We start from the raw sequence: 126694 nt of genomic DNA, 5'->3' as shown, positions 1-126694 counted from the left end.
TCATTAGCGAGGTTATTCAGGGAGTGGTTTCTATTTGACACTCCAGCATCTTTCCAATTAATGTTGCTTTAAAACAAGCAAACCTTAAAAAAAGAGAGAATATCAAACAGCTCAGAGTCAGCACTGCAGGAAGACAGCAATTTCCTTGGGATTTTCATCCCCCTCCTCTCCAAAATGTGCTCCATAACTTCTTAAACCTGCCTTCCTAGTGAGGTTTGGTGGCAGTGCAGGGATGGTGCCACCTTCATGGCAGCCAAACTCCTCCAGTCTCTCTCCAGCTGACCTAACATCCCTGTAGTTTTATCTGCATGTTTACCAGTTCATTTTCCCCTTTTGCTTAGTTAATTCGTAATGGCTGAAGCAGCTCAGAACTGAGCCCTGACCTGGTCCCCTTCTGGTGACCTCACACATGGGATGTTCCAGGTGTGTGCCTCAGTTTCCCTTTCCATAAAGTGGAAAGCAAGGAAAGCAAAGGCCTGAGTGGGACACAGCCAACTGCAAAGAAATACTACTGTTGGCAAGGCAATGACTGCAAGGGGAGCTCAACAGGACCTAATTTTACCCCATCCAAGGGCGACATTTGTACCAAAGAGAGCTATGTTGTCTGTACCTGGGCTGGGAACAGCTGGGAGCTGGGGAAGTGCTGACACCAACAGGCAGATCCATGGGAGCAGGGATGAGGGTGAGGAGCCTGTGAATTCCTAGGCTTGGTAGCTTTCCTCTGCTCTGTCCTGTTAGTGCAGTGACACAATGTCACCCCTCCAGATGAGGAGGTCATGCAGGAGACCTGGGAAGGGCAGGGAGATGACATGGAACCGTGTCCTCTTGGAGCCCAAAGCTCCATGGTCAGTATGAGAGGTGTGAGGGGCACTGTGGTCTCAGGAAGCACAACTCAAGCTTTCCCTACTGAGCACTGAAAAAAGTCACAGGGATTTTTGGGGCTTTTTTGGTTTTGGTTTTGGGGTTTTTTTGTTTTTGTTTTGTTTTGTTTTGTTTTTTCTTTTTTGGAGGTTTGGAATAGATTACTCAATGCATTTGTTTGGAGCAATAATGACATCCAGTGGCTGGTTAGCTCAGTCCTCAAGGGGAGCGGTGCACGAGCTTCCCCCATGAACAGTGCCTGTCCTGGTGCTCTGCAAGGGTGGCCAGGAGGGACAGGAGCCATGTGCAGCACTTGGGCTCCTCTTGCAGCTGGATGTAACAGCAGCAGCAGCAGCAGCTCTCTGCCTCCTCCAGCCATATAACTCTGCTCCCAGCACATGTTCACCCCCCTGCCAAGGGCACATACATGCAGGGAGACAGAGACAGCATCTGGGGTTTGGCTATCACAGTGCCCTCATCACACCCCCTGATGTCAGGGGGATGGTTTATTTGAAGTCAGAGCCCAGCTGTTGGATCTTTAAGGTCTCTGGATGGATCCCTTGCAGAACGCTGGGTTGGCAGAGAGTGTCGGGAGTGGTTTCTCTGCTCACCCGTGCCAATGCTTAGTGGGTCAGGAGGAGGTCTCACTCCAGAGCTGATGCCTTTACATGCATGGATGTCCCTGCTTCCCCTCAAGGCGCCAGCAGTGAATGCAGCTCAGCTCACGTGCGCCTGCCCAGACCCTGAGCAAGTCACTGAGATGTGAAGAATGTGGTTATGCAAGCAGCAAGGGCGGATGGGCTGAGTGGGGAGGAACGGGGGACGAGCATCCCACAGGGGCTGCAGCAGCACCAGGGCTCCATCATCCCTTGCAAGGAGCTGCAATGAGAGAGTGGAGCTCAGCCCATGTCTGCCTCTCTGCGGCTTCTCTTCCCTCGTGTGATCACCTCGCAGGAAGAGTTGCCTTTGCCATGGGTCAGCAGATGGAGCTGTTCATCTCACAGGAGCCCTGGAGAATGGTAAAGACAATTAAGCCAGGGGTACTAATTGCAGAGGGTCAATAGGTATCTCTCCCTGCCCTAAAAGATGTACAAAGACCTGTAGATGCTTAGGGACCTTCACAAGATTAGTTCATTTAAGCAATCACCTCTTTAAAAAGCCACTCTACGTAAGGTCACCACCTTATGGAGTGATCTATCGCATTGCTCTAGCACTGATTGCACCAGTATCTATCTCAGTGCCCAGCCATTCTGCTGGCTTTGCTCAGCAGGGCAGGTCCCTCATCTCACTGTATTAAACCTGCCTCTGTGCAGCTCAATGGGGAAGGAACAGTGTCAGTGTGGTGCTGCTCCTCTGGGTTTTCACCCAGGCTGCTCCCTTTCTGCTCCTCAATTAACAGCAAGTGCTTGGAGCCAGGGAGCTTCTACAGGGTGAGGGGACAGCCACTGCAGGACCAGATGTTGCCTTGGCCAATGTACAGAGTGGGTGGAACATTGATGTCTTCGTAGGTCCCATCCATGGGGTGTGGGAGGTGATTCAGGAGCAGCCCCACTGCAGAGGTTCCTACAGCAAGAAGCTGAAGAAATTATTGCATAGTGGAGGAGGAACTCCTCAGGTGTTTGCTAAGGGATTATTCTGAGGGAGATGTGAGCAGAGCTGTAGTGAATGTGCAGTGTGCAGGGAGAGCTGGGAGAGAAATGTGGGTCTGACCCAGCACTGAGAGGGTGCATGGCCATGGGTGATGCTGCCAGCTGTGGCACGTTGTTTTCTCTGCCTTCAGTTCACCCCTGTTGTTCATTTCTGGTCTGTGGGGAAGGGGAAAGGGAAGGAAGCAAAGGGGGGAAGAAAGGAAAAAAAATAAAGAAGAAGGAAGAAAACAACAGGAAAAAAAAAGAGGGAGAAACTGTTGTGGACCCGAAGGAGCCTTCCAGCATAACATTTAATAGGCTTTCTCCTGTTATATTAGCACCAGACAATTGAACTGCTCAGCACAAGGTTATTTCCCTCTAGTATAGAGCACTTGCTTGGTGAATGCTTAAGGAGATCTACCCGATGTGTTATTGAGTTCCTGAGGGTGGAGGGGCCATGGGCAGCCCATGCTGGGCTATAATTGCCTCTGTGCTGTTGGGCATGCTGTGCTGGGGAGATCACCAGAGGTGTGAGCTGTGAGAGTCACCCTGCACCCTGCTTCTGCCCCAGGAGGAAGGGACAGGCTCTGAAATTCAGGATATTTGGTGTCTTTAGGATCTTTGGGATCTTTGGGATATTCGGGATGTTCAGCATTCCTCTCCCAGCTCACCTGCACCGACACACAGCCCCGCCAGTGCACTGCTGCCAGCTGCCATACAACAGCTGCTGCCCGTCCCCTGAGCTCTGCAGCCCAACACTCAGCCTCCATCACATTGTAGGAACAACCACAGACAACACCCAAGACCCCCATGATCCGCCTGCACTGCAGAGCAGAGCACACCCAGCCACCTGCTGCCTGGTCTTGTTGCAGCTCCCCACCAGTCTTCATCCTAAAGACTGATTCTTGCCCATGGAAATCAATTCTTTCTTCCTCCAGCTCGTGCCCACCAGGTACAGCTTTGTCAGTCGCTAATTAAAGAAAACAATTTCTTTCCTTCCTTTAGGCAGTGCTGCTTACAACCTTACACCACAGCCTGAAGCTCTCCTTGCTTCTTCCACAAATATAATTTCCTTAACCTTTAGTCCTCAGCTCCTCACTGCAGTGACCCACCCTGATTCCTTACTGCTGTGCCCCACACTGGGTGTGCTCCCCCAGTGACCTCCCCTCTGCTGTGTTCCACAAACAGCTCCAGGGTCTGCAAGAGTTTCTACTGAGCAGCACATCCTCTCCTCTCCTCTCCTCTCCTCTCCTCTCCTCTCCTCTCCTCTCCTCTCCTCTCCTCTCCTCTCCTCTCCTCTCCTCTCCTCTCCTCTCCTCTCCTCTCCTCTCCTCTCCTCTCCTCTCCTCTCCTCTCCTCTCCTCTCCTCTCCTCTCCTCTCCTCTCCTCTCCTCTCCTCTCCTCTCCTCTCCTCTCCTCTCCTCTCCCTGTTGCTGTTCCTCTCACACCTCATCAGCTTCTGACACTCTGATTCCAATCTCCACTCATCATTTCTGGCCCATTGTGCTGTGCCCCCCATTTACCACTTTTCATTTTAAGCCTCCAGTTTACCCAAACCGAGTTACATTATCGACTATAAAGGTGTCCACATAGTTAAAGCTCTGGGTCTGAGAGATGCAAGTTTAACTCCCAGAGTCCTACAGATAATCCCTTCCATTCTTACAAATAGAGCTGAGGATGGTACAGTGCATTTGAGCCTCCAGTGTCCACAGGTGCAGAGATGCTCAGTCCCATATCTTCCAAGGTCATGTGGTTCTTTGGGGGAAGTTAAGACAGCTCAGCACCTCCCAGCCTGGCACTGCTCTGTTGCTGGCACAAATCCTTGCTCCGCCGTGCTTCAGCAAGCCCTTTAGAGCTCTTTTTAAATGACATTACCTTTTCCTTTTATATCCAATGCACAGGAGAAAGCGAACAGAGGGAAATCAGCATTTTAACGGGATGATGTGGCAGTTCATAAGCACGTCAGCTTAGACGTGGGTTTGGATGATAAAGAAATTGGCCAGTGGGAAGAATATTTACAGGAGTCTGTTCCCAGCTTTGGAATTAGAGGAAATAATCCTACTGAATTAAACAAAAGTGATAATAATATAAGAGAGCACTTCTTAAACGTAACAGCTTCCTTCCTTGCCAGCAACATGGAACTCAATGTTTTCAACACATGTATAATGCATTTTTAATGTAAACAGCAGGAGGCATAATTCCAGCATAGGAAGTGAAATAGAGAAACTGTTCAGGAAGGGAGCTGGGGAAATTGCTAACGCTGCACACAGAACAAAACTTGCTCTAAATCCCAAGCTCTGTCTATGGGGCATCACAGCACCGATACTATTATCACCGCACACCATGGCCAGCTTATTGCTATTAATTACGTTAGCAACATAAAGGATCCTTTCTGGACAGTCCAGATGGACAATATTAAGCCATGCTGGAAAAGCTGGATAAACCTCATTAAGGAGAATTTGGCACTGGGAGAGATAACACTGCAGCGCTCTCTGAGTTAAGGATACTTTGGAGGAAAATAAATGACCTCTGATAATGGAGTTCTCAAGATCAAGATATGACCAGGCATCTTGCTCATCCTGCAGCCAACAAGAGGGGATGGAACTTGATGGAACTGGACAGGGGTTGGAACTGGATGGCCTTTAAGATCCCTTCCAGCCTAAGCCATTCTAAGATTCCATCTGCCCCATAAAGGACCATCCACCCACCTTGTCACCTCCTCAGCCACCTTCAGTGATGGGAGCTGCACTGCAACCACCACTCTGGGCTTATGAGCTCTGCCCCTTCCTTTTGGGGTTCCTCAGTTAAAAGGCACACAGCAAAACAGCTGTGACCCCTGGAAGGTCCCCGTGGGGCTGCTGTCCCCATGGATCAGATGGATGAGTGGGCAGCACGTCCTCCTGGCTCCTGCTCCGTTGTGTGTTTGCACTGAAGACAGGGGTGACAGATGAAGGAGGAGGTTGATTATGCATGCAGACAAGAGTGATCAGGGAGGGATGGCAAGGACACATTGGAGACAGGGCTGGAATTCAAAATAATACAGACAAGTTGGATGAAATGGGAAACAGCCCCGTTTGAGGAGGTGAAAATTAAACTGGGGATAACAGCAGGGTGCTGCATTTCAGTGGGAGGCACAGAATGCTCAAATCCAGGGTGAGAGGGGCTCGAGCAGTGGCCTTTCCTCCAGAAAGGACCTGGGGCAGCAGCAGACGTGGGGCAATGCTGCTGTTGTGATATGGTGCGTCGGGACAGCTCTGCACCACAGAAGGAATGGTCTCTTGCCTTGTTTACCCTGAGAAATAGCAGAGGAGGGGTGTTAGCCTTGTCTCTCCCCCAGCTTAACCGCTAAGTCCTTAAGGCCTTTAAAAGATAACCTTCAGGAGGAAAGGAACAGCCTGTTCTCCATGGCTGCAGCAGGCAGGACAAGATGTCACGGGTTTAAATTGCAGCAAGAGCAAATCAGGTTGGGTGTGGAAAATCAACAGGAGCCCTGGAGCGGAGACCCTTGGGGTCATGTGGATCTCCACCCAAAGGGATTAATAGCATGAGAGCTGTAAAAGTTTCTCTACTGTTGGTGTGCATGTCTGGTAGCTCTTCTGTGGCAACATAAATGTGGGCTGTGTGGCAGGAGGAGCTCAGGAACTCCCATCTTTAGGGAGAGAAGATGGTTGTGTTCCCCCATTCCCTAGCATAGGAGAAGCAAGGCCAGCTCGTCACCCGATGTATTAATACTGCACTGAATAACTAAAAAAAGATTAAAGTGATGCTATTTTTGAAGGCAATATTGAACATAAACAGACGTGGCAAGGCACCAGCTTCAAAACAGCCATTTCCAATAGGGCTGGGAGAGGCGTTCAAAAAATCTTCTGAAAAATCCATTTGGGCTCCATCAAAACAAGGAGTTTTCTATGATGACAGACTCATAGGTGCCTCCTTCAGCTCATTCATTGGAATGGAAAAACCAGGCATGTTTTCTCTTCATTTTCCTTCATTCTGATTCAGCGTCTCCAAGGAAAAGAAAAAGTCCTTAAAGTTTCTGTTACAGGGAAGGAGGCTGCACCATTTCAAGCTTTAACAGGTCGCCCATTGATTGGGCTTAAATACGCTGCCTTCAGCTCTCAGCTCCGCCGCATTGCTGCTGGAGGCAGAGGGAAGGACTTAACAGCAGGAAAGGAGCTCAGCAGAGCACGACCCTCACCCAGCCCCCATATGCAGGAGCCTTTCAAAGCTGAAAAGCCCAAGCTTTTGCCTTTCCACCAGTAGGTCTTTGAACACCTCTGAGCCTTCGTAATAGCGGCTTCTGCTTCATCACTTCAATTCCTGCATGAGTCACAGTTCCCTCCATGTACCACTTTTCCCTTTCCTGCCTCCGGGAGAAGATTTCACAGTGTCCCACAGCAGAGATTTGAGAAACCTCAAGCAATGGATTCATGTCCTGAAAAAATGAAAGGAATCTTATCTATGGCAAAAAGGGAAAAGGAAGGGGGGAAAATGGGTTCATAATAAGATTAAGAGATCAAATTGATGCTTCCTTAGGAAGTCCCCATGATATAAAGCACCAATTTATGTGCGCATGACGTGAAATATGAATGGGGTTTTCACTCATCCCCCAGTACAACCCAAGCGAGGAGCCTGAGCCGACAACGTAAGCAGCAGTTTGAAGGGGGAAAAGAAAGGCTTTCATCTCGGCTGCACTGTGCCTCCAGCCACAGCAGGATGGAGGGAGGAATACAAGCCAGGAAACGCCAGGATCTGGAGAAGTGGGCCCACGGTCTGCCTCCAGTATATGCTGGATGAAAGCCCCTGGCCCTCACCATCCATGAATCCAGCAAGTGTTCAAACCAGTCACACCAGCAAGGATACCAGAGTGAAAACAACAAACACATTGGTTGCAGATCCCCAGGCACTGGGCCACTGTAACTGACTGATTGCTCAATGCCTCTGGCACGAAGGAGTTTTCAAAGGACTATCTTAGATCTCTGCTCTGGACCAAGCCAGACTGGTGCCCAGACACCGAGGATAAGCAAAGCCATTTTTTGGTGCACTCTCTATTTACAGCCGTGGTGCAATCAAATCCATCAGACAGGAAGAAGAGTTCAGCTGTCACTGTCACATCCCAGAGGAAAGCTGGCTTGACTCAATTAGAAGACGCATATGAGTATTGATTAACTCCGAGTACAAATTCCCTCTCTCTAGGCCATGTGCTGCACTGGCAGCTTATTTGCCCCCTCCAGGTTGTTCTTAATTTCAGACCAACATGATCCTCGTTGTTCCAAATGTACAATACAAATTGACAGTATAATACAGTTTGTATTACCACAGTCCCTACTGGCCTCTAATGAGTCAGTAATTCAGCCATCTGATTTCCTCATTTTGTTTCCTGTGTGCTTCTGGATTCCACACGCTCTGCAAATGTATTTCTTGTTTATGCTCAAAGCAAAGTCACCTCACAGCAGGAGGCTCCCCTATAGATTTTTCTTGCTTTTTCACTCTACCGTAGAGGTGCCCGGATCTGTTCCGAAATCCTCCTGTAAGACACTCATCTCATGCCCAGGGCAATTTGTGCCTGAGGCATCGATGAGCAGTGAGGGCAGCTGATGGGAGCAGCCCTTCTCTGTGTGCTGGCTCCGAGGGGACAGCAGAGCCTGGGAGCTTCCCTCTGCAATTATAACAGCACACATAGGCTGACCTCCCCAAAGAGGAATGGATGTGGCAACCTCAGTTCTTCCAGGGCAAGTAGAGTGCTGGATGCTCACTGAATGCATCTGCCTATAGATCTATTCAAGTGAGAATTCTGCCTCTGGAAATAAAGCTGTTTGAATTCCTCTTTAGAAACTTAAGAGCTAAACAGGTTCTTTCCCACAGATGAAAGTGGAAATCTCCATAGTCCTACAGCCAAGAGAGTAAAATGTTTATACATCAGTCTTCTCTCCTTGCAGTGCAATTTGAGAGCCCAGCTGCTCTGGTACCTGTAATTTGTTGCATGGAACTGGCAAAATGCACCGGCTGCATTGAATGAGGTGAGGGACTCAGAAGTCCCATGATCTAGACAGAAGATATTAAAATTCTCCATCTTCCTCTTGCCTGATGAAGGAGGGATGAACTGTACTTGGGCCAGTTAGAAATTAAACCGTTTCAAGTGTGTAACATCTATTGCTCTCCTTGGGGATGACTCAGGATGTGAGCAACACAGTTCTGGTGGAATGGCACAAGAGAGGACATCAGGGCCAGCACTTCAGTTCTGTATTTATGGGTATCATCAGGAAAACTTTATTGGATACATATTTTGCAACTTGGTCCCTGGAGGACACAGCTGATTTTCACAGTATCTTTTCCTCTTGCTTTCAGTAGCTGATTTTAGGTGTATGTATACATACCAATACATCACACGGAAGGGATTTTGGTAAGACTTCCTCAAAAGATGGAGAAATGGCAGATGTTTTCCATCTGATGTAGGAAGAGAACATGAAGATCCAACCTTGAATGCAAGGGCCTGCAGCAGGTCAGTCCCTCCTACCTGTCTCCATACCGTGCTTCCCTCCCCTCACACAGTGCTGCAAAGTGCTTGCCTTGCACACAGGCTACCTGCCAAAGCTGCTTTTTCATCGGGCTCCCTGCCAAGATGTGCTGCTTTCTCCACTTAAGCCACCTGTCAAGGGCACCTGAGTGCCCTCACTAAGGGCTGATTGCGGGGACTGCCATGTTCCCTGAAGGCTAAACATCAAAACGAGCTCCTCCTGCAGGAGAACACTGCCAAGGAGCCTTGTGGTTCATCTCATGGGACATGAAGTCTTCAGCACATGGACCCCAATCCCTGCCAAGCACTGAGCCCAGCATCCCCGGGGACACATAGTGGCGTGGCCAAGACACTGAACATCTATGCTGAACCAGTGGTTTTGTCTGAAAAGCTCTTAATTGCACCATCTCCAAAAGAGCCACTCCTGGTGACAGCATGAGAAGATCATCCAGGTGTTTTCCCCTTTTCTATTTCCCTTAAGGCAGTGGTGATGGATACGGCCTCTCCTTCTCTCTCCAAGGACTGTGTTTGAGAATTTCATCTTCTGTACCAAGCTCTTGCTCTGTACAAACCTTTGGCTATGGAGGGAGCATGCATGTAATGCCCAACATCACAGACCCTTGCAGACATCAAAGCTGTATCATTGGCCTCCTGCAATGACTGAGGAATGGTCTTAAATGACACTGATGCCTCCAGGAGAGCAGGGATCTATCAGCAGTGTAGACACATGAAGGAAAGTGAGCCTGGCATGAAGGTTGCCACACACATTCATGTTCATAAGACCAACATGCATCTGCAAGCTGATGCATAAGCACAGAGCAGATATTTAGATAGCATGATGTGTGCTCATGCAGTCGTCAGCATGGCATTGAAATGGCCGGCACGTAGTAGAAGTATATATAGAAAATATGTGGAACATGATTGTGTGATCTCCCTGCTTGAGATAGTACATGCTGAACTCCATCCAAACAAGCAGGATGGTACAAACCTGAACAGAGCATAATGAACGCCCTTCTTCATCATGCAGGTGTCACTTCTCCTGACTCAGATTCAATTACACTCATGGAGCTGATTGCAGATTTCAGACTACTCTTGCATATCAAGAGCACATTCAATGTTCTGGGACTCAATGAAACAGCACGTCAGCACGTGGCCTTCCCTGCAGCCCCTTGGTCTTGTTCTTCCCTGGTGGAGCTACAGACGGAACAAGCTTGGCCTATTATGTTAGGTGCAGGGATATCTGTGGAACAGTATGTTCAATCCTTTATGTCAGGCCACTGATCTCTGCTCAACAAAATGCATTTGTGATTTCCTCTCTGTTTTCTGTCTTTTTTAAGAACACAGAATTATACAGTGTTTCTCCAACAGAATGAGAGGGGGGAGGGATGAAAATGTTTAATATGAAAGTTTATCTAGCCAAAGGAAAGTTAGGAAAAGCACTGAGCATCTCAGGTGCTGGTTAGCCTATGAATGAAAAGTAATGAAGACGGGGAAGAGGAATATTAAATGAAGCGAAGCCTTCAGGGATTCAGCTCTTGGCTCAAACATAGATCTAAGCTGCTGCAGGGGAGGAGTGGGTTCCCAGGGAAAATGAGGGGCCAACAGCAATAAGCTGCTGCAAAGTGTGCTGATCTGTGATGCAGGTCCCAGCTGGTTTTGGGAATGTTGTTCTGCTGGAAACCATATTTCAAGGCATGAAACAGTGCAGGGCTCCCTGCGGCAGGTCAAACATGTGGGGATATTCCTCACTCCTTGAAAGTCAACGGTTGTTCCTCAGCACAGATTTACAACTTCATTGGAAAGAAACAACAACACAAAAATGCACAAGAGGGAACGCTGATTAATGCTGCTCTTCATCATCAAAGCTTTTGTTGGTCACCTTCTGCCTTCTGCCAGCCTGTCCCGTAACATGTAGTAGAGGGCTGAAAGTAGAAGCACTCAGAGAGGAAAATAAAACAAGAATGAAGCAAATTTGGCTCTCTCTTGCTCAGAAGAAGCTCCATGATGTAAGCAGTTACTTCATGTTCATGTGGCTGCAGAAGCTCAGCTTGGCCCAGAGCCTTCTCAGCACTGAACACTTTCTTAGCTTCTACTCCTTTAGGACGTTTCCCCAGCACACATCCCCCTTCAGGCTCCATTTATATCCTGCATGTTATATCAGGAAACATCAAATCACAACAAGTCTAAAAAGAGGCTTCAGTCCATGGCATGGAATCCTTTCTGGAAATCACCCGTTGTGCTGCTGGCTGAGCAGGGGAGATCTGTTGCCTCACAAAAGCTGCCCCATTCAAAACCTGCTGAAGCAAATAGCAAAACTTTTCTAAGCGAGTCAAGCCAGCATCAGGGAGCCCTATTCTGTCAGACAGAGCCTCTTTTCAGGTAAGACTTTCACCCACGGTTATCCAAACACTTGCAATCAAGTGGCATTTTGTGTTATCATTAATCCTGGTGTCCTGGCCATGCTCCAGCTTGAGTAACAATGTTCTGCCAACTCAGATTCCTCCGGATTTTCCAGCAGGATGCAATTTCCTTCTCCTTTTTGTCTTCTCCTTTGGGATGGTTCATTCTGGACAACATAGAGTACTGACCATGGCCCACCCCACAGCCAGCAGGATTCCATAGATGGAGAAAGCAAACCTTGAGGAGAGCAGGAATTCTCTAGGACCAAAACACTGCATTGAAGGGATTACTAGCAACAAATGCCTTTTAAAACATATTTGTACTTTCCTGTTAAATTCTGGTATCAGTTTAAAATACAGACCTGAAGTACTGCTGAGATCTCTAAGATCGATCATTGGCAGTGCCAGCAATCAGAATAGAGAAGTGTATTTTAAGTTGTAATCAATACACGTAGGACACAAATGAAAGGGAGGTGTTATATAGGGATATTTTCCAGTGGAGAGAGCCCTGACAGCTAGTTATTGCAGCGAGGATAGGAAGCCATCCAGATGGACTCTCCGTCACACTAATGAAGCCGTCTCATAACTGTAACAGAGACCTCACGGATCTGCTGTGACACTTAGCAAATCCGGGCGTGAATAAACAACCAAAGTCCAATTGAATTAACCTCCAGCTGATCAGCACTACTAAACAAATTATCCTAAACTCCGAACGAGATTAGAAGGACTGGCACAGGCCAGAAGCATGTGGTGGGAGTGTTAATTCAGTTTAACAAGTTTAAATCTAATCCCCCCCAGCATTCTCTGATCTCGGGGTTTCAGGGCAAACCGGTTCCAAAATGCTCATGGATGAGATGGGAGAAGAAGCTCAAGTGAAGATATGAGGAACAGCATGAGCAACAGCTCAGAGTCCTCCGGAGAAACAAAACGAAGTAAGCACAGAGCAGAGAAAGACTGATACAGAGCATTTCCTGCAGAGGCAAAAGAGAGAATTGCATTGATTTCCTTATGGAATATTCAGACCTCATCTCCAGCATGAAACTTCAGAAGTTCGCAGCATATCCCCTTCTCTTGATGATTATGTTTCTTTGACAGAAATAGATAAGCACCTGTGAAATCAGGGACTACATTTTAATGCCATTTTCCTCGGTGTATAATTGCATTGTTCTCAACAGAGTACGTTTATAGTGTACATCAAAGGCACTATTCAATTATTAAAGACTTCAGTTCATTACTTAGAATGGTAATAACAAACAATTTCAATGCTCTTTTTTTAATGTTGGTTCATAAAACTCTTTATGTAGTCAGTTAAAATTAATTTAAACTTCAGCTTTTTACGTTTTGCAGGTTTCTGAAATGTCAAATCTGCCTCCAAGAAAACACATTTCTTCTGGTACTCTCCAGGGACACGAATGGACACAGTAACTTCTACACACACTATGAGATGGAGATAATGGGGATCTGAGGTATGTTCTTCATCACCATCTTCACCCAGCATCCAAGAGGAATCCCCAGTGCTCAGAATCATGCTTGCATGTCCAAGGCTCAAAGCTGCCCACTTCACTGTGGGAGACGCCTCAGTGTTTCCATCCATTTAACTTCTGCAATACAAATGCCTCCTGTAATGCTTCAGCTTTTGCTACACGACCCTCAAAATCACATCAGGACCTGTTCACCTCACACTATTCTGTTATTTAGAAGAGAAAGTAAATATTTATTCTCATTTTCCACTCCGTGCGCTGACAGATAGCTCCCACACTTAACAGCGGCATTATGAGCTGCAAACAATGATATATTGTCAAAGCCATTTGGTTATGTGCCTCTTACACTTTCAAATATTCCCAGAACCATTTCATAACTTTCTTGAGCATGATGAGAAAAAGGATTTTTCCTCCTTCAACTGGGTAATAATGAACAACTATTAGAAACACTTTATTATATCCCGAATGTGAGGGATCAGTGGCCACAGAGAAAATATGCCCTTTTCAGCCGAGATTTTAATTGTTTTCTCACTTGGAAGAGGAGCTAATATATTACTGGCAGAGCACAAAGCATTTGCCTCCTCAAGACACATCACTTTAACTATGGCTGATTTCTAGACAACTGCAGTATTTAATTTACTGTCACAATTAAGTGATTTATACAAGTGATGATACTACTGGTATTATAACCACACTCTGATGTTCTCTTCTTGTTCCTGCAAGAGAAACGCTGTTATTGTCTGTGTTTTCACCCTGCTTAAGAACAAAGGGTTCTGAGTTCGGTTCTTGGAAGCAACACTACTATTGTTTTAATGATCCATTATTTGCACTCTGTCTTTCATCTGACAGACCACCACGAGCAACCAAAAACCTCCTGCATGGGCCATTGTGGGCTATTTACTGCCACTAATACTGATCCATGGAAATAATTTCTTCAGCCATTCCAGTCATGCAAAGCTTCTGCTGCTCACAACGTGGGACTGTTGATGGATGACTCCATCCGCAGGCACGGCCATGGTCATCATCAGTGGAGGGCTGTTAAATGATGAATGTGAATTATGTGAATGGTACTCCAACTCAGTCTTGCATCATGATGATGCTCCACGTCCCCTGGTTACAGTGCCCAGTTTGGGCAGCTCTTATCTCATGACAAATATTGAGAATGAGATTATTGTGGCACAGCACCAGGTTGACTGTGTGATGTAATGCAGAGTCTTTTAGGCAGACAGAGCTCTTGTAGATAGGCTGGAGCTACTTATGCCAGGTTCTGTAGCCTCAGAAGGAGCCCCTTTCTAAAGCTCTCTCCCAGCCCCATGGGGGCCCATTGCTCACCCCAGTCTCCTGGACCTCAAGTCTTCCTCCTCCAGTCTGCACAGCAGCTCAAAACACAAATGACACAGCATCACTAAATCCTGTAAGGGTTGGAGTACTCCATCTATAGCTTGCGAAATCTGAAAGGAGAATAAAAAAGAAGCAATAAAAAAGCAAAGAGCTTTAGTCACATTGCTACCTGGATGCTTCCGGGCCCAGCCAAGGAGTGTTGGCTTACTGACATGCTTTTAAATCCTACTCTGCACGCTGAGCTTTTGCAGGCAAATAGGCTGATATTCATATGTGAGTACTCACTATTTATACACACATCAATGAACTGTTTCCTCACTATGTCGCAAATGCAAGAAAGCAAGACAACAGGATGACCCAACAGTCTCAGGCTCGCAGCCACCTCAAGCACTTCAGATGTGCAGCTGGCTGCAGTCTCCAGACTATACAAAATACAATACAATGAGAAAAAAATCCCATACAATGAGAGCTGTGTATACCACTTACAAACCAGCAAACCTCCCAGAGTGCTCTGATAGAAGGAGAAATGATGCTATTTGTTGTCCCTGGGAGCACCGACATGAGGACACACTAACCCCACACTACCCACATGCTCCCAACCTTGCTGTGATGCTGACGCAGGGAAAAAGAGCACAGGGATATTGGCTGGCCAGAGGATTGTCCTTAGCAGCAGCTCTGCTTCATGCAGCTGATTTATAACTGGAGTCAGAAGAATTCTCAAGCAGCTCCTGCTCTGGGGAGCAAACCAATTCCTTTCTTCTCTCCTTGGATGCTCAGACCAGAGCCTGGCTGAACCTCAGGTCCCAGCTCACAGTCTATATTCTGCATCATAAAAGATACAAGAGAGAAATCTAAACTAGAGAAGTAATAACCTGTAAACTAATAAAGCAACCCAGCACTTTGATAGCCAGGCGCTCCCAAGAGCAGGGATTATTAATGGATGTCCTGAAACACCGTGTCTAGTTTTCAAGAGAAGTGGGAAACATTTCTAATGCTCTGCAGATCTCATGCATTAGCTCTATAAAATCACTTCAGATAAATGCAGAGATTATGATAAAGAAGCAGACCACACAGAGGCACTTAAGCATTTAAAAACCAAAACAAGAGTGGTAAGAAACTGCTCGAATAAATAATAATAAAGGTTTAAAGCTGCAATGCTATGGGTAGTTCTTCCTGTCAAGGTATTGGGCTGCATAGTCATTGATTTTTGCTAGTAATTGAGATAGTGACATGCACAACTTATGTTTCCTCAGCTGTTAAGTGCATGGGAATGGAAGAAGAGATCTGGTGCCTTGCAGCCAAGGATGCGATGGCTTCTGAACTGCTGCCTGCCTTCATCCTTTATTTCCCTCGGACCGTAAAATGGGGCATATTAATAACCTCTTATGTCAGAAGAGAGTTGATGAAGCTAAATGTAATCATGTCTGCAATGTGATTAGGGATCACTGGATGAAAAGCTCTACAGATAAGCAGAGTGCAAGCACAGACACACGTCCTTCCGAGGCAGAGCACGGTGGGAAGCAGCAGGCAGCCCTCCTGCATCAACAAACCGACACAGCACAAGGCTTTTCAGTGGAGCTCTGCTGCTCTCTGATGGTGCCTGCGAGCACTGTCAGCACAGAGCCTGCGTGCTGCGCATGGGAGATACAAGTTGGAAGGGGAAGCGAAAAGGAGGGATTGCATATAAGAGGTAACGTGGGGTTCAATGATTTTCCTGGGGGGGGTCGGAAAGAACAGTAACAAGTGAATGCGTGGAAAGGAAGGATCAAGCTCTCCTCACAACCAGCACAGCGTGGCTCAAACAGGCACATGGACCACAGGCGGCTCCTCCCCATCATGGCGGCCCGACGCCATCTGCCCGCACCGGAGGGAGGGATGGGATGGATGGGAGGAGGGGACGGGCGCTGCTTCCGCCGGGGCGGGCCGGCTGATCGATCCGGTACGAGGTTTGAGCTCGGCCCGGCTGATCGATCCGGTACGAGGTTTGAGCTCGGCCCGGCTGTTTGACCCTTAGCGATGGCAGCCAGCCCCATCGTGCCGTCTAAGCGGCGGGAGGAAGCGGTCCGCGGGGTCCGCACCGAGGTGGTTTGCACCGCGTTCTCCAACTCCATCCTCGTGGTGGTCACGCAGTACGGCAAGATGGGCACGCTTGTCTACGTGGACCCCGACACCGTTGGGGACAACATTGGCAGACCTTCGCTCAGCACCAAAGTGCTGCTGGGCAAGGATGAGGTAGGAGCAGATGAGCAGCTCCCCGGCACCGAGGAGAAGGGGAAATGCTGGAGGTGGGGCCGTGCGAGTTGCCAGGGAGCTGCTGATGAATCACGACCGTTAAGCGGTGTTTGCACGGTGGTAAAATGGATGTCAGAGTCTGTTGTGAAGGAAGAGGGGCTTCCTCTACAAAAACACGGCATTACCGAGTGCTCTGTGGGGCTGCTGCTTTGTGTCACGCAGGGTATGGGTTGCCTTGCTGTGTTTATGGAGGCTTTGATACAGCTATAAGGGTTGTAAGATCAAACATAACTCTGATAAGCTTTCCTGGCTTTCTGTTCCAATGATTTCTCCTTCTCGAGTCTCTTTTATTCCCCCCCCCCCCCCCCAGCCTCCACCTCTGCCAGCCCCACAATGCACTTTAGATGCCCTCTCTCTCTGCACCTGCCCTTGATAAAGTTTAATTTGTTTTCCTTCAACTAAACGAGTTTTTATTGACTGTTTCACAGAGCCGGAGAGAAAAGCAGAACCGAACGTGTTTTGCAAAGCACCGGCTGGTCAAGCATTAAAGCAATAAGTTACAGAGCTACAAGTTTATGAGGCTTTCCATCATGGTTGGGCTGTCAGATGTTACTTGCTAACCCTTAACTAGAAGAGCTGTAACAACACGTAGGTTCCCCTTTCTGTCTGCCCCTCAGTGCAGTCCTCATTCCTCAATAACAGCCTTCCCTGGGTGGGGGGAGCTTTGCTTTGCCTGGTTGACATGGCTGCTAATTCTGAACAGCAGCACCTTGAGTCATTCCTGGATTTTATGTTGGAGGCAGGAAGTGCCTTTTTTACACAGTGTTTTGTGTGGCCGACTTAATCAATCTCACCTTGAAGGCTTTTTAATTTGCTGGTTTCCTGCTGGTTGCTGTTAACATCCCTGTGTGAGACCATTCCAAGCTACGCTGGCAGCTAAAGTCATGCTAGCTCAGCCTTCTAAGGGATACATAGCTATAGGTGTCGATACAACTGAGACAAGTTGGATATTCTTGTTAAGGAAACCTCACTAAGATTATTTCCTTTTTCTTCCCTGCTTCAGCATAAGCATTTATTTCTAAATCATAAGCATCTTTTACATGTGCAAAGACTGTGTATAACGCCAGTGTGAGGTCTATAAGAATGACAAAACCAAGACAGCTTACTAACAGAGTTTGTCAGCAGAGCAGTCTGGTCAGCAACGGGAATGTAGTACTGGGGAATCTGGTTATGATGGGAATAGAGGCATTCTGGTCCTTTTACATGAGCTGATATTTGGTGCTGTGGGGATTATTGCAGAAGGGCTCTCAACAGCAGCTTTCCAAACACCCTGAAGCAGCGCAGGACTCCAGTGCAGCTCCAGTTCAGTTGTTTCTTGGGCTGCCACTCGCAGGTCTAAACTCTTCTATTTTAAGTCAGTTGAGAAAGTGCCTTCTAAATGATCCCATACCATGGCTTGGCTTTGCTGACCAGCCAAGCTGTGTGTCTGTTTCCAATCACGCTGGAAGTGCTCAGCAAACTCATGCTCAGCCTCCAGCACAGTCAGGTTCTCAACGTGATCCATTAACACATCACTGTGGGGCTCTTCCTCTGCTATCTCATGCTTAGGACTTTGCAGCTGGGATTGTACCTCTCTATACCTTTGCTTTTCAGCCCCTCGTCCATGTCTGTGCCAAAAACCTGGTGGCCTTCGTGTCTCAGGAAGCTGGGAACAAACCGGTTCTTCTCGCTATGGCTTTGAAGGACAAGACCATGGAAGGAATACAAGCTCTACGGGAAGTGATCCGAAGTTGCCAAGTGTGGTGAAGTTGGACCATCTGGATTCAAGGAAATGATCTGGAGTCCGTGACTCATCGCCGCTTATTTTGAGAGGACAAGAAATGAAAATGATGGAATGTCTTTGTGCTGGTTTTGGACATGCTTAGGAATGTGATGAATTTTTCCTCTACTGTGTAGAACGGTTGTGGGTTTTGTTGCTGCGACAGGTTTGTGGTCCAGGTAGTTGGTGATGAGAACAATTGCCTCAGTATAGGACAGAGATGTGACTTTTGTCACCTGGGGAGGGCTGTACATCTGGGCAACGTCACAGCTCTGCATTAGTGTCCCGAGGAGGAGTGATGGATGCCAAGCTTTGTAGCTACACTGTACCGCAAAGGGGAACACCCAGTGCAGAGTGAGTAAAAGAAACACTGATGAATCTAATTTTACATGGTTGGTTGGTGGTTTGTTTTTTTGGCTCTGTGAAAATCCCTTCAATTGAAATACAAGCCTCCGTAACAAATAAACAGCAATTGCACAATAGGAAAGATTTGTCTTGCCTGCTTTATGTTTAATTATTATTATTTTTTAAGGTAATTACTCCTATGTGACTGCTTTTATCCTTCCGTCAGTCCCCTCCTGATGTGTTCTGAATCTGCTCTTCACTTTCAGTCTCATTTTGAAGAGGTGGATAATCGCAGTGTTCCAGTTTCATGAAACCTGATGGCAGGAAGGAACCCGAGGTAATGAGAAAGAGGCAAAATATCACTTGTTTCCTTATGATGTAGCACATCAGACAGACAGCGTGTGCATTGCTCTGGGCCACCTGCAACAAGCTGCCCCTCTCCTGAAGCACTGACAGAGCAGACGTGGAGACAGATGAGTTTTGAGGGTTACACAGTGGGGTGCTGGCTGAGTCCATTGAAAGAAAGTGCTGTTAGGTGAGGTCATATGAGTTAACAGCTCGCTTAACAGCCTGACTTGTGCTGTTTGCTTGGAAAGCATGTTTGTTTTTTCCTCTTCTTGGAACAGGTAGCACTGAGTAATAAATCTTTAAGTAAGCTGTTGCACGCTTTTGTCACTTATGAACTTAACTGAGCAGACCAAGGCCAGGTCCTGCCTTCGCCTTCAAGGCAGGGAAGAGCTGTGCTGTGCCGATACCCATCAGTATCAGCAGAACCAGCACAGAGCCTGTCCATTCCCCATGCAGCTCCTACTGCCGGATCATTTCCCTTGCTAAAAGAATCCCCTAAAAGTACAATAGCAGCTAATGCATTCTGAAAGGGCTCTTTCCTCTGCAGCACTGGTTACTTCCAGCATTTTAAAGGATAATGAGAAATGAAACTTAGGGTTTTTTTTAAGAGTACATTCAGAAACTGCAGGCTTGCAGCTGCCCTTGACAGAAATTCCATCTAAAAATAATGTTCCAAACCATGCTTCCAAGAATCAGCAATTTGCATCTGTCAGAACTCCACATTTTCCCTCTTTTACATTTCTTCTTTTTTTTTTGTTTCCAGCCCAGGAGGGCTGAGAGAGCCCTGTGGAATTTGTTAACATTGATCTTTGTTCATTCCCAATCCAAAATGCAGGTTGTTTCCTGACTCCTGGTGCTCCTTAGCTCCATATTATATAGTGACTTTATAAACCATGTATGAGTTGGTGAATTCAATGTAAACCGCATCTTCCACTGTGGTGAACCTCATGTGTTGCTACCTAAAAGCTCAGCCAGGTTCACTACTGTGCTTTCCTGGTTCTTTTGGCAACCAGGTCTGCACGCAGCAGTGAGCAAAGCAAGGACGTGGCACTCTCTCCCATTTGATGCACAGAGCCACAACATCTCATCTTGCTGCATCTCTGCAGGCGATAAGTCAGACCACGAGCAGCTGGTCCTTCAAGTTTGCAGTAAACCAAGGGAAGGCCTGCCCCAAAAAACAGCCTCCCCAGCCTGGCTGCTTGTACAACCAGATGTCTGCCTTTTAGTCATCGCTATCTTCCAGGAGGGATTAATTCTCAATCTCAACAAGAACTGCTTTTTGCCACCCAGGCAGCGCTCACCACAAACGCAGGGCAGAAGCTCCGGAGCTTTTCCAGCCTTGTTTGCTTTCCGGGTGTGAATGCCAAACGGGGCAGACTGGAAAGGTACGTTTGGCAGCTTTTCTGCAACAGGTAAAGCTCTACCTGCTGCTATAGGGAGGGCACAGAGGGCCAGGGCTGAGCCCCTCGGGGTGCAGTAAGGGAGCAGCAGTGCTGGCAGTGTCCTGCTGGGAAGGTGCCCGGAGGAGGAGTCTGTGCTGGAGGAGGGCGCAGGGGATGCGGAGGCAGGTGCACGGCAGGACGCAGCCACGGCCCACAGCTGGAGGAGCCCTGCAGGGTGAGTGGGGCCTCGGGATGGGGGCACGGTGGCCTGGTGGGGTTTGGCCAGTGGGGCAGAGATTGGCCCCATGTACATGTGGGTGGTGGAGCAGAGCCTGCGGTGCATGCATTGCTCGCTCATCCATATGGGCTTGACGGAGGGCTGGGTGCTGCTCTGCCTTGGTTATATGTGCTATAGGTACTTCCTCCTGGTGGTGTGGGGGTGGTATAGAGAGGCTGCTCATAAACAGCCCCGAGCCGGGCTTTATCTGGAAGCCATCAACAGGAAAGGAGTGCCTGGTGCTGGCAGGACGCAGCCTGGCCGTTCTCATCCCTGGGTGCAGGTCAGCCATCTCCCCTCACCAGCAGCATGGCATGGACAGAGCCATCCTGCAGACAGCCCGTCCAAACCCAGTGCACTGTCCATGGTTTTCAGCTCCATTTTCACTCCGGTATCCCAGGGATGGAGCAGAGCAGGCAGTCGGAGCACAGCAGGTGTCTGCCCCATGTCTGAGATCTGCCTACTGGGATGTGCTGTCCTATCGAGTTGAGTTTTGGGGCTAAAATTACTCTCACACCTCCTGGCTGCCTTTGTTTTGGAAGCAAATGGGCCCTTGGCTGCATTGAGTTGCCCGGCTACCTTGCATGGCCGGGATCTGGTTACCTCTGGAGCTGGGAGCCCTGTCTCTGAGTGGCACCGAGGCTTTTGTTTTTAATGACTTGCTGCGACGCGTTAAAGAGTTTTACAATGCAGGAGAGCCTGCCAGGAAGGCCGCTGGTGCCGAGCTGCTTGCTGCACAGCCGGGCTGTGAAAACTAATAGGAGCTGGGACAGCTTGGGCCAAGCATCTGTGGCACGGCGCCGGGCTGAAGGCAGAATAAATGGGTCTGGCGCTGAATGCAGCTCTCTGCCGTGTCCCAGGGAGCAAGCCAGATCGTGCTCTTCCCTTGCACAAAGCTTGAGCAGTGTGAAAACTGCCTAACCTGACATAGGGCATCCCCAAAGCGAGCTATGGGGGAAGGGTCTTGCCATAGAAGGGTCCCAACGCAGTTTCATCCCTCCTGCCTGTGCCGCCAGCTCTCCTTGGCCTCCTGTTAATGTTTACAAGGGCTGTCCAAAGAACAGATCCCTCCCCTGGATCCTGCTTCCTGCCGGCCTGGGCAGGGTGACGACAGCTGTACGGAGGAAAACCCTCTGCTCCTGCTGCCCGGAGAGCCCACTGCGGCCACAGGTACAGCCTGGGACCTGGGCAGCCCATAGCACCAGGCATCTCCACTTACAGACAGCGGGAGGGCTCTGGGGGAGGTATTTTTAGGGCTGCTGATGTGACACCAGCTCAGTTTCCTCCCTTACAGGTTGGGGTTTGGAGAGGGAGCTGCCAGGCGAGCTGGGCTTTGGGCTGTTTGCTGTGCTTAAGTGGATCCGGGTTGTTCCCTATTACACTTATCTCTGGCAGATATTTTCTTGCCTCTCACCAGTCTATGCTTACAGGTTTTCCTCTGGGCGATAGTTACCCGGCAGCTAAAATCTTTGTTTATTAACCATGTGCTGAGGTCTGTCTATATTGTTAGAGCTCTGCTTGCTGCTTTGTTGTGTTTTTGTTTTTTTTTTAACTGCTGTTATACATGTGGAAAAAGCAGGTTGCCATAGATAGCTCAAAGAGAGGCCAAACATGGCAGTCTGTGCATCTGTTGGCCTTGAGATATGAAGCTGCCCTATAAATAAGAGTGTATTATTAGTTTGGTCCTTGCTGGCTGAGCTGCAGAGTGCTCTGTGCTGGGAATGCTGGGGTGAGAGGCTTTGAGGAGGGCAGAGCTGCCCATGAGGATCCTGCAGAGATGCAGGGGTGCACCAGCATCCCCAAACCATTTGCTGCTACCTGGGCTGGCACACCAGGACTTTGAGACCATGAGATGGCCGAGGTGAATGATGGTTGATGCCTGATGAACCCTGGAGCTGGCTGCTAGCAGGTCACTCAGAAGGAAAGAAGCCAAATTTGGGGGTGGACCACAAGGATCTCAGTGTTCTCTGGGCTCCCAGGATAAGGATGTGCACACACCATCCACAGGGATGTCAGTATGTTGACAGCTCTTTAATAAGGGGATGGTTTTAATCATGGAAGGAGGTGATTTTAATGATTAAGTCTCTGGTAGCCACTGGGAGAGGTCCTGAGCTGGAGGTGTGAATACCTGAGAGTAAGAATGTGGGTAGATGTTTTAATTTCCCAAGGGATGGTGACCCCTGAGAAAACCAGAGGGAGGAAGCAAAGTGTGCTTGGGGGGATATGGGGACTAGAGACACCTCCTTGAAGACACGAGGATCTGCTCTTGAGGAACATTTGCATTCTTGTGCTGAGAGAAGCAGCCCTGACTGTGGAGAATAGGCTGGCTTGGGTGAAGGCCATGCTGGAAAAGGCATGGGGAGGAGAAAAGCTCAGCAGAGATTTGTGGGCTGGGAAACTTGCTGGGACCTTCCCCCTCAGCAGTTCACCTCCATCCCACGCCACTCCCCGTACCTCTCCCTCCCACAGATGAGTAATGCCACCCGTGCTTGGCCCTCTCCTGCGGCACCCAGCTCCCCAGGGCCAGGCACAGCTGCCAGGCTGGCCGCCACCACCCCATCCACAGCCCTCACCCTGCTCACAGCTGCCCACAACGACTCCCAGGATGGCCAGCAGCTCTTCCTGACCACAACAACAGCACGGGTCATCTCCGGCATCTTCGTGTGGTCGGCGCTCATTGTCACCTTCCATCAGGTATGGGCAGGATGGAGTCACAGCTTGGGGTTATTGCAGGGGCAAAGCCATTGTTTCCCACCATCTCACTGCAAATCCTTACCCTCAGGTGGGTGTTTCCTTCTGTGGTGGTGGCAGGGAAATCTCCACATCAGGTGGACTTTACCCTGTGGCTGCTGGAGCTGGGAGAGGCACAAGGCAGCACCCAATTGGGAGTATATCTAGCACCGCACAGCTGTGCCTTTGGGCATGCAGCCTTGCAGCACCCCATCAGTAGGCACATACTGAGATGCTGCTCAGACCCACGCTGCTGGGGCTGCCCCAGAGTGAGCCACTGCCTCAGAGCACCAAATTAAGCCCAGACTCATCGGTCCTGGCCACAGCTCTGCACAACTGGCACACTCTCCCTTACAGATCTACATGCACCTGAAGAACTACACCATCCCCAAGGAGCAGCGCTACATCATCCGCATCCTTTTCATTGTGCCCATCTATGCCTTCGACTCGTGGCTCAGCCTCCTGCTCCTTGGCAGCCACCAGTACTACGTCTACTTCGACTCAGTGCGTGACTGCTATGAGGGTAAGCACAGGGCAGCTATATCAGCAGGGATGCTAACAGTAGAGCAGGGCTCTCCTCCTCTGCTCTGTGTCCCTACAGCATCCCGGCTTGCACACTGTCCCAGATCTCCACTGTTTCTGCTTTCAGCTCTCCCTGCCACCATTTGGAGCTTTCCCCCTTCCTGCTCCATCAGCAGCAGGGAGAGGAGGCCCATGGGGCACCTGCAGTCTCTAACAGCCCAGCATCTGGCCACATCCCCAGGGGAAAAAAAAAATTTGCCTATATTTGAGGTAGAAAAACTGTTTTTCCAAAGCAAAAGGCAGACTTACCTATGAAATCAGGCAGTTGGGATGTTTTGAGGTGCGGAGAGAGCTTGTGAGTTGAGTTTAATGTCCTTCCGTGAAGGTCTTTGGCCATCACCCTCCTCCTGCACGTGCTCAGATGTGCATCCTTGGGTGCTGCTGGTACATCCTATGCTCACCACATTCTCTGCATGCAGGGGTTGTGTGTGCACAGTGGAGCTGCTGTGTCTGTAGCAAAACACATTTACTTTGTAGACATGGCTCAGTGTGTCTGGCTCAGGTGGATTCAACCTGCTGGTGGTCTTCTATGCACCCACAACATTGTTCCAAACCCTGATAACATGCTGGGTAGATGAGGAGACATCTGAGCAGGAAGGGAGGTGAAATGTAAGCCCCCCTATCTCCACCACCAGCCCTGCTGACCATGTCTGCCCTTTCCTTGCCAGCTTTTGTGATTTACAGCTTCCTGAGCCTGTGCTTTGAGTACCTCGGTGGGGAGAGCACCATCATGACTGAGATCCGAGGGAAACCCATTGCGTAAGTGGTGGCAAACCACCAACTCCTCAGCCCTCTGCCTGTTTTCCCCATCCTGTTGCCCAACAGCATCTCCTCGGCTTCTGCTTCCAGGTCCAGCTGCTTGTACGGGACCTGCTGCCTTCAGGGCATGTCCTACTCCATCGGGTTCCTGCGCTTCTGCAAGCAGGTGGGTACCCAGTGGGGAGCACTGCAACTCCGCTCTGCAGCAAGGGATGGGGAGCTATTGGGGCTGTGTTGCAGTGGGTCCCTTACCCAAAGGCAGATCTCACCCAGATGCTCGTTATTTTTCTGTCTGTGGGCACCTGGCCAGCAGCAGGGCGCTGCGCTTGCTGTCCTTGCTCTGACTCACTGCTGAGTCAGGGTCCCCTCCCACTGCAGCGCTGAGATTTCTATCTCTGCCCAGTCTCAGGTTGGCTGGCCGGCTCCCTGACTGCCCAGTGCAGCTCTGCAGGCTGGAGGCACCGCTCTGTCCCTGAGCCACCCCTTCCTCCGAGTGGCTATGCTGATTTTTGGGTGCACTCAGGGTGCACAGCCTTGCCCCCTCCTGTCTGCTGGTTCAGATCACTCCTGCAATGGAGAAGCACTGCCTTGTCCATCCCAGCAGCAGAGAGCAGAGTGTTGAGAACAGGGGGTGGGGGGGGAAGGAGGGCATGAAGGAGGTCACTCCTACCCTGTGCATGGTGTTTCTCCCCTGTGCAGGCCACGCTTCAGTTCTGCATTGTGAAACCCCTCATGGCGATTGTCACCATCATCCTGCAGGCGTTTGGGAAGTACCACGACGGGGACTTCAAGTGAGGATGCTGGGTGGGGCTGGGAGGGAGATATCTCCTGGGGGAAGGGGACAGGATGGTCCCTGCTCCATCAGAGGTGACTGGGGGGACTTGCTGGCCCACCCCAGGTAGTGAGACCACACAGAGCCCAAAGAACCCAAGAACAGCCCCACTATCCCCAGGCAAGATTTGGACTAAACACCCAAGGGCCAAAATACAAATGTGACAGCAACCCCTGCTCCCCACCTTCCTCAGCTGGGCTGGGCTGGGCTGCCCCCCACAACACAGCCATGCACATCTCCTCAAGCCCCCTGCTCCCCTCCTTCTTTCTTTGTCCTCAGCTGTGCTCACTCAGCAGCTTCCTCTCTCCCTGCAGTGTCCGAAGCGGCTATCTCTACATCACCATCATCTACAACTTCTCTGTCAGCCTGGCTCTTTATGCCCTCTTCCTCTTCTACTTCGCCACCATGGACCTGCTGCGCCCGTTTGAGCCAGTCCTTAAGTTCCTCACCATCAAGGCTGTCATCTTCCTCTCCTTCTGGCAAGGTGAGTCCCAGCCTTCTTGCAGCACCATGCAACCCAGGGGGGCTTGTCTGGAGCTGATCCCTCTCCCTTCCCCTGCACAGGGACACTGCTGGCAATCCTGGAGAAATTTGGGGTGATTCCCGAAGTTCAGATCATTGATGGGAAGGAGGTAGGAGCTGGGACAGTGGCTGCTGGCTACCAGAACTTCATCATCTGCATTGAGATGCTCTTTGCTTCCATTGCCCTGCGCTACGCTTTTAGCTGCCGTGTGTACAGAGAGAAGAAAGAAAACTCAACAGGTAACTGTTCCTCTCTTCTTTCATCAGTGGATAGGGAAAGGACAACCCCTTATAGCGCTACCAATGGGATGGTAAAAAACAATAAAGGAGCCTCTTGTGCTCCATGAGTTCCTTCTCCCTCAACTGCTTGTGACAGGAAAAGATACCTTGGTGTGGATAGGCAGAATTGGGGGATTTTGGTATTACAGCACACACTGCTGGAGAGGATCCATCCTCTTTGAAACGTAGAGCTTTTTTTTGCTCTTTTTTGCCTTCCTCCTCCTTGGTACTCACCACAGTGAGATGTGGTCCATGGTGAGGCCGTGACCCTGAATTTCTAGGGACATACATTGCTGCAGTCTTGAAGCTGTCTGATGCCCCATCACCTCCTGCTCTGTTTTCCAGCAAACCTTGCCCCGATGCAGAGCATCTCGAGCGGGCTGAAGGAGACGATGAGCCCTCAGGACATCGTGCAGGATGCCATCCACAACTTCTCACCCACCTACCAGCAATACACCCAGCAGGCCATGCAGGAGGCAGAGCGCAAGGCGCCGGGTGAAAATGGGCATGTGGCCTGCAGGGCAGAGGGAGCAGGAGGCAGGAAGAGCAAAAACATCGAGAAGAGAGTGCTGATCCTGTCGGATGAGGAGCTGTAGGAGATATCCGAGGGGACAGAGACATTGGTGAGGCTTAAATGCAAGGAAGGGGAGGCTCCCTGAAGGCTGCGACGACCTGGTCATGTTGGCATGCTGGAAGGAGGAGAGCCAGGAACTCTACTCATAAAGCCAGTTCCTAAAAGGGAAGATGCAATAACCAGGGAAAAGTTAAAATAGTGCCAGCTTCTGACTCGTCTCTGAGGTGTTACAGACTGGGCTCTTTGCTTCACTGCCAATCTGGGTGCCAGTCCTGTGTCCATACCCCTGCTGGGCTCCCATTGAGCCAGGACCCCCGCGGTGCCATTGGACAGTCTGGCCTCCTCACCCTCCTCTTACCTGCAAACAGCACCGAGGTGTGACAGAATTGCTTTTCTCAGCACAGTTCTGCTCTAGTTTCTCCTGATTTGGGTAAAAAAATGATCTCCAGGGCCCCATGGAGAAAAGCAGTGCAGGAAGGTGACTTCACTTCACCTCAAAACCTGGTAACATTTGAAAGACATCATGCCTTATTTTTATGTTTTCCTCTCTCCTTCCCCTCCAAAAGCCCACAGGGTTGTGCAGGAGCCCTTTACCAGGAGGAAGAGCAGCTCATCCTCCTCAGCCTCCAGATGGGGATGCAGCTGCTGGTCCAGCTCTCCTGGGATCAGCAGTGGGACCTTTCCTGGACCTCCCTGCACGGACCTGCAGCTGCATTCCTGAAAGCTGCTGCGGCAGAGGAGCTTGTTTTTGTCTGAACCCACTTATCTGCAAAGCAGATCAGGAGTTAAAAGGGATTCCAGCTTTCTTATCAGAGCCATTATTAGGGAACCAGACTGTGACTGGTGTTGGTAGGAATGTACCGACCGGGAACTGTCTGTTCCTCCTAACTCCTCTCCATCCCCTGTCCCTACCCTGCATGCAAGAAGCAAGTGCTGCAAGACCAGAATCAGCGGATGCTGGAGGCCCTGGGAGCTCAGCAGCACAAGGGCTGTGTGAGCCATTACCTGGAGCACCACAGCATCCCACAAATCCATCACCCTGCCTGGGCTCTGAGAAGGCACGTGGGGCTGAGCCCGACAGATTTTCTCTCTCCTTCTCTTAAACTTCCTCTCCACTTTTATTTTCTCCTATTTCTGTTCCCCTGCTGTAAATCAGGTGATCCCTTTGGCAACTTCTTTGGGCACCATCCGGCTGTTGGTTGGGGTGGGAGCTGGGCAGTGGAAGGGGGGCAAGTCTGGAGTCTTTGATTTGCAGTCACATGGCAAACAAACCCATGGGTGAAGCTTATAGCTGTTTTACAGCTCCTAGTGTTGTTTTATTCCCTGCTCTTGAGCTGCAACGTGTAAATTGCAAGAGGAAATTATTTATGATTTTTTTTTCTAATAAACAGCAATTTCTACCATGGGCTGAACAAGCGTTTTCTGAGCTCAGCAAGCAGAGCCTGCACTCTGCCCACTCCTGCTCTAATGCTGATGCTCTTAAGCTGCACGTCCTCCCTGCCCCTTGGTGCTGGCCCAGCAGAAATACCTGCACACACAGCATCCTCCACACTCCGATGTTCCCACAGGGCTTGCGCTCATCCCTCTCCCTCCACAAGCAGCGTGTCCCCACCGTGCACTGCACCTCCTCCAAAGCTGTGGATGCAGCAGTTCCGAGCTGCTGGGTCCTCTGCAGCCGAGCCAAGCCCATCAGCAACAACACAAACCTATTTATTATTATCAGAAGTATCTTATCATGCTGGAAATGTGGAGTTAGCACAGGCAGGCTATGACTGAGCCAGTCTTGCAAGCCTTCTGCTCTGGTGCTCTGCTGCCTGTACCTGCCCAGCCCGTGAGGCTGCCGTGTTTTGTGTCACCTGGCCTGTAAACAAGAGCCAAGCAATTGGCACATCCAGGGAGCTGCCACCAACAAGGCTGCGACTTGGGCGCAGGGCTGGCAGGGAAGCAGGGCCTCATCTCAGCAAACATCTTCATCTTCTGAGCCCCTTCTGTGCCACAGCTGAGGGGACAGAGGCTGCTTCACCCCCTGGGTGAGGACAGACTGTGAGCTGATGATGGGGCATCTGCCAGCGTGCTCACGGGATGCAGACTGGCATAAGAACACAGCAAGAAGCGCGGCTGTACTTCATTGCACAAATGATCAACTCCAGCACATAATGGGCTGCATTCATTTCTCTTGCCAGCAGGTGCAATTCCCACTGCAGACGGTAACAATTGCCTATTTATGTCAAGTCCTGATTACTGTATTATATGTTAAACAGGTCTTTCTCACAAGCAAAAACATGGAAGAGAAAAAAAAAGCACCAAACCAGCCATGACGCACCAAAGCCTGCGGTGCAATGCCAGCCCCAAGGAACACACTGCCATGGCCTGGGCCTCCTCAGACTGCAAGGCTCAGAGCTCAGAACACCCCAATAAGGGCTGAAATACTAAAGGTGTCCTTGGCAGAACATGTGGTGCTGCTCCATCTCTGCGATGAGCACAACATCCTGCCTCCCTGTGCCATCATCAGCCATCCTCTCCATGGCCAGGAGCTGAAGCAGGAGATGGTGACCTTCACAAGCTTGCTCCTCACAGCACCTGAAATCTCCCAGCTTGCCCTGCATCCCCATTCTGTGCCCAGGAGCTGGGTGAGCAGGCAGCCAGCCCCACCGTGGCACCCAGTGACCACCACACACCACCAGTCCCACTGCCCATCCATACACTGCCCTACTTCTGCACTGCCCACATCCATGCGACATGCTGCCTTGGGCAAGCACAACACATTTCCTCCTTTATCTGCCCCTAAAGACAAGGACTGCCCAAAGTAGGGGACCAAAGCCCACGCGGCTCCCAGCTCTCCCATCGCTTTAAAGCCTGGATGAACCAATAGGGAAAAAGAGAACGATGAAATATCGATGGAAGGAGTTAAAGCTGTTTATTCACCAGCAGTTGCACAGGAAGCACCGAAGGATATTTCATAACCCCACGGTGAGGGGAGCGGCTCCCTCCAGCACCATGAACTGTTTCACAGCACAAGGTCTCTAAGCCAAGTCCCACGGGACGCTCCCAGCACCGCCACCACGGCAGCTCCCACGTGCTCTGGGCTGAGAGCACAAACACACACCAGGAAACTCGATAAGCATGAGCCCTTTGGGATCAGCAGCTTGGACCAGAGCACGGCCCAAACACATGGGAGCAGCAGCACAGCAGGGCTGGGAGGTGGGTGAGCTCAGCTGAAGCATCCACACCCAGCCTGCATCCCAACAGCACCGCAGCCAGGTGATGAGCAAGGAAAACGACCCCTGAAAAAATCAATGTGAGCTCCAAAATGCTGACCATACACCAGGGCAAGTCTGAAACCAGAAAATGCTTTATTGGAAAGGTACAAAAAAACCAGTCACTGCAGCTAAATTTACAGCAATAAATTACGTTGTGGCTGTCAAGAGAAAGTAATGGACACATACACAGGGCTACTCGCCTTACAAACAGGAATCCACATTGCTTGGTATATCAATAATTTATTTTATAATAAAAAAAGCAGCACAAAAATAAATATTGAAATGAAATTACTGAGTAACCACAGAGGATAGAATGAGCTGGTGATAAAAAAAAAAAACAAAAAAAAACCCAAACAACTTAAAACAGAAGACTTCTATCATTAAAAAAAAACAAATGAAAGCAAGTATCCACCATCTACGGAAACACCCCAGCAGACTGAAATACAGACGAAGGAAAACAAATCCACGTTACAAAAGTTTTTTGTTTGCTTTGTTTTGTTGTTGTATGTTTTGTTTGTTGTTTTTTTTTAATCCTTTTTTTTTGTTTGTTTGTTTCTTTAAATAAAAACGATCATGACGACAAAGTTTAAATGATTCGAGAGAGGAAGAAATTAAAACAAAAATCAATGCCACTTTCTCCTCCTCCCCGGGTCCGAGCCGTGCCGCAGCCCAGCCCTGCCGTTGCTGCGCTGTCAGCTGGGGCACCACGGTCTCCTCCGTCAGATGGCAGAGCTGGGCGAGAGCTGAGATGCTGACTCGGGTCTGGAGGTGCCCTGGAGGGAAAGGTTTCCCTACTGCCACTGGAGAGCTCAGCAAAGACACCCAAGAGACCAAGGATGTCCCTCCTGGTGCTGCCCCCCAAGGTACCTGGGTGGACGCTTCTGGCTGTTTCCAGCATCCCAAGGTACCCACATCACGCTGCAGAAGGGGCAGAAAGGCCCATGGGGGAGGATCCCAGTGCTCAGCCTCAGTGCTCCTTGGGGAACAAAGAGGGGCAGAGAAGGGAGCCCAGTATCCGAAATACCGCAGCGGATTGATGTGGTAGGGAGCACCCGGTGACCCCGCGGCAGCAGCCACGCTCACCTTGGGTGTCAGGCTTGCAAGGGCAGGACGGAGAGAAACAAAACAGAATAACAACTTAAAAATAAGAACAAACAGAAACAAACCAAACCCCAGAGGAATGCAATGCGACAACCCCAAGCTGGAGGGCCCTCCGGGGTGGAGGGTGGAAGAGTTGGGTCTCCATGATGGTCAACAGCTTTTGGGTCATTCCTCCCTCCACGTTACCTTGCAATTCTGATCCCCCTGTGGAAGTTTAGCCAGGACATTTCATTCCCCTCCAGGTCACCACCCAGGGAGGGAGCCCTGGACCGGCGATTTCTTTTTTAATAAAGATTTACAGTATCAAACTTGGAAAAAAAAGTATCTTTTTTTTTTTCTTTTTTTACGAAAAATCTGTACGATAAAATGTATATAATTATATATTTATATATATATTTCTCTCTCTTTAAATATTTCCACGTGGTCCTTATGGATATCCAATATGGATTACCTACCATGGCTATGGTATCAACAGCTATAACAACACCCAGGCCTCTTGTTCTTTATCGAGTGACCAGAGATGGAAGTGCCTACCAGCACTAAACTAAGCGATCACTTGGACAAGCCTTTGGCACCCTTCCATGAACTGGAAAAGCAAGAAAAAAAACAATAGAAATACTTGGCCACAAGGGAAGTGCCACATAAAGATACGTTTCTCAACAGCAAGAAGACCCTACGGAACAAAGTTCAACCTCCATCCCCCTCCGTGCCGTTGGTCTGATTTCCCCCCGCAGGGGCCAAGGGCAGCCTGAGGGTGTTCCTATCTAGCCAGGAATGTCATGGAGCTCTGGAGCTGTTCTAAAGACTGGAAGCATTTGGGCATTTACAGATCAACTGGCCTTTTTTTGTCTCATTTAAGTTTTCATTTAAAGCCCCAGCAGTGCCAGGAGTCTCCATTTTGCCTGTTTCCGGAGGCACCTGTAAGGTCTGGGATAGTTTCCAATGTTTGCGAGCTGGAGAACATGAGAGGACCAGGAAATGACAGTTAACATTTTTTCTCTTCCTCAGCTTCTGCTGTGGGAGTCAATAACTGGTACTGATACACAGGACATCAATCTGCCTGTTAGGAGATAGGGAGGGAGTGGAGGAGAAATGAGGTAACGCTAAGTGTCATCCAAACTCTATGTGTTGGAAAATCACTTGAAGGAAACTCCCTGCTCCCCTCCGGTATATGCAGCTCCGGTAGGGGTAAGAAGCCTTCAGGAGGAGGCTCACCTGCCCCTTCCCAGCTCCGTAAGGTCATGAGCATAGGTGTCGAGGACTGAACAAGAACCGAGGCTGAGGCTCCTCTTTTCATTAACCTATTTCACAAAGAACCCTCTTGGGGAATCCAGAGACTCCAATGACAAGGTGGAAAAAAAAAAAAAAAAAAAGAAAGAAAAAGCAAGCTAACTTCTTCCAAAGGCAAAGAAAGCTTCACTGGAAGTCTGCAAACTCACTGCCTGTCGAGACAAAACAAAGCCCCAGACAACAGATCACACAGGGCAGTTGATGCCTCCATAATGTCCCCTTTGCAACAACGGTGGCACTCGATTAGTGCTCTCTCAGTCCAAAACAGCAGTGAGCTCCCCGCCATCTCCGGCTTCTATTCCAGAGCCCAAGTCCTCTAAGCCCTGCTCCTCACCTCATCCATCAGCAGTCTCACTCTCTTCTCACCTGCATAACGACAGGCATCGTCCATTCCACAAGTCTCTGCCCTGCAAAACTCACAGTCCCTTTTTCCTTCCTACTTCAATCAGAAAATTAAAAACGAAACACAACAGAACACACAAACACCAACAGAGCTATTTTTTTTTTTACAGTGACCTGGACACATTCATCTTTTCAGCGCTGCTGTGTGACAGCAGAATTCCTCCTTCTTGGCTTCCCACTTCCTGCCCATCGCCGGGCCAGAAATCCCTCTCCCAAACCACTGCTCAGAGCCACACACACGACTCCTCGGTCCCGACCCTTCCATTCCCTATGCACATGGATTTCCATCCTGCCCTCCTCACATCTCCTGGGGTAGTTCACACATTCCCAAGAGGAAACATCAAGTTTCGGGGTCACATTCACACAGCTTGTCTGAACACTGAAGAGTGGCCTCATACAGCTCCCAGCCAACCTCCTCGCAACCCTTTGCTAATCGACGGAGCCCAGAGCGCCCAGCTCTACAGCCAGGATGCTCCTTGCTCACTTACCAAGGCTCTAACTCCTCCTGACTGTGCTACAGCCCTCCAGTGCTTCACAAACACCTTTCCCAAACCCTCTGCACAAACCCCTTCTCATAGAGCTGATCCCAGCACATCAGCCCCTCTGCCTTGCATCGGTTCTGCCTCCACCTGCTAATGCTTCCAGCTCTTCTCTTCCTCGTCTCCCCTTCTCCTCCCCACTACACCACTCTTCACAGCACCTACCGTGCCTCCTTCCCTTAAGCTTCAGGGAATCCAGAGATAAAAGAATAAAATAAAATAGAATAAGCCGCTATTTCAAGACTGTGGATCATCTGGAAGAAATACACTGCATAAATATACCCAATTCACAGGACACCTCAGGGAAGGAGCTACAGGGAAACGTGGGCTTGGAATAAAGGAGGCTGCAATGTAGTTTTTCATAGGCCACACAGGTAGTGAGGCGTATTAAAATATGTAAAATATATATTTTTCCATATTTTAACAGCATGGATTGAAAACAAAAGGTTATTCCTAGTGGGTGTGGTCAGACCCAAGCATTAATCTCCATCATCCTCCCACTCCCATCCACTCGTAGCACGATGAAATTCAAACCAAAATGCCTATTTCCCTGCCCTCGGAACAGCAGATGGAAGTGGGAAGAGAAGGGGAGACCCTTCTGACAAGGAGTAGGATGCCACTAAAGGAAACTCTTTTCCATACATTCATCTCACACGATGATTTCTACGGTCCATCTGTTTCCTGGCTCTTGAGCATCATTCACAAAGGCTCTGGAGGCTCCTCAGGTATCTTCTCCCAGCTGGAAACGCTGCCCACGGCTGCGAGGAGCTCGGGGAGGCAGGGGCAAGGAAGTAGATCTTGCAACTTGTACTGCAGACACAGCTCAAATCCTGGACACGAGGGGTTGATGGAGCCACCGAGTCCAGAGAGAAGCAGCCAGTTAAGTTCCCTTTGTAGGTATTTTTTCTTTCCTATTTTCTTCCTTATTTATTTTATTTTTTTATTATTTTTTTTTAATTTTTGGTGTTGTTTTTTTTTTGCACTTTTGGAAGAGAGTTGTTAAGATGCCAATTCTTGACGTGACCAAGAACTCCAGAACAACGCGTAAGAGCCTCCTCCCTCCCCCCTTCCTCTGCAAGGCTGCTAGTTCCCCCCACCGAGGGCACTAGGACGCTGCTGAGAACGGCACGGAACTGGATGAGATTTCGGCTGATTTCACGATGGTGATGACACTGGTGGTGGCAACTTTGGTCGGGGTAATGGGCCCTCGCGCCACAGTGCGAGCAAAGGTCTGGAGTGCTTCGTACTTGGAGCGCAAGGCGTCCAGCTCTAGCTTCATGCTGCTGTTTTCTCTGGCCAGCTTCTCTACCTCTTGCTGCAGCTCAACCCGCTGCCTCTCCAGCTCCTCTTTCTGAGTCACGCGCTTGATGCGGCAGCTGGCAGCGTAGCCCCGGTTCTTCAGCGTGCGCCTCCGCTGCTTCAGACGGATGACCTCCTCTTTAGTGAGACCCCGCAGGTGCTGGTTCAGCTCCCGTACAGACATTGACACGAGTTCATCATCGCTCAGCACTGGGGCATTCTCTCCCGACTCCTCCTTTACCTGCAAACACCAATGGCACAGGGGTAGCAGCAGCCCTGCAGGAGAGGCTGATGGGGACAGCGGGGGCTTCACCTCAGCATCCTACTGGAAATGCCCCAAAGCACTTCACAGAGCTTGTGACACTGCCACCACTGCGGGGTGACACATGGCAGCGATGCAAGCAGCGCTCCCATCTGGGTTCAGGTCACCTTCTCAAGTCAAGGACAGCAGTGAGCCTCATAGGAGCATAGAAACATAGAACGGCCTGGGTTGAAAAGGACCACAATGCTCCTCTGGTCTCAACTCCCTGCTATGTGCAGGGTCACCAACCAGCAGCCCAGGCTGCCCAGAGCCGCATCCAGCCTGGCCTTGAATGCCTGCAGGGATGGGGCATCCACAGCCTCCTTGGGCAACCTGTTCCAGTGCGTCACCCCCCTCTGAATGAAATTCACTTAAAAATGAACAGTGAGACTTTTAAGGACTCTGAAGGTACACAAGAGGAATACCAAGGGCTCCTGCTTTTCTCTGAAGGACATTTGCTACCACAGCTGTTTTCAGACCCTTTAAGACACTATTATTCTGTCTCTTCAGAGACTGTAGATACCTGGAACAAAGAGCCAGGACACAGCAGAGCACAAACAATGCACATGTGGTCCACCATACAGCAGGTATATCCAAAGCATTTACTGTCTGCTGGATCAGTGAGAAAACAGGTGGGAGCTGCTTCTCCTCAGTGCATCTTAGTGCTGAGAGCAGAAGTGCTGCACTGTCAGGCCTGGGGCACTGCTTTCAGGATGCTGCCAATGGCCAGAGGTCTCTGGGGCAGCAGATGGGATGATCTGGCCTTACGTTCTTTTGCAGAGAACTCAGACTTTTAAGTACAACCAATATTCTTCTACCCATCTATATGGGAAATTGGTAATCACCGCCTGAACCTCTGAATAATGAGCTGAGGCAAGTGTTGGGTCAACTGTGGGAGCACAGGTGAGAGTAATTTAGCTGTGCTCCAGGAAGGGGTGGAGCTTGACTCCACCTCCTCTAGACCTCATTTAAGGGCTGACCACCACAAAGGCAGCATCTTAAGGAGATTGCCTCAGCATTTCCCAGTGAAGGCATCCATATTGGTGAGTCTTTCCTTATAAATAACCTTTTGAATATCTTACCATCTTTGTATCATTTCACCTTACACCATCTCCCCAAGAACTTCTATGTAGATAATATGAAATTATCATATTATAGGAGTCTCCCAAAAGAAGAAGAGACGTGCCATGTATGACAGCATGGAGCACAGCTCTGAGGCAGCCTGCCCAACACCCAGCCCCCCCAGCACAGCCTCTCCCCTACCTTTAATGCCTTGTTCGGTTTGGGATTAGTCGTCATAACCTGAGCACAGTCTTCTGGACAAAACTGCTCAGAAATTGCAACTGGAAAGAAAAAACACAAAACAAGATTTTGGGGTTAAGACAAATCTCAGATGTGAAGGTAAGTTAACAGAACAGCACTCCAAAACCCCCGACATCATAGGAAATTAAACCACACGAGGAAGGAGGCAGAGATCAGTCCGTCCCATATAGGAAGAACCTGTACTGATAGTCACGTTGCTTTTCAATGCTCAAGCCCTTATGTTTTGTTCTTAAGCTCAGAGAGGACAGGGCAGGGAGGGAAGGACGTGGCTGATGCCGCAGCCATGCACTGCCCAGGCCCCACTCACTCACCTCCCTCCAGTGGCATCCGGACACTCCGGACGCCCTATTAGGGACTGATTGAAGAGTTAGCTCTGCTCATAAAAGGCGCCGAAAAGCCACAAGACAACAACTCCATTCTCATTTCGATGCTTATTAACCCAGCTTGACACTGAATCAGCAAGACAGAAATAGGCTGCCTGGTTTGTCACCTGCTCCCAGCACCGTCCCCACCCAGCGCTCCCAGAAAAACCCAAACACCAGAAACAAAAGCCCCCTGTGATGACAAAGCAGCAGCTCAGCGATGCTCACAGCCCAGCAGCCTGATGCTGTCTGGCAAGGCGGGCGCGTGTCCACCGACAGCATCCTCCGCCAAGACGCTGCCCTTCACGCTCACCTTAACCGAGGACAACACCCAGCCGCAGCTCAGCAATGTCCCTATCTAAAACCATCACCCTACAGCACAGCGGGTACCTACCCCGGGAGGGGCGGGCACAGCAGTGCCACCATCACCACCTCCGCCCGTCGCTCCCAGCCGGGAGGGCTCCACGCCGCGACGGTCCCCCCCCAACCCCGACGCTCCAAGGGCTGCGCAGCCGGCGGCACCGCGTCTGTCTGTTGGAGTCCTCTCCTTCTCTCTCCCCCCCCCTACCCAGCCGGGCCCGAACCCTCCCCATTTCCACGTCTGCGTCGTGTCACACATCCTAATCATTCATGAAAAATCCAGCCAAAGCATCCCAAGCATGATTCCCGTCTGATAGTTACCATGGTGACCTTGGGAAAGTAGCCAACCCCGAGACAGTCGGCATGGCAACAGAGAAGCCCAAAAGCAATAATGACTTCAGGTCATGTCTGTGCAAAGACATCACCGAGTCGGCGGAGAGTAAACAAACTCATTCATAGCTGCGAACGGGGGGCGGAGGGAGCGGGGTGCCGAGGTGGGCAGTAAGGCTGCAGGACACCACCCCGGCTATCAGGGCATGTGGATCGGTTCCTCCTCTCTTTTTCAGCTCGACACAACCCAGTGCTGCGAGTCTGCCAGAGGAGGGACAAGGACGAGCACGCTCCCCAGCGCTGCTCTGTGATGAATGGAGCTCGGAGCGAGCAGCACCTCCCCGAGCCCCCGCTCTGCTCTCTGCCCCACACACACGGCTCCAGCCGCCCCTCCCGTATGGCACCGACCCCACAGCCCCCTCCATCGCCCGGCACCTCGCTGACCTGCACCGGGCTTTGCCTTCAGACCTCAGCGCTGCCCGTCCTCGTCCTCCTCATCGCTTCCCCTCCGCCGCCCACCCCGCTGTCCAGGCAGGCACGGAGGAGGAAGGAAAAGCTCGGCCGGCCGAGGGGAGCCGAGAGCTGCCAGTGCGTAAAGGAAGCGGCCGGCAGCCCCCTCCCTGCACGCCGCGCAGGCACTTGGTGCCATAGTTATGCAGTGAGTCACCAGCTGTTTACAGAGCGCAGCTCGCATTCCCACAGCATCAGGAACTCTTCCTCCCCTCGGTATCCCCCCTCCCTTCACCTCCCTCCCCCCCAGCCCTACAAGGATGGGGTGCGAGGTGCGGGCGGAAAAGGGAAGGTTAAGCAGGCGGTGATGGGGCGGCCGCACTGAAAGGCCTTTGATCTGCACCCAGCGGGGCTTCAAAGAGCCGATGGAAAAACTGAATGGGGCGTGAGGCAATGGAGAGATGCACTGCGATGGGGAACAGGAGCGGGCAGAGGTGGGAGCGCTGTGCTGGGGCAGCGTGATATCAGAGCAGCAGAGAGGCACCACTCACACTGCTCAGCTCCCAGAGATAAGGCATCCCCAAGGTTAGGAAGCAAAAGCCCCAGGGTAGCAGCAAATCACCCCATAGACACCGGGTGGCGTCTCCCAACTACGCTGCTTCAGGGTCTGCTGGGACACCACCTGCAATTTGATTACTACAACCCTTTTAGTCTTTGCCCTATTGCTGCTCATCTTCCCTTAATTGCATTTGCTGCATCACGTCTCAAATTAGGAGCTCAGCTTTTTTGGAACGAGGACTGTCTTACATCTCTACCCTGTAAGCAGCGTGACACACTTAGGACACTACATAAATAAAGCAGTGAGTAGTAATACACCAACGGTACGTGCAAAGGCTTCCACAGCTCAGATCCACAGCCAGTGTTTTGACTGTGGGTTACATAAAGAGCCCTTGTAATTCCGCAATAAAGTTATCCATCAGCAGCCTCGCCAACGCCCTCACCCTCTCTCTTTCTCCTGTGCCATTGGCAGCACCCACTAAAAACAAGGCACCCCAATGTCTCCATGCTGAGGGTCTCAACACGGAGCATCCCTGTGCTCTGAAGGGGAAGGCAGCAGAAAGCCGAAGCTTTCCATGTGAGGATCACAATGAAGGCAAAAGGAACCACGCCAGAGTGCAACTTCAGACTTTCCACGCTACGGGGCTCTCACAGCGCGTTACGCACCGAGGGATTACCATCAAGTCAACGCCGACACCCAACCACTGCGGATCAACTCCAGTATTAAAGCTCTTTCTACACCGCACAAAAAGCCTGGCCAGAACACGAGGGCCTGGCAGGCAGCCCTGCTGGTGTTTAGCTTCCATCCCGAGACAAGCACAGCAAACTGAAAACACGCAGCCCTCACCTTCAGCCGGGCCAGCAACAACTTCCAGAGGGCAGAAAAACAGCCAAGTGCTCCAGCAGCAGCAGCAGGGATCTCCGCCATCCAACCTCAGCACGGAGCTGAGTTCAGTGGGGAATACTCCTCTTGTTCCCAAGTACAGGGACTCGATTTCTAGGCAGCTGCTCCAGCAAGTCACTAAAATATCGGGTTTAACCCCAAGTGATGCTCAGCTCCACCTGCACTTACTGAGGGCAGCTCCAGAGCCAACAGGTGAAGGCAGCTCCAGTTCTCACCTCTGTGTGCCACAGAGCCCCACTTCTCAGCCATCACACAGAAATCCAGTTGGCGGCCGGTCACGAGCGGTGTCCCCCAGGGCTCAGTGCTGGGGCTGCTTCTATTAACATCTTTATTAATGAGCTGGATGAGGGGATTGAGTGCACCCTCAGTAAGTTTGCAGGTGACACCAAGTTGAGGGAGTGTTGATCTGCCTGAGGGGAGGAGGGCACTACAGAGGGACCTGGATAGACTGGATCAATGGGCCAAGGTGAACAGCAGAGTTTCAATAGGGCCAAGCGTCAGGTCCTGCATTTTGGTCACAATAACCTCAGGCAACCCTACAGGCTTGGGGAGGAGTGGCTGGAAAGCTGCCTGATGGAAAGGGACCTTGGTGTGCTGATGGACAGTCGGCTGAATATGAGCCAGCAGTGTGCACAGGTGGACAAGAGGACCAGTGGCATCTTGGCTTGTATCAGGAATGGTGTGGTGAGCAGGACTAGGGAGTCATCCTGCCCCTGTAATCAGTATTGGTGAGGCCTCACCTTGAGTACTGTGTTCAGTTTTGGGCACCTCAGTACAAAAAGGACATGGAGGTGCTGGAGCAGGTCCAGAGGTCAATAAAGCTTGTGAAGGGCTTGGAGAATATGGCTTATGGGGAGATACTGAAGGAAGTGGGGCTGTTTGGTCTGGGGAGGAGGAGGCTGAGGGGAGACCGTATTGCTCTCTTCCAGTATCTGAAAGGTGACTGCAGCAGAGCAGGGCTGGGCTCTTCTCATGGTTGACAGGATGAGGGGAAATGGCCTCAAGTTACACCAGGGTAAGTTTATGTTGGATATCAGGAAAAACTTCTTTACAGAAGGGGCTGTTAAGCCCCGGAATGAGCTGCCCAGGGAGGTGGCTGAGTCACCATCCCTGATGTGTTTAAAAACCATTTGGACGTGGTGCTCAGGGACACAATTTAGTGGAGGGTTATTAGAGTCATGGTAGTGTGGTTGGGCTGTGGTTGGACTCGATGATCTTTAAGGTCTTTTCCAACCTGAACAACTCTGATTCTATGAACCCTTTCCCTACTCTGACAGCATTCACATTCCATAGGACAGACTGACACTTGTCATTCATTTGTAAGGAGAGAGGGGAGGGCTGCGCTCCCGGTGTGAATCAGACAGCAGGAGCATATGTAAGGCAACGTATTTGACATGAACAGAGAGAAGACACAAGGAGGGGTGAGTCACTGTTTACCGTTCTAGAGGAGCTCCGCACAGCCCTCGCCCAGCTGGCCAGCTTTCCATTTCCCTTATGGATCGGAACCAGCATCCAGCAGCAAAGAGGAGCTTCACGAACCTTCAGAGCAAAGGCAAGAGCTGCCAGAACACGGCTCTATGAGGCGCTCTCTGGGGAAGCCTGGACGGAGATCAGACAGCCCTTGGTGGTTGGGTAAACAGCCTCGTCAGATGCTGCAGAGCCTGCGGTCAGCGAGCAGAGCACCAGGAGGGCACATTGCACCACATCACAAATGGGACCTTGGGGAGCAGGTGGCCAAAGGGGACAGGTACAGGACACACAGAGGTGGTGCTCATTGACCACAGGATGCAGCACTTTTTCCATCATGCACGTACAGGGGGTAGAGCTACACTACAATCACATCTGAGCATCACTAGTCCAGGCAAGCTGCGCCTGCGAGCAGCAGCCAGCTCACCCATACACAGAGCAATGCAAGGACAGGTCAGGATCCCCAGTGTCCCCATGCCATTGCCAGCCAGCAGGTCGGACACCTTCAGCTGCTGCACAGCAGTGGCATTCAGGTCCTGCAGCACCGCAGAGCAGGGCTTTGCTATGCCTGCTATCCCACTGCTCCAGAGCTCAGCAGCAGCGGGACGGCTCCTGCCTCTCCCCCAGCCCTCGTGTTTATGGCCATGGAGCTGCATGGCTTTGTGCTTGCTTCATGCTTGGAAGGCTCAGTGCTGGGGTTTGAAGATAGCCTGAAACAATAGCTCAGACAAGTGGAAACTGCCGGCTCATCTCGACAGGGTGCTGAGCCGGAGACTTCCTGAGAGCTGAAAGCCTCTCGAGCACTTCACAGCTGGATGTTTACAGCACGGCCAGCTCAGCACACAGCCCCCCAGCGCCAGAGCTCCCAGCTGTCCCCTCCTGCTGCCCAAACACAGTCACAGCCTCACTGTGCTGCCCGCTCTCACCCCGCTCATTCCACGCCATTAATCGCTTCCCAACACGGACGCACACGGGGTGTACTGTGCTGCTCTGAGCTTTCCCTTTCGGATTGCACACAGCACCGAGCGAACCGTGAGCTGCAACAGATTGCTGAGAGAGCACGAGAACGGGATGAAACACAACAAACCACAACGAGGGGAGAGGAAAATGCTGACGATCGGTCGCCTGGCTCAGAAACAGCTCCGAGGCCGGGTGTGAACCTGCACCAACCATAGGTACAGACACGTACCGTGCCAAGCTGAGCCTCCAGCTACGGACAGCCGCCGTGCCCCATCCTCGCGGTGACCGCAGGGACAATTAATTAGCGGCCAGCTCCCCGTTAGGTGCCGGCAGAGTTAACTCCGCTGCCTGCCGGCTCTTCGCGGCGCCATTGGGCAGCAGCGGCGTCCATCACAGCGAGGAAGTGACTGCGCGGGGAAGGAGCTGCGCTGCGCTGCGCTGGGGGACGCGGAAGGAGAGGGGAAAAGCAGCAACACGCAGCGCTGAGCGCAGACACGGCCAGGTAATGAATGCTGTGAGTGCTGGGGTATCAGCGATGGCACGGAGCTGCCTTCCAGCACATCCCTCCCGACGGCTGTGCCCGTTCCCAGCCCTGCTCGGGGCTGTTGGAACTCAGAAGGCAGGTGACAGCAATAGAAAGGCCCTGTAGCTTTCTGTGACAGCGCTGCCCAACGGGCCCGTTCCCAATTCGGGACCTGGTGGCCTGCTTTTGGTGCAGCTCTGGGACAGCCCCGCGGGAGAGCAGCGGGAGGAGGGCGGCCGTCCTGCAGCTCCGCTCTCGGTTCCTCTCCCCGCTGTCCCCACGCCGCTCTCCGGCTCTGACCTTCCCCACCTCCACGAGGAGCTCGGAACGGCTTTTCCCCCAGCCCCGTTTCCGAGCAATAACGACACTCATCACCATCATAACAAAACCCCCGGCCGTCCCGCGCGACGGCGGCTCAACACGAGGAGGCGGCGGGACACGGCGCTGCCCCCATCGCTCCCCGCAGGAAGCAGCGCCGCGCGTGGCCGTGGGCCGGGTCGCGCTCTGAGCCTCCATGCGCGGCACTGCGCGGTATTTCCAACCAACAACAGGTTGACCCCGCTCTATTTTACGCCTCGCTCTGAGCTCCAAAGGCAGCACGGAGCAGCAGCCCCGACTCGCGGCAACTTTCTTTCGGGGAAGGTGGGGGGTGTAGAACGGCGCCACGTGCCGCCGGGCCCGGTGCTGCGCGGGGCGGCGGCCCCACGTGCCGGCGCGGTGGTGACTCAGCACTTTCCGCTCGGGTTCGACCCCACCCGAACGGCACCGCGCCGGTTCCCCCATCCTCACAACACCTCCAACCCCCCCCCGAACCTCCTCTCCCTCCTCCCCGATCTCTATAGTGTTGGCGGAGGCAGAACCGCGCGGCCCCCCCCCACCCCCCGGCCCCACCCCGCCGCCGTGCCCGCGCCCGGTGCTCACCTGCGTGTCGGCGGGAGCGCGCGCGCGCCCGTGTCGTGGGGGGGCGGCGGCGGCGTCGTGGGGCGGGGGGCGGCGGCGGGGGGCGCTGCTGGGGCTCGGTGCCTCCCTGAGCGCCAGGTCCCGCGGACAACAACAAGCGCGGGGCGGCCCCCTCCCCCCCGGCCGCTCCGCCGACCAACCAGCGCCCCCGCCGCTTCCGGCACGGCGCGTCACCGCGCGCGTCACCGCCGCCACGCCCCGCCACGCCGCGCCCCGAACGCGCGCGTCACCGCCGGCCCCGCCCACGAGGTTCATTCATGGCTGGGGAAGGGGCGGGAAAATGGGTGACGTCACCAGGCCACGCCCACACAACCTCCCGCCGGCGCGCCCCGAAGTCCCGCGCCCGCCACCTGAGCTCTGGGCAGCGGGTGTTGCATCAGTGCTACCAAGGGAAACACCCACCACGACCCGACCCTCCTGCAGTGCCAGGTCAGCGCAGGTTGAGCCAACCCAGCAACCCCCATCGAAACCGGACTCCTGTTGCGTTTATGTGCGGGGCTATTTATGGCTGCATTGCGAAGCCAGCGCCGGCTCTTTGCAGTCTGTGCTTTGCAGCCTCGGGGCCAAACCTCCTCCAATAGCTGAGGGCTGCACTCAGACTAAGGTTGAAGCTGCAGTATTGCTGACTTCACCCCTCCTGTGTTTGCAGACTCTGCTTTAAATCTGGCCCGTTGGCTGAGCCGTGCTGGGCTCAGGGTTCAAGGGCAGGTCTGAGCCAGCCCTGTGCTCCCTGCTGGGCTCTGCGTGTGTTTTGCATCCTCATCTCACTCTCCAGCTCACAGAGCCCAACGAAGGACAGGAGCCCTATGGCCAACAGTGTCCCCAGTGCTGCTACCCACCCTCTGCAGGTGGTGGTACAGCCACAAGGGCCCTGTTTGCATCCAGGACTTCTCTCAGGTGGTGGCTCTTACATGTGGTCTCACCCACTGCTGAGAGCCAAAGTGGGACATTCTCCCCTGGATTTGCAAGGATGAACATATTGTGTGTGGCTTGGTAAAGGGGGGTGGCTGAAATTCAGCAAATTGGCCATTCACAACAGATCTGGGTTTTTGTTTCCATTCCAGAAGAGAGCAGCTCAGCTCCAAAGGTCTGTTGTCTTTTGCTGCTGACCTTTAGACTGAAGTGGCCTTCGACAGCAAACAACCAGCAGCTCTGATCTCCTGAGAGTGCAAACCTGGCTGGGAGCGTGCACAGACACACACTGCTTAACAGGAGAGTGTGAGCACGTGGCAGAGAGTGCAATGGGTGAAAAATAAGGGGACAAAAGGGGCCTCTGGGGGAGCTGTGGGTCAGCCCCACTGCTGTGTGCTCAGAGCAGGTCAGGCCCCATAGAGTGCTCAGCACGGGCATCTCTTCCAGCTTCTGCTTAGGCTAATCACTTTGATCCTGAAAAGGGGAGGCTGGAAATGTGACTGTGCAGCATCTTGAGACCCAATGTATACACAGGAGAACTGAAAACAAAACTCATCCATCTCCCATATTCTCCAGCACGGGGCTTTGGAACAGCACTGGGCATGGATCTACCTGTATGTACAGACACATTGCAAATGCACAGCAAAGCAAACCGGGCGAGAGAGCAGCCGTGAATTCAGCTGAGAGGCGGCTCAGCTGGCGCTGCTATTAGAGAGGAGCGGTATCTGCTGGGCAATTGCTCGGAGTTTTACGGTGGAGCAGTCAGAGCTGCGGCGCTGCGAGCCCCGTGTCTGCGCTGCCTGCACCGCCAGCCGCCCGCAGCCACAGTATCAAGAGGAGACACATGTATGTAAGCGCCTGGCACGGACCGGGTTGTGCCCCCGTGCTGGGCTGGGGGTCCCGCATCCGCCGTCCTTGCACTTATTGGCAGGGCTGGTTCTGCGCCCCCTGCCCAAAAGGCCGTCGCTGCGTCGCGGTGCCCCGGCATGAGCGTGTGTGGCCGGGCAGGTGCCGTGCCGAGGTCGGGGTCGTTGTGCCGAGGCGGTCCGGTCTGCATGCAGGGTGTGACGGTGCCCGCTGTCCCCCATCCCCACCAGCAGCCCCGTGGCACGGGATGGGACTGCGGGGTGCTGAGCGGGGCGAGCCATGTTGGTGCAGGGCCAGGGGAGGGACGGTGGGATAAAATCCGCTCTCCAGCCAGAGGAACCGTGCTGAGCTAATGCCGATTGCGGGGTGCAGGGGAGCGAGGTGTGGGCGCTTTGGCTGGAGGTGGGGAGGAGAAAGTTGTGTCCTTGTTTATCGCTCTGGGGTTGCTCCCTGCAGGCAGCAGGAGCGGAGGCTCCGCTTCGCTTGCAGCCTGGAAGGCGTTTGCCTGAGAAGTTTCTAAAATCATATGTTATCAGTGGGAGGCGAACGCTGACGGCATATTCCCTGCTGTCCTGCCCTCTCCAGGCTGAAAGCTCTGACTCAGGGCTTTAGGAACAGGCAGAGAGGATGCTCAGGGCAGAGGATGCTCCACACCTCACGGCTCCCAGCGCTGTGACTCTGCCCCATTGGGTGGGGGGGGGGGTCTCACTTTTGTTTGCCATCTTTAAATTCAGACCTGGGCAAAACTCTTTGCAGGAACACTATTACCAGCACAGAGCATGCAGAGTTCGGTCTGGTGGTCACTGGGGCTGCAGCGGAGCCTCGTGGCTGCCTCTATGCCGTGGTGGGGCCGGGCATGGGCAGCTCCAGGCAAAGCCATCCTGTTTGCTATAAGTTTGCAGAGCACATCTCAACCAACACAGAAAGCTCCGCATCAGGCTCAGGGAAGCCTCGCATGAACTTCCCATGGCCACTTCCCATAACCGTCCACGTTTCACCTCTCTCCCCTCGCTCCAGCCCCAGGACAATGAGGTCGTACCAGAAGCTGAGGACGGCGGTGCCACAGCTGGTATTGAGCCAGGAGGAGGAGGAGGAGGAGGATGCGACCACCCCGACACCTGCTGGCCGCAGCAAGCTGGCCCCGTGGTGGGTGGGCAGCGGGCTGCTGATCACCGCCGTGCTGCTGAGCACCATCACCGTCTGGGTGCTGCGACAAGTGTCCAGGGGCTGGCACGGCCCCGCACCGCCTGCACAGTGCCACCTGGTCCCCGAGAGCCACCGCTATGACTGCTACCCCGAGAGGAACGTGGTGGTGACCCAGGAGCTGTGCGAGAGCCGGGGCTGCTGCTTCATCCAGACCCTCCCTGCAGTGGGGGGCAAGCGGGGGGTGCCCTGGTGCTTCTACCCACCCGACTTCCCCAGCTACGTGGTGCAGAGCCTCAACCAGACAGCGCTGGGCATGACGGGGCTGCTGGTGCGCAGAGAAAAAGCCTATTACCCCAAGGACATCCAGATGCTGAGGATGGATGTGGAGTTCCAGACAAACACCCGGCTGCACATCAAGGTGAGCGTGCATCCAGCTCTATTCCAGTAGGTGACTGTTCCCTGCTCAGAGAGGGGCTGGCATCTGCTTTGCTCCTGGCATGAGCACACATGTCCTCAATGAGCATCTCCAGCCCTTTGTCCTCCTGCTTTGCTGGTTCTCATAGTGTCTTTTCTCCCCCTCACAGATAACTGATGCAGCCAGTCCCCGCTATGAGGTGCCCCTGGAAGTTCCCCGAGTGACAAAGAGAGCAGAAAACCCCATCTACAGCCTGGAGATCTCCCAGGACCCCTTTGGGGTGCTGCTGAGGCGCCAAGGGACAGGGACAGTGCTGTAAGAGCCCACCTCTTCTGTGCATCCTTTCCTCGGTGGGATTCAGTGTGCCGCCCTGAGTGCTTTCCTTAGGGAAAAACACACCTATACATCTCAATCCATTAGTTACCATTGCTTTCATCATCATTCTCAAATGGGGACACAGCAGCACGTGGCTTTCTGGCCGTGCAGGCTGGAAATGTGGCCATGCAGGACTGGGTGGGGTCAGCACCCATCCCCAAACCAGTGCAGTACCCCAAATCCTCACCAGTGTCATAAAGCAGCTCCAAACTGTGTCTTGAGCAAGGCACAGCCGTGGGATGCAGGTCCCCAGTGTGTCACCAAGGATGGACCTGGTGGCTTGGGGAAAGGACCAGCAAAGGGCCACAGCTCTGCCTGCCTGGCTTCGCTTTTGGGTTTCTCCAGAGAGCTGTTCATGGTGTGGGACTTCCCCAGTAAGCTCTGGGTCCAGGCTTCTGGGTCCCCTCCATGGCTTTGCCTGTGCTGAGCCATGGGGAGCTGCAGTGCTCACTGCAGGGCAGGGTGTCCCAGTGCTCCCCCAGATCCCGTCCTGTCCTCCTCCCTCCCATTTTGAGCCCTGTGGTCTGTCCTTTCCTCGGGAGCTGCTTATCAGCAAGGGCAGCTGCTCTGCTCCTCAGCCACGTCGCCTCCGTGGTTAATTATAACCGGAGTGGAAACTGCTGGTGTCAAATGAACGGCTGTGCCGGGTTGGGTTTGCTGGGGTCAGGATGTGCCACCAGCCAGACCCCATTCTGCCCTGACAGGGCTGGAGGTGGGATGGGACTCACTGCATTGCAGCCATTGGGGTGCTTCTAGAGGGAAGGGCACATCACAGTGAGGGGATGACCATCCCATGGTTGCCTCCTCTCCCCCTGTGTCACCTGGCAGGCTCAACACCACCGTGGCTCCCCTGATCTTCGCCGATCAGTTCCTGCAGATCTCCACCACGCTGCCCTCCAGGTTCCTGTATGGGCTGGGGGAGCACCGCAGCACCCTGCTGCACAGCCTCGACTGGAACACACTCACCCTCTGGGCCCGTGATGTGGCCCCCACGGTACCACTGGGGCAGGGAGTGCTCGTGGGGAGGATTTCAGTGCAATTGCAAGGAGAAGCAGCTCCTGTGGCTGCCAGCTCCAAAACTGTCCCCACCTCCCCATGTGTCAGACAGTGACAGATGCTTGGCTGGGTGCTGGCAGCTGATGTGACTTGGGAATATTGGTTAGCCCAAGTCTCATGGCTCTGGGCTGAGCTGCTCTGCCCGGGAGCTGCTCTCTCACCAGGCAACCCCTGCTTGCAGGAGTCCTTCAACCTGTACGGCGCTCACCCCTTCTACCTGCTGATGGAGGAGGGCGGCGATGCCCACGGGGTTTTCCTCCTCAACAGCAATGCCATGGGTAGGTGTGTGCCATTGGTTCGGGATCTTGGGGCAAGAGGAAGCCATAAAAGGGAAAAGATGTGGTCCGATGGCTCCGTTATTGAGCTGAGCCATCTGTTTCCTGGCTGAAGTGAGACTCTTTAGCAACTGCCAAGCAGTTTAACCACACGCCCAGCTGCTGAATTGCTGTCGGGAAAGCGAATCCCTCACATGCAGCTCTGTGCCCATTTCCCATCTGCCCAAAGCAGCCTTGCCCCGAGGCTGTCAGGGTGTGTGATTCCTGCCCAGATGGGGATGCTGCCTGCGCTGTCTCCAGCTGTTCCCAGCTGAGCTGTCTGTGCCCTGCAGCTCCCTCCTGCTGGTAGCCCCATAGGGTCCTGTTTTGCCAGTGATGACACTGGTGGTCACCCACATCCCCCCCTCCAGCAGCCATCTGGGACCGTGCTGCTCCAGCTGTGCTCAGCCTCATTGCAGCTCTGCTTCCCAGGGTGAGCCTAGGGCAGAGCATCACCCAGCTGAGGTCTGAGGGCTCAGCCATGTGAAAAACCCGGGATCCCCCTGACTCCTGTACACTGGAGCTCTCAATTCATTCTTCACTTCGGAAACAAAGTTTGAGGAGGGATGTGAAGGAAGGCAATGCGTTTGGAGTTTAAGTGGGGGCCAACAGAGAGCACAGCTTTCAACTTGGAGAGTGTGTTCATAGAGAGCTTTCTGCATGTATAAACCAGTCATCTGCCCAGCCTGTGATGGTTGAGCCCTGGTGCTGCCTGGCCCCATGCTGGGATGCTCCCCAGGTCTCACTGTGCTTTTCTCCCCACTGTGCACAGAGGTGGCCCTGCAGCCTGCCCCGGGCCTGACCTGGAGAACCATTGGAGGTGTGCTGGACTTCTACATCTTCCTGGGGCCAGACCCCAACATGGTCATCCAGCAGTACCAGGAGGTGATAGGTAAGCACACACACCATTAAGTGCTCTTCCCTTTGTCTCTGTGTCTGCATCACCCCAACCCATCCCCATCCCTCCAGGAACACCATGTGGTCACCCCGTGCTCTATCTCCCCTTCTCCCTTCCTCTTCCCCCCCCCTTCCTCTCCCATCCCTTTGCCATGCTGACATTGCTGTTGGGCACACTGCAGGTTTCCCAGCCATGCCGCCCCTCTGGGCACTTGGCTTCCACCTCTGCCGCTGGGGTTACGGCTCCAGCAATGAGACCTGGCAGACTGCAAAGGCCATGAGGAACTTCCAGATCCCACAGGTACCCCATGGAAGGAGGGAGGGCTGGGGGCTGTGTGCTGCTGCCTGCTCTGAGCCCATTCCCCACAGGATGCTCAATGGAACGACATCGATTACATGGACGGGTACCGGGACTTCACCTTTGATCCCCAGAAATTTGCCTCCCTCCCATCACTGGTGGAAGATCTCCACAAGCACGGGCAGCACTACGTGATAATCTTGGTACTGGTCTCACTCACGCTCAGGGCTGTCACTGCTTCAGAGCTGGGCTTGGTGGCTGCAAAGCAGGGACCTCTGGTGTCTGGGTGGTGGTAGCCAGATCCAGGACTGGGGATTTTTGTCAGCAATCTGCAATCTGCCATTGGAAATCCCCTGTAAAGGCAGGGAATGCTGAGATATGGGCCAGGTTATTGCTCTATGCTCCCATCTGCTGCGGGAGCATGGGGAAGTGGGCTCCTCATCCTCGTGGGCAGAGGGACCATGACCAGGGTCTGGGTTCAACTCGTGGTGCTCGACACAGGAATCCCCACTTCCCCAGCAGTGCTGAGCTCTCGTGACCCCACAGTGATGTCCCACTGCCAGGAAATGGGATGTGGTTCTGCTCATTGTGGGCAGCAAGTGCTGGGGCTCCTGGGGTGGAGATGGAACCTGGGAGGGGACGTTGGGTTGCTCCGGACAGATTGAAGTCCTCTTTGTACCCCAAGCTGTGACCTGATGCTTCTTGCACAAGTGCATGATTTCTTATATTTATCCCCCCTTCCCCATAACCCCATAACGGGTCCCCGGGACTTGCAGAAGTGACATTATAGAAAATGAGCCTGGAAGTGTTGAAGCAAGTTTCTGTTCCTCTTGGTTGAAACAGTCACTGTGTGCGGGCTCTGGCTGACCCTGCCTTGACTGTGCTCTCTGAATCACACTGGCATTGCAGGGGGAAGGGGCTGAGAGATCCCGACCCTCTGCTCCATCCCCAGGACCCCGGCATCAGCAGCACCAGCCCACGTGGCTCCTACTGGCCTTTCGATGAAGGCTTGAGACGGGGTTTGTTCCTAAACACCACCCAGGGGCAGACGCTGATCGGGCAGGTGAGGAGCTGGGGGAAACCCTGGGGGCTTTAAAGGAGTCAGGCTAAGGTTTCTTCCCTCCTGCTGGAGGAGAAGGCAGGTGGCTGAATGCCAGGGCCCTGCTCTCAGTTTTCACCTCGGGGCATCACCACCCGCCTCCAGAGCCAACCCCTGCCCTGGCGGAGGCACCCGAGCAAGTCATATGAGTGCAGCGGGGCTGGTGGTTCTGCCTGAGGCCGATCATCTGATCCTCTCCCTTCCTGTTTTTGAGGTGGGAAGGGGTTGCCTGTGATGCTCAAACGCCTCCAATCTGCTCCGGACCCACAGCCAGTTTGTTACCCATTACAGCCACTTGCTCCTCCTGGCTCTCCCTGTCCTACTGTAACTTATAACAGCCTAAAACAAAGAGGGGAAAATGACCCAACTCTGTGATTCCAACACTGTAATTTCTGGAGGGAGGTGAAACACAGAGAATCGCAGCTCTTCCCCATCACTGGCACATGCAGGCAGATGCTGCTCTCCAGCTCACCCCGTGGTGCTCGGGGGGGCCCTGTGTCCTTCAAGATGCTCACAGCCTCGGGGTATCCCCTTCTCCTTAGTGTTCTGCCCTGCTGAACTGCTGCTCTGCCACTTCCCTGCAGGTCTGGCCTGGTTACACTGCCTACCCCGACTTCTCCAACACAGACACACATCAGTGGTGGCTGGAGAACCTGCAGCGCTTCCACACCCATGTACCCTTCGATGGCCTCTGGATCGTAAGTGCTCCCTGTTGGCTGGTGCCATCTCCCTGCTCCTGGAGCAGCAGCCATTCCCCAAGTGTTGCTTTTCTGGCTTCATTGAGTTTTGGCAGGAAAACACCCCAAATATTTGTCCATCTGTGTGTGCTGAGCAAAGGGGCTCCGTGGTGCTGGTGGTGTGGGAGGGAGCCTGTGGGTTCCAGCACACCCATCTTGTGCTGCCCTTTAGGCGTCACTAATCCCCAACATCTCACCCTTCACACTGCTCTGTGGTTTCATAGGACATGAATGAGCCATCCAACTTCATGGATGGGTCTGAAGAGGGCTGCCCACCTGGAGAGCTCGACAGCCCCCCGTACACGCCGGGTAAGGAGGGCGGTGAGATGCAGGCTGCGCTGGTAGGTACCGTGTGCTCTCATTGTGCTGCAAACTGAGTGCTGTGGAGGAAAACCATCCTTCCAACACATCACATCTCTGTTCTGCACCCTGAACGTGCCCATCTCTGCTTTTGTGTGCCAATCTCCATACCTGAGCATTGCATGCTTGTAGCTTTACGGGGGTGCCATGGGAGCTCAGTTTGCATCACGAGGGGCTCTGCGTCCCTCACCCTCTCCACCTGATGCCAATGGTGGCTGTCCCTCCCGGCAGCTGTGCTGGGCAATTCCCTGACTGCCAAGACGGTGTGTGCCTCAGCGGAGCAGAACGAATCGGTGCACTACAACCTGCACAACCTCTACGGGCTGAAGGAAGCCGAAGCGACGGCAAGGTACCCGAGCACCACGGGGAGAGGATGGGGGAGACCGTGCTGCTCAGGCATGTCAGTGTAGGAAAAGAAGTGGGGTTTGAGGGCCTGAACCTAAGGGAGATGCTGGGGCTGCTCACAGCCTTGCACAGAGGAATGAGGAGAGGAGGGAGGATAAAGCCAGTCCTGTTCCACACCCAGGGTCTGTGCTACCCATACCCCCAGAGCTGTCTGTAGACATTTAAGGGGTAAGGAGACTCCTCAGGGCTGCTCTCACCTGCACCTGGGTCTCCCCATTGCCTTCCAGCGCCTTGATCCGGATCCGAGGGAAGCGTCCCTTTGTCATCTCCCGCTCCACCTTCCCCAGCCAGGGTCGGTACTCGGGTCATTGGCTGGGTGACAACAGGAGCCAATGGAAGGACATGTATTACTCCATCCCAGGTGGGTGGTACGATCTCCCAGCCCCAGCCGTCCCCAGGAAGCAGCCCAGCCCTGTCGGGATTTCCTTTCATCCTGCATTTGGGAGGTGGTGGAGGCCACGAAACTCCCCATACCCTGCTGAGCATCTCTACCCACCCGTCTGCAGGGATGCTGAGCTTCAGCCTGTTTGGGATCCCACTGGTGGGGGCCGACATCTGTGGCTTCTCCGGCAGCACCTCGGAGGAGCTGTGCACCCGCTGGATGCAGCTTGGGGCCTTCTACCCCTTCTCCCGCAACCACAACAACCAGAACGAGAAGGTCTTTGGTGGGATGTGGGATTTGGGATGTTGGATACAGGATGCTGGATTTAGAGATGTGGGATGTAGAATGCAGGGGGGTGCAGGCACATTTGCCCCATGGGGATGGAGATGTGGGTGGGGATGGTGCAGTTGTTGACTCCCTGTGTATCCTCCAGGCCCAGGACCCCACGGCTTTCAGCCCCTCGGCCAGGACAGCCATGAAGGACGCACTGCTCACCCGCTACTCCCTCCTGCCTTTCCTCTACACGCTTTTCCATCGTGCCCACCTGCAAGGGGAGACCGTCGCCCGGCCTTTGTTCTTTGAGTAAGGGCACCCTGATGGGAGCTGGTGAGATGCTGGCTGTGGTCGGGTGGTGGAAGAGCAGCTGGTGGCAGCTTTGCCTCCATCTCACTGCAGGTTCCCCTGGGATGTGGCCACATACGGGCTGGACAAGCAGTTCCTGTGGGGGCAGAGCCTGCTGGTGACACCGGTGCTGGAGCCCGGAGCAGACTCAGTGCTGGGCTATTTCCCCCAGGGCGTGTGGTATGACTTCTACACGGTGAGGAGCACCATGGCACTTACATTCAGGTTTTGGATGGTTTGCATGAGGCTCTCAGGGGATGCTGAAGTGTTGTAGCATCACCAGCCATGGGGCTTGCTACCCAAGGAGCTGCTCGTGGCCACATGCTTGAGCCCATCACTGTGTCCCTGACTCCTCTTTGTCCTTTGCCCCTTCCCAGGGCTCCTCTGTGAACAGCAGTGGGGAGATGTTAAAGCTGTCAGCCCCCCTGGACCACCTCAACCTGCATCTCCGGGAGGGTTCCATCCTGCCCACACAGGTGAGCTCCCTGCTGCCACCTCCCTGGGCTGGGGGCAGTCTCAGAGGAGTCCCCTGCTCCTCCTCAGTCCTCAGCATATCGTAGCCCTGCCCACCCCATTCTGGGCACACAGCCCCACAGCTTCCTTTGAAACCCAGAAACCCGGGATCACCAGCAAGGCCACCCGAGGGAACCCTCTGCGTCTCATTGTGGCCCTGTCCACACGTGCCACTGCCTGGGGGGACCTTTTCTGGGATGATGGAGAGAGCCTGGACACCTTCGAGCAGGGCAACTACTCCTACCTGGTGTTCAATGCCACAGAGGTGGGACATGGTGGGGAGGGCAGGGGGGTGTATGGGACACCTCGTGCTCACACCTCCCCCTCCTGCAGAACATCTTCACCTCCAACGTCCTTCATGCCAGCACCGAGGCCACCGATGTCACCATCGATGCAGTGAGTTTCTATGGAGTGCAGGAGCCGCCCAGCAAAGTCCTCCTAGATGGGCAGGAGAAGCCCTTCTCCTACCTGGACAACCAGGTATGGCTTTGTCTTGGTGTGTGCTGACCTGAGGGTGCCCATCCCTCCTCTCCCAGCCCTCATTGATGGGGGGCAGGAGGGGGAGGATGGTGCTTTTGTGCCGTGTGTAGGGTTGAGGTCATTGCAGTAAGAGCTGGAGCAGCTCAGCTGTGCTGTCCCCTCATGTCCTGCAGGTCCTCACCGTCAGTGGCCTCGGCCTCGTGCTCAGCCAGGGCTTCTCCCTGCAGTGGCTGTGAGCTGTGTGGGCACAGCGCTGCCCTGCCTTGCCATGACCCAATGTGCACGTTCCTGCTCCAGCCCTCAAGGCCAGGATGGTAACACAGCACCAGGGACTGTCACCTGCTGTCACCCACTGCTGCAAGGGGTGTGGGATGGGGTGGGGGCTCCATGCTACGGCATCAGTGTGGGGTGAGGGCCCCATCTGCAATAAAGGCACGTGGAGAGCTGGGTGTCTGGGTGTCCTTCTGTCACCACATGTTCTGCAGTTCTCCACCATGCTCCCCAATCCCTTATGTCCCTAAATTCATCCTTATGTCCCACAGTTCACCCTTATATCCCCCAATTCACCCTTATATCCCTCCAGTTCACTCTTATGTCCCCCAATTCACCCCTATGTCCCCCTAGTTCACCCTAATGTCCCCCAGTTCACCCTTATGTCCCCCAGTTCACCCTTATGTCCCCCAATGCACCCTTATGTCCCCCAATGCACCCTTATATCCCCCCAGTTCACTCTTACGTCCCCCAGTTCACCCTTATATACCACAATTCTCCCTAATGTCCCCAAATTCACCCTCATATAACACAATTCACCCCTATGTCCCCCAGTTCACCCTTATATACCACAATTCACCCTTATGTCCCCCAATTCACCCCTATGTCCCCCTAGTTCACCCTTATATACCACAATTGACCCTTATGTCTCCAAATTCACCCTTATGTCCCACAATTCACCTTTATATCCCCAATTCACCCTCATATACCACAATTCACCTTTATGTCCCCCAATTCACCCCATGTCCCCCAATTCACCCTTATGTCCCATAATTCACCCTTATACCCCCAATTTCCCTTTATTCTTCACCACGTCCCCCTGTTCCCCACCCCCTCCATCTCCCCCCGTGCTGCAGTTCCATTTCATCCCGCAGGGCGGCGCCTCACACAGTCCCCCACCCCCGCCACTCCGCGACCTCCCACCACCAGGCGGCGCCATCTCACACCCAGTGAGGGGCCGCTCTGATACCGGCAGCGGTAGAGCTCACCTCGCTTCCGCCGGGGGGAACCTTCCGTTTCCGTGTGTGTGGGCGCTGTGCCGGTGTCGGTGCTGCCGCTGGGCGGTGCCATGAACCGACCCAAGGCCGCTGCCGTCCGGCGGCCCAGCGCCGCCCCCAAGCCGTCCGGTGAGTGCGAGACCGCGCCCGAGAGGCCGAGCCGGGGGCTGCCCCGTTTACCATCTCGGTCCCCATCACGGTTGTCGTCCGTTGCAGCTCACCCTCCGCCGGGAGATTTCATCGCTCTGGGCTCCAAGGGGCAGGGCGGGGATGGCAAGGCCGCCGTCACTCTGCTGAAGCCGGCACCCTCCGGGCTGCCCTCCGAGCGAAAACGGGACGCGGCCGCCGCTCTGTCGGGCCCCGCGGGGCTGGGCGGGCTGAGCAAGAGGCCCAAGCTGAACAACACGCCGCCGCTCAGCGCGCTGGGACGGCTGGCTGAGGCGGCTGTGGCGGAGAAGCGGGCGATATCACCCTCCATCAAAGAGCCGTCCGTCATCCCCATCGAAGGTAAGGGCAGGGCACAGCCTTGGGGCTCAGCTTAATGGGAGCCTTCCTCTTAGCTCGTGCAGTGCTGCTGTCCTTAAGGCTTTCCCCTGATAGATGTGGGGGCAAAGTCGCAGTTTCATCACCTTTTCTTCCTTGTTCGTGTTGGGTTGTGTTCATCTGGTCTGAAAAACTTAACGGGGAAAACATCACTGAGGGGCTAAAGGTGTGTAAGACCTTCCAGGTGGTTGTAGAGAGCAGTAAGGTCTCCCTCAAGCCTTGTCCAGAGTGAACAATCCAGTTCTTTTAGCCTCTCCCTTGTGTTTCACATCCTTCACAGCTTCCTTGCCCTGTTACATACATACATATTTGTATATTACATACATAGTCTTATGGACATAGTCTTATGGACATAGTCTTATGGACATAGACATATTAGGGGTCCTGTCACATCCCACCTACAAGGGGAAGGAAGGGATGGCACAGTATTCAAGGTGTGGATCCATGTTTTGCTTTCCTGGGGGCTGATCCTTTGCAGCACATCAGGGCAGGTTGATCCTGGCAGGTTGTTTTGCGTGAGGGTATAAACTGGTTCCTGTGTGTTGGTTGTTGCAGTTGTTCCCACGGTGCTGCTGGATGAAATTGAGGCAGCGGAGGCTGAAGGTAACGATGACCGCATTGAGGGGGTGCTGTGTGGAGCGGCCAAGCAGCTGAAAATGAACCGAGCCAAACCTGATCCCACGCTGTACCTGAGCCTCATGTACCTGGCAAAAATCAAACCGAATATATTTGCCACTGAAGGAGTTATCGAGGTGAGGGCTGTTACATGGGGACTCCTGGGTTTCCTATCATATGTTTCTGAATTCTGGGGTTCCTGCCACATCATCACGCACATAGTTGCAGCTGCTGTCTGGCCAGAACACAGCTCACATGCCTTTGTAGATGCTGCACTTCTGTGGCAAGTTACTGAGATTTGTAGCTCTTTTTCTAAAGCTTTTCTATATGATTTTGGGGGTTTGTAATTTAATTCCTTTTTTTTTTCTTTATATAATCTTCCAGGCGTTGTGTAGCCTGCTCCGAAGAGATGCCTCTATTAATTTCAAAGCTAAAGGGAATAGCCTTGTGTCTGTCTTGGCCTGCAACCTTCTCATGGCAGCTTATGAAGAGGATGAGAACTGGCCGGAGATCTTTGTCAAGGTTGTTGAACAGAGGATGCTTCTGCTGAGCTGTGGCAGTGGTGGGCAAGTTGTATGTGGTTTGCATTCCCTGCTGCATTCTTTCCTGTAGGTTTACATTGAGGACTCCCTTGGAGAGCGCATCTGGGTGGACAGCCCTCACTGCAAGACATTTGTGGATAACATCCAAACCGCTTTTAACACAAAGATGCCTCCTAAGAGCATGCTCTTGCATGGGGAAGTTGGTCGTAGTGGTGGGGACATTAGTGCTGGTAAGTGGATGTTTAAGAAACAGTGGCAAGGGCTTAAAGGCAGATGTGAACAGTGTGTTACTTGATGGAGTCCTCTAGAGCAGGTCTTGGATTTCTTTCTTTGTGCTCATCTCTTGTAGGAAGTAGCCCACACCCTTCCATGACAGAGGAGGAAGACAGCCAGAGCGAGCTGCTGATTGCAGAGGAGAAAATGAGCCCAGAACAGGAGGGCCAGCTCATGCCCAGGTAAAGTGCTTTCCTTTCCATGTGACAGATCTGTCTGTGCTCACCCACTCCTGAAGTGCTGTGGCAGAGATCTCCCTCTCTGCAGGAGCTGTCCCATAACACTTGCTAGAGAACACTGAGTATCAGGAGAAATTAGTAGATTTGTTTTTGTAGTCTTCATTGTGAACAAGAAAGAATGCTGATCTCTGGACACAGTGAAGCATTCCAGAGCTGGCTTAGGAGGAAGTGAATAAAATGCAGTTTGTATGGCCCAGGTATGATGACCTTGCAGAGAGTGTGGAGGAGTATGTTCTGGACATGCTGCGGGATCAACTCAACCGGCGCCAGCCCATGGATAACGTGTCCAGAAACCTCCTTCGTCTGCTGACAGCAACTTGTGGCTACAAAGAGGTGCGACAGATGGCTGTGCAAAGGCTGGAAATGTGGCTGCAGAATCCAAAGGTAAGGATGGAGGCTGCTGGACTTGAAATTCAGCCGGGAAGGTGAGTTACATTTCTGATCTGTGTTGGCCAGTGGCTGCAGTTTTCCTGTTCTTCTGCAGTTGACCAAACCAGCGCAGGACTTGCTGATGTCTGTTTGTATGAACTGCAACACTCACAGCTCAGAAGACATGGAAGTTATCTCCAACCTGATCAAAATTCGTCTCAAGCCAAAGGTCCTTCTCAACCACTACATGCTGTGTGTCAGGTGAGTGAGTGACTACATCTGTGATGGGCAGAGGGAGAGCAATCCAGAAGATGTGCCCAGGGCTTCGGTTCTGGATAGTCTTGTATCTGCTTTGCCCATGGGAGATTGTGTCACATTCGAATGAATTTAATTGGTCTGGAAACCCTCCAGTAATTGTTTGGCATCTCTGAATGTAGCTACTGCTCTGCCACCTTTATTTTTGTGTATTAAACACAAAGGAAAATCAGAATGTGAATCTAGCTGAAATCTCAGCTCTCAAACCTCTGGTCTTCCCTTGCAGAGAGCTGCTGAATGCACACAGGGATAACCTGGGAACTACGATTAAGTTTGTGATTTTCAATGAGCTTTCAAATGCAAGAAATCCCAATAACATGCAGATCCTGTATACTGTTCTTCAGCACAGCTCAGAGCAAGCGCCAAAGGTAGGTGTAGTGTCTTGTGTGGGCCCAGATCCCTGCCTGAAAGTTTTAGCTGAACTGTGGCTCAAATGAAATGTGTGCAATATGTATCATACTGTTTAGAAATCACCTCGTTAAATTTGTTATGAATAAATGTGTCTGAGCATCTTCTGGTTCTCACACTCAGAGTGACCAGCCTTGTAATAGAATTTCATTAGAAACGTGTATTATAGCTCACTGGTGTCTGAATGACAAACCATGTGAGTTTTGTTCTCCGAGTGCTGATATTTACAGTGCACTGAAAGTCCTGTTTTCCCTCAGTACTTAGCAATGGTGTTCCAGGATCTTTTGACTACTAAGGATGATTACCTGCGGGCTTCACGGGCACTGCTGCGAGAGATCATCAAACAAACAAAACATGAAATCAACTTCCAGGCCTTCTGCCTGGGCCTCATGCAGGAGCGAAAGGAGGCCCAGTATGCAGAAATGGAATTCAAGGTAGCGCTTTGTTTGATCCACGTAATGCTGGGTGGTACCAGAGGTGTGCTGGGCTATTCTGCATCTGTTTGGTTCATTTGTTTGTTTGTTTTTCCTGATATTTCCTTTTTCCCTTTGTTATCTGAGTGACTCAGTATTTGTATCTTGCAATTCATAACAGATCTTCCATATTCCATTTCCAGATAGTCACAGCTTGTTCTTTTTATGATGAAACACTTTTTCAGAAGATGTAATTTGATTCACTTGTGTTTTCAGGAGCGGTTTGTCATCCACATAACTGACCTTCTAGCTGTCTCCATGATGCTTGGTATCACAGCCCAGGTGAAAGAGGCTGGAATCGCTTGGGACAAAGGAGAGAAGAAGAGTAAGCATAAAAACCCAGATTCCCTCCGAAGAGGGGTATTTTGTTAGATATGTTTTGACAGTGCTGGGAATGAGTGAACATTACAGCTAGAATTAGGAAGAAGTGTATGCCATGCTCTGAATAGCAGTATGGGGTTGCATGCTGTTATCCCACGACCAATAGAATTTTATGTAGTTGTGGCATTGGCGTGTTGGCTGAATAGATGGGTGCCTTTTGTGGGACAGGGTCATGTTTGAAGGGGCAGCAGTAAGGATTACCAAGTCCGTGTTTCTGATATGGCAGAGCTTTTGGGATAGCACTGCATCTACTGCTGAGATGTCTTCTCATGGTCATTCCTCATCTGTACTATGGTTTGGGATTTTGTTGCAGCATGTATCAGAAAGTGGAGCGTGTGTGCTGTCAGTGCTGGGATGCTAAAGGCTCTGACTTCTTCCCAGTTTACTTAACATTCAGAGCCTTGGTTACTTCCTGGTCTTGAAATGACTGCCATCTCCTGCTTCGCTCTGGATGGCATTCCTGTACCTGTGTAGTTTCATAATTTGATTGTCTTTCAGACTTGGAAGTGCTGCGCTCTTTCCAGAACCAAATTGCTGCTATCCAACGAGATGCTGTCTGGTGGCTTCATACAGTTGTTCCATCTATCAGCAAGCTTGCTCCGAAGGACTACGTGCACTGGTAAGAGAGCTTGGGAATCTACTGTGCATATCCAGTCCCTTTCCCAACTGCATATGGCACATTGTGAAGACCCCTGCATGTGTCCTTTTGATTCCACAAGGAATTTCCAGTTATCTGATGACAAATGATTCCTGTGGACCCCTTGTTATCCTTCTCTCTGATGTCTTTTCATTGTGGAAAATGAACTGTTGAATGTTTTCTTGAGACTCACACAGATTATGTTTATTGTCCTCTTGGTTCTTACAGCCTCCACAAGGTGCTCTTCACAGAACAGCCAGAGACCTACTACAAATGGGACAACTGGCCCCCTGAGAGCGACCGCAAGTGAGTGTGTGCTCCATCTGTAGCTGGGTACAGAGGCAGAGCTACTCTAACTAGAGACAAAAGAACTTGTGTTTTCTGGTGCTTCCTTACGTAGCTCTGTGTTGGAAAGGCTTGGAACTATGCTTTCTTTTTCATCATCTGTTACACTGCCTAAAATCGGCAACTGTTGCACCAGTCTGTCTGTTCTTCTTCCTTGATTCTTTTTTCCTTTGCCAAGCTGTTCTGTATTTTAATTGTGAGAAGGACAGCCCTGTACTCTTTGGCTTGTACTGGTGTAACGTTAGGGAGCTCAGACTCACACAGACTGAAGTGCAGAGGTACAAAGCAATGTAAGCAATTTGTTTCAGATAGTTGCATTTGGACCTGGAGACCAGGAAAATGCTTGGAAGCTAAACTGTACTTTTATTTCTGCTCAGGTGAGCTGTAGGGTCAGTGGAGAGTTTCAGCAATCCTCGTGCTGCTGTCAAGAGAGGAATAACCAGTGTCTGTTGTCTCATGCAGCTTCTTCCTTCGCCTCTGCTCTGAGGTGCCCATCCTTGAAGACACACTGATGCGGATCCTTGTGATTGGTTTGTCACGGGACCTTCCTCTTGGCCCTGCAGATGCCATGGAACTTGCTGACCACTTGGTAAAGCGTGCTGCAGCTGTGCAAGCAGATGGTAAGACTGTACAAAGCTTCAGCCAGCAAGTGGTTCCTTCTGTCTGTGTCTGCTTAGCACCGCTCAGAGCTGAGGCAGCTCCTACCATATTCCAAAGAGCCTTTGCATCGCTCAGAGCATGTTTTAATCTTGATGGCTAAGCATTTGGCTCAGGCCCAGACGTGTATTGTTGTTGCTTTCTCACCGGAGAAGATTCTTATTTTCTCCTACTGTTTCTGCCTGTTTCTAATCATCAGTTGATGGGGTGTCGGGGAAATACTGGTTTTGTTGAGGACGAGAGGCTGTGAGTTGCCATGAGATTTGAGCTACCATTTCTAAATTCAATTCAGACCTTCATCCAGACAATAAAATGAACAGAAATTTTTAGGGCATTCAGAAGTGGGTGTTGGAAGTTAAAGAGATTAACCCATGTGTTCTGTGATCTTTTCATTTATATTATTTTAGCTCAATATCCTTAGGCTTTTTTTAAGCATTGCTACTTTTTGAGCTGTCGCTTTTTAATCCTGTAATATCTTGAGAACAAGACCACAGTAACACAGTTGCTTGAAGCTCAATTTTTGTTGCTTTGTTGGTTTTCTTGAAGGACTTCCAGCGAGGCAGACTGGTCAATAACTTGCTTTGTTTTTCCTCTTCTCCAGATGTCGAGGTCCTCAGGGTAGAGAGAATCCAGCTGATTGATGCTGTCTTAAATCTGTGCACTTATCACCACCCAGAAAATATTCAGTTACCCCCAGGGTAAGGCTTATCACATAGATAATCACAGTGTGATCATTTTCACTTTACGACTGGCAATTCTAGTTCACAGATTTCAGGATGCTTCTTCCAGGTGTAATTTTTAGTAATGAAATCCCAAAGAAATCTTTTCAATGTTTTGTTCTGGTGAGAATTTCTGCTAGGCAAAGATAGTTCTGAGTCACAGAATAGACTTCTCTTTGCAAGAACTCTGGTCTTTCTGCTCTAGAAATCTTCATTCGAACTCTGCTGTCACACCTGGAAGAGATTTTGTTTTTTTTTTCCTAAAAACCACTGAACTGTTGTTGCCAAATCTAAACAACGTATGATTAAGAACAGCAGTTTTGTAGTGGCTTCCAGTAATCAAATCGCTTGTATCTGTTGATGGCTTTTGAAGGTACCAGCCTCCAAATCTAGCTATTTCTACCCTGTACTGGAAGGCCTGGCCTCTCCTGCTTGTAGTGGCTGCGTTCAATCCTGAAAACATTGGTGAGTGTGAACGTTTTTCAGGATACCAGTTCTGCTACAAAAAGTTGTGCTAGCAAATTGTGCTGTGCTGCATGGTCCCTGTGTGTGTGCAAAAAGAAACAATATGGGGGTTTGGACTGGCATGCGACTGGAGTCTTTCTGTGCCCTTATTGTGGTGGGATGTTCCAAAGTAAGCTTGTGTCCCAATGACTTGGACTGTGATATAAGCTTTTACAGAGATTGAGACTTTTTCCTGTTTTCCTGAATCCCTTTATCTTCTGTGCTGTAGGTCTGGCTGCGTGGGAGGAGTACCCCTCTCTAAAGATGCTCATGGAAATGGTCATGACAAAGTTAGTATGTCTAGATCCCTCTATAGGTGGTGTATTTCTGAATTCAGCTCATGTCTGTTGGCTTCTTCCTTTTTAGCTGGCAGTAGTGCTGCTGTTTAAACGGGAAAGGAGTTTTCCCCTCAAGAGAATATAAGCAGCATGGGGTGACTGTGATGTCAATTTGCTGAAAGGTTCTCAGTCTCTCCCTGGTGCTGCTGAGAAGCTGCCTTATTTATATTTTGTTTTTCTTAATAGAACTAATAACATGAGGACATAGCTTGTTTCATAGATTTTGAAAGAGACAAAATAACTGTTTTTTGTTTGTTTTCTCAGTAATTACTCCTATCCTCAATGTACCTTGACGGATGAGGAGACTCGCACAGAGATGATTAATCGTGAGCTTCAAATCTCCCAGAGGGAAAAGCAGGAGATTCTTGCATTTGAGGGTCATCTGGCTGCTGCATCCACAAAACAAACCATAACGGAGAGCAGCAGCCTCTTGCTATCCCAGCTGACAAGCCTGGACCCTCAGTGAGTACCCTTGTGCAATCTGTTGGTGTTAGGAAATTCCAGTTAATCCTGGTCAGGAACTCCTGCTGCTAATAAGGAGGTTGGTGGGGTAGGACGTGTAGTATGTGTGTTGCAAGTTGTATGTAGCCTTCATGCTCTGCTGAACTGGTTGATCACCACAGTGAAAGTGTGCTTTGTCTGTGATGAACTTCTTGTTTCTCTGGCAGGGGCCCCCCACGCAGGCCTCCACCACATGTCCTGGAGCAGGTGAAAAGCCTGAACCAGTCTCTTCGCTTGGGCCACCTCCTGTGTCGAAGTCGTCATCCTGACTTTCTTCTCAACATCATTCAAAGACAGGTAAGCTCCACTGATGGATTGGCAAAGTTAGGATCTGATCTCTTCTTTCTAAAGTTTGAGCAGAGTAAGGGACAGAAGGAAGCTGAGTATGGTGCAGGAGAAGGTGTTTTATTGCTCAGGAATGAAATGATTAGTGTTTTGCATCTATGTTCTGCTGATCCTGCATTTCATTCTCCTGCTTCCTAGGCTTCATCGCAATCAATGCCATGGCTGGCAGATCTGGTCCAGTCCAGTGAGGGCTCCTTGGATGTCCTACCTGTGCAGTGCCTTTGTGAATTCTTGCTTCATGATGCTGCTGATGAGTCGACCTCAGGTGAAGAAGAGGAGGAGGGTGAGAGTAAAGAGCAGCGTGCCAAGAAACGCCAGGTGAGGGGTCTCTTGGGGGGCAGTTCTGTTACCTGCTTTCTGTGCATCCTGAATTTGTTTCCACTGGAAAGGCCAACTTCTCACTCCGCAGAGACAACAGAAACAAAGGCAGCTGCTTGGACGGTTGCAAGACTTGCTTTTGGGTCCCAAGGCAGATGAACAGACAACCTGTGAGGTGCTTGACTATTTCCTGCGACGCCTGAGTTCCTCCCAGGTGGCCTCACGGGTCCTGGCCATGAAGGTGAGCAAAAGAAAAATCTGTTTGACTAGGTCTAATCAGAAGCTGAGGGTTGAGAGCAGAACTTTCTATCATCCTTCTTTGCTAACTCATCTCAATCTCCAGGCCTCATCAAATGCACTTCTGCTTCCTGCTGCTCAGAATCTTCTCTATTCAACAGCCAAGTAGTACCTTTTTAAGATAAAGCTGTGTTTTGCTGTTCCCTGTGAAGTTCAGGTGTAGACTCAGCAGATTGTGAAGTACAAGGAATAATTGGCAGCAGCTGTTTTCCATGGGGAATGTAAATTAGTAAATGCTTGGTGCTCTAGAGCATAGTCACGGCAGGCAGAATTGCAGAGTTCAAGATTATGCTTAACGGAGGACTGAAACTTTAAGCAGGGTAGCTGTCAAGCAAACAAGTTCTATGTTGTAAGTTGTGTGCGTGGCGGTTGGATTGCTTCCTGATGTCTGAAGCTTGTTTCTATTTCACTCACTTGTATGGAACTGGTTGGTCCAGCTTCATGCACGTGGGCTGTGTCTGTGTGATTTCTGCAGGGCTTGTCTTTGGTGCTGTCAGAAGGAGGACTGCGGGATGGAGAGGAGAAAGATCATCCCATGGAAGAAGACTCTGGTGATTCTGAACTGCTGCAGGGTTATCAGTGGCTACTGAGGGACCTGCCAAGGCTGCCACTGTTTGACAGCGTTAGAGCAACAACAGCTGTTGCCCTGCAACAGGTAAGTGTTACCTGGAAGGGATAAATGACCAGATCCTGGGCAAATGATTCTTTATCCTACTCATGCTAAAATAGATCTGAGCAAACTGTGTGGCTTGTCATATTGATGTTTTCATATCCTTGCAAAAGAGCATACCTTCTGCTGGTGCTTATTTTCATTGCTTCCTGATCTCTAATGAGAACTGTGTCATTCTAGGCCATCCACATGGAGACAGATCCCCAGACCATCAGTGCTTACCTCGTGTACCTCTCCCAGCACGCCCCTGTGGAGGAGCAGGGACAGCATAATGACCTTGCTCTGGTGAGAGACTGAGTTGCAAAGACAGAGGGATTGCACGGGGAGGCCTGATGTGTTGAACTTGTTGTCCAGGGCAGCAGTAGCCTGCTGTACCAGCAGGATGGGGTTTATGGGAGCACATGAAATTGATAACTGTATAGTTGTGTTTCTGGATATGTGATGAAGGGCAACTTGTGTGTTTGGTTTCATATTCAAACAGAAAATCAATAGTCACGATCTCCAGTCTAGCAGCCTGTCTTAGATAGTATGGGGAGTGCAGGAGCAGATAGTGATTTGAAGGGAATGTCACCATCTGGCAGCATTTTTCAAGTAAACAGGTGTTAAACCTGCATGTATCTGGAGAGAGAATGGAAAGTCAGGAACCTTAGTGGTGGGATATTCATTATTGAACTTCTGACTCTTTTTTTTTTTTTTTTTCTTGTTAAAGCCTGGTGATTTTGGGATGGTTGGCTTGTATACGGCGGTTATTCATTGTTGTCACTCTGGGTGCTCTTTTCATTGCTTTTAAGTCCATTAACCAGCATCCTTTGTAACAGCCTTCTGGAGACTCAGTTACATGGATCTAGAGATTGACAGGCTCTTTATGCTTTAGTAGATCCTCCTAAATATGTGGGTGTTGCTGAATATTTAGAGAATCACTGTTCTTGCTGTGTAAATACTGGTAATTGCTCCCTTTTCATGGGATGCATTCGAAAGTATCTGTGCTGCAATGTGGGACACTAAGTTTTCACAGGGTGCACACAATATGTTTGGTCTTCCTAATTTGATGATTCCTGTCTTGACTCTCTATACTGGTCTCTAGAATCGTGTTAACTGGGCTGATGATGGAAACTGGAGGATGTGGCATAGTGAGGCAGTAGGTCCTGTCTGTGTTAATTTTGTAAAGAACCCACAGACCTTCTTCTCTTGCAGGACGTAGCCCGGCTCATAGTGGAGCGTTCTACCATCATGTCTCACCTCTTCTCCAAGCTCTCATACTCTGCTGAGTCAGATGCAGTGCTTGTTGCTCTTCTCTCCATCTTTTCCCGCTACATCAAATGCATGCGCCAGAGTAAGGAAGGCGAGGAGGTGTATAGATGGGTGAGTTCCTCCCTACCTTTCTTAGGCAGGTAGATAAATGCCGAGTTAACACAAAATATGCCCATTGTGGGTTGCTAAGAATGCAGATGCTGTGTCTGGTTCAAAAAATTCCTGATCTGAGAATAGTTGGAGGTTGATGTAGCATCAAAATCGCATTGTTTTCCTTCTGTATCTTCTTTTGCTTCTGTTAGAGATACTGGGGCTAGATTGAACTTTGGTCTGAATAAACTTGACCATTCTTATGCTCTCCTTTCATCTGCTTCTCACATAACTCATTTTCTGTTGTTTCCCCACCATTGCTCATCTGTTTGGTTGTTTTTTGTCTCCTTTTTTTCCAGTCAGAGTCACAGGACCAGGTGTTCCTTCGTTGGACTAGTGGTGAAACAGCCACTATGCATATCCTTGTGGTGCATGCCATGGTTATTCTCCTGACACTAGGGCCACCTCAAGGTTAGTAAGTGTACTCAGATTTGTTCAAGGGATGGTGGACTGTACACTGTCCTGTACCTGTGTAACAGGTTAGGTCAGTGCTCTGTCTACCCAGCCTTGTCCTTTGCAACATTTGCTAATAGCTGTAGTATCTATTACAATGTTGCTGCATGGACGAAAGGATTTGCAGGCTTATTTGCTGTCTTCTGCAGAGAGCAGAAAATATTAAATGGTGTGTCCCTCCCTGCTAAACAAAGACCGCAGGGATTATTGTGGGATGAGAGCTGGGCACTCAAATACACAGACCACATTTCCATTCGATAGTGTTTATTCCTAAGTTGTTTCTAGCCTTAGAATGAGGAAGTGTTCTGGTGGATTGATTCATATAGAGAAGGATAGAGTATTCTGGGTCCTTATGTTCATGAGATTTTTGTGTCTGCTCTTAAGCAGGGGATGGTGATTTTTACACATTATTGGATATATGGTTCCCGGAGAAGAAGCCCCTTCCTACCGCTTTTCTGGTTGACACCTCGGAGGAGGCCTTGCTGCTCCCTGACTGGCTAAAGCTGCGCATGATCCGCTCTGAGGTCCCACGGCTTGTGGATGCAGGTGAGCCTGTGGGATGTTTGCTGGTGTTTCAGACCCTCCTGTAGGAAAGGTAGCCTTTTCTGCTCAGTTCTTCTTTGTGTTCCAACTGTGCTACGTGGATGTTTTTGTTGGGGCCATCAGTCACTGCAGACCTTGCAGTGAGCTGCTTTTATATGCAGCTGAGTGATGGCTTTTATAGATGGTGACTATTATTTCTCAAGCAGGGGGAGAGCTTGTACAGCTTCTGTGTATTCCGTATACTGTAAAGGAAATAGGTGACTGTTATTTGGGTACTATCTACATTATAACAGTTCAGCTCAAATTAAAGTACACAATGACCAGACAGCAGGCGCAGCTTTGCTTCCATAGGACGTGGTGTGCTTGCAGTGTGGAGGGAAGTGGCTGAAGAATGTAAGCTATATCTGTAGTTACTTCTGTCCTTGCACAGCTTATCAGTACTGTCTTTCTTCCTGGTGTTCAGAGCTTTGTCCCTTTCTTACTAATTAAATGACAGCTCTCTATAGCCAGTGATTGAATTATTCAATAATTCCTGCCTGCAGCTATCAACAGATAGGGTGGAAGTTATTTTTTAATATGGATGATTGAGTTTCTGAGGTTTTGATCAAATTAAACAGAAGATCAAATTAGTCAGTGAGTGAATTAACTGAAAGATGCAGTAAGAAGGCAGTGATTTGCAGAGCAGTGTAGGCAGCTGTCAGACTTTTGGCTTTAGGCTGTGTGCAGTCCTGTCGTTAATGTGTTGCTTAGTCCAGCCAAAAGTACAATACTGGGTTATAAAGATGACCCTTTGTAAGCAATTTGGTGGTCTGAGAACTTGATGTTTTTATATTTCAGCCCTGCAGGACCTGGAGCCGCAGCAGTTGCTTCTCTTTGTTCAGTCCTTTGGAATCCCAGTTTCCAGCATGAGCAAACTCCTGCAGTACCTGGATCAAGCAGTGTCTCATGACCCACAGACACTGGAGCAGAACATTATGGACAAGAGTAAGAGCTTTGTATGAGATTAACTAGACGTTTTACTTTGCCTTAAATGGTCACTGTGAATACATCCTGTGACTTCCTCATGTAAAATCCAAACTAGTTCACTGGACTCTGCACCAGCTGCTTTGGTGGCTCGTTGTCTCTGTAGAGACCTGCCCAGTTCTTGTCTCAATGGCCCCTGACTGTATTTCCCAAAGAAGAGGAGGGTTTTTCTAAACTGGATTGTACAAAGTCTGTAAATAGTTTGGAGGCTAAACTGTAAAAGAAACTGGGCTCATTTGCATCATGTTTACGAAGTCCAAATGAACAGCAAATTGTCTTCACTGTGGTAGCTACATCAACAGCAACCAATTCTTTAGTGCTTTACTGAAGAGGGAGAAGTAACATATTCATGTCTTGTCCTTTTTTCAGACTACATGGCTCACCTTGTGGAGGTTCAGCATGAAAGAGGAGCGACAGGTGGCCAGACGTTCCACTCCCTGCTCACAGCCTCCTTACCAGCCCGTCGAGGTACTGTCCAGGATAGCTTAAACTTCAGAATATCAAAGTCGTCTTTCAAATGTCTTTTATCTTCTGCTCATGGGAGGAATTCCAGTATTATTGGAGTTTTTCTATAGTTATTTGTTCAGAGTAGTACAGAGAAGTAGGTATTGCTTTGCCGTGAGGGAAAAGCTACTGGATTTCTCAGACAGTAAAGATGAAGGTGATTCAGTATTGGGGCTCCAGATGCTACTTACCATAACAGTATTTTTCTTTCTTTCCTTCTATTCTTATTGCAGACAGTGCTGAGACTGCAAAGTCAAAATCCAGCCCTGAGAGCAATCAAAGCCAGAGCCGAATCCGGGCCTTAAGCCAGGTTCGGGTTCTGGGCCCAGAAGATGATCTAGCAGGCATCTTCCTGCAGGTACTGGTATAACCTCAAGCTGATTGTCCATCAACTCCTTTCCTGCAGCACCTTTGCAAAATCCGTATTGTTTATTTGCATCTTTTGCTTCATTCCTCCTGCACTGTTTGTAGGCAGGGAGTAGGAAAGCCCTGCATAAAGTAAGGCCGCACTGTTAGTCTGGCAGAGTTTGTATTGGATGGACTTGTTTTTTCAGGTAGTCTGAACATGATGTGGCTTTTGATCATGCCTAATACTGTCAGTGCCTTCTAACATGTTACCATCTCTACATCTTGTTTGTTCTGTGTATAGTGCCTTTTGTCTCAGCAGTGCATGGAGGATTTGCAAAACGCTCACAGGGCCTTGGCAACAAAGCTGTATGTAAACAGCCTTTGTGCTTTGGCATGTCTGCTAGCAGAGCCTTCTTCTCTCTGTTGACTTCAAAACAAACCTTTAGGGAACTAATTGGACAAGTTGATTGCCTGTATTTGGGTAGTGTGGTGGTCCCCCATGGTGTCAGTGTTGACAGTCGAGTTGGTGTTCCTGTACCAGGCACTAGAATATTGAAAAAGCTGTATCAAGGTTCTAGTTAGTTCATAGTCAGTGTGATTATACAAGGTAAATTGATCCTCTGCCTCAGGGTACTTTATGGTATAGCAAGTCCTTTCATTTGCTTTCTCACAGACATATTCTGTTCTGCATCCTACCAGCTTTTCCCACTAAATCCAGACCCACGATGGCAGAATTCAAACCTGCGCCCACTTGCCCTGGCATTACAGCAGGCCCTGGGGCAGGAGCTGGCTCACATCCGCCAGGGAAAAACACAAGTGTCTGGAATCACAGCACAACTTCTCCAGGCAGTAGCTGCTCTGATGAACTCACCACACAGTGGTGCACTGGTGATGGCTATGCATCGTAACCACTTCATCTCCTGCCCACTGATGCGCCAGCTGTACCAGTATCAGGTGAGTGGTGTTGAACAAAGTGGGCTGGGAAGGAAACAAAACCTGCTGTGCATCCACTCTGTTGTGTGCAGACTTTCTACCTGTGTAATGCTAGAAACACAGCCTGCGGAGCATAATATAAAGGGACTCAAGTTGTCTGAACAACAAGACAGCTGAGTGCACATTGGCCATGTTAGCTTAGCACTGTTGAGAGTTGGAACTTTACCTTCAGGGCTCGGTGAACCTGAAGCAGTCTAGAAACTGTGGCACTGTAGGTTTGCAGCTGTGAGTCCTCTTTTGGAATCTCCTGTCTGTACTGTTTTGTAGCATGGACATGTCTTAGAAGCAGAGCATCTGCAGAAAATTTATGAAAGGAAGTCTGTAATTCCTTAAAAAGAACTTCAGGGCAGGCTAAAAGTTACCAGTAAAGTATCTCATTCATTTCATGATGAAAGAAGACACAAAGCTACCCTTAATTATGCACGGAGAGGTATTTTGTTCATGACTGATATTTTCTGCTTTGCATTTCTACATTAGAAGCTGCTGCCTTGATTTCAGTGAGGTACGGTCCAACAGAATAGGTGTACTCTGTGTATTTGTGGCAGTATGTGCCACTGTCTGCCACTTCTGCTGTCTTTGTTTTATTCTTAAAGTGTGTGTGTAAGCAGGTGTCTTTTGCTGCTCTCCCCAGCGCTGCATGCCACAAGACACTGCCTTCTCCTCCCTCTTCTTCAAAGTCCTCATGCAGATGCTGCAGTGGTTGGACAACCCTGCAGTGGAAGATGGTCCTCTGCGTGCTCAGCTGAAGGCTTTTGCTGTGCAGTATTCCTCAAGGCACAGGATCAGTGATGGTACTGGCATTGTGCAGCTTGTGGGGTTCTGATTGGACCAAGTGGGTTAAGAAAGGGGCAGAAACAAAGCTAGTTTGCAGTTGACATTTGTTAGCATCTCAGTAAGCAAAGCAGATCTCTCAGGGAAAACTTTGATTTGCTCAGGTAAGGAATTCCATGCTAGCTGTAGACCTGGAAGATGAACATGCAAGAATGCTCATGAAACAAGGTCATGTCATGGCTTGTAGTTATTGTCATCTGCCATCCGCTGGGAGGAGACTATCACCAAGAGATTCATCAGGGAAATGGGTTTGTGGTTATTGAGTATTCTCTTAATCCATATTGTCCTTGAGAGGACAAGACTCATTCAATCCATATCCTGGAGAGCTATCAAGAGCTGCAGTGGGAGTAGAAGGATAGTGGGATGTTTTGGGTGTGTATGTTCAAGTAGTTATGTACCACTATAACATGGTGCCTCTGTAGAAGAGAGATCTGTTGTTGCTTGTTCTCCAGATACAAATGCTGTGATTTCTTTGCAGTTCGAGGTGGTTTCTTGCACCTCACAGAAGCTCTGACTTTCCGTCATGACCCCGACTTGATCAGCTCCACAGTACGTGCCATTATTGCAACCCTGAAATCAGGAGAGAAGGTGAATGTGGAGCCAGAGCTCATCAGCAAAGGTATGACTGTCTTCCTGCTCTCCTCCCTATAGCAGAAGCAGGATGAAATTCCAGCACAGTGAGGGAGTACCTCATATATAGGCAGTGAGAAGCAAGAAAATGCAAACTGATCTAAACATGGCCTGTCTTATATCTCTTCCTTTCCCTGTGCTGGTACATAGGTTTGTAAACTGTGACCTAGGACTGGGGTTGTCTTACAGCAAACTGTTGGTTTCTGCTAACCTAATAAGAAATCGAAGTCTGCTATTCCAGATAGAAATGGTTTCTCTCTCTTTCTTACTGAGCTGTTCTCTGGGGAATTCTGGACTGATTGCTTTCACTTAAAACATTTCATAGCTTTCACCACACATTGAGGTTAGTGACATCGTTTTACCTCTGCTAGTCCTTCAGGGCCTGATTGAAACTCACTCTCCATACTTGGAGGAACTCCTCACAGTCCTCTTCTCAGCTACGGTTGAAACCACTGCCAGATTTCCTGCCATGAAACCAATTGCTGTGGTGAGCTCCCTGTTGCTTCAGGACAAGGAAGAGACAACGGTGAAGGAAGAGCTGGATAGTTGCAAGTGAGCCTGAGCAATAATTGGAACTCAGTGGGAGGTCTGGTTTCATGGCATCACCTTTGATACCGGCTTTTTCTTTTTAGTACTGAAGCTGCTTGGCTGGGGCCATCCTCTGGTCTTTTGAATGACTGGCTGGAGATGTTGGACCCAGAGGTGATAAGCAGCTGCCCTGATCTCCAGCAGAAACTACTGTTCTCCTGGAACAAGGTAAGAGTTGTTGGGTAGAGAGACTGCTGTGCTGACACAGCCTTTATGGGGTGCTGACCCAACACCTGGAAAAAGGGTGTTGGGGGAGTTTTATGTTTTGCCACATGTTACTATACCTGTTTGAAAGCACAGTCTGACTTATGACAGAGGTTCTGGTGTATCCTTCTTAGTACAAGGCACATGTTTCATCTCATCTTTGTATTTCTTCATCCCTGTTATTTTTTGAGACTTCATAGAGCATTATAGACACGATGTAGTCCCATAGTAGCCTAGCACTCTGTGTTTTGATTTGCTTTTTTGAAGACAATTAAGTATCCTGCCCAGAAGTGCTATACCAAAGCTAAGGCTAAAGCTGAATGTCGTGACTTCTGCCATGTTTTAAACTGTACTGTACTTCAAATCCTCAATGCACGTGTTCTCTTCTGTGCTGTCTGCTTGCTTGGATTGCCATCGTTATGTCTCTTGTGTCCATCTCACAGCAAGAATCTGTTTATGTATCTCAATTTTTGTTCCTTGCAGGCTGGATCCCAGGTGCCCTCCTTCCGCCCGTATCTCTTGGCTCTTCTCACTCATCAGTCCAGCTGGACTACGCTGCACCAGTGCATCAAGCTTCTGCTTTGCAGAAACAGAGAGCAGAGGTGAGTCTTAGTGGGTTTTCTTTTGAGCCTAGCACAGAGTTTTGAGTTGGGCAATTTGCTATCTGAGAGAGAACAATCAGAAGCTGCGAACAAGAGCTGCTGAGTTCCACAGTGCATGTGCCAAGAGATGTAGCTCAGCCAAAAACAGGCTTTGCGAGAAGGATGCTGATTTCAGTCATGCTGATTTGTGTACCTTGATTTAAATATTACCTGCTGTTTGATGGAAAGAGCACATAAAGATTTGGCTGTGTTTTAAATAGGAAGTACTAATCGTTTAGGTAATCCATCTAGCATTGCCCTTGTTGATAATCTTTACGAACATGGGGATTGAAAGATGGCTTGGATAGCAAACCAATGGAGATCTGTGTACCCAGGCAGGTTCTGCTGGATCCATTGCTTGTACTAAACTCCATTACCAGTCTTTCTCTAGCCCAGTTCTGATCCCGGGAGCAGCCCTAGCTCTCAGCTCTTATATGTTGCTCTCAGATACTGGAGTTACATTGTAATAGTAGTATCATGCTTAAATTTCTTACACTTGTAGTCCAGATCACGTTAACGCCTAGTAAATAGCGAGGCAGGGCATGATTAAACTAACAGTATTTCTAAATCTAGCAGTATTTGTTTCCTGCAGTTTCTTTATTGATTTGCTCACTAACAATTTAATTTCTGCAATCCAGGATAACAGGCAGGATGTTCTGCACCCTGCAACTTGAAGATCACTGTCTTCTTGTGTCAACTGTTTATGTTTATAACAGACTTCTGACCTTGCATGGCTGTGCAGCCTCCATACTGTCGCTGAATGCCATTTGTTGGGCACCATACCTGTGTTGTGCTTACTGCAACAAATATTTATCCATAATCTGGGAACAGAACCAAGCCTCTTCTTGGGACTTAATGGATCCTATTTTTACATTTTGCAGATGTTTTTCCTTCACAGTACTTGTGATGTTTAGAGACAGTACCATGTGTTTGCGTGTTGCCTGAGGGCTGCATTGACTCTAATTGCAAATCCGTCTTCTTTTGTCTTCTGGCAGGTTTGATCCAACTGCTTCCTTGGATTTCTTGTGGGCCTGTATTCATATCCCTCGGATCTGGCAGGGAAGGGACCAAAGAACTCCTCAGGTAGTGGTTTAGTTCTTCCAAGTTTCCTGTCAGGATGGAGTGAGAGGTGATACTTTCACATTGCATGACTTGTCATGGCCAAGAGGCAACTGGAGTGTGATACAGGTGCAGTGTGCCAAATTTGCTGCCTGTACCTCAGCTGGTTACTTAGCTGCTCTATTCTATCATATATTACAACAGCAATTTTGGGTTCAAAAAGCTCATTTGAACACACATAAATTTGCCCCCTTGACATTTCCTCTGCAGCTCCTGCAAAGTTGCCACAATATCTATTAAAGATCTAGTCAAAAGGCTACAGCAGTGAGCAAACTAAAACCCAGCGTGGGATAATTCCCACTTTGCCATGGAAAGGCACTTTAATCTCTTTCTGAGTTTCCACATTACTTAAGTCTCATCTTAAGAGATGCTCCTGTCTGTCTGGAGGAAATGTGACTAGAACTAAGGATCTAGGGATTCAGCTGGGATTAATTTTGTGTTCTGCATTGCAGAAGCGCCGTGAGGAATTTGTGCTCCATCTGAAGGCATCAGAATTGATCAGCATGGTGGAGCTGATCTTGGCTGAAGCAGAAACCAGACACCAGAACACAGAAGAGGCTTCCTGCACGCTCATCCAGTCTCGACTGCCTCTGTTGCTCAGTTGTTCTCATGGGGACCTTGAGAGCATGAAAAAAGTAACAGAGTATTTGACCAGCTGCATCCAGCAGTGGGGTAGCAGGTGGGGGTTGCAAACTGTCTACTCTAATTGTAGTTACTTGGGCACAGGCAGCCAGGTAATGATGAGACTTGACAGCATGTCTTCATTAGTGAGTGTTCTAGAGCCCGTATAACAAGTGCTTACCATGCATTATCTTCCCAGTCATTTTAGGAGAGTGAAATGCCACTCTTAAGTGTTAGTGGAACCAAGAAGGTGACCTTAAAAGTGAAATTGCAGGGCACGTTTTCTTTCAGGAATTTTGGCATAAAATGTTCAATGTTACTGTTTTTGTTTTTTTTTCCCTGTCAGCTGTTGTTCTTAATTATCAGTTCCTAATGTGGAATTTCTTGTCTACTCATCCCTTGAATCATTGCTTATATGATCAAACTGCGCAGATCATTATGATTGTTTTCCAACAGCTGTGTTAGCACTGTTGGGAAAGCAGAAGATAGTGTCTTTGTGTCAGCGGAGCAAACTGACCTAATTTTAACTTCATTTATGGTAATAGAAACGATGCTTAGTAATTTCAGTTGCTATTGCATGATGATGCATCTCAGCCAGGTGTGCTAATTGTGAACAGGCTAGTCTGAATAGTTGTACTTCAGACTACTTTTCCAATTGAGATGTTGATGGCCATGAGTACTGTATAGAGGAATTCTGCTCACTGGAGATGGAAACCTGGCTTTCTTGTCCTGTATGCAGGGGTAACTAGGTAACTCATTTTCTAATTTCAGCACTGGAAGTGGCCTCATGGTGGATCACTGTAGATCACTGATCCCTGTGGACTGGGCATGTTTTGAGAGTAGTTAAAAAAGTAGCAGACTGAATAAACACTGTTCAGATTAGTGGTGATTACCATACAAAGTTGCTTATCATATACAAGAAAGCTGTTAATAATCTGATGGGTCTGTGATGTTTGCTGGTTGAGCTAAAGCAGTAACCAGAGGCTCACGTCTCCCTTTTTCTTCCAGCTCTGTGGGAAAATGCTGCCAGGACCTTCTGCTTCAGATATACCTACAGCTACCTGAGCAACTTGTGCCTCTGCCTGAGATGCTTCTCACCAGTGAAGGAGCCAGAGACAGCAGCACTTGCAAGGTAAATTTATAAGCACAGAAAAGCCCGTTTCGAGTTGTGCACCTAGAGTGAATGCTATGTTGATACTCAGACTGAAAGGAGAGAACTGGAGTGTGCTGGTTGGGTGATTTTGGTTTCTTAACCTTGCTCTTAGTTGCCCCTTCTCTGCCTTTACACTCAGGAGCAGAGTTTAGGTATGATTTATTTTGCATTGTCTCTCTATAAAATACTTTAAGCTCTGATTATATAAATTTCTGTGTGCCAAAGGCTTCTGTAAAGCACAAGTGTGCAGGCGTCTGATCCTGCTTTGATGTCTGTAGGGAGTGTGGACTTCAGATCCTGTGCCAGCTGGAATGCTGCTTCTGCTTGCAGGTTCTACCTGGGAATAATTTCTGTTAACCTCATCTGTAGTTGGAAAGTATTTGAGAAATGCTGCTGAAGAGCCATGGGCTTGTTTGTGCTTTAAACTTAACTATTTACTCACTACTTTCTTTTCTAGCTTGATGCCCTGGTTCACAGATTCATTAACCTCCTTGCAGACACCAGTGACTCCAAGTCATCAGAAAGCCGTGTGTGGGATGCCAACATGGCATGCAGGAAGCTGGCTGTGGCTCATCCCATCCTCCTTCTTAGGTACAGCTCTCTCACCATCCGTGTGACTGCGTTTACTGAAAAGCCACCTTTGCCATAGAAGGGGAAGGGGATAAGGGGGGGGGGGGGGGGAGCTTGGAGCTGTCACATAGATTGTGCAGGATCTGTATTCATATATGAAACCTATAAGAAAGGGCATAAAAGCCATATCTTTTATAAGGAGGCAGCACTGTTTTTGGCTCCTTGTTTGTCAGGAAACAATCTTCATAGAATTGCAGCCTACGGAGCAGAAAATGGGTGGTAAATGGTGACTGCTGATTCCATGGATACTGGGGTCAAACCCAAAACCCTGGGAGAGTTTAAGGGACATTTAAAGCCACTGGGATGTAACAACATGTGACTCTATTTAGGAAGAGGCTAGAGCTGGATGTTCTTCTGTTTGGTGTTCCAGGCACTTACCAATGATTGCAGCTCTGCTACACGGCCGTGTTCACCTCAATTTCCAGGAGTTCAGGCAGCAGAACCACTTGACCTTCTTCATACACGTCCTGGGGATCCTGGAGCTGCTTCAGCCGCAGGTCTTCCAGAATGAGCACCAGACGGCGCTGTGGGACTGTCTGCTCTCCTTCATCCGTCTGCTGTTGGTAGGCAAAGTCCTTGTTGCACGTTGTGTGCAGGCTGCCAGCCGCTAGAGGGAGAAGCTGATGTAACACAGGGCCAGCCCAACGTTCTGCTATATGAAGGGAGAACTTTCGTATATCTTAAGAGCCAAAAGATGTATAGAATACCTGGGAGAGATTATAATAGGGGAGGCCAGCGATCAGTAATCTAATTCCTAGGCCCCAGAGGTGCAGAATGGAGCAATGAATCATTGCTGTTTTTGTTAACTCATCATCCCTACCCTTTCTCAGAACTACAGGAAATCCTCACGACACCTGGCTGCCTTCATCAGCAAATATGTCCAGTTTATCCAGAAGTACATCACGTGCAATGCACAAGCAGCTGTCTCCTTCTTGCAGAAGCACTCAGATCCTCTACAGTAAGCTTTCTTATTCCAGTTAACTCACGGGTTAGTTCATGGAGAGCTTGATCAGGCAGGGTGCAGTGAGATAATCAGGCAGCAAGATAGTGTGGCAGTAGTTGTTAATGTGGCACTTTTTCACCTTTGCTTGCTTAAATATCTATTGAAATGAGCAGCATCTCCCTTTTTATAGGTGAAAAGTCAACCTGACAAAGTTGGGTGGTAATCTGAGCTCATGTATTGACTTAAACGCCCTGATAAGGTGTTGTAGTGCTCTGCAGTCATTTCTAGAGAGCCAGCAGCAGGTCTTTACCTGGAGCTGTAACAGCAGGATCACAAATGCAGATACAGGAACAAGCTTATTTGAGTTCTAATAGGTCACTCTGAAAATAATGCCCCCTATTTATTTCTACACACCACCTCATTGTGCTCACATCCACTGTTTGGTCTCAGATGTTCAGAAATCATCAGTTAATGGGCGCCGTTTTTTCCATGTGCAGGAATTCAGTTCCTTCCCTTTGCTTCCTGTGCACTTCCATGTCAAATGCCATTTTGTCAGACAGCCCCTCTGCTGCCATCTGTCACACAGCAACATGTAACAAAAAATTGGCAGAAAATTCAGCCTCTGCTGCCATACCACCACCATCCATCTCTGATATTGTAGGCCAACAGAATAAAATGGAAGGCATTAATTTTGGAGCAACCCCTGTAGTTAACACTGAATGGGAAAAATCTTGCTTCTGAGAAGCTGTTTCTACCATGCTTAATTTACGTGCTGTTATCTGTCTTCACACCTTTACTTCTATTTAAACACGCCATCTGTTCCACTAGTGACCTGTCATCAGACAACAGTGACCTAGCAATGCTGAAATCCCTCCTGGCTGGGCTGAGTCTGCCTAGTAGGAGCAGCATCTTGGACAGAGGCTCCGAAGAAGAGAAGGATGGTAAGTCTGACTAGGAAGCAAGAGTAATTCTAGCTGGCAAACCTGCAACACTTCTTGGAGTGTAGATGTTTTTGTGTGCTGTATGCAGTGTTTTTTCTACTTCTAGCAAAAGGTATTTAGAATGTGGAATGGCACTTGTGTGCTCAGCTGTGTGAAATCAGTGTCTGGAATGGGTTACTTTGTTTTGCTGTCAGTGGTACAACTGTTGGTGCAGAAGAAGAGCTTTTAGGGTAATTTTCATTACTGTGGATATTACCTTCCAAAGCCTCGCTTCAGGATCAGCTTGTCAGGAGACCCTGGGGTACATTCTTTCTCTTTGCAACTTGCATGGGATAACTATTCAATATTAAATCATGTCAGGAAGGTTTGTTTTCTTTACATCAGCAAGGGCTATCAGGAGGTGCAGTGAGGTGGGAGGCTGAGAGCTGGGAAGCATTGCTGCTTAGCTGGTGGCTGGTAGGGAACACTGTTAAAACTGTGTAGACTGTCAAAAGTGACCTGTTCTCATTCTGTACCAGATGAAGCTGCAGCTGGCTCACTCCCCCTTGTCAGCGTCTCTCTCTTCACTCCTCTCACACCAGCTGAAATGGCCCCATACATGAAGAGGCTCTCTCGAGGCCAAACAGTTGAGGGTAAGTGCAAGAACATAGGGCAAATGCAGCCATGTGCCAACCCTGTTCCTCAGTTGTCAGCTACAGGCTTCTTTCCTGTTTACTTTGTTTGGCAGTCTCCAGCAGTCAGGATGTAGTTTTGTTTTGGATGGACTTGTCCATAACTTTCTGTGGTTCTGTGACAGAGGCTTCCTACGATGCTGCTGTCATTTAATATAGCAGTGCTGCAATTGCCTCTTCTTTCGGGCACCTTGAAAGTGATCTGGGAGTTTGCATGAGTAACTCATGTAGTGTTGCAGTTCATGGTCAGCCAGCACTGATCCAGTGACTCTGCTCTAGAGTACTGATAGGAGTGCCATTTTATTTAATATATTAAAAATACCAAACTGATTAGAAGCACGATTTTGTTTGAAATCCCAGATGACCTTCATGAAGGAATATCATATTAACGTGGCATATGGCAACAACATGCTGCTTCTCCTGAAGTGTTCTGAAATCGCAAGTGTCCAGTGTTTGTATCAGACGTAAGTGGTAACATTAGGGTGATGGTTGTCCTTCCACATTAGAAACTGGGGAAGATAAAAGGAGTTGAAACATGATGCCCCACTTCACTCCTCCCCTGCCCATGTCAGGACAGTGCTGGTGACCCCTGCTTGGGCAGTTTGAGATATGTTGATTTAGCAAGTGAACTGCCTGTTCTCTTCCTTTTTGAAGAACTGCCTTTATTATTCTAGCTCTATGTGCTCTTAAGTAAAACTTGACCATTTGGGAGGCTGGGTTTGTAGGTCCTTTGCTGTATCAGTGAATTTCAATCATTCCTTTTAATGTGCATCTTCCACCAGACATCTTGGAAGTGCTGACAGACATTGATGAGATGTCCAGACGGAGGCCTGAAATTCTTTCCTTTTTTGCTGTGAGTATGATGTCTAAATGCCACCAAAAGTCAAAGATTCTGTTCACTACAGTGTGTTGCACAGCCAGTTTAATTGCTGTTCTTATTCTGCTTTTGGAGGGGAGGATGATATTACATTTCCCTTAAGATGCTGCACTTTCTGTTAGGCTTTCTGACAGCAGGCAGTGTGTACCTTCCTACTGTCTTCTCTCCATTGAATAATAGTTCCATCATCCCCTTGAACTTCTCTTTATATCTGAGGAAGTAGTAGCCTTCTGTCCCCTTTACAGTAATGGGACTAGGAGAAAGCGGAACAGCTCCATTAAAAACACACAGGAATGCAGGGAAAATTCAGCTGTCCCACACACCATAAGATTAAAGAATGGTGCTTTAAAGCATTCAAAACAGGATAATCCTTATTACAGAGGGATTTCCTGTCTCAGCTGGTACCTGCTGGATTGATGCTGGAGGGGTAGTAATGCAAGTCTGCACAGTTCTGATCCTTATGTGGCCCTGTGATCCTTATTTGTGCATCATCTCTCAGACAAACCTACAGAAGCTGATGAGCTCATCAGAGGAGTCCTGCCGAAATCTGGCCTTTAGCCTGGCTTTGCGCTCCATTCAGAACAACCCCAGGTAAGGACTGTGGGCACCAAGGCTGTTGTGAGTCACTGAGGGGCACTGGCTGCCCACCGTGCAGGTCTGTTGATGGTGAACTGGGCTGCACTGATGCTGTGATGTTTTATTTTTAGCATTGCTGCAGACTTCCTTCCTACCTTCATGTACTGCCTTGGCAGCCGAGACTTTGAGGTGGTGCAGACAGCATTGAGGAACCTGCCTGAGTACACCCTCCTTTGCCAAGGTAAGTCAGTATCTGCCTCCTCTGGGGTGCATGCTTGGTGTTCTTGCAAAGGTCAATTGAACTCCTGTTATGAAAATGGCCTTCCTGGGAAGTTGCTAAGAGTCAGCATTGCCTAGAGTAGCCTATCAGACATGTAGGTCATCTGTATCGATAGCAACTTCTGTCTGAGTAACACAGAGGAGACTTGCCATAGAGATAAGGGAGGCTTCCTTGAAACAGATTTGCTCCTTTATGATTTTACTCTCTTGAGTTGTGATCCTTCACATAATCACAAACCCTCAAGGTGAATTATGCTCTGTTTAATCATAATAGAAGGAGGAACTTCTTGCATGACTACAAGCATTCATCCAGGTGTTCCATGGCAGATTGCTGCTCTCAGGCCACTCCTCATGCTGTCTTTCTCTTTCACAGAGCACGCTGCAGTGTTACTGCACAGAGCCTTCCTAGTGGGGATGTACAGCCAGATTGACACCAGCTCTCAAATCTCAGAGGCCTTGAAGGTCCTGCATATGGAAGCCACAATCTGAACACGTGGTTCTGGGAGCTTCACTTCCAGTGGAATTTAACTGGACTCAACAGCTGCATTGAGGCCCTGTGAGATGGCACTGTATTTCAGCTAATGCCCTGAAGGATCAAAGAGATGAAGCAGCAGGCCAGATGAAGATGACGAAGGAGCAAGAACAGATCTGTCTGGCTATGCTGCTGTTACTGTGGGAGAAAAATCTCCTGAATATTGTGCCAAACAGGGACCAGTTTTGTCATGGACTCTTAGGGCAGTGGCTGACACTTATCTTGGGTGTTTTTTTCCTCCAAGAGGGCAGAGCTGCTGGGAGAGCAGAAGGAAGCGTTGGCCCTTTCAGTTGAAGTCTCTGCACTTTATGCTGGAAAAAAATGTGGATATGTGCAGGGGAAGAGACCATTTAATGTTTTGGTGGGGTTTTTTTGGGGGGGTGGGACAGGCTGGTGGGTGAAGTCGTTTTTTTTTCTTGTGGGGTTTTTTTTCCCCCTCCAATTAAAATGATCTTTGTTTCCATTGTGCCTTTTCTGCTTTATGCTGCCATTGGTGCAGCCTGACATCCTTCTCTCCCTGTTCTTCACTGTCTTGTTATTCTAGATACAACTTTTCTGGAAGACCTGTCTTTGTGGCCACATGCATGCAGAGCCCTCTTGGCCTTTTACAGTTTATGCTAGAGGAAGCTTAGAAGGATTGGTGGCATGAGGAAGATGAATCTGATGATTGGGTCTTGGTAGCACCAACTGCTGACAAGATCTTGTGAGAGGTTTCTTTAAAAACAATTAAAGCAAACTTCTTAGCTCATCTGCAAACATCCCAGTCACAGCAGCTGAGTTTGACTAAGCAGCTGGCCTTCCTCTTTGGCATCTGCTTGTTTCTCCCTGTGATTCTTCTAGTCCTTGTCTGCTGATGGATGTGGTTGTTTACTGCCAGCTGTCATGGGAGAACAGAAAAGGTGGTGGCTTCCATCCCTCTGTGGCGGAAAATTCACCACCCATTTCATAGTCTTACTCTATTCACTGACTTGCTTTCACATCACTTGTCTCTTTTCCTCTCACATTCCATTTGCTAGTAAGTAATCTAGTATCCTAAATACAAAAATCCTAGAGAAATTTTATGGACAGCTGTAATTAAATCTATATCCTTGCAAGAGACAGTTGTAACATTGTGGGTGGCAAGATGGAGAAGCATTGTCCATTCTTGCAAACAAGAAATGCTGTGACTATGATTATGCTGTATGAATTGCTTGCTTTGCAGAGAATGAGAGGAGAAAAGGGAGAGAGATGAACTTCCCAACCACTGTTAAGTAGTCTCGCCTTGCCTTTAAATAGATTAGAGCTATTGCTTAAGGATGCAACATGCTTTCTTCCTCAGCAGCATCTGCTTCGTATCCAGAGCCACTACTGTGGCAATTAGCTAGATATAAATTATGTGGAGGAACAGCTGAAGAAGATCAAGTCAGGGAAATGGTTTTCCTGAGGGGCTCAATGACAGCAGGATTAACGCCTGTCTAAAGGGTTCCCAGTGAGATTACTGGCTCCTCTCACTATAGTCTCTTATCAGGCATCATTAAAACACTGCTCAGTTTGTCAGAACAGGGTAGTATTTCTCTTGGTGCTGCTGTGTGCCCAGAGCCAGTGGGAACTTATGGGACTGGCTGGGAAAGGGCTTTTCACAGGACTTTGAACTAAGGAGTAATAAAATTGTTGCAGGGCTGTTATCACAGCAAAGACAGAATCAAAGTAGTTGTTCTTTGCTGAAGAGCCTCCCTCTGGATGGGGCTTCCCAGAAATCCTACTCCAGAGCTATAACTACAAACATGTATGGGTAAAAAGGAATGGTGTGGCTGGCCTCGAATTCTGTAATGTCTGGAGGCTAGGGTTAGAGGACGCTTGGATGGTGGAGGAACTGTTTAACCACCTTGTGCTGCAGGATGATCGTTAGGCTTTGCAGTGGGGAACTAGGTGTGATGGAGAAGGTAGAAACAGTATTTTTATCATTGAGAGCTCATCTCTTTTGGGAGATCAGGAAACAAATTCAAAAGTTTGTAGGAGGGTAGAAGCTGTGCTGTAGAGCAATGTATTTCTACTAATCTCCCAATAGAAAAAGCATCGTCTGTGATTTGTTTCCCTGCCTGTTTTCTGCTAAATTGAAAGTTCTTGCTATGCATTTGCTCTGCTACCATCCTCCACTTGAATGCAGTGCAGCTGAGCAGGCTGCCCTGGCTTGAAACGTGCCACTGAAACCAGATCATGGCTGAGAGGAGAGGGGGCAGCTGAGAGGTGCCTGGATGTGAGGAGACAGCTCGGGGCAGGAGTGCTGTGGGAGCCCATCCTTAGCAGCTGTGACAGCTCTGAAATGGTTAGCGACAGCATTACAGATGCTCTGACACTCGCCTGCCTTTTAATCAGCACTCTGTAACTTTTATCTCTGCCTGGCTGAGCACCTTCTCTCCTCCCATCCCTGCTGAGCTGACAGCGTTATCCTTAGCAGGTCTGCTGGGCTCCTCCTGGGGGCCAGGGCCATGTTCTGTGCCTTTCAGAGATGTTGACTCACTCGGAAGAGGAGTAAGGAGGAGGTTTGCAGCATTGCTTCTATCTGAGCCCAGGGAAGCTCACAAGACTCACCCAGTGGAAACTGCTGCTGTCTGCCTGTCAGAGGACATGCCCCAAAGTCGCAAGATCATTTGGATGCTCCTCTGCCACAAGCTTCTGCAGTTGAAAGCTTCCTAGGTGAGTTGTGGTCTGCCAGAGATGGTGTCTGGTGTGTCCGCCTGGAGCAAGCCTGCTCCCAAGCCAGTGCTGGTGTCCTGGAATATCCTGGGAATTCCATCCAGCTCTAGGGGAAGGAAACGCTGTCTGCTGGCTTATTCTGCATCCTGTATCTGCGCCATACTATGCTGGCAGCAGCTCTTGTCTGAGTGCCTGCTGTATGGAGATGGTAGAGGGCTGAGGAACAAAGGAGGGGCTGCAGGGCCCTCCACTAAGCATAGGTGGGCAAAGACAGGGTAGAAACACCATAAGTATCTTTTATAATGATTCTTCCAGCACAGCCTCCAAGTGGGGCTTTTTCCAAGGCCCCCAGTGCCCAGAGGGGGGGTTCAGGGCTGGCTTGTTCCTTCTCCTATAGAGCTGAACCTGCCATGGCACTTACTCTTAGCTCTCCAAGACCCAGGAGGCTTTCACTTTGCCTTTGAGGTGCTTCTCTGAAGGAGGATGTCTGCTGCAGCAATAGCAGACAACTTTCATAGGGAAAAGAGTGAGCACTCCCCAGGTTTCAGCCTGTGGAGACTTGGAGACCTGGAAGGGTGCAGTCACTTCCATTTTTGCTTGGACAACAACTGCCAATGCAAATACATCAGTAGATGTGAGGTAGAGCTGTATCTGGGGAGAAGGTCTTTGAAGATCTGATGCCTGGGTTGAAGAAATGGACTGCTATGGAGAAAGGCATCTGCTATTTGGCAGAATTAGCCATGGTGAAAATGTTATATCAGTGCTACATTAATGATCCGTACCAAGAGCATGATCCAGGGAAAGTCAGGTGTGCATCAAGTATGTGGTGGAAATTCACAAGAACAGCACCAGAAAAGTACACCAGCAGGAATGTATGAGAGGGAGCAGAGAAGATCCCTATTATTTGAACTAATTCTTATACTTCATAACTTTGGACCGGGAGTCACGAGGCTTCCCCTTTCTTCCCCTCTGGGAAGGGGATAGAGGTGGTGCCTTTCATCTCAAGTCCTTGCACTCACTCAATATGAAGCCTCACCACATGTATGTACACTCTGTGCCAGACAGCAGAAGCAAGAGTGGACATGAAAGGCACACGGTGGCTGGCAGGAATTTATGGGGACTGAGATGGATGGAGTCTGGTGTGGCAACAGCGTGGGCCCATGCATGCTGGTGCTGCAGAGCAGGGGCAGTGGTGCTGGTTCAGCTGAGAGCAGGGCATGACTAACAGGGGAGTTGCCTGCCTGCTCCTGACTCAGTGGCAGCTGCCCCTGGGAAATGCATTACAATGGGGAACTGGAAGAGACCCAGCACTGACCTCAGAGGCAAATCTATCTGACCTGCCGTCAGCAACAGAAAGGCAGGGAGAGACAGAGGGTCTCCAGGTAACTGCTGGTAAACAGGCTTTTGTGGACAGAGGCATCAATGTTTTTCCAGCCTTTAGAATTAGAGGAAGGAATGAGACGCTTTGCAAGCAGCAGCACACAAGGGACTTAGTGCAGAAGGAGAGAGAGGAAAAGTCCATCTCCATTACTTACTGTGTATGGGTAAGTGTGGGCTGAGGAGTCTATCTACGACTGCTCCCTGGTGCCTCGCCATCCTCTTCAGCCAATTTCATCTGTGACCTCGGTTGGTGACAGCTACAGTTCTGGCCCTGCCTGATCTCAATTAACTTCCCTCTGGCCACACTGCAGTTCAAGACAGCATGATTCACGCTTAAGTCAAGGAGTTATTCACTAAAAGGTAAAAACGTTAAGACTTTTGTTAGCTGTGTGTATGTCAAGGCCAGCCCCACACCAGCTAAGCAGCCTGGGTTCCATAGAGGTAGCATTTGCCTAAGGTGGATTGATGTTTAAACCTCTGCCTTGCCTTTCCGTGCATTTAAATAATGCCACCCTAAAGCAGCAGAAAAAAAAGTTCGTATTTTCTCCTCCTTTTAAATTCAAGAGATCTTAATAATAACATCTCTCCTTGTCCTCTGTAGCTGGTGTTGTCTTGCCTTTTGCCTTGCCCTGTTTGCGTGAGCAGCATTTCTAACTGAAGAAGATATTGGACAAAAGAACGTCAAGACCCCCAGCAACAATTAAAAAATTCATTAAGCTACAATAGGCCAGTCATCACTGGGTAATTATTAAGCTGTAAGAATTGCTAATTGTCTTATTAGCATTGAACAATTATGCAAATAATGGAAAACACACCATAAAAGTAATAAAATTACCACTTTTTTTTTTTTTTTTAAATCAATAATGAGATTTAAAATCGAAGGCAACACTTGCAGATTTGCTCTCTCCAGACTTTATTGGGGATGTCTTTGGAGAGGAGTGAGACGGCTAATGGCACTTTGCACATGGTGAGTAGCACAATTTGAACCACATCTATGGCCACAGCACTATATGTGTCCCCAGCTGGAAACCTGAGGGAAGAGCTGCCCTCTGGTCCTGGTAAGGAACCAGGAAGCTGGATTTCAGAGTTCAGCTCTAAGCAGAATGCAGCAAACGTGGCTTTGTTTTCCAGTGATGTAAGTATAAAGCTTTGTTTGCCCACACCTTTGTGAAATGGAGGCTTTGTTTACTTGTGTCTGCAAGGAGCCTGAAAGAGGCAAAGGGCTTCTTTGCTAAGAGTGATTAACACTGTTAATCACTAACAAATATTATCGTGTTTCCGGGCTTTAAATTCTGCTCGGCTGATAAAACACAGCATTTCAAAGTGGCCAAGCCAGCTCCTGCTCCAGGGCGGGTCCTGCTCCCATGGTGATGCCATAAGATACGGTTCACCTCACTCAATCTCAGGATCCAAAGAGGTTTTGATCAGCAAAACATACCTTTACTTTCACTTTCTGATAAGAGCAGTGAAGTTTGTGGCTCTTGGAGAATTGCATTTTGTCATGGCTGTGTGAGGGTCACAGATCACCACTGGCCATTTCAGCTTTCTCTGAAGAGGAGGGAAGGTCACCTTGTGACAAGCACCATCCCTGTTTGTCTGTGCGCTGCTTTCAATTTCCTGAGCTTCCCTGGTGCCCTACAAAGCAGTTATATCTCTCCATTTCTTCTTCTCACCTGGTGGGAAGGATGCAGCAGGTGGATAGTTTCCCATCCTTGCTGCTCAGCAATGACTTTGAGATGGATCTCTTGCCTGTCCCTCACCTCTGTGTGCTAGGGACAGGAAAGCCAACAGACCACATTGTCAGTAATGGTTTATAAGAGACAGAGACTTGGTGATAGTATTTTGGGCTTTTTTTAAGTAAGGCATTGTGTTACACCTGGGTGGCAGGACACACTTTGCCCTGATGCTTTGTTTTTGATGCTTTGAGGATTTAGGATAATAGATAAAGCATTTACAAGCTTCTCAGTGGCATATGTTGTGGTGAGCTTTACTGAAGTGTCCTTCTCTGCAACTTCACATTTCACTTTCATCTTCTTTCAGTGGAAATTCGTGCTCAGACTTGAAATTTTTAATAACTTTCTTCTCCTGCTGCACAGGTCAAGCTAGCCGGGCTCCACAGAGAGGCAGTATCATGCACAAGCATTTCTATGTTAGTAGCTGTGAAATTGTAGGAGCTTCCTTTCCTTTGGTTTGGGCCCCTGTGTCTCTGTGGAGTCAGCTTGGCTGCCTTCTGGGAAGAGAGAGAAGAGAGAGCTGATGAGGCATGTTACTGATGAGACATGTGCTTTTTCCTTCTTGTTTTGAATCCCTCGATTTAATGTAAGCCATTGGCAGGGGAATGTAGGAAAGCTCTTGGCTACAGCACATGCTTCCTATTGTTGAGAGCGAACTGTGTACAGCCTGCAGCGAAATTACGAAGTAGCTCAATTTGATCTACTGATTTCCCACAATAGTTAAAAGATGTGCTTTGTCAGTCCATGACGTTGTGGCTCTTACAAAGAAAAGATGTGTTAGTTGAGGCCCCGTGCTGTCTGATATGAAGAATCAACCCTTCCCTTCTTCCTCGAGTCCTCAAAGTAACAAATGTTGGCTTGTTTTTCATTGGGCTTTAGGGTTGTTCTTGTCGTATATTAAACTCCTTCTCTACTAATGGTAAAACTCAGGATACTGCATGTGGGAGCCAGGATAAATTTAAGAGGTGGTACCAGAGAGTGATCCCCACTAGTCAGAACGACTGTCAAAAAGCACTCAGCATTTCTGTGCTGTAGTTCAGGGTCTAGAAAGAGAACTGAAAAGGAGTGAAAGGGAAGGAAAAATGTCTGAAAATACATAAGAATAACACACTCCTTAGCTGTGACCTACTGTGCTCCAAAAGCTTCTGAACACACCTTGGGAGGGATGAAAGCAAGGTGTACAAGATGGGGATAAGGACATGTAAGGGACCTGCAAACATGTAAAAGGGAAGAACACAATCCAGAGTAAACATTTGTAAGCTTCACTTTGCAAGGGATGTCCTTTGAGAACTGCAGTTGTTGGTAATAGGTGCAAGCAGCTGTAAGACAGTTCTGCTCCCGTCCTCCCCAGTTCCTCTCTCTAGTGGTTGTTAGTTTACCTGTTGGTGCATTAAGGGCTCATCACAGCTATAAACACCTGCAGAGCTCCCTTAATCACCAACTAAGAACACCACACAAGTCGCTGATGTCTGTATTTTGAAAAGCCATTACTGGGGCAGTAGTAATACTGCTATTACTATTACTGCTTTAGCTAACTTGTTCAGCAATGTTATTTTAATCACCTTAGTGTAACCTGCTCCTTTTGGTATAACAAGGCCTGTGTCTCCAGCCTTGCTCTCTTGGGATGCGCAGCTTGAAGCCAGTGACTAACAGATTCTTCTGGTGTCTGTAAGCCTGGATGCCTTTCTGATAGGTTTTGCCCCAGTCAAACACAGATGACCAGGCTCAGTATGGGGAGGAGTGAGGTGACATATAGGGGCCTGTGACATACAGAAAATAGCAGCTGCTCTCATAGTCCAGCCTGGCTTTCCGCTCCATGGATCTGTGTCCCCTGTCACCCAGCCCCAGCTGCCCCTTCCTGAAGTGCAAGGTAATGAGAAGGCACTGACCACATCGACTCATTAAGCTGGGTTTGTTAGAAGACAGATTGTCATGTTAAACAAATATATTAAAAAGAAAGAAAAGAAAAACAGATATCATTCCCTGTGCTGTGCCCCATCTGGGCCATTAAATCTGAAAGGGGCAAGTACAGCTGTGTCAAAGCTAGGCTCAGAAGCTGATTTCCACCACTGATTGGCAACAACTCCATTTCCAAACATCAATTTTGTCTCTTCATTTCCCAGTGCTGCTCTATTTAGATTGCAAGCACAGCAGGGGGACGCATACTGCTAAGCAAAAACAATATTTGGGACTTTAAACAAGAGGAAACCCCCCCCAAATGTGTTTCCTGAACCCATCACCTCCTTTTTATTTCTCACAAGGCCCCTTCACTGAGTGACCTGATGACAGGGGATAGGAAGGACCCATCTGCCCATCATTAGCCAGTTTGCTTTTCATGAAGTTTCATCAATCTAATGAAAAGGTGGTTTGGAAACAAACCAGGACAGCTCAGCTTTCAGTGTTCCAGCACAGCAGTTTCCAACTTGCAAGCAAACAAGCTTCTTTTCTGAAGGGGAAGAAAAAGAAACTATTTTGAGTGAACCCAGCTTTACTTTCAATTGGTCCCTTGGTAGTCTGATTAATTTTGAGTGCAGATGTTTATCCCATCCTTTCAGGAATATACACAGTACTCGAGAGCAGGTTTACTGTGCTGTATTTCCTCCTTGCCTCACTGTTCTGTTATCGTTGCAGTCGTGTGGCAACATATGCTAAGGCCTTATTACAAGGGATTCCTATAAATGGCATCAAGGATTAATAATGTATTTATAACACAACTTTGCTTTAGTATAAAGTGATCTATAAATTTGTAATAAATGTTTTATAATGTTTTTGTAGCCTGTTATAAATGATAAATGGGAGACTATAGATGCCACATCAAATATTCATGCTGCATTGTGTGCATTATTATGCTGTTACTGTTCAGGAAACCATTAATAATAAAGTGAATGGAGATGTAAAAGTTGCTGACATGCCCAGCAAGCCATTTATAATGAAATGTATAATCCTTACCATAAAGTAAATACATTGGCCAGTGATTGTTGATGAAATGGAAACACGCTGAATTATTTGTAAGGTATTTATATATTAATGTATATTATCCATATCATGTCATGAAAACACCATCAATATATTAGAGTATATGTATTATTAATTATTTTTTACCTGATTTATAGGCAGCTCCTAAAGCGTTACCTTGTCTCTTCCGCAGCCACGTGCGACTCAGTCTGGTGACTTATGATTTGGATGTGGGTGATGGTATAAACTCACTGTGGTGCTTCTTCCCCCAGCTGTGCCACCTGTGCAGGCCTGGAGCTGCGTCTCCACAGCCTCAATTCAGCCACACTGAGGTCATCATAGGCTTTCCTTGCACTTGTGTTTTGTGCTCTGAGCTGGAAGGAATGGACCCTTTGGGGCCACCTGGTCCCACTGTGTGCAGTGATACAGGGATACCACAGCTCCATCACACAGAATCACAGAATGACCCGGGTTGGAAGGGACCTCAAGGATCATGTAGTTCCAACCCCCTGCCTGGCAGGGCCACCAAACATACACCTTTACTAGATCAGGTTGCCCAGGGCCCCGTCCAACCTGGCCTTGAACACCTCCAAGGACGGGGCATCCACAACCTCCCTGGGCAGCCTGTTCCAGGGCCTAACCACTCTCCTAGTGAAGAACTTCCCCCTAACATCCAACCTAAATCTTCCCTCTTTTAACTTAAAACCATTTCCCCGTGTCCTGCTATTGTCAGCCCTTTTGGAGAGTTTCCTCCCCTCCTGGGAGTAAGTTCCCTTCAGGTATTGAAATCTGTTCCTTGAGCTCGGGTGTGTGAAGGGATGGGGCACTAACTGCTCTGTGCGCCCCGTCCCACCGCCTCACGGCTCTTAAAACGTTTTCCTTATACACTGCTATAGCTGCCCTCTTTTAGTCTGAACCATCCTATGGCCGGGATGTTCCTGAGCTGCAGCTCCAGCCCCCGCTATGTCCGCCCATTGGTTTCACACAGTGCGGATTCCGGCCCATCTGCCCGCGTTCTCTCCACACAGCGAGGCCGTGCGTAAACCGGTACCAGACGGGCGGCCTGCTCGGCCCTGACACCACATGAAAACGCTATGAGTGTAACAGAACTGCCCTTATCCGTCTGCCCCGCACAGCGGCTGAGGCGGGCCCGGCTGTGGGCGGCCGTGAGGTACCGCCGGCTCCCGCCCCTTTCCCCGCCTCCTCCTCCCTCCGTCCGCCTCACGCCCGCGGCTCCCGCAGGCGGCACGGCCCGGGGCTGCGCTATGGCTGCCATCCAGAACCTGCAGCTGTGGTGCAAGCAGCAATGCGAGGGTTACCGAGATGTCAGCATCACCAACATGACCACCTCGTTCCGCGACGGGTTGGCGTTCTGCGCCATCCTGCACCGCCACCGACCCGACCTCATGTGAGTACCGGCACAGCCCGGCCCCTCAGCCGCTCCGTTAGCTCCGATGTTGAGTCTGCTTTCCCTCCTTCCCTCCTCCTGCAGGGAGCTGTGGCTGTCAGATCAACCTCCACAACATCTTTCAGGCATCGCTTTGGGGTTTCATTCATCGCTGTCTGTGTTGGTGGGGCGGTGCGTCCTCCCATCCCGTACATTGCAGCGCTATCGCTGCGTTCCCGTGCACGGTTCTGCCCCTTTGCTTCTTTCTTTGCTGTCATCCCGTGGTTTTTGACCTGCCCCTGCCCCAAACGTAACGCCCGGCTATGAGAATTGTTAAAGGAAACTGAAAATTAACTAGGGATTGTCCTAGGTTTGGTCTTTTTTAGAAGGAATTCTGGGCTCGTTACACTTTGTTGTGGGGGATTGAGGAGGGAACAGGCAGTGGAATAGCACAGGCCAGGTGTGTTGGTTTAAGCATTAGGTCATTCCCAGTGAGACGTGGCTGATGGGGTGTGTGTTCTTTACTGGAGTTTTCCGGTTGTTTCTTGAGTTCTGCCTTCCCTTGGTTTCCCAATGCAGCCCGGCACCTCTTTATGTGTAGAGATCCTTTATAGGTGTCTCAGTGCTGATGGAAGCCCAAGGACAAGCTGTCGTTTAGTACTCACTCCTCTCCATAGCTTTGAAACTTAGAAAGGGCCGGAGCAGCCTTGAGAGCAGCAGGAACTATTACTTCATGCTTGGGCTGTCACCATGGTGTTGCTGTGTGTGGCTTCCTGATGTGCTGTCACATCCACGTGGCTCCAAATATTTCCCTTCCTTCCATTCATTCACAGTCCCAAAGGTAGGAAATATCAGAGCAGAAAGGCTGACGTGATGGGGGGTGCTCATGGACAGCCTGGGGCTGCTTCCTGGCCAGCTCTGCTGCCAGCCCATCTGGAGTGTGAGTGTGAGCAGGGCTCAGCATCTGGGAACTGGGACCCCTCTAGTGGGTTGTTACAGTCCTAGAAGTGTGTGCTGGGGTTGTGGATAGATGTATGTAAAGTAAATATTTCTGTGTTGGAGAGGGGAAAGGATCCCTGCAGCATCTTTGTTCCTGCTGAACTTATCTTGTGCTGGAAATCCTACAGGACTTTGCAAAAACCCTTTTTGACTTGGACCAGCTCAACAAGGCTGCCCGGGGGTGAAAGTGAGAGAAACTTTCGGTATGACTTCCCTCCTCAGCGTCAGTGGTGCAATGTAGGAAATCACCAGGTATACCCTTGCCTGGACAAAGTCCTGCTGCAAGTAAATTATACTTTCAAATAGTCGTCATTTCAGGCCGTCACGTGTTCCTCAGCTCCCAGGGCTGAGTATTCGTGCAGCTTCCTTGTGAATCTCTAAAAGCCCTTGTGGCAGTTTGGCAGCTGGGTGTACGTGTGGCTGTGATTTTTGCTTCCTGGGGGCTCAAACTGGTTTATCCTGAGCTCTTCCTCTTGTTCTTAGAAAAGCTGAGGATTAAACACATCACACTGAAAAGAAAACCAGAATTGAGTAACTGGTGTTAGCAGTGGCGGTGTGTTTGCTGCAGCCCTTGTATATAAATTGCTTGCAGGACATGATTCAGTCACAGCAGCAGTTTTGTAACAGTGTGTTTTCCGTCTTGGTTTACATTCCTGGGCTGAAGAGTGCATGATATGGAGAGGTGATTTCTCCTTGAAAGAGCCTGAGGAGTTCATAGGAAAACTTGAAGCAATTACAAATTGTGGTAATAATCATGTGCTTCTCTTGTGGATTCCGTGGGTCAGAGGGCAGGTTGGTGCAGGGCTCTTCCCTGTTCTTGTTTTCTTGCCAGGAAACATACGGACAACATGATAACTCCTCTCAGACTTAACCAGTTCTGTGTGTGTTATCAGTGAGCAGGGCAGGCTGTGTAAAATAAGAAACCCATTTCCAATTCACTTCCCACTCACCCAGGGATGCACAGACAGGCTGATCTCTGTGGGAGCAGAGGCACACACTGAATTACCATGGAAATCCGTTTCTCCTTCATCCCAGCTGAAGTGTGTGTGGTACCCAGCCATGGGTGTGAGCCCATTCTGGGATGGTGGCAGAGCACTGAAGTCCCTGTGGTCAGAGGGAGCACAGCCTCACAGTGGTGTGCCCTGCTCTGCAGCCAGCTCTGGCTGGAGGTTTCTCTGCTCCCCATCCGATAAGTGAGTTAAAAGCAGCAGGGGAGACGCCCACACTCTCTCTGTTATTGATGCCAGATGTTGAATAAAGGTTTTGATTAAGCTTCTTCATCCTGGATCCTGCTTGTTCCCAGAGTGCTGGCAGCGTTCTGGGAATGGGATGGTTGTGAAATTCCCCTTGACAGCTGTGCACTTGGGCATGCATGTTTGGTGGCCAGAACAGAGCAGCTGTGTGCACCCGTTCCTCCAGCAGCATTTTCTGGGTCGCTGTCAGCTCAGCCAGGCAGGATGAGGCTGTGAGCTGCCAATGTGGCCAGGCAGTTGATAGCCTCTGGACTTTTCCTACTTGGTGTGCTCCAAGGTGAAGGCTCTGAGTGTGCAAAGCATCAGCACAGAGGAAGCACATGTAATTGCAGAGGACTTTGTGAGCATGCAGTGGGTGGTCACAGAGATTTTTGGCCACTTTTTGCTAAGAAATGGACTTTCTGGAGAGCTAAAATCTCAACTTCTATTCCTTTGCTGGTGAACTCCACTCTGATTTATTTCCAGCACTGGAGGCGCTCTCCTGGGTCAGGTTTATGTTTCTCACCTCTTCCAATTAATTCAGTTGCCTGTGTTTCCTCAGCGGAGAACTCCCACTTCTCTCTTTGTATTAGCTTTGCTTTCTTAGGATTACATTGGTCTGGAGAGCTTTGATATTCCAAGATAGGGGTTGCGCCAGCGAGATCAGCTTCCAGAAGAAATACTCTATGCAAACTGTTCACCCAAATAGCCAGGGAAGCAGAGAAGCTGTGAGGGCACGAGGTTCTTGAAATGACCAAAGGACCTGGTTGTTTGCACCCTCCTTGGGGAGCAGGAGGGGGTTTCAAATGTTCACCATCAGAGATCCATGTCTTTAGGTCCCTGTTCTGTTCCGCCCAAGTGGGAAGCTGAACAAACAATCCTATTGCAAACAGCGTTCAGCAAGGTGTGAGAGCCACAGGCTGGCAATAAATAGGTCATTGCTATCACTGAGCTGGCACGGATCTCCTTCAGGCATGTCCCATGTCTGCATTTTGATGTGCTGATGCAGAGCAGAGCCAGGACCCATTGTGGCATTGTGTTTCCAGCCCTCAGCTGTGTGCTCAGCTCCCGGTCCTGCCATCCCCTCCTCCCTTGGTGCTGTGTTACACCTTTGCATGGCTGAGCAAGTGGCAGCTCCTTGCTGTCTTGCAGGTGTTTTCCTGTGCTCAGGATGTTGGTGCTGTAGAGGCTTCATTGGCAGCGGAACCGGCAGTGAGGCAGAGAGCTCCAGTACTTCCTTCAGCTGGCTCTTTAAAAAGCTGATTTTCTTGCCTGACATAAAACAGAGTGATTGTATCTATTGTCTCCGTGAAACTTTTTGTTTTGTAGTTATTTTCATCCATTAGCACAGGCACGGGAAGTCTCGTGGCAGGATCGTGCTTGGAGGAAAACCTCTGCAAGTCCCTTTGCTTTTGCACAGAATAAGAGTGTGTGATTTAAAGCTGGGATGTGCCTTGTCTTTATGTGCTTCTTGGGGGAGTCTGACCTCTGGGTCTGCTCTGCTGCTTCCTGTTCATTCTTTCCTTATCCAGCATAACAGCCTCCAATGTGGGAAACAGGGGAGGTATCCTGGGCTGTGCGTGAGATTTGTAGGTGCTGCCTTTACAGTATAATGCTCCACTTTCTGTATGAAGTAGATAAAGCACCTGGCTTGCTCCTTGCTGTTACAACTAGTGGAAAAAGTTCCCCTGCTGTGCTTCGGATCATGTGTTTGCCTCATGAATAGATTGCTGTGAGCCGGCTCTGCCCTGGCTTTAGCACTGCTACTCGCACTCTTCTGGAGGTGAGGCCAGCAGGGGTGAAGCAGCATCAATTACAGAAAGACTGGATACAAACGTGCAAAGTTGATGGTGTAGCACTTGTTTGTCGGTGAGAGTTTCCTTGCTGATAAAAGCCTTGCACTCAGCCTTGTGCCAACAAGTGCAAGGATTGTAAAGTGAAACTGGATTATTGGAAGCGAGCTGACCTTGTGCATTGCCCAGCAGGAGGAAGCAGTGTTGGAAGCGGGGCTGCCTTCCAGAAGTCAGTATGTAGCCCCAGGGTTAGCAGTCATGATCAGTTTAAAACAAGCTGATGGTGATCATTTCTTAAGAAAGGGACATGCTCTGCTGTGAGTGAAAAAGAGCCCAGAGTGTGGGCTGTGCTTCCAAGGCACAGGCTGCTTGTGTTCTCTGCTATGTCCTTCCAGGTCACTGTTTTCAAGTTCCTGACATTGCCTGGTGGCACCTGTATGAGACCGGAGAGCAAGTGGGGGAGACAGGAAAAGGGAGGTGATGCCCAGGGCCAATGGAATGGAAGGAGGACTGTTGACTTTGGCTCCTAATTGCAGACAGTAATTGTCTCTTCCTTTCTGGTTATTGGTTATGATTACAAATCAGAGGTGACGGAGAGCTAGATTTGGTGTAACCAATTGCAGGATTGTGTTGTGGCAAACATATTTGTCATGCAGACAGTTGGTATTGGAGGAGGAAAGAGGATTTGAAGCCAGAACTTGTGTACTGGTGGAACCAGCAGCATCTGAGATCAGAGGACATGAACACATTGAAGGAGTCTGAGATGCAGCGCTGGAGGTGCCCAGCTCTTCTCCAGTGTGTGAGGTCAATCTGTGGGGAGACAAACAGGAGGAAGTTTGAATGTGTCTGCTTGGAAAGTATTTCCAGGGAAAGAGTGTTGCAAGTCTGGCTGGCAGCCATGAGTTTATCCTCTTGGGGTGAGAAAGAGGCAAGGCTTTCTGTGGGGGAAAATAAAGAACAAACAAATCAAAAGCATGAGTTAGAATTTGCTGCTGGCTGTTTCAGCAACCCCCCTCAATCTGCAGGGCATCGGCATGTCCTGTCTGCAGGAGGCTGAGGAAGTCAGCCCTGCAAGGTTAGCTGTGCCAAAAATGTGTTGTGCTGCCCATGGGCAGATGGCTGTGCCTGCTGGGTCTCCTGCCCACCCCTGCCTCAGGAGGTGCAGCAGATCTGTGGCTGTCTGCAGGCTCATATGGGGATCTGCCACACTGCTCTCTCTGCTGCATCTCTGGGAAGGAAGAGTGGGATAAGGGGCTCTGTCCTCCATGCGATTGAGGCTCAGAGAGGTTTGAGAAGCTGGAAGCTTGTTCAGACTGCTTGCTCTATGTCACCAGCCTGAGATTTTTCTTTCTGTGTTTCAGAAACTTCAATTCTCTCAGCAAGGAAAATGTGTACGAGAACAACAAGTTGGTAAGTGATTTTCAACACTTCACTTTTGGTAAAGTGGTTGACGTTCTCATGTCCTAACCTGACCAGACCTCAGTAGTGGGAATAGCAAAAGAAGGGGAGGTGGTTTGATAACTGAGGCTTTGGGGAAATGACGTTGAAAGAATTGCTGTTGACAAGGAGAAGGAGTAGACAACTGGCCCCAGGCAGTGAACTTGCTTTCTCCCATCCCTCTGCCTGGCTGGAGTTGGCTGCAGATGGTGGAGGTCAGAACAGAGATGTGGACATGTTGTGTATATGATGAAGGATAGAGCAGGAGGTGGTGCAAGAAAGGAAGGTAAGGGGTTCCCCCACTTCTTGCTTCTAGCACAGGACATTACTTCTGCAAGGTGTAGAAGTCCTAACTTCTCATCTTCCCACATCACTCTAGGATGGGTTTTCAGTTTCTCTTGTTCTCTTCAGAAAAAAAACTGGACAGGCCAACCCACTCCTGCACTAAGTTTGAACATAAACTTTGTACTCTATGAAAGGATTTTCCTTCTCTCTCTCTCTCCCCCTTGCAAGAATAGAAACAGTAGATTAAAACACTTATCTTGGCATCGCTCCACACAGCTTCGTGGCTGCTTGGCCAGAGCTCGGGCAGTAAAGGAACTGCTGCAGCTTCCTCCTGTCTGAACTGGAGCAGTAATATCTTCTGACACAGTGAGCTGTCTGAGGTGGTCTTTGATTCCAGGAGAGCTAAGAGCAGTGCATTGTGTGCCTTGTGTGCACTCCTTTGCTTCGGCTTCCTTTCAGCCCTGGTCAGGTTCAGCAGTTGTGTTCAGACTCGGGTTCAGTCCTGCACATTTTTCTCCTCTAGGTGAGGTTCAGACTGCTTTTGCTGTTGTTGTTTTGGTATTTGGGAGGCATGAGGGCCTCTTTGTCCTGGACTGAGTGCTGTGAGCCCCGAGTGCTGCTCCTTCCCCACGCCTGGCTGATGGTGTCTGTTCTGCTGGTGACTTTGTTTTTTCTCTGGGAAATGAGCTGTACAACTGACCTCTGCTGCTTTTCCTAATGAAAAGCTCCTTTGTGCCTCTCATAAAAAACAGTTGCTAAACTCCTTAAGTCAGACTATGTTTCTTAGACTGTCTTTCCTCCATCTCTTGCTTTATGCCCTTTATTTTGCTTTTTTTCCCCCTCATTCTGCTGGAGAATGACTAGTTTGTGTTACCCTTACACTGCTGGACTCCTGCTGGCCTGGCACCTGAGTGAGATTTCCCTTCCATCTCCCCACAGCACTGTGTTCCTGGGCTTGTCTCCTTGGGATGTGAGCATTCTGATTTCTCTCAGCACTTTTCCTCTGCTATTGTTCAGACCTTCCTTCACGCCACGTTGTTCAGTATCTTCTTCTTAAGGGCCCAATTAGTCAACAAAAAAATATCTTGTCCAGGCTGCAACTTGTCCTATGATGTCATTTTGCCAAGAAAGAATGTGTCACTCCTCAAGTGCCAAAAAAGAAAGAAAGAAAGAAATTACTGTTAGAGGCTTTTTTCTCATACATAAATGTGAGAAAGGTTTCTAGAGACTTGGCATCCAGTTTCTTCAGTGCTGATGAATGGTGGCATGGTGCAGTGCATGCAGCAGAGGAAAGCTGTGGCTGACCTACTCAGATGGCTTCAAGTATTATCCTCTCTGGTCTTTGTGAAGTGGAAGCAGTGGTGCTTGCCTCTTCTGTATGACCTTGGAGCTACACTGGTGAAAAACATTGCTTCTTTATAGGCAAGCCTGGTATGAGAGGTAGAGCAAAGCAACTGGGCTGTGCTGGATGGCAGGCATGTTAGATCTCCAGACAAGAGCAGTTCCCAGGAACTGGAAAACCCCACTGGTCAAAGTTGTCGGGCAGCCAACCTGATAGGAAGTGTTCCAAGGAATATATTAAGTACCAGGTTACAAGACAAGCAAGTGCCAGGCTGGGCTGGCAGCCGGGATGATGCAGCCGGAGGTGACTGGCTGAAAGCACGCTTAATGTCAGCCTAGTTACATTTTTGCTGGGATACCCAATGGAAGAAAACAGTAATTATCTTGCTAAATAATAGTAGCTGTTTGTTTCTTCTAAGTGGGAGTTGTTGGCGTGTACACCAACTCTGTTGTGTGTCTGTGCCAGAGGTCAGATGCGGAGGGGTTTAATATGTTCAAGTCTTGCTTTAACTATTTCAATGTGGGTTTCAGCAGTCCCCTTCTTTGTGCCTCTGCTCCTGCAGGTGCTGCTGCCCTTTTCTCTATTGTCATATTAAAAGGAGTGCACCAAAGGGGGGGTGGAAGGATTTTCTTTCATAAGTCAGGATGGAAGAGGACTGGAGAAGGTCTCTAACAAAAGACCTATGGCGAATAAGGCAAAGGCACCATTGCTTTAGGGATGTTGCTTTGTGTGTGTGTGTCCTCTACTAAAGGCTCTAATTCAGTGGCAAAACAAAATAGCTTTTCTGTCCTTTGTCTGTCTTTGATCCTGCAGTTTCTGATCACAGTGAAGAGTATTTGCCCCCAGTACATGCTATGTCAGCATGGAAATGGTTAAGCTGGGAGGGAGCGAGGTATCAGGAATCCTTCTTTATTCTTCTGTTCCCACTCTCTAGTCTGGGAGAAATGGTTTCCTTCCCAAAAACAGATCTTCCTATTTTTAAATGAGGAAAAGCATGTGTTAGCAGGAAGTGTTAACATTTGTGCAGCACTCAGAGATAGAAAGCTGCCTGCAAACACCTACCAGCTCACCGCTAATTGGAGAGCACCCCAGGTTGGGCTGGAAGCCTGGCTGCGCGTCTGCCAGCCTGGACTGACACAGGCCCTTCTGCCAGGCCTCACTCTGCAGCTGTGCACATCCAGACAGAAGCAGGCTGGAGGAAGAGCAGGGGAAGCCCAGGTGAGTTCCTGTGCAGTGAGTTACGGCCAGCTTGCCAGGCCAGATTTTTGGCTCCTTTCCTGAATTTCTCAACGCGGTGGCTGGAAGCCACGACTCTGTTGGTTCCTGTAACGGCCGTACAATGTAGGAGTTAAACTGATGCAGCTGTTCCCCAGTAGAGTTATTACTTGAATGAGGCTGTCTGCCGTGCAGTTTCTCTTGATGCAGAGCAGCTCTGCTGTCTGGGCTGGATAAGACCCCCCACTTCCTTGTTTTCTTCTCTCCCTAGGCATTTCAAGTGGCATCAGAGCAGCTGGGGATCCCAGCCTTGCTGGATGCAGAGGATATGGTTGCTCTGAGGGTACCAGACAGGCTGAGCATCATTACCTACGTTTCCCAGTATTATAACTACTTCCATGGACGTTCTCCTAGTAAGTACCATATACCATGTAGGGGTGGGCAGGATTGGGGATTAATTTTGTGTTTTTCCTTGCCTCCTAACAAACTTAGAAAGGCAAAACAGACCAGTCAGAAGTATTTTGGTACCACAACTGTTTCAGTGGGGGGATCCGACTTCTTTACTCATTGGAGCAGCACGGTGCTTTTGGAAAGGCACAGAGATGTGCTTCATCTTCAAAACTCGTGCTTTAAAACTTAGAATATGATCTAAAATTTCTTATAGTATAGCCACATAGGAGCACAGAAAGTTCAACTCCATGATCTACACCACAACTTTCCTTTCTTGAGCAGCTCCATCACCACTCTAGTCCTTGCCACGCTGGAAAGAACATGGAGTCTAACAATGCTGAGCCTGTCTGTGAGTTTCTGCCAACAAAACAGCATCCACAGTAGAGACTGTATAGCAGAGCAGACTGGTGTAGGAGACAGAAAAAAACGATTCCCTCAACTGGCATAATTGTGGTAGCAATTCTTTCAAGCATAAAACAGGCCACAGAGCTGCCAAGGCATTGTATCCATGTACTGGAGAGTTTATCTGGGCTCACAGGAATGCTATTGTAGGCTTGGTTTATATTTGGCTTTAAGCGTGAGCTTTATATAAGAACATGAATGACCTAACTGGTTAAGGTGAGTCTAGATGGAGGAGAGAAATACTGAAAACATCCTACATCTTAGAAAGTATAATTCACTCTTGAGAGCTCTCTTTTGTATGTAAGCTCTTCTCTCTCCTCCATGTTTTCATGCAATTAAGCAGGCTTTCTCTTTCCCTCCACAAGCTCTTCCCTTCCCCCCTTCATTTTTTATTTCATGTTTTGAAATCATGCTGAAACAAATTCCATCCTGTTTGTGCCAAGTTGTGGGAATCTGGGTCAGTTTGGGGTCTTTACTCCCTCCCTCCCAGCATCTTGCCTACCACGTCGTCAAGCACAGCGCATTTTTATACTCTCTAGTGTCTTACAAACTGCTCTGGTTGCATTCCTGTTGCTGGGGTGAAAGTGTGTGTCTGAAAATGAGCCCAGCCAGGAATGTGCCCTCTGACACTAAGCAGGCTCCTAATACTATAGCTTTGCCCTCTGATTGGGTTCAGGCAGGACCATGAAATAAGCAAGATGCAGGTCAGAAAGGGTGAGCAGCCAATATTTTATTGAGGTGAGACATTTACAGAAGAGTTGAACTGAAGCCATACGCCTTTGTGCCATAGCTTTGGGAGCTCTGTATGTGTGGAACAAGCAGGCAGTGAGAACACAAGCTAAGTCCAACATGGGTCTGGTGTCACCAGTCCAATTTGGCTCTATGTTAGAAAAGCTATTGGTTTTTATCTGGACAACTGAGAACTGGGCTTCCTTTCTGTTCCCTTCAGCCTGCCCAGACTCCCCTTGTATTCACTGGGAAGGTTATAATCTCTTTTGAGATGAGTGGTCATTAAGTTGATTGCTCTTAAAGCAAAGCTGTGGCTCAGATAACTGCTGAGTTCCCACAAGGAATGCAGTGACATTCGGAATAGGAAGTGGCATAAAAATAACATCTCGGCGAGACAAATGAGGAGTCTTGTCTGTCAGAGCTGTGCATGAAACCTTACTTCCCTAGGAAGTCTACCTGCATTTCCCAGGTCATGGGGAATTTGTGCTGGGCTTATTACTGAAGTGTATTGGTGATTCTGTGTCCTCAGCTTGTTTGTGAATTTAGAGGGGTTGCAGTGAAGAAAGGATTGGGCATTTGCAGGCTTTTTGTGGCAAGTCATGTTGGTTTCTGCATCAGCATGGCCATGACGCATCCTAGTCTCTGTTGATGCAGAATTAGCCATATTTAGAGGTCACTTCTGTGTCTGACAAGTCTGTCTGTTCAGTGAGTGCCCCAGGTAGGATGTGGGTTGGACACACACAGCAGTGAGGGCTGAGGATGTGTGGGAAGACTGGAGTGCAGCAACTTGAATGAAATAAACCCTTTGTACTTTGCTGCTTTAGTTGTGATGGGTAACAGCAGGGCCTGCTTTGGTGATGATTAAATGCAACCAAACTGTGAGCCAGGTTCAAACATGGGAACAAACAGGTCTTGTTCACACTGTCAAAGGACAGTGTTTTATATTTTCTATGGAATTTCTCTCAGAAGGAAAAAAAAAAAAAAAAAAGCAGTTTATTCTGCCAAATTATTCCTGCAAGTGTTGATAAAGCTTACTTTTTGCCTCTTGTCTCTTGTTCCTCTGCAGAACTGTTTATGAAGAAAGCACGTGTCTCTTTGTATGGCATTTGCAGGTTATCCATCAGGCACGTCTGGCTCTTCTACTGTAGATAACTCCTAGGTTCATAGGTTTTCTTATGTTCCTTTTAAATCTTCCCTCTTTCCTTTCTTCCAGTTGGAGGCATGGCTGGAATCAAGCGTTCTTCCTCTGAACTTCAGGAGCAGCCTGCTGGGAAGAAAGCTGTTCCAGAGCCTCCTAATCCAGCATCTCCAAAACTGCCTCCTGCACACCCACCAGCCAAAGCTAAACCAAAAGAAGCCTCCCCAGTCACCACAGTAAGATTTTGAGTTATTCTTTCTGTCTTTAATCTGTTCAATGAACTTGGGAGTATTATGCTATTTCAAGGCAGCTAGTTGTCAGTACTCTACTCAGTCTCTAAACTTTCTGCTCATTGTGGAGGATTTAATCCAGAGGTCTGGATACTGCGCATATTCAGGTGGGAGTCATTGGGAAGACATCAGCCAGCTGTGAATCATCTAGTGGTGAATAGGAGATGGGTGTCTTAGGACACAGTTTTGTTGTTTCTAGCCAATAGACCATGAGAATGGGGATTTCTAACAAAAGTTGTTTGTGGGTTTGGGTTTTTTGTTGGGTTTTGTTGTTTTTGTCTAGAAAATGTTGATTAATTTCTTAGAGACAGTTTCAGAGATGCAGTCAGAGTGGAAGAAAGGAAGCTTCTCTCTTACTAAAGACATTTTCCAGCCATTTAAATTCAGAGACCTTTGAACTTCAGTTTCCTACATGCAAACTGAACAACCTGGTTCCACGTTGTATAAAATAGTGGTTAGCCAGAGCAAGGATTTTGCTTGTATCCCTTCTCTGTCCCAGCAACTGACTGTTGTCAAACACTTGATTTTATGGGAGATTCTCAGGTGTATGTGAGTGCTGCCTGCTCATGACTGCTTCTTCCTACAGAAGGGTGTCCTGACAGAGAGTGGGAATATCCGTAGTAGCTGCTGTGGTATCTGTGGGAATCACGTCCACCTGGTACAGCGTCACTTGGTTGATGGGAAGCTCTATCACAGGAATTGCTTCAGGTATGGCTCTTTGAAGTGGGGGCACAGCTGTGGGTTTCTGTGGGGCAGTCCTGTTCCTTTAGGGCTGGAGGGAGAGATGTGAGGCATTGAGAGAGCCGGGAAAACATTTCCGTCAGAGTGGAGGCAGCCTGGGCCTTATCTTGACCTGTGCATAGGGGAACTCTGCACAGTTTGTTTTTCAGCCACACCTTTCCTGCTTCAGGCCATTTGTAATTGGCAGCTCCTGTTTTGGTGCCATACAAACATGCACACAGGAGCATGCTCACTGCCATTGTGGTGACTTTGCCCTCATTGTGCTGGCAGTGAAATTGTGCCTGCACACTCAGCTGTATCAGTGACCTTCTTGTTCTCTGAAGGATGTGTTCTGACTCTTTCTTACCCACAGGTGCAGGCAGTGTTGGAATGTGCTTCTTCCTGGAAGCTACAAAGCCGGGCCTGAGCCCGGTACATTCATCTGTACCAGCCACCAGCAGCCAGACAGTGTCCAGAGTTCTGGGCTCAGCAGCACCCAGAACAAACCTGAGAGCACCCCAGCCTCTACTAGTGCCAGAGCATTCCAGAAAGCAGCAGAACCCAAGAAACAGGAGCAGATGTTGAAGAAACCAAGCCAGGAAGGCCTTGCTAATTCAACCAAGCCATCTGTTCCATCTTCTGGAAGCTCTGGCCTCAGAAGTCTAAATACTCCATGGTCATCATCAGCTGTAAATAAATCAAGTGACTGCAAAGGTACCCCACTGGGAAATAAAACAGATCATCGTGAAGGTACCACATCAGGACCTCTTTGGACAACCTCCAACACAAAAACACAGCAAGCCCGTGAAAAGTTTTTTCAGTCATTAGAGTCCTCCAGCAATAAAACCTCTGATGCTAAAAACCACAGCCCTTCTCACAGCTCTGGGAAAATTTCCTCTGGCAGAACTGCTACTGAGGTCACTTTAGTGAAGACTGAGAAGGATCAGGCACGTAACCATATTATACAAACTTTAGCTGGATCAAAAACCTCTCCAGGCAGGCCAGGAGGACTCAGTTCCACTGGCTCTTCAGCATCTAGCAGGTAGGTACTATTTCCCTTTCCTTCTTTATTCCCAAGAAGACCTTGCAATAACTTTGGAAAGTCTCTGCGTGTTTCTTCCCTTTCCCTGACTACTTTTTTGGAGAGTATTTAAAGACAAATAAAATGACTCATCCATGTCTCTGGGAATGGCATTCAGTAACAAAGGCCTACCCTTTCAAAGAGAACAAACTTTCAAATCTCATTAGATCATTCTTTTTCTGCAGTAGCAACGTTTCTCCGTCCAGTTCCCAATCGCAGAGTCCAACTCCGAAACTACAGACCAGCAAAACAGGCTACACAGCACCAAAACAGGAAAAGATCACAGAACCTTTGCCCAGGAGTCAGACTACTAGCAAACCTGTTGAATCTGTGCACAAGCCAGAGTCAAAAGGCCTCAAAGGTGAGAATGACTGATTTGCATACGGCTCTGCCTGGACCCAGCAAGCTAAATTTGCACCCTTCTCTTGGGCCATTGCAATGAATCTGTCAGCAGCTCCTCTACTTCCTTGCTGTATTACCACATAAGGGTTTACTGCCTTCTGGGGATTGGCGTGCTTCTATTTGCCCTGTGCAATTGCTCCCTCTAGCATGGCAATTCTTTCTTCTCTGATGATCTCCAGGTATTTGAAGTTGTATTAGCTGTCATCGTGTGTTGAGATCATGGTCATTTCTGAGGTTTACATAGACTTTCCAGATGGAAGACTTTGCCAAAACTTCAGGATGGTTTTGTAGCTGCAGCTGGGGCTTTCCAAGCCTCCTTGTCTGTTTTGAGCAGATCTTCCACAATGGTGACTGAGCAGTAGGCCAAGGAATGATGTTTTGGGAGCACTTAAGAGTCTCAGCCACTTCCTTATGGCTTGTTTTGTGAGGGGGACAGTGCTGAATGCAGTATTTCTGTGAAGTCTGATGCGATTCTGTGTGGTTGTTGTGGGGTTTTTTGGTCTTTCCTCTTCTCCTCCATGTTTTGCTTTCTAAGATCTCAGTTGATTTTGTTGTATTGCTGATAAAAATGTCTTCGTTTCCACTGTAACTGTGTTTCTGTAGCTGCATAGATTTTAGAGCATTTGAGTTGAGAGAGGCAAAATAGCACCAAGGTTTTTTATAACCTATTGTATATGAATTTGTCCATGTTAAACTTCTTGAATTGATACTGGTTTGCTCCAGAGACATTATAAGCTTTGCATACAGGTAAATGCTGCCTCTTCCTTCTGAGATGCAGATCTGGCTTGTATCTTTCTGTTGAATCTGATATTATCTTGCCATGTATCTTCATTTAGGAACTGTGAATGCTGATGAAGACAAGTCTGAGAGCCCTGCAGAGTGGAGATCTCGGTTGAAGCCTGTGGCAAACAAGTGAGTGTCTTTGACTCTGTGGGTCTCTGTGAGAATTGTAGGGGGTTGTCCATGTCTGCAGGCTGTGTTTGATGCTGAAGGTCTGTGTGCATGTAGGAGGGATAAGTCCTTGTGTTTTAATGCTTCTATTTTCAACTATTTGAATGAAAAGTCAAAGACTTTCATTTCCAGGAAGGGAGAGCACATTTCAAGTTGCTGGACTCTGGTTAGAAGGGTGTGACCATCCTGGCTGGAGATCCCAGCCCAGGATGTCCAGAGATCTTATTATGGACCGGTCTGTTAGAGGCATGGTTTCCTACTTTTTGTCTTTCTTCTTTGCAGAGACCAGGCTGGCTCTAAGAAGCCTACTGATCACTCACAGGTGGGAACAGGGAACCCAGCAGAGAAGGAGAAAAAGCCAGCTCCATTAGTCGTTCCGTCAGCAAAGCAGGAGTCCAGTACGAAGGGTATAAGCTTTGCCTTCATTTTGCTGGTCAGAGGACAAGCATTAGTACTGCAGTGCAGAGAGGGGGTGAGGGAATATGGTGGTCAAGACAGTGCCTTGGTTTCTGGAATTTTTGTTCTCTCCACCTGCTTTGGCTCTACTTTTATTTGGACAGCTGTCCTTCCCCAAGGAGAGAGTCTTTGTCTTCCCAGTGTGCTCTTCTTCTGCAGGACAGTTAGCAAGATTTCACTTATTCTGCCTTGCATAGGTATATAATGGTGAGAAATCTTGTTGATACTTGCTCACCTTTTGTTCTTCTCTTCCACCTTTCTCTCATACTGTGGTCTTCTGATTGGTGATTTCTCCCTGTTTTCTTCAGACTTGTGCCCCAGTGTTGTCAAGAAAGGAGGGGTAGGACTAGAGATGATGTCAGCTAGTGGCAAATGCCAGAGGCTGTGGGCAATACAGGGACTTTTGTGAGGTGAGGCTTGAAATTTCTTGCCCAACACCTGTCTGTGCTTCTTAATCCAGCTTCCTCCAGTGGAAACCGTAAGAAGTTGATCCCCAGCCCAGATCTTCTTAGGAGCTTTCAGAATTCAAAGCAAGACTGGGAAGATCATGGGGTTTCTGCCAAGAAGGAGAAGGAGGGCAGCCTCCAGTTGAACCAAAACACTGTTACATGTAAGATCTCTTCTGCCTACTTAAAGCCATTCTCTGCTCTGCACTCTGGGGGGGCAACCTCAGTGGTTAATGTGGGAATCATGTCCCAGAGTTTTCTCTGCATAAGCCTGTAACTGTTGTCATGGGAGAAAAATTTGTGGCAATAGTTTTTTATTAGCAAGGAACCAGCCAGGCCAAGGAATTCAGTGGGAAGGGAAGAAATTAAAATAAGGACTTTCCAGGGTCACTGCCCTGTCATTCTCCAGACTCAAAGCTATGAAGAGGAGCATCTTCTGATTTGAGAAACTGGGATCTTGTTGATGTCTCTGTTCCTCTCCAAATTAGCGACTTTGGAAAAGGAAAGGAATGCAGAGAACTGTCAGCAAGAAACTGCAGCTAGTGGGACCCACTGTGGAAGTAGCCAGGGCTGCTGCTTCTGGAACATTCAAAGATGTCCCAGCCAGTTCTGGCCAGTTTTTCCTTGCTTTTAATCCAGTTCCTTTCTCTTGTTTGTTTTACATTAGTGCTACTTCATACCTTTACCCTGTAGTCCTTGCTGCTTTCTTTCTTACATAGCTCACTGTAATGCCATCATGGAGCTAACATTCCATATGATATTTGTTGCTGTTCTATGTGCTCAGCTTGTTCTCCTTTCCTTACCCTGTCTGTCTCTGTTTTACCTATTTGGACTAGAAGATCCTCAGAGCAGGGTTCAGCTCTGACTGATCTTTGTCTTGGAGCAGGCAGGATGGTTCCACATGGCTTGGTGGTCTCATGTGTTCATATTTGTTGGCTGGTTAGCACTGTCTTTGGCCTTCACCTCTGACATCTGAGATGTGCTGAAACTCCAGTTGCGTTGTCTGTTTTGGAAATTCAGCATGCCTCCACTTCCACAAGGCTCAGCAGTAAATCTTTTTCCAGGAAGTGAGCCATTAACCTAAAGAGGCTGTTTTAAACCCATTTCTTAGTGATTGCTGCTGGGGAGAGTCTCTTGTGAATGACTTGCCTGACAGTTTTCCCCCAGTTTTTCATGTGTGCATGTCTGCTATCTGAAAAGCTGCTCCATTGCTGCTGTCCCTTGGCAGCATGAGGATTAAGGATGGACTTGTTGCTCCACTGTATAGATCTTTTCCTCAGCAGAGAGCCTCCATGAGCAGTCAGTGGCTGTTCCTACCCTTAATCTCTGTGTTTCACAGAGATGAACATCTCTATAGATCATTAGTTTTCTTTGGCATAGATAGTTTTCTATTGAAAAAGATTTTTTTCCTGTGGGAGTAGAAGTTGAGGTTATCAGGGTATATCAGACTTTGAGTTGGTCAGCAATGTCATTTTACAAGCAATTCCTTTCCAGCAATTCTTTTCTCATGAAGAAAGAGGGAAGAGTAACCTGGGGGGGGCACAGTGTAGAGACAATGCAACAATTCAGTACCCAGCATCTTTTCCTTCCTTTGCAGTCTTCAAGAAAGCCTGCTTAGAACAAGGACTGGTCAATCTGTAAGATGTCCTTGAGCTCTTCCACGAGTTTCTCATCAGCAGCAGTCAGCACAGTAGAGAGAGACTCTCAGGAGGCTCCTTGGCCTGTCTGTCCTGTGTTTCTCCTTGTGTGTGCTGCACCTCCACTGCCTTTCTACAGTTCTGCTCTTTTAATACTGCAGTTTTCCTTCCTATCACATCATCCACATATGGCTCTGTTCTCTCTCTGTGGTAATTATCCAGCCCAGCCTCTTGGGTATCCAAATACCTCACACTCTCCTGTAGTTATCCTCGCAGCACAGGTGGGTAGAGGAAGCTGACGCACAGTGGAACAAACACACATTGCTTAAGGATTGATTTTAATAGGTGTCCAGGGCCTAAATAATGCTTTGTAGCTGGGCCAGAGGGACTTCTCACCTAGGATGTGTTTTGTGGAAGGAACTGAACCTTAGTTTCCCGATGCCTAGGGTAAGTTCCCCTAGACCATCTTTCTTTCATCAGTATTTACTGATACTTATTTGTACAAGAGCACTAGAGGGGTATTTTAAAATATAGCTTGTTTTTTCTAATGGCAGTAACCCAATGCATCTTTTCTATCCTTTCAAAGCTTAATAAGGGATGTATTTTGCTTTACCCTGAGGAGGAAAGCAGTGCCCTGGGATCATGGAGTGTGTGAGTGTCCAGCAGCAAGGAGTAAATCAGGCTGCGATGTTTCTTGAGGATACGTCTCTCACCTTAGTCAGGGCTTGCCAAAGCAAGTTCGAGTTAGTGCCCTCTATTGGGTGGAAGAGACCTGTTGTGACATGGTATAGGTACTGTCCCTCAGCACAAAATTATTTAAAGTTTGGTGTGGGCTTTCTTACTTTTTCTCTCTTTTTGTTTTTTCCTTCTAGTTAAATCCTCCATTACAAAAAGCATCCAGGGCACTGAAGCAGTGTCACCAACCAAGGTATGGCTGGGAACCAGGTGTAATGGGCACAGACTGGTGTTGCTGGTTATCCTGCTGATGTGCTTGTCATGATACAATTTGTCTTCTTTTGAAGATGTATTTGAATTCCCAGGGCAAGACTATATAGCTCTGGGACAGAGATAAGCGGAAGAGATTGCCAGTTATCTCCTGTGCAAGGGGACAGTAGAGGCTGGAACAAAACTTAGCCATAAGTAATAGAATTCGGGTGGATGAAGTCTGCTCCAGCAGAGAAAGGAGGGAGAATGCCTGTGCACTGACAAGTGTGGGTAGATATCATCCAGCGTATGTAGCATACTGCTGTAGTGTTTCAGTGGCTACCACAGCATTGTGAACAGCCAGCTCTGCATCTCTGCTTACTTGCCCCTTCCACGGCATGGCTCTTCACTTTTGTTCTTTGTGTTGTTTCCTATTTCTGTTGGGGCTGTGCCTTCAAGATGCAGTTGGAGGGCACTAAGTTGTATTCATTCCTACATTTGTTTTCCTAGCTGCACCCAGACTACCTCCCTGAGGAGGAAATCCAGAAGAAGGTACGTGACATTGAGAAGCAGCTAGATGTGCTGGAATTGAAAGGAGTGGATCTGGAGAAGCAGCTGCGTAGCTGTGAAGGAGGTAAAAGAAATGGGAGGGCCAGCTTTGTTACAGTAGGGAGGTGCGAGGCTCACATCCTACCCCTGGGCATTCTTGGCTCTGCTTCTAGAAGCTCATACTACACATGAGACACCAAGTTACCAAGAGTAGCTGGTAGAGCAAGATAAAGCCTTGGGAATTTTGAACCCATTTAGGGCTGTTTCCTAACCTATTGTTTGAGCTTGTGTGTATTTGGCTGAGAAAGAGGGAGTCTGGGGAGTGGAAGGCTGCTATTAATCTTGATTTTTAATACCAAGCCAGACTGACTGTCAAGATTGGCTCCAGTTCTGTGTGGATTCAGAATGGCAAAGCAAGGCAGCCACATGGAAAATGAACAGGGTGCCCTATGACAGAGTATCTGTGAGCAGCTTCCTTGAGTCTACAGGGGGTGGTGTGCTTCCTTTCCTTTGTATCTCAGATGAGTACCAAAGATGAGTTGTTTTCACTGGAGGTTGCCTATGGCTCACTCAAGTTATTCTGGGCTCTCCTTCAAGTGATTGTATGTTTGTGCCAGTGCCAGAAGGAACTGAACTGATGAAGCTTTTGGAATTATCTCACTCTTTGTCATCTTCACAGATGAGTCCGAGGACGCCCTCATGGTAGATTGGTTCAAACTGATCCATGAGAAACAGCTGCTGCTGAGACAGGAGTCAGAGCTGATGTACAAGTAAGCGGAACCAAAAATTTACCTGTTTCTCCATACTCTTTACCTAGTAAAGTAAAGTAGTAAGCAGTGAAGGAGAAGAAATGTGGGAGGCCACAAGATTATGTGCTAGCTGGTTGGATGAGAAGGGCTGGAAGAGAGCTGCCAGCATCCTGAGGTATTAGCTTATGGGCCTTTGAGCACTGAGTGGATAGACAAGCCCTCAGTATCTGTGATGAGCTTGTGGGAAGGGAAACCTTACTGATGTGATGGAGGCAAATTTCTCCCAGTCCATCAACTCCTGCTGAGGTGGTGAGCCATGCAGAGATGAAGCTTTAGCATGACATGAGAAAAATCCAGACCTGGGTTGTGGAGGGTTGTAACTCATCACTTCTATGGACTTTTCCAGGATGAAACAGCAGAATCTGGAGGAGCAGCAATGGAACATTGAGCTGGAGCTGAGACGTCTCGTGGACAAGCCAGGTGAGGATGAGCTGTACTGAGAGTTTTGCTGGTCCCTGCTGCACTCTCTGCACCTTGTCCTAGGATGTCCTTCAGATCTGAATGACTGCTTTCCAGGTATCAAAGCTTCTCTGGGAAACTCTCCTGGCTGAGCTGTCAGGTGCAGGCTCTCTGTAAGATCCAACCTACTCACTTTTTCTGAGGGATGTAGGATTTACCCCTGAGAGTGAGGGTAATTGAATTCAGACCTTCAAGAGGGACTTGATGGAGCAGGGAGGAGGCAGAGCCATGGCGGGGAGGTACCGACCTGTAGCTATGAGATGGACTTCTCTTGTGTTGTGCAGAGAATCTGAAGACACTCAGAGAGAAGGAACGTGAAAAGGAGCTGCTGGATTCATACTTGAACACAGTCAATGATCGGAATAATATTGTGGAGTGCCTGGATGAAGACAGAATCAGGTGAGGGCCCTTGGGTGGAAGGGGATGAGCCAGCACAAGGAGTGGTCTGCTCTGTACTTGCTCCACTGCCCAGACTGCAGGGGTGGATGAACGGCTATTATCAATACTCCTGCTCCATGAGAGGTGGGTGGTGACCTGTCACCAACCATCTTGTCTTAAATGCTGCTGCCTTTGCTTCCTTGGCAGCTGTTAGAAACTGTGACCAGGTCTGCAGTCATATTCAGTGCTCTCTCAAGCAAATACTGCTCTGAGGACAAGGGCCATGAAAATGTGTAAGGCAGGGGAGAGAGAAAGAGAAGCTAGAGATGGGGAGGTGGAAGCAGCATGGGAACCCCATGAGGACTCTGGGAGCATGAAGCTATGTGTGTGTTCGTCTGCTAAAGCAAAGGAACAGCTGTAAGCGTTGTGCTAAGCTGGATCTTCTCCAAGTTCAAAGGAAAGCTGCTATGTCAAGTAGTTGGATGTGTGCCTCCTATTGCTGAGAGCAGCTTCCATTTTTTGCCTTCAGGCAGCAGCTCTACCTTGAGGGTTCCAGCAATGCCCCAGCTTTTGGCTCTGGCCTTGCCCAGGCCATAGGAAGTAGCAGAGTGTTTTTGACTGTAATGTGAGCGCCTCTGCAGCACCATGGGATGCTGGTGTCCCAACCTTTATTCATCTCCTAGGGTGTGGTGTTGCCTCACAACACAGTGAACAAGGATGATTCTCATACCAGCTGAGGGAGGGCCTGGCTGCTGTAGCAATGGACCTCTTTGATCTGGAAATCCCTACACTCTTTATTGTTTTAAAGTGGGACAGAAGTAATTTGCTTGTGTCTAGGAATTTAACTGTTTTTTTTTTCCTGACCTTGGGGCGTTGGTTGCTTCTGAAGTGACAGTAGCAGTGATTCTACACGTTTTGCAGTGTCTGCCACCTTGTCATGAGACAGAGTAGTTTTCTAATGCCACGCTCTTCATTTGCAGAGAGAAAGAGGAGGACCAGATGCTGGCAGACATGATCCGGAAGTTGGGTAAGGACCCTTTCTGCTGTTAAAGAGCAGCACTGGATAACACTAGGGCTGTGGGTCTCAATGTTCTTTACATCTGTTCCCTCTCCTCTAGATGGATCTCTTGGCGGCCAGGAGTCAGAGAAGAAGAAGAACAAGTTCCGCTTGTCCAAAATATGGAAGCAGAAAGACAAGAGTTAAATTCAGGAGTGATGTTACTCTGCACACTGGTGCAGGGAGGACTGTCAAAGGGATGTTCTTTTCTTGCTGCTGCTTTCCTGGACTTGTGCAGGATGGTGATGAGGCTTCTTTCCTCTCTGATGTGGAAACTGCAGGTTTGCTGATCAAAGGGACAGTGTGAGTCCTCTCTTACTGGTGTGAGATGCACCTTCCCCAGAAGATTTTCCTTCTTTGAATCTACTCAGAGCTGGCTTTAGCCTTGTTGGCAGCTCAGAAGGACAGAACTGAGTTTTCCCATCTATTGCTTAGGTCGTTACAGGCCTGAATCAGGGAGCATGGCACTGTGTGTCACCCCACAGCGCCCCACTCTTATCAGCCAGAGCTATGCCACAGGTACTGTGTTGGTTTCCAGAATGGCAGTTCTTTCTCCCTCCCTGCATCCCCTTTGGCAGAAAGAGAGATACTATGTGTCACAAGAGATCAATGGCCTCCTCCTTATTTGCACCCATGCAAACTGGAGTTTCAGCCCTCAAAGCCAGGGGAAGCAGACACCAGAGTTACCTGTGGTTTGGCATGTCCTAGACCCAGAGACATTTCAGCGATAGTGCTGTTTCCAGACCTCCTTGTGGGAGTTGCTGTAGGCTGATTTCTCAGAGCCATGAAGGGCTGCTCACTGCTTCATTCCCTCTATGGGGGAGATTTTTAACTCCTTGTTTCTCTCACTGCACAGGGAAGTGTGGTTTTCATTGCTTGTGGCCCACCATGCTGAAGACGAACACAAGTTTTCTTTTAACAGCCTTATGCTAACAGGGAGCAGAAGGGCGTAATTGGGTTCATCTCACCCACCAGCTTTCTGTGTGGAACAAGCACTCATCTCCTGAGTCTCTGTGCCTGGACATCCAGTGCCCTTAGGGGTTGCTATGGTTCACCTCAGAACCAGGGCAACAAGGAGCAGTGCAAGGTAGGCGCTGGGCTGCTGGCAGTGTGTCTTCCTGCTCCACACTCAGTCCAAAGTGACTGCAGTCAGACGTCTGCCCTACATGGCATCGGCCTGTGCAGTCAACCTTGGAAGCTGGGATAGAGATTGGCAGGGAAGGGTGAGAATAATTCATGATGCCCCTAGCTCAAGTGTGCACTCCCCCGTGCTTCCTTCCTCCCTCCATGCCAGGGTGCTTCATGATTTCCCTGTGTCCTGTTCTTCAGCGAGGGGGTTTGCTGCCTGCTGTGCCCGCTGGCAGAGCAGAGGCGATGCGTCCCTCACCCACGAGGTGGCAGTGGGACTCTCCATCCGAGGCAGCCCACCCTGGGCACCGAAAGGGTGATCTCAGTGAGGTACCCAGCACCCAAGGGGTTTCTCACTGCCCACAGTGCATGTATGCAGTGGAATGCCCTGTACCTACCTATGTTTTTGTCCAATAAAGAGCTGCTGGTGCACATCTCAGAGTCGGTGTGAGTTTAGGAATGGGATACTGGCTTTGGGTTGTCCCGCTTGCCGCAAGCACTGACTCACTCTCTGGGGATGAGGGTGTCCAGAGCCATTGGTGGTAGCAGGGGACCCACAGGAGAGCTGGTCCTGCTCTGTGCACCTGTGTTGGAATAGCATCCCTCCCTGAGCTCACAGACCAGCTGCAGGTCCTGGGAGAGCAGCAGAGCCAAGGGCTTCTTCCATGACTTCCTTTACATGCCCAGCTCCCCCTGGCTCCCAGATGGATAAGTACATTTATTTTCTCCCTTGCTGCTTTAACATCACACACATCCCCAAGCCTTGCAGTACCCTGACACAGCCATACTGCTGGCCTGACTGGCTGAGCTGCAGATTCATCACTGTCACTGTGTGCTCCATGCTAGCCTGTGTTCACCCAGGGAGGAGGATGAGCTGGGCTTGGGAGCATTCTGACCACAGGGACTGTTCTTTTTGTGAAGCTCTTCCTTTGATGACTGTCTCAGCCTGGGCTGTTCTTCTCACTCTGCTTTTGTCTTTTCAGGCTCAGATTCTTCAGCCTCAAGAAATTTAGTCTATGCAAGTTTGAGGGTGGCAAAATCATCATGCAAGCCCTCTGTCTTCAGCTTCACTCATCTTGAAGGCAGGCAGGAACTGGAGCTACACAGGAATGCGATTACTGGGTGTTTAAGTTACAACCTTACAGCCTCCTATAGGGTTTGGAGATGGCCAGCTGCTGCTGCTAGAAAACAGGCACTCACTACTCAGGACTGAGTGGGAAGTTGGGTAACCAGCTCTTGCTGCCTTTCTCCCGCAGTGATCATCCCTGAGTAATTGGGCGATTTGAGCACCTTCCTGCAATCAAACAGGAATCAAATTCCTCTCCTGTCTCCATGGAAGAGGGCTGGCTGTGTTCCACTCAAACCTCAAAAGATGCTGAGCCCCGAGGTCAGGCTGGCAGGGGGCTGGCTGATAGTTGCTGCACTCATGTGGGGGTGTCTGCACTTTGGCAATGACTGAAAGCTCAATTGCTCCCCTAGGTCAGCTGCTCTACTTTTAGGAGGGTTGAGCTTCCTACTCATTCCCTATTGGGGTTCATGGCCTCCCTGGCTCCTGGATACCCAGGAGTGCTGCAGCTGCTTTGTTCATAGCTGAACTGGAGGTATATGGGGGCTGTACTTCTGAGTCTCTGCCATTTAAGGGTAGCTGAGGGGGGGTCCTTTTTTGGGCTTGAGATGATGCAGGGGAGGTGACTGCCTGCTCCAGCATTGCTTGACTTGCAGATGAAGCTGTGACGAGGCTCTGTGTGTGTGTGTGTGTGCGTGTGTGTGTGTGTGTGTGTGTCTCTCTTCTGCCGTTTTCTTTAATTACAATCTCAGAGGTAATTTCTGACGCATCATTAACAGTTCTGAGTAAACAAGGGGAATTCTCCAAATTATTCGTGATGAGTACAAAGGGAAATTGGCTTTCATCAGCTCCCTCTCCACCAAGGAAGAAGATGATCTGTAATAGGCTGCCCTTGGATGCCTTAAATCAACTTGAGACAGAGCAGCGAGCCCTCCTGTTCATCCAGCTGCCAGAGGGCAGCCCTGCTGCTGAGCTAAACGGCCAGGGCTGGCCACAGTTGGGTCTGTAAATGTAAAAGAGCCTTTTGAATAGGAGCTTCAGGCAATACTTTTCAAAGTGACCAAAACCACCTGCAAATCTGAGTCTCAGTTTGTGTCTGATTTAGTGGCTGGCAACCATTGCAATGAGGTGGGAATAGGATGGTCTGAGGTCCCTTCCAACCCAACTGCGTGTGATTCTTGGGTGGTGCCACCCTTGTCCTTGGCCTCTAGATGAAGGGTGATGCCTGAGGCCAGCACTGTTGGGAAGGGAGTGATGGAGCATTGATGTGGAAGGCCTTGTGTCCTTGAGAATTAGGTTTGGTCCGAAGCACAGGTTATCAGGACTGCTGGTGTGCCCTCAGATGAGGCCAAAGCACCCATGTAAGCATCTCTATCCCTCAGGTCCCCACACACTGCGCTGACAGCCTGGTCACTCATGCTCCAACACAGTTGCAGAGCATCTCCGGTAGCAACCAGAGGAGCACAGGTTATTTATATTCATGTGGCAGCTCTGCCAGCCGTGACTCTGTTATCTGCCATGCATGAATATTATTTGAATACAGAGTAATACGGAGTTTGTCGTGACTATTCTTCTGTGTGAAGCGAGGGATTTGCGGCGGGATGGCAGCCCTCCCTCCAGCTGTCAGTCAGGAGGGGTTTCCTTTTCCTGTCTTGTTGAAGCCGCGTCCCCAGCAAGGTGAGACAGTGGACACTTTTTCTCTTGTTAATATCCATGTCTAATCTCCTCTCAGAGGGGCCCTTTGTCCTATACTGTAGCCAAGATGAGTAATTCGGGGATAGATGAGACGCTATAATTGGTTTGTGACAAATTAAAACATTTTTCCTTCAGAGCCATGTGCAGGACTGTGGTCTGGAGCTGTCACACATCACAGGGGAGGGCAATTTTTGGAGTAAGCACATTGCAAATTGGCTCCAGATACGCCTTGGAGTTGTAAATTGAACTCTGGTTGGTGACTCTGCTCCATTGGGGTTTTGTTTTGCGGAGACAACGGGAACTTGTGCTTATGGGGAGGTGGTGGTCGGATGATGGGGAGCACAGCGATGTGAGATGGAGCCCACCAGGGCCTGTCTTACCTCCATGCTGCTCACAGGGGTTCCTCTGTCACATCTGTGCAAGGTTCAATCTGGAGCTCACCCCATCTCTTCCCCATTGCTGTAAGTGGGAGAGTGCTGCAGCGGTGCCACCTTATCATGGTGGAGATGGATGGGGAATGGAGTGTGACCAGCAGGCCTGGAGGGAACACGTGTCTATGGAGGAGGTTGAGGAGAAGCAAGAGGAGTCACCATGTGGGCTGGTATGTGTTAAGGGCTGCAGGGAAAGAAGCTGAGCTGGGAAGGGCAGGCAAAGCCCTGAGGATGGGGAGTCAGGGACTGTTGAAGTCCTGACAGGGTGGAGACCACATGCAGATTCCATATAGGAATGGATCAGAGGAATGGAATGTGGCCTTGAGTTGTTTGCCTCAGTGTTTTGTATCTGATAGGGAAGGAAAAATGAGATGTAAGGAAGAAGGCTGTGAGTTTTCCAGCAGGGCTGCATCTTGAAGAAGAGGGCTTGGATGAGAACCCCATAGGTATCAAAACCAGGAAGGCACAAAGGCTTTCAGGTGCCAAAAGAGACCCTGGAGTGTCTGGGTGAGAAAATGAGGATATTTGGACATCTATGAGGTGGGAGAGGATTACAGTGGGGTGGGAGGCTGCTGGTGGTGAGGAGCTGGAGGCCTCGCAAGGAGAGATCACAGGATCTCCTTCAGCAGTGGAAAGTGCAGAGATGCAGCAAATCCTGAAAGGCAGGATCAGATGGTGAGCTGTGACTGGTGTCACTGGCATTAAGACGTTCACTAATCCGGTTTAAGGGGATAAGCCCAAGAAAAACTGTGGAGACCTAAATTGGAGCTTGTCACTCTTCCATGGAAAGCAGGAATGCAGAGGAAGAAGAGGATTTACTGAACGAGGCCTGGATGGTTGGGTGGGATGGAGGAGCTGAGAGAAGAGGAAAGATCAGGAGGAATCAGGTGGGAAGGAAGGAGTTTTGAACTCAAGGTGCTAATTGGAAATTGCCACTCTGGTTTCAGCCCATGGATGACTTCCCTTGGCACAGGAGCCTTCTGGGCTGTAGGATCACTCTTTTAATAGCTCCCAGGCTGACCTCCTGCCCCGTGTGCTGGGTGGAACTGGTAAAGTAGCAGTGGCTTGGTAGAAGCCCAGCCATGATGGTCTGGGAAGCTTACGTGATGCTTATCAAAGCTAGTGTGGGAATTGCGTGTGATGTAGGTCTGGCACTAAAGTGATAAGAGTCATATCAAGGGAATAACTTAATTAACTGGTCTTGATCAAAGAACTATATGAATTCAATAGCCCAGTTTTCAGTGCTAAATGATGAAGTTTAGAGAAACTGCACTTGACGCAATTATCAATTTTCCTGACCGAGGAGCTTTGAAGTGGCATTAAGAAGGGACAGGCTATTGTTCCACTTAGGACAACTTTCCCCCTCCCTCAAGTGATGGGAGGCAGAGGGGCTCTCTCCTTTCTCAAGTGCTCATTTGAAATGGTCTGAGGCATAACAAACAGGGGATGCCAAAGGGAACGGTATCTCGGCTTTACAAGTTAATTGTTTCAGATGGTGTAAATCAGGAACAAAGAGCTGTCCTTTCCCTGCCAGCCAGCAGAAATGTCTTAATTTCCCTGTAGCTTTCATTTTGCAGTGGAATTTGGAGGAGAAGTGGTTCTGTTTAACTTTCAATGAGCCTGGACCTTTTGGTTTTGGTCCCTCTGGCACGCCTGCCCAGCTGCAGCAGAGAGCTGCGTGCTGCTCATACAAGATGCGAGAGCAAGGAAGGAGTTAGGCTGTTGAAAGCAGGTTTCTGCAAGCCTTTAAAATACCAAACATTGTGTGTGTGTGTCCAGTTTGGATGTGTCTATATCAGCCTCAGTGTGTGACACCTAACCCACCACTGTCTGAACACAGCCATGTTGGCCAGCTGAATGTTTTCCTCTTGCTGGGTTCCTTAGTTGCTGACTTGCACAGGTGCTGGACTCCAATCTCCAACATGGTCAACCAACAGCTGTAAAACACTGAAATGGGCTCTGAAGGGCATATGTCAGTGCGTCTGACTACAGCTCATGGGAGGTGGATTCCCCCTCTACAGGACTAACACACCCAAATCTGGCTGCAACGCAGAGGGTGTGCAAGTGTTCTGCATGAGAGCATCACCAGTTCCCTACTGTGAATTCACCCATAGCCAGCAAGGTAAGCAATGCTGAAACACAGGGTCAGGGAGCAAATGGTGCTATGGGAACACCAAGCTATGCTCCAGATGAAGGGACAGTGAGCCCAGTGCAATGATGTCACAGATAGTCAATGGGGCATCTGTCTGATGAAATCCATCCAGTTATGGATGCTGAGATTTAAACTCCTGCAGAACTTCACTGCTATTGTGAGGGAGAAGGGGAAGCCTGCCCTGCACCCTGCAGCGCTGCACATGGAGTCATAGGTTTGGGTTGGAAGGGTTCTTGATGGTCACACCTTCCCCCATTGGCTGCTGGCTTCTCCCCCCCACCCTGGGGCAGGCTGGAGTCCTGCAGGCTCACGGGTCACAGCAGGAGGTGGTTCATTTCCTCACTGTCACCTTGACATCTCAGCCAGGTCTTATAGAGAAGTGAGTCCAGCAGTTGGATTTGTCATCTGGAAAAGGATATCTCAGCCTCAGCCTTCCATCAGGGATGCTGACAAGATGCTGCTTCCTATGGGTAGCCCCTGCTCTTCTCCAGCCCCTGCTGGTGGTGTGTCCCCTCACTGTAAGTTCCTCATTCCCAAGACAAGGAGAACTGGGGATGTGTCACATCCATCTGTTGTGATTTGAGGCTGCTGAGTAGCCTCAGAGAGACCCTCATGAGATCTAAATTTAATTCCAGGCCTGTCTGCTGGAGGACGTGGACACACTTTGATTTTGCTCTCTGAAATGCTCCTCATGGGCAGAAAGAAGGAATGGTTTCCAGAGGCAGCAGCAAGTCTGGGTCCTTCCCCAGGACTGAGCCCTGGAGGTGGGACTGTCTGAGCACAGCCTTTGTCTGCTGGCATGGAGCAGATGTGGGTGCCTGTGGGCAGGGAGTGGAGCCACGCCAGCTCCGAGCAGCAGCGAGGGCAATTAGAGATCAGAAGAGCTGGGGTGGCTTCGTCACATTTCCCCGCTGCCGTTCTGGAGGTGATAATATAATTCATATCAGAAGAGTTAGTGGGCTGAAAATGAATTGGAGAAATCAATCCAGAGGGTATAAATGAATTAGCATGTAAATGAGGACACTTGCTCTACATAGTTTAATATTGCCTGCAGCTGTAAATAATTCCGGGGATGGAATCAAAAGCCACAAACAACTTCATTTTTGTGCTCCTCCCCAGGTCCGGAAACACCTGCAGCTACAACCGACCCACCCTCACCGAATCACCGCATTGCAAGTGAATTAAAGGAGATGAGATGTATAGACACTTCTTTCCTGATGGACCATTATTTACCAGGCTGCTGCTCCGTGCATTGGGTGATGGCTGTGTGTGTGTATGGCAGTGAAGGCAGTAGGAAAAGGGGCTTACCTGCCTGGTGGATGCTGATAGCCAGGTAGACTCATCCTCCAGTTGTGCTGTAGTCCCAGATGGAGGTCATTGGGTGCTGTCTGAGAGTGTGGCCATGCTGTGTGCTCCAAGGTCTCATGCCCTTTGCCTAGAGGAGGATGCCTGGGGGCTGCTCTGGCTTTGCCTTTCTTCAGTGCCATGCCGGAGTGAGAGGTTGCTCAGTAAAAGCATAGGAAAGGTGGTGGGAGCTGTGTATGGAGATGGCACCTCTGGAAAAGAGGAACTGGTGCAGAGAGTGGGGAAGGTGTCAGGACGTCCCTCTGAGTTGGCTGAACAAGCTCAGCTGATGGATCCTAACCAAATGAAGGCTGAGAGATGTGACTGCTCAGGCAGATAAACAGGAGGGAGAGAGAAGAGCTAAAGGCCAATATTGATACCAGCACGTGCAGATATAAAACTGCCATGAATAAATTTCAGAACGAAATGAGCTGGAAGCCTCCAACCAAGGCAGGGCTGTGGGTGAGCGCTGGAGAGCCCACACAGCCAGGCTGCTCTCACACCACTGTCTGAGTGTATAATGGGATTATGGAGTGAGTTGCTCCGGATCAGGACACTGGGTTTGATGATGCAGCATGTCCTGTGAGTTGCCAAAAGGCCCCTTGATGTTCTGGCAAGGGATGGATGTGGGGCTGAGGAGGGCATTTGTCTCATCGAGTGACTCCAAGAGCGGTTGTTGAGCGCTTTTGGAGTGGAGCCGATGACAGGAGGTTAAAGATGATCCTCAGCAGTCCTTTATCAGTGCTTCCCTCTTGTTTTTGACACTGACGGATCACTGAGTTCCCTCTTTCATCAGGTTGGAGTTTCAGGTTCTGCACTAACTAGATCTCCCAGGTGGACTGGAAACGCTGATTAAGATGGATAGAGTGAAAGCAAGTCCATTAAATTGTTAATAAAGAATATTACACACATACCTTAATCTGCAGCTAGCCTGACACTTTATAAAAGTACATTAGGATATAATCCAATTGAAGCCACAATATCGAGAACATCTTATCTCATCACAAATTGAAATTATATCATATTCCTCATTTCTTAAATTAAAAAGCTAAAACCTTTTAGTTTCCTCTCATATGCTTGTGTAAAACTTAATCAGTGGTTTTAACAACATTATTTTTCAATATGGGCCATTTCTGCTCTCATTTATTTACAAGAGAGAACTTCCTGGTAGGAGAAGTGATTCAATTTGCGGGAGGATACATCAAGCACTTAAGGATTTTGTAGGAATTGATTGATTATTTATCGTGTTATCTTGCCTGGAGACGTCTGATACGGCCGTGCTCTTGCTATCTCTCACTCCACCTAATGCTCTTCCTTTGCGTCTCGCTCCCTCCGGTGCTAAGGGTGCTGTTGCTGTGTGTGCTGAGGATGGGGCTTGGAGGAGGCAGGTTGGCTCTGTGGGATGGTGATGCTGAGCTTGTTGGAGCTGAGAGCTTCATTTTGCTGGGAGATAGCAGGAAGAAGTGAAAGGGCAGCGTGACATTCTGTTGCATTTCAGCCACAGGCACTGCTTGGCTGGGGAACTCCTCCATGTGCATTGCATACATCCCCACCACCAGCACCTTCAAGCTGCCGTGTGTTGTTCATTGCTGGTAAAAATTCATGGCTAATTATGGTGACTGCACTGAAGAATAGCTGAGAATCTGCTCCATCAATTAGTGCTGTTGTGCTCTTTGTAGCTGTTGTAATTTCCATGGAGATGAACAGGAGGCATTACTTTTGGAGCAGCCTATATATGGTCCTGTTTGAGCTGAGGCACTCTGTGGTGGTGTCTGTGCTGTGGATCTTTGGGTTCCACCAGAAGTCAGCCAGGGCAGAGCATCAGGGCTGGAGCTGCTGTTGGAGATGTAGCAAGGCAGAAGTGTTGGCTGTAACAGCAGGGACAGCCACCCAATGCCAGCCATGTGGGCCATAGTGCCCATGGCACAGTTCTGCTTTCTGGCATTGCCCCTGTGGTCCTTCATGCAGGGGGGCACTGAGAACAGGGATGTTGTTAGGGATGGAACAGCAGTGACAAAGAGCTCTGAGAGCTGGCAGCACAAGCCCTGGGCTCCCGGAGCTCAGGCTCAGCCCCAGCAGTGCTCTCTGGGTTTGGAGGAGGGTGGTGCTGACCCCATAGATAAGTGCTGTATGGGGCAATCTGTGTGTGCAGCACCTCACAGGGCACAGTCTGAGGATGGTTGGGCAAAAAAGGAGTGAGAAAACATTGAATCCTCTTGGCGTGTTTTCCTTTTCCCCTCCTCCCTGCTCTTTTTTTGAAGTGGGATAAACAGAAATGCAGAAAGAAAATCCAAGTGTCTCCTCCTAACACAGAGAGACACAAAGCGGTCCCTGTGTGCTTTGTTACACATCTCATGTCTCTGACTGCAGAGATATTGAGAAGGAGTGTTTTGCCAACACCATGCATAGCCCCTGGAGTACGGCTCCTGCTTTGGTTCATGCTCGGCTGAACCCTTCCAGCAGCTCCATGGGTTTTTTAGACACAGCACTGCAAAAGAAGCTTTGATTTGGAGGATGCCAACAGCACCGGATGGGGCTAAGGTGATCAGTCACGTTATTTGGAGGGTGTCTGCCAGTCACCACTCTCCTTCCCCATCTCTGGGTTGAGAAGTCAGGAGGGTGGTGCAGAGCTCAGAGGGAGCCAGGCAGCGTGGGGGAGGCGTGGGGCAGCGGAGAGGTGTAGGGGAGTATATGGGTATATGGGGTGGTGATGTGGGGCTGGCACAGGGCTCTGCAAGACAAAGAGTGTGGGAAGCAGGGACACTGTGCTGATGATGTACTTTTCTCTTTGGGGACCAGGTGGGGCTGTCACCCATCTGCTTCTAGGGATTTATCCATAATTGAAAATGAGGCTGAAGCTCCCAAGAATGAGAAATCTCACGCTGCCAAGCCACGTGTGCTGCTTGTGCAGGAGGGTAAGTTTTTCTTGTGTCCAGGATGAGGACATGGCACTGACACATGGGGAAATGCAGGTCAGGCAATGAGTGCTTCTGCTCCATGTGAGCCCCAGAGAGAGCCCTGTGCACCGCCAGCTGATGGCACATGGGGTGTTCAATGATCCAATGAGATGGAGGAAGAAGACCTTGGACATGCTATTATAGAATCATAGAACTGTAGCATCACAGACCCCTTAAGGTTGGAGCTGTAAGACCCCCAAGCCCAACCCAGCTCATCCCACCATGCCCACCAGCCACTCCTCAGTGCCACATCTCAGATCTGGAACACCCCCAGGGATGGTGAACCCACCTCCTCCCCGGGCTGCCCGTTCCAAAGCTTGACTGCTATCCACCTTTTGACAGCTTCCCTTTGCTTTCCAGCACCAAACGGGGCCGCACAGCTCAGAGCCCCTCGCCATCTGCATCACCGCTCTGCCCCCAGCCCCATGCCCGCAGCCCCACTCACGTGCGGCCGTCAGCTGATGGGGAGGATGACTCAGCCGGCAGCTGTCGGGCCCCTAAAATAATGACAAAAACAATTAGCAGTCCAAGCAGTAGCCTCTCCTTAATTATCTCCTCCGAGTTTAATTAACTAGCTAAATTATCAGCAGTAATGTAGGCATTAATTATGTCAAATTACAGTGTAAAAATCACAAAGTGTGGAAAATGTCAATTCAGCTGAGCTCACCTGCCGGGCTGAGACAGCGCCGGTGACAGAGGCTCAGCCCAACACAGGGCAGGGGCTGTTCTGCTCCTGGGGCTCTGTGGGACCCACACGGCCACAGCGGGGGATGGCAATGGCAGAATCGCTGCTGTATTTTGGGTGGGGAACAGCGGGGAGAGATGTGAGGCTGCAGCGATTTGGCTCCGGCAGAGGGAGGGGAAGGAGCGTGGCTCCCCAAACCAGATGGCTTGGATGCTGAATTATTAAATTATGAATATTAATACAAATCAGACACGGAAGAGGTAATAATTTTGCTGCCCTACAGAAATAATTAACATAATTTTGATAAATTACATGATAAGAGAATCTCAAAATTGAGGTAGATTTATCTTAATTAATATCTTGGACTTGCTCCGAAAGGTAAGGCTTTCCTATAGGGATGGGGAAGGGTGAGGAAGAGCCCCCAGCACTGCAAGCCGGACCCTTCCTAGGGCAGGTGTGTGTGTATGGGGTGAGCTGTGCCGTAGTTGCCCCATCCCTGTGGTGACACTGAAGGACTGTGACTGACTGCAGGTGATGGGATAGATGGTTTCATCCAGGACTGGTGCCTGGAGGTGGCGTTGCTTTGGGTACCTGTGCTCAGACCGTGCATCATGGCACGTGTACATGTTGCTACAACCACCAGTGCAATGCACGCACACAGTGGTGGCTTTGGAGGCTTCTGGTTTGCAGTTCCTACAATGATGTGAGCATTTGCCCTTGTCCTAGGGCTATGTAGATGGGTGATGCAATGGGGTGTCCAGCTGGGCACCAGTCAGCAGGGCTAAGCCAGGAAGGGATGGGGATGTTCAGGTGTCACACGTTTTGCTTTGCCATCCATCATGGTGTTCTTTGGGCTGCTCCAGAGCTGAAGAGGAGATTTAGTCACTGAAGCCACAGACATCACCCAAATATAGGTGATGCATATCCTGGAATGAATATATGTGGAGCTCATGGCATCAAATCTGCAACCTGACTTTGAGGGCTAATTGAAAAATTAAAGGAAATTGTGCTTTATGATGACATTTTTGCAGTAGCAGTTGAAGCAATCTGGGAGGCAACGTTATCTGCACGTTGGTGCTGTACATGGCAATGTGAGGAGCGGTGGCTCTGTGCAGGCAGGTCTCTGCTGCAGGCATGTGGCTGCTGGGCAGTGTGTGGCTGAGCTCCCTGCTCCATCTCTGACGTGGTGAGTATGAGGAGCAGCGGGAGAGCTGCTCTCAGGAGGTTCCCATCTTGGTCTCGAGCTCGAGAGGTTTTTAGATTCACATCCATGCGTTTGGCAGCTTAATTGGCAAAAGCTTTAATTTTTCAGAGGGGTTAGAAATCTTATTGATCTGTTCCCACTGGCAGCGTTTAAAGCCTCAAACGTTTTTCAAAGAGCTGCACAAATGTTAACTAACGCAGCCTCAGGTAAATGCAATCTCTAGTTGGGGAAACTGAGTCAGCCTGGAGGTGCCCTACCTTAGTCTGCACTAAGGTCCAGGTGCCACACTTAGTCTGCACCTCTCCAGTAAGCTGAGCTGGGAGCACTTCAGGGCTTTGCACGGGTAGAAAACCAAAGTGAGACCAGAGTGAGACTGAGATGATGCCCAGGATAATCCTGGAAGGATGAGGAGTGATAGTAACCAGCGCTGGGAATGTAATTTGTGGGAGAATCTCTTCCTTAGTGAGAGTGTGTAAATATAGATGGGGAGTCCTGCAGCCATGGGTGACCCAATGCAGCTGGCAGTCTGTTCTGCAGCACACTGATGGGCCCATCTCCTCTCCTTCTTTTTTCTTTCTTTTATTTTCTTCCATTTTTCTTGCCATGCAGGCAGTGCCTGGGCTCTGGCTGCTGGTAGAGCCCTGTGTTCACTACTCCATGCAGCCTCAAGCAGAATTTTTGGCACAGGGCTGCACACTGCATGCAGATGTATGCGTGCACACGAACGGGCGGGTGGACAGCAATGCCTGCTGCATCCAGCAATTCCATTCAGGTTCAGCTCTAACCCCTTAACCCCAGCAGATGATGCTGGGGGTGCATCCTGGGGATCATCTCCATCAAGATGGGGGGACGTGGCTGGTCCTGGAGACTCTGCGTTGTCCAATATGTTTGAAGCAGAACATGCAATGCAATGTAATGTGAGGTGTAAGGGAGGGATATAGGAGTCGGTGACCTGTCCTGAGTGAGCATGGGAGCACCCTCACACATTGCACACACATGGGGGCCATCAAGATGCTTCCACCCTGTACTGGTGCTTCTCCACTTCTGCCTTCTGTGGTTGCTATCTGCACTTTGTTTCAAGTTTCTCCTCTTTTGGGACTTTGAGCCTTTCCGTTCCCCAGTAATGACATAATTACTTCACAACATGCTGCAGGAATAGTCAGGGAGATGGCTACAGCTAGCACAACAATAGTGACAAGTAAAACATTAATTTCTGGAGTTCTTTTAATTAATTCATCAGGAATCGTGCTGTGCGGGATGATTACGTTAAAGTGTTTAATTACAAATT

General features: G+C 49.5%; 6 protein-coding genes and 1 long non-coding RNA gene across 26 annotated transcripts; 6 read left to right on the top strand and 1 right to left on the bottom strand.

The window, feature by feature from the left end:
- The first annotated feature begins 16133 nt into the window (after nt 1-16133).
- PSMG3 (proteasome assembly chaperone 3) lies at nt 16134-18765 on the top strand. The gene is made up of 2 exons (XM_015876779.3): nt 16134-16459; nt 18113-18765. Exons 1-2 carry the CDS (start codon nt 16244-16246, stop codon nt 18263-18265), a joined length of 369 nt encoding a protein of 122 aa, XP_015732265.1. The 5' UTR covers nt 16134-16243; the 3' UTR covers nt 18266-18765.
- Nucleotides 18766-20449: 1684 nt separating this feature from the next.
- On the top strand, nt 20450-28311 carry TMEM184A (transmembrane protein 184A). Of its 3 annotated transcripts, none has more exons than XM_015876774.3 (9): nt 20450-20588; nt 23100-23324; nt 23718-23883; nt 24611-24701; nt 24792-24867; nt 25401-25492; nt 25848-26017; nt 26098-26295; nt 26680-28311. In XM_015876774.3, exons 2-9 carry the CDS (start codon nt 23100-23102, stop codon nt 26928-26930), a joined length of 1269 nt encoding a protein of 422 aa, XP_015732260.2. In that variant the 5' UTR covers nt 20450-20588; the 3' UTR covers nt 26931-28311. The 3 variants fall into 3 exon arrangements, with proteins under 3 accessions (XP_015732260.2, XP_015732259.2, XP_085370753.1); XM_015876773.3 differs by lacking the exon at nt 20450-20588 and adding an exon at nt 21680-21800; XM_085514627.1 differs by lacking the exon at nt 20450-20588 and having other exon boundaries at nt 22356-23324.
- Nucleotides 28312-30242: 1931 nt separating this feature from the next.
- On the bottom strand, nt 30243-43507 carry MAFK (MAF bZIP transcription factor K). Of its 3 annotated transcripts, none has more exons than XM_015876776.2 (3): nt 43259-43507; nt 36364-36443; nt 30243-35040 (listed from the first exon to the last, which is right to left on the bottom strand). In XM_015876776.2, the coding sequence occupies exons 2-3, from the start codon at nt 36397-36399 to the stop codon at nt 34606-34608; spliced, it is 471 nt and encodes a 156-aa protein (XP_015732262.1). In that variant the 5' UTR covers nt 36400-36443; nt 43259-43507; the 3' UTR covers nt 30243-34605. The 3 variants fall into 3 exon arrangements, with proteins under 3 accessions (XP_015732262.1, XP_015732264.1, XP_015732263.1); XM_015876778.3 differs by lacking the exon at nt 43259-43507 and adding an exon at nt 37920-38146 and having other exon boundaries at nt 33853-35040; XM_015876777.3 differs by lacking the exon at nt 43259-43507 and adding an exon at nt 37180-37435 and having other exon boundaries at nt 33853-35040.
- Nucleotides 41784-54617, top strand: LOC107320667 (lysosomal alpha-glucosidase). Of its 5 annotated transcripts, none has more exons than XM_085514626.1 (21): nt 42209-42316; nt 44362-45055; nt 46094-46640; nt 46807-46952; nt 47841-48006; nt 48250-48346; nt 49155-49274; nt 49462-49580; nt 49649-49780; nt 50530-50640; nt 51261-51374; nt 51638-51722; nt 52005-52122; nt 52406-52539; nt 52685-52836; nt 52994-53142; nt 53236-53377; nt 53559-53657; nt 53795-53959; nt 54028-54174; nt 54348-54617. In XM_085514626.1, exons 3-21 carry the CDS (start codon nt 46104-46106, stop codon nt 54408-54410), a joined length of 2796 nt encoding a protein of 931 aa, XP_085370752.1. In that variant the 5' UTR covers nt 42209-42316; nt 44362-45055; nt 46094-46103; the 3' UTR covers nt 54411-54617. The 5 variants fall into 5 exon arrangements, with proteins under 5 accessions (XP_015732255.2, XP_085370752.1, XP_015732253.2 ...); XM_032447702.2 differs by lacking the exon at nt 42209-42316 and adding an exon at nt 43638-43726; XM_015876769.3 differs by lacking the exon at nt 44362-45055 and having other exon boundaries at nt 41784-42316.
- Nucleotides 54618-55393: 776 nt separating this feature from the next.
- Nucleotides 55394-81895, top strand: INTS1 (integrator complex subunit 1). Of its 8 annotated transcripts, none has more exons than XM_085514619.1 (47): nt 55394-55571; nt 55659-55949; nt 56541-56737; nt 56985-57122; nt 57213-57372; nt 57492-57597; nt 57852-58038; nt 58139-58284; nt 58565-58706; nt 59004-59180; nt 59436-59544; nt 60099-60219; nt 60466-60543; nt 61045-61202; nt 61841-61937; nt 62332-62423; nt 62692-62752; nt 63065-63262; nt 63469-63598; nt 63785-63964; nt 64056-64205; nt 64737-64916; nt 65112-65216; nt 66126-66293; nt 66632-66743; nt 67173-67331; nt 68166-68312; nt 68721-68819; nt 69089-69213; nt 69903-70157; nt 70828-70987; nt 71506-71646; nt 72029-72209; nt 72290-72413; nt 72933-73051; nt 74086-74173; nt 74662-74888; nt 75839-75962; nt 76441-76574; nt 76984-77176; nt 77444-77571; nt 78385-78497; nt 79016-79129; nt 79951-80021; nt 80545-80636; nt 80753-80862; nt 81274-81895. In XM_085514619.1, the coding sequence occupies exons 1-47, from the start codon at nt 55514-55516 to the stop codon at nt 81387-81389; spliced, it is 6561 nt and encodes a 2186-aa protein (XP_085370745.1). In that variant the 5' UTR covers nt 55394-55513; the 3' UTR covers nt 81390-81895. The 8 variants fall into 8 exon arrangements, 6 of the variants coding, with proteins under 6 accessions (XP_085370745.1, XP_015732437.2, XP_085370747.1 ...); XM_015876951.3 differs by having other exon boundaries at nt 67170-67331; XR_014934047.1 differs by having other exon boundaries at nt 55423-55949; nt 67170-67331; nt 80426-80636.
- Nucleotides 81896-91371: 9476 nt separating this feature from the next.
- On the top strand, nt 91372-114306 carry MICALL2 (MICAL like 2). 5 transcript variants are annotated; one of them, XM_015876957.3, is made up of 17 exons: nt 91372-91584; nt 96949-96997; nt 100138-100279; nt 102661-102821; nt 103462-103583; nt 103969-104637; nt 104865-105037; nt 105915-105990; nt 106312-106436; nt 106946-107095; nt 109441-109496; nt 110003-110126; nt 110721-110811; nt 111197-111270; nt 111594-111708; nt 112668-112714; nt 112806-114306. In XM_015876957.3, the coding sequence occupies exons 1-17, from the start codon at nt 91442-91444 to the stop codon at nt 112889-112891; spliced, it is 2403 nt and encodes an 800-aa protein (XP_015732443.2). In that variant the 5' UTR covers nt 91372-91441; the 3' UTR covers nt 112892-114306. The 5 variants fall into 5 exon arrangements, 4 of the variants coding, with proteins under 4 accessions (XP_015732443.2, XP_015732442.2, XP_085370749.1 ...); XM_015876956.3 differs by having other exon boundaries at nt 104862-105037; XM_085514623.1 differs by lacking the exon at nt 106946-107095.
- A 4658-nt stretch (nt 114307-118964) lies between these two features.
- LOC146758680 (uncharacterized) lies at nt 118965-120422 on the top strand. Its single transcript, XR_014934053.1, has 2 exons — nt 118965-119186; nt 120336-120422. It is a non-coding gene; the product is annotated as an uncharacterized LOC146758680 (long non-coding RNA).
- The last annotated feature ends 6272 nt before the right edge of the window (nt 120423-126694 follow it).

Source organism: Coturnix japonica, chromosome 13 (assembly GCF_054131305.1).
Source record: "Coturnix japonica strain WE chromosome 13, WE-NBRP24, whole genome shotgun sequence".
Lineage (NCBI taxonomy): Eukaryota > Metazoa > Chordata > Aves > Galliformes > Phasianidae > Coturnix > Coturnix japonica.
This window is presented reverse-complemented; position numbering and strand designations above follow the sequence as displayed.

Excerpts from the sequence above, each read along its gene's own strand:
- PSMG3 (XM_015876779.3), top strand. The coding sequence starts at position 16,244 with ATGGCAGCCAGCCCCATCGTGCCGTCTAAGCGGCGGGAGGAAGCGGTC. Across the intron at positions 16,460-18,112 it reads TGCTGCTGGGCAAGGATGAG|CCCCTCGTCCATGTCTGTGC; the intron begins GTAGGAGCAGAT and ends TTTGCTTTTCAG.
- TMEM184A (XM_085514627.1), top strand. The coding sequence starts at position 22,986 with ATGGGGAGGAGAAAAGCTCAGCAGAGATTTGTGGGCTGGGAAACTTGC. Across the intron at positions 23,325-23,717 it reads TCATTGTCACCTTCCATCAG|ATCTACATGCACCTGAAGAA; the intron begins GTATGGGCAGGA and ends TCTCCCTTACAG. Across the intron at positions 23,884-24,610 it reads AGTGCGTGACTGCTATGAGG|CTTTTGTGATTTACAGCTTC; the intron begins GTAAGCACAGGG and ends TTTCCTTGCCAG.
- MAFK (XM_015876776.2), bottom strand. The coding sequence starts at position 36,399 with ATGACGACTAATCCCAAACCGAACAAGGCATTAAAG. Across the intron at positions 35,041-36,363 it reads AACCGAACAAGGCATTAAAG|GTAAAGGAGGAGTCGGGAGA; the intron begins GTAGGGGAGAGG and ends TGGTGTTTGCAG.
- LOC107320667 (XM_015876768.3), top strand. The coding sequence starts at position 45,196 with ATGAGCGTGTGTGGCCGGGCAGGTGCCGTGCCGAG. Across the intron at positions 46,641-46,806 it reads ACACCCGGCTGCACATCAAG|ATAACTGATGCAGCCAGTCC; the intron begins GTGAGCGTGCAT and ends TCCCCCTCACAG. Across the intron at positions 50,641-51,260 it reads GGCAGACGCTGATCGGGCAG|GTCTGGCCTGGTTACACTGC; the intron begins GTGAGGAGCTGG and ends ACTTCCCTGCAG.
- INTS1 (XM_015876949.3), top strand. The coding sequence starts at position 55,514 with ATGAACCGACCCAAGGCCGCTGCCGTCCGGCGGCCCAGCGCCGCCCCC. Across the intron at positions 57,123-57,212 it reads GGCCGGAGATCTTTGTCAAG|GTTTACATTGAGGACTCCCT; the intron begins GTTGTTGAACAG and ends TCTTTCCTGTAG. Across the intron at positions 57,373-57,491 it reads TGGTGGGGACATTAGTGCTG|GAAGTAGCCCACACCCTTCC; the intron begins GTAAGTGGATGT and ends CATCTCTTGTAG.
- MICALL2 (XM_015876956.3), top strand. The coding sequence starts at position 91,442 with ATGGCTGCCATCCAGAACCTGCAGCTGTGGTGCAAGCAGCAATGCGAG. Across the intron at positions 96,998-100,137 it reads TGTACGAGAACAACAAGTTG|GCATTTCAAGTGGCATCAGA; the intron begins GTAAGTGATTTT and ends TTCTCTCCCTAG. Across the intron at positions 110,812-111,196 it reads GAGTCAGAGCTGATGTACAA|GATGAAACAGCAGAATCTGG; the intron begins GTAAGCGGAACC and ends GGACTTTTCCAG.